This window comes from Nomascus leucogenys, chromosome 3, assembly GCF_006542625.1.
Source record: "Nomascus leucogenys isolate Asia chromosome 3, Asia_NLE_v1, whole genome shotgun sequence".
In the NCBI taxonomy this organism is placed as follows: domain Eukaryota; kingdom Metazoa; phylum Chordata; class Mammalia; order Primates; family Hylobatidae; genus Nomascus; species Nomascus leucogenys.
The window spans coordinates 14,798,427-14,942,605 of NC_044383.1; the positions used below are offsets into that span (position 1 = coordinate 14,798,427).

Below are 144,179 nucleotides of genomic sequence, written 5' to 3' on the forward strand. Positions count from 1 at the left end.
CTACTGGGGACATGGAGAACCTTTGTGTCTAGCTCAGGGATTGTAAACACACCAATCAGCACCCTGTCAAAACAGACCACTCAGCTCTCTGTAAAATGGACCAATCAGCAGGATGTGGGTGGGGCCAGATAAGAAAATAAAAGCAGGCTGCTGGAGCCAGCAGTGGCAAACCGTTCGGGTCCCCTTCCACACTGTGGAAGCTTTGTTCTTTCACTCTTTGCAATATATCTTGCAGCTGCTCATTCTTTGGATCCACACTGCCTTTATGAGCTGTAACACTCAGCGTGAAGGTCTGCATCTTCACTCCTGAGCCAGCGAGACCACGAACCCACCAGAAGGAAGAAACTCTGAACACATCGGAACATCAGAAGGAACAAACTCCAGACGAGCCACCTTAAGAACTGTAACACTCACCGCGAGGGTCCGTGGCTTCATTCTTGAAGTCAGTGAGACCAAGAACCTACCAATTCCAGACACACTGGGATTACAGGTGCGTGCCACCACGTCCAGCTATTTTTTGTATTTTTAGTAGAGACAGGGTTTCACTATGTTGGCCAGGCTGGTTTTGAACTCCTGACCTCAGGTGATCCACCCGCCTCGGCCTCCCAAAGTGCTGGGATTACAGATATGAGACACTGTGCCTGGCTGGTTATGTCTTTCTTGATTCTAATCAGTACATACATAATTTTGCATAGACATATTGATTAGGGAGGCATTTATGAAGGGCAGGTAGTGGAGAGGCTGGGGTAAGGTTAGGTAATAGGAGTTCTAGGGGATTCCATACTTCAGCCTATAATGGAATTGTAGCCTACCCAGCACTTATTTAAACCTTCCCGATTGACTCCAATATTTGTTCTTCTATCCACTCCTTCCCCTCTCAGCCAATGTACTTAGGGAGAAGCTGATCCCATGCTGAGTTCCAGGAATGGGCCTTATTTTCCAGTAAAGGGCTCTGGAATCCAGGTCTAGGTGCCATGTGATTGGTTTAGGAATGGACCAATAAGACACTGTGAGGAACTTTTCCTGAGGGCTTCTGGGAATTTTCTCACAATAGAAAGCTACCAGAATTCACAGGCCCTTTTCATCTTGACTTTCTTGTCCATAGACATGAGGCCAGGGGCTGTGGCAGGCATTTTGTAGGCAGGCTAAGGGTGAAGCATGCACAAGACAGAACAGGACAAAGAACACCACAGAGAAGCAGAGCTCAGTAATGGCTGAGCCCTGCCTCACCTCCACCATTCCTAGACCTTCTCAGTCTCTTAGCCAATGAACAGCCTTGATTTTAAAGCAATTTTTATTTGAGTTTTTGCTTCTGGAAGCCAAAACAAACATTTTAACCTATGGAATCCCAATTTATACTTCCATAACGTTTTTGTTTATTTGTTAATCTTTAAGTTTCAGAATTCTTTTCTGATTATAAAAATAATACGTACTTATTGTAGAGAACCGAGAAAACATTGAAAGATATAAAGAACATTAAGACCATCCATAAGCTCATTATCCCTAGATAACTGCTATTGAGTTTTGAGTTAGTTTCCTCTTTATGTATCCAAACTTACACAGAAATTTTACACATATACTTATCCTGCTTTAATGAAATTCACAGCCTAGTGGGAAATAGAAACAAACAAACAAAAACCAAACAAATAGATGAATATCTGCGACTATGGAAGGTCATAGTAACTACTAACCTGTGTTCGCTGTTTTTCGGTAACTGTTGCTAATAATGTTATACCCCATCTCCACAACCCAGAACAAATCAAAGGTTTTATGTTAATAACTATTAAAATATAATATACTCTAAAGTATAACAATGTCTCATAATGCCACAAAATCAACCAGTTACCAATATGTTCATTTGGTTTCCCTTCAGTAGGATTTCTTATAGAAAACTGTCCCGTCAGTGACTGGTTTCGCTCAACTGTCATTAGGTCTTGTCACAGTAGTTTAATTACAGCAAAAATGAGTGTCTTATACTGATCATTTTGACAACACACACACACAAAAGGTTCAGTATTCATCAGTGTGCCGGGTAAAAACCCTTGGAGCAGGGCCCTCAAGAGGATGGAAGTTATATTGCTATGATAGTACCAAGCCCATCAGTTCTAAACGTTTTCTACTTTCTATTATGATTTTATGACCCATGAGTTAATTGGAATAGTGGGAATATGGGGCTTACCAGTTACCTTTTGGTTATTGATTTTTAACTTACCTATATAGTGACCAGAAAATGTGGTTACTATGATATAAATCCTTAGATATGTAGAGACTTGCTTTATGACACAGTATGTTCAATTTTTGTAAATGTTTAGCATATTCTTGAAAGGAGTGTGTATTCTATGGTCATTAAGGCAATATTCTACACGTATATATTAGATTAAGCTTGGTAATTGTGTTATTCAAACTTTCCAGTCCCTTAAAGATTTTTTGGGTCCCCTCGATCTATGTATTAGTTTCCTGTAATCAGCTGCTTAACAAATTATCACAATACGCGGCTTAAAAAAACCGACATGAATTCTCAGTTTTGGAATCTAGAAGTCTGAAATTAAGATGTTGGCAGGGTCACACTCCCTCCAGAGGCTCAAGAGGAAAATTTGTCTCTTCCAGCTTTGGGTGCTGTCAGCATTCCTTGACTTGGGAATGCCATCACTCCAATCTCTGCTTCTGTGGTTACATTACCTCCTCTTCTTCTCCTCTTCTACCTCTCTTTTATAAGGACATCTGTCATTGGATTGATGGCCCACCTGGATAATCCAGGATGATCTTCTCATCTCAAGAACTTTAAGTACATCTGCAAACGCCCTTTTTCCAAATAAGGTCATACTCGCAAGTTCTAGGAGTTAGGATATGGACATATCTTGTGGGAGGCCGTATTCAACTCACTGCAATTAGAGAGGGAGTGAAAAATCACCTACTCTGATGGTAGATTTCTCTGTCTTCTTATACTTCTGTTCATTTTTGCTTCATATATTTTGTGGCCATATAGTCGCTATGATATAAATCCTTAGATATGTAAAGACTTGCTTTATGACACAGTATGTTAGAGACACTTTTTTGACTCTATCTTCCCTGTATATTGGACTTTTTTTTTTTTTTTTTAATGTAAAGACCCTTCTTTATTTCATCGCACTCACCCACCCATCTACTTAGAGTCTGTTGATGATAAATCATTAGTTGTTTGTCTGAAACGGAATTTGCCTTCCTTCTGCCTCTCTTTTGTCACACAAGTAATTCTAAGGTTTTATGTTTTCCCCTTCAGCATACCACTTAATTCTCTTTTCCTTTTTTTTTTTTTTGGAGACAGTCTCACTGTCACCCAGGCTGGAGTGCAGTGGTGCAATCTCGGCTCACTGCAACCTTGACCTCCAGGGCTCAAGTGATCCACCTCAGCCTCCAGAGTAGCTGGGACCACAGGCACACGCCACCTTGCCAGGCTAATTTTGCTTTTAGAGGCGGGGTCTTGTTATGTTGGTCTGGCTGGTCTCAAATTCCTGGGCCCAAGCGGGCCTCCCGTCTCGGTCTCCTCAAGTGGTGGAATTACAGACGTTAGCCACTGCGCCCAGCTCGCGTTTTTTTTTTTTTTTTTTTTTTTTGATGGAGTCTCGCTCTGTTGCCCAGGCTGGAGTGCAATGGCGCGATTTCGGCTCACTGCAACCTCTTCCTCCCGGGTTCAAGCAATTCTGCCTCAGCCTCCCGAGTAGCTAGCTGGGACAACAGGCACGTGCCATCACGCCCGGCTAACTTTTTTGTATTTTTAGTAGAAACGGGGTTTCCCGTGTTAGCCAGGATGGTGTCGATTTCCTGACCTCGTGATCCGCCCGCCTGGGCCTCCCGAAGTGCTGGGATTACAGGCGTGAGCCACCGCGCCCGGCCTGAGCCGGCATTTTTAAAAGTTGGGTTGCTGGCCTTAGTGCATACAAGCGTAAAGGAATTTTAAAAACACGCATGAATAACTCAAACGCATTTCTTTTTTGCGCCATCCTGCTATGTGTGATTCGGTTTTTATTCTCGGTTTTGTGCGTTTGTGTCGCGACGGCTGGGGACCGACCCAAGAGCAGTCGGACCACGGGCCGCCCAGGCCGGTCTCATCGGTTTACAACCTGCGACCCCGGGGCCTCTTGTGGTCCCGTATCTCCGTCCCAAGCAAAAGCCGGGGCTCTCAGGCACTCAGAAGTGCGAAGGCCCGGTAGACTTGGAGGATGCGAGAAAAACACCTCCAATAACTCTGGCCAGTCTACAGCTACTGCCAAGACTGCTCCGCGCGCGTCTTCAGGAGCCGGCGAGCTCCTCGTCGTCATGGTAACCAGATTGCGAACGCGCGTGCGCAAGACAAACGTCTTTGTCACGTGAGGCCGGGCCGGGGGCGGGGCCGGCGAATGCCCGTCCGGACCCGTCGCGCCTCCCTTGTCAGCTCCCTGCCAGCCGAGGCGGGGCGAACCTCTGCCCTGTTGCGTGGGAGTGACTCACAGCTCCCGCCCCTTTTGGCTCCGCTTTCTCGCGGCCAGTCCCTCGCACCACGTGCCCTCCTGGCCGCGCCCCCAGCTGCCCTTTCCAACTGCCTGTTGGAAGCCGCGGTAAAATGTCGTGAGGAGCGCCGCTGCTTTACGGCTGCCTCTCCCAGACTAGAGCCCCGGAGCGCCCACCGCCGTCAGCCGCGTCTCCTAGCTAGTCGGCCCCGCGGAGAGCGAGAGACCCTGCTTACCGCAGCCCTCTCCGCTGCGCCCATTCCTGCCCCCGGCGATGTAAGCTCGGGGAGGCAGCGGTGCCCGCTGGCCCGGGGTTGAGACGGGCGGCAGGTGCCTGTGAGGCGGGCGGGTGCCGGGGGCCAGCAGGATGGAGGAAAGCATGGAAGAGGAGGAGGGGGGCAGCTACGAGGCGATGATGGACGACCAGAACCACAACAACTGGGAGGCTGCGGTGGACGGCTTCCGGCAGCCCCTGCCACCTCCGCCGCCCCCCTCGTCGATCCCGGCCCCTGCCCGAGAGCCTCCAGGGGGGCAGCTGCTGGCGGTGCCCGCGGTCTCCGTGGACAGGAAAGGCCCCAAGGAGGGGCTCCCGATGGGGCCGCCGCCACCGCCGGAGGCTAATGGGGTGATCATGATGTTGAAGAGCTGCGACGCGGCCGCCGCCGTGGCCAAGGCGGCCCCCGCCCCCACCGCCAGCTCCACCATCAACATCAACACCTCCACCTCCAAGTTCTGTGAGTCCAGCCTTTCCCTGCAGCCTTGGCTTTTCTCCACCTCACTCGGACGCCGAATCCACCCCCTCTTGGAGAAAGCTCCGCTTCCTTTGTTTCAGGCCTCGGTCTTTCCTCTTCTCCCCGTCCGCCTTCGCCTCCCTGCCTCCCTCCCCCTCACCGTCCCCTCCCCCTCATTTGGTGTCTGCGGCCAGCGCCTGAGCGGCCCTGGCTTCTTGTATTACCTGGCCTAGAGAGGCAGCCTGGTACACACGGAGCCCCAAGTTCTGTCAACGCGATCCCTGTCACAACTGGCAGTCTCTCAACATTGGGAAGCTCTTTTCGCACCCGTCTTCTCTTGAAGTTTCACCCTCAAAGTGAGGGGAAAATAAGGCTGCCTGAGTCTCCTTAGGGAAAGGCCTTCAGTCTTTTGCAGCCACAGAGAGAAAAGAAATCTGGCAACTTGTGTTCTTGTGCTTTTGGCCAGGCTGTGTTAAACAAGTAAGGAATTTGAAAGTTGACCTGTATCTACACCTTGTTCCTCCTCTTCTGTGTTACACCTTTGCATCCTGCTAGGGAAATGATGAGTTGCTTTCCGATGCAGTGGCAGCTCCGACATCGTCTTGAAGCTAATAATGCATAAAATCACTTTTCAGCGCTTACACTCATAAGAATAAGCCTTTCAGGATGGGTTATGTCTTGTGTCCAAACCCAAGATTGGGTTACATGTTGAACTTTATGTTAGTGGTCTGTCTTAACGCTCAATTGCACGCATTAAGATTTAAGACCAAAATCTGTTTCGTAATCCGAAACTGCCTCTGACCAGGATGTATGTATGCTTCCATAGCTAGGAAAAGAATGTGCTTTTACTTTGGTGTGTGTGTGTGTGTGTGTGTGTGTGGTGGGGGGGGGGGGGTGGTGGTGATAGGATGTTGAAAATGAATGTGACCATCACAGCCAGGTTTTTCTCTCCTATTATTAACTGCAAGTTTTGAATGGCATCTGGTAAAGCAACTGGAGAGTTCATTTCTAGCTACTAATTTTATCAAGCTGTACTTGTCCAGTTAGCTGTTCGGAGAAAATATTTGCCTTGATGCAGATAGTCGGAATCTTACACACTGTGTGTGGGAACAGCGCGTAATTTTATTTGCCTCAAGATACTGCCTTAGTCAAAGACATTGATATGTAGGTTTGGTAAGATTATATACGCTTTTTCTCCTTATGCATGATAATCATGTTTATATTGTATAGTTTGTGTGTTGAAGGCTGTGTTGTGGAACCAGACCTTCTGTAGAGTGGCAGAATGACTTCACCTGAGTCATGAAGGAAGATTGCCTTAGTAAAGTTCTTTTGAAGAGTTCAAAAAAAAAAAAGCATAAAGTTAGAAACAGAAATCAGTAAAATTGAGAACAAAAGGATTTGTCACACCAAAAGATTATTTTTGTGAAAAGATGAGTAAGCTAGGCAGACCTCTGATCTAATCGACAAGAAAAAAAGATGCAAATAAATGAAAAATGGAAAATAACTACAAATATCAGATTAAAAAAAGAACGTTATGAACTTAGGCTGATGAATTTGAAAGCCTAAATGAAAAATATAGTTCTTAGAAAACTAGTAGATGTGAAAATTGGTATCAGAAGAAATATCTTGAACTAATAAACTGAAATGGTAAAGATCTCCCTTTTTAGAAGCTCTGGATCCAGATACGCTGATGAGTTCCATCATACTTTAACACTGAATTCTGTTTGCAAGTTGCCCTGGAAAATAGTGAGAAAAAATACCAAGTTCATTTTATGAGGCTTGTGAAATCTTGATTCTAAAACAGATAAGGACGTGTAAGAAGAGAAAATTATAGGTCTGTTTTACTTAGCATAGAAATGAAAATACTGCAGAAAAAATACTCGCTCATCAAATCCAACAGTGTGTTATAGAGAGTCCTGATGCATAGAGTTAGTCCTAGAGATGTAAGCATGGTTTAACATCCACTTATCTAATTTAGCTCATTAATAGACTAAAGGAAAAAAATTACGATTATCTCAATTGGTGCCATGAAATCATTCAACTAGATCCAGCAGCTATTTATGATAAAAACTCTTGGTAACCTAGGAGTACAAGATAACTAGATAAAGGTTATTACCAAAAACCTTCAGTAAATAATAATACTTAATGGAGAAATTTTAGATACATATACTTTAAGATCCGTAACAAGATAAGTATGCTCCTGTCATCACTACTGTTTAGAATTGTAAGAAGGTCCTGGCTAACATTATAAGGAGCAAAAAAAAAAAAGGTATAAAGATTGTAAGGGAAGCAGTAAAGGTTATTATTTGCAGATAATATGATCACCTACCTAGATGAACCATTAAAATCCAGAGAAAACTTAGAACTAGTAAGAGTTTAGCAGGATTGCTGGATTTAAGATAAACTTATAAAAATTTGATAGCATTTACTAAACTAGTGATAACTAGTAAAGATAATCAAAAGTAAATACTGTATGCAATAATAGCAACAAAACTCTAAAATCTCTAGGAATTAACCCGTGAATACGCAAGATCTTTAAAAAGGAAACTTTAAAACGTGAAAAAGAAACTAGAGGATAATCTAAATAAATGGTACTATTTTCCTTGCTCTTGGATCAAATTACTTATAAGAATACTAATTTTCTGCATTTTATAAATTCAGTTTAAAGGACGTCAAAATTACATTTGGTTTGACAAACTCAATAGCCTAAGTCTGAAATTTATATGGTGGGTAGGATAAAGTTTGTGAATAACTAAATCAATCTTAAAGATTTGTTAGGGGATGGGAGGCTTGCCTTATTAGAAGTTAAGATGTCAAGGCTGTAGTAAAGTGGTGTAAGTGCAAGAACAGAAAAATAGACCAAGGAAACAAATTGGAGGGCAGAGACTTACCTAGATACATGTATAAAAGTTGGGAACTTTTTAAGTGGCATCATAAACCACTGGAGAAAGGAGTCATATGTTGTTAGGGAGAGTGACTCATTATATAGAGAAAAAATGAATTTAATATCATAAATGGATAGACTCTAAATGAATTAAAGACCTAAATGTGAAAAGAAAAACCAAAGTTAATATTATTGAAAATGTTAAGCTCTTTCCCTAGGGACAGGGAAGTACTTTTTAAAGCTTCAAAAGCTTATAAAGGTGAAAAATTAATTATTTTGATTGTATGAAAATTATTCATTTGGCAAAAGATGAAAGAATGAGAGGAGATATTTACAGTGCCTAAAATTAACAAGGGATGATGATCTGACTAGACAAGGGACTACTTACTATACATCAACAACAAGAGGGCAGCAACTTCTGTAGAAAAATACGCAAAGGATATTAATAAGTAGCTTATAGAATAGGAAACCCTAACAAGCATAAGAAGAGATGAATTTATTGATATTCAGAGACATGCATATTAAAATAGTAATGGAAAAGAGTATAATTGGATTATTTGCAAAACAAAAGATAAATGCTTGAGGTGATGGTACCGCATTTACCCTGATGGGATTATTACACATTGTATGCCTGTATCAAAATATCCCATATACCTCATAAAAATATATGCCTACTATATACCCGCAAAAATTAAAGAATAAAATAGTAACGGAATGTCTTTTTCCACCTGTTAGGTTGACAAAAATTAGAAAGCTGAATGAATAGTGCCAAGTGCAGTGGGGATATGGTAATATAGGAAAACTTATACTTGCTTGTGGGAATAACAGTGTAGTGGACTTGTGAGATGTTGAGATGCCCGAAGTCTCTGTGGGCCAGATAATGAAAGATAGCTGCTGTATTAGTGTATCCCTCAGCTATGGCAGTGAAGGTATGTTTTAGACTGTAAGGTGAAAACAGCTTCTGTTGGTTTCTAGTTTTGGGACAGAGATAAAAAGCATTTGTTATCTTGATGGATACATGGTAGGTGCCAGGGATGGTGTTGATTTGTCACAGTGAAGAGACCATGTCTGGAACAGCAACTAAAATTGGAGTCACTCTGGATTTGATTGATGATAATCCACAGTCATGATCCAAGACTCATCTCTTGCTCTGGCCAAACAGGCCCATGAAATCGGAATGTCATAATTATCACCATTCCTTTTTTTTTTTTTTTTAAAGACAGAGTCTCGCTCTGTCCCCAGGCTGGAGTGCCGTGGCACAGTCTCAGCTCACTGCAACCTCTGCCTCTCGGATTCAAGCAATTCTCCTGCCTCAGCCTCCTGAGTATCTGGGATTACAGGGGCACGCCACCACACCCGGCTAATTTTTGTATTTTTAGTAGAGATGGGTTTCACCATGTTGGTCAGGCTGATCTCAAACTCCTGACCTCAGGTCATCCACCTGCCTTGGCCTCCCAAAGTGCTGGGATTACAGGCGTGAGCCACCACGCCTGGCCCTCCGTTCTTATTTTTGAAGTTTTTGACATTGATAGTGTTTTCTGTAGTTCCCACAGAGATGTGTTTGTTGCTTCGAGTTTATTACTTTGGTAGGAAAGGGTACATCTAGCCCTTCCTATGTTGATATTCCTGACTTCACAGGTTAGGGAACCATGAACTAGTGTTCAGAACTGGGGGAGTTACAGTGTTACTACGGGTCCACCAGCCCTACTGTGAGATGGATTGAGGCCAAAACACCATTTATGTGACGTCCATAAGCCCCTGATCTGCCTGGTTTACCATAGTGACATTCCTGTCTTAGGGTTCGTATTGGCTTAGATCCAGTGTTTATTAATCCTTGAAAAGTCTCAGTGATTTCCATTTCCCAAATGTACTATCTCCCTAATGAATACCTGCATGTTCTATTGGAAAAGGCTAGGAGGAAGACTTTAATTATTCTGGGTTCTTCCTCAGTGGAACTCATCCTCTTCTTTATCCCAGCATTTCTGTGTCTGTGAATAGGCTCATTATGGGTTTTAGGTGAGGTTACATGGCTCTCCATTATGCCACTTAAGTGAGACCTCTGTTTAATATACCTAGAGTTTTTCTTTTCTGTCCATTATAACAGATCAAGTAATACCCCACTATATTGCCTTTGTTTTCCTAAGGATGTCATGGTTAGCCACCATGAGGGAGATCCAAGCCACCAGAAATCCAAGCCATTCTGCTAAGCACTCTGGCCCTGCTGCCTCTTTAGATAATCATGCCCATTTTATATCTGGAAGTTATTTCTACTTTGTCACTCTGGAAGTAGAACTATTCCACTGAAATCAGGGAACCTCTTTTAATGGCAATATTGCCCATCTTTAACCCAGAATTACAAGGGACAACCACCACAGCATTTTTTTCAGTAATTAATTATTTATATATTTCTCAGTTGGTGAAGGACCTTCTCAGAGCACAGTTTAGGGAGTAAGAATGGGTTAGAACATGACAAATTTATATTCCTTTCTTCATATGTCTGGACTCATTTCTCCACGTACTAAGGAATTTCTGTTCTGACTGCCTCCTCCCTCCTCCTAACTCTTCTTCCTTTTCCTTTCCTCTTTTTTCTCTGTGTCCATTTTCTTCCTCCACACCTCTTCTCCTCCTTCTCCATTCAATATAGTGTACCCATTTTAGGTGTGCAGTTTGATGCATTTTAACCCATGTCACCATCTGGTATGGAATTTGATTTTACCCTACTAATAGCTAAAAGGTAGCCTATTACTATTACAGGTTGACTATCCCTCATCCGAAATGCTTGGGACCACAAGTGTTTTGGATTTCAGATTTTTTTCGGATTTTGGAATATTTGCATTATACCAAATGATTGAGCATCCCAAATCCAAAAATTCAAAATCCAAAATTTTCCGATGAACATTTCCTTTAAGCATCATATTGGTGCTGAAAAAGTTTCAGATTTTGGATTTTTGGATTTAGGATTCTCAACTTGTATTACCGGGTACTGACATAAGCTGGGGGACTCCTGGGTGAGAGATGAAGGAATTTATTTTTCTTATCATAGCACACAGCATGAGAATTGCTATATTTGCATAGTTTCCCCTTCCCCCAAGTCCCAAGAGGGTGACATACTATGGCCAAGACGGATGCTCTCAGTGGTTTTGTGTTGCAGCTGAAGAACATCAATCTTGGGGAATCCACTACTTTTATAGAAAGCAGTGATCAAGCCTGCTCTTTGTCTAGAGGGAGATGTTATCTCGTCTTTCAAGGTTACCAGGTACAGAATGGCCCAGGTTCAAGAGTGATTGGTCATGGCCTTGCATTCCTGGCACACTCAATAAGACATGTCGGAGTGCGTGAGGCCCACGGAGGACTGTCTGTCCAGCGGTAACCACCACAACAACCAAGAGAACATTTCTGTCACCCTGAAATACTTCCCTATGTCTCGCTCTCTCTCTTTTTTTTTTTGGAGACAGGATCTCACTCTGTTGCCCGGGCTGGAGTGCAGTGGCACGATGTCAGCTCATTGCAACATCTGGCTCCCGGGTTCAAGTGATTCTCCCACCTCAGCCTCCCGAGCAGCTGGGATTACAGGCACACACCACCACGCCTAGCTAATTTTTGTGTTTTTAGTAGGGATGGGGTTTCACCATGTTGGCCAGGCTGGTCTTGAACTTCTGGCCTCAAGTGATCTATCTGCCTCGGACTCCGAGTGCTGGGATTACAGTTGTAAACTACCATGCTCCGCCTTCCCTGTGTCTCTTTGCAGTCAGTTAACCCTGCCTGCTTCCCCCAGCCCCAAGCATTCCTACTGATCTGCTTTCTGTCACTGTATGATTTCATTTATATGAAATCATACAGTGTGTATTGTTTTGTGCTTGGCTTGTTTCTTCTTATTCTGTTCTTGAGATTCTTCCGTGTTCTCACATATATCAGTTACTTATTCTTTTTTCTGGCTGAGGAGTAGTTTTTTGTTTTTTTTTTTTTTTTGGATATCCAAAGTAGTCTTTTTTTTTTATTTATTTACCAAAAAATCATTAATTTGTTGGTCATTAGGTTGATCATTTAGGTGGTCTCCGGTTTTGGCTGTTATGAACACAGCTGCTGTAAACAACCATGTACAAGGTTTGGTGTGGGTAAAGGTTTCATACAAGTGGAATTCCTTGCTTATATATTATTGACATGTTTATGAGAAACTGCCAAACAATTCTTTAGGGTGGTTGCACCATTTTACACTCCCATCAGCTGTATATGACAGCTCCAGTTGCTCCACTTACTTAATTGGCGCTTGTATTGGTTAGGCGCTGCATTCTTGGTATCATCAGTCTTTTAAAGTTTAGGCTTTCTAGAGCATCGGTCCCCACCAGGGACCAGTTGCGCGGAAGAGACAATTTTTCTGTGGACTAGGGGATGGTTTTGGGATGAAATTGTTCCACCTCGGATCATCAGGTCTTAGAGTCTCGCAACCTAGATCCCTTGCGTTATAGGGTTGGTGCTCCTTTGAGAATCTAATTCCTGCGCTGATCTGACAGGAGATGGAGCTCAGGTGGTAATGCTCACTGGCCCACAGCTCACCTCCTGCGGTGTGGCCTGGTTCCTTACAGGCCACCTACCGGTTCCTGCTGCCTGGGGTTGGGGACCCCTGTTCTAGAGGATAAGTAGTATCTCTTTGTGTATTTATTTTGCATTCCTCTTTTACATGTGCCGTTGGCTTTTTCATGTGATGATTTGCTTGCCTTATAATTTTGTTTGTGATAATCCGCTCACATCTTTTCCTCATTTCTTTTGTTGTTTGTCTTAATATGTTTAAAGAATTCACTGTAAATTTTGGATACAAGTTTTGTCAGACAACTATTATTACTGTTTTCTCTCTCTGGCTTGTCTTTTTTTTTCCCTAACGGTGTCTTCTGAAGAGTAGATGTTTTTCAGTTGTGATGATGTCTAAACTGTTAGTTTTTTCTTCTCTGGCTGTTTTTTTTTGTATCCTAAGAAATATTTGCCTACCCCAAAGTCAAGATATTATCTGTATTTTTTCATAGCAGTTTTATGGTTTTAGCTTTTACGTTTAGGTCTGTGATCTGAATTATGAGTTGATGTCTGTATAGTGTGAGATAAGGATCGAGGCTCCTTTTATTCCATATGGGTATCCAATTGTGTTGGCATTATTTGTTGAAAAGACTATCCTTTTCTTACTGAGTTACTTTGGCAACTTTGTCAGAAATAACTGACCATGTATGTATATGGGCATCAGTTCTATTTCATTAATCTTATGTAGTCCTTCAGATTTAGCATTGTTGCATATCTTCTTGATGAATTGACTGTTTATCATGATGGAATGTCTGTCTTTATCCTTGTTAATATTGCTTACCCTAAAGACTCCTTTTTTTTTTTTTTTTTTTTTTTTTGAGACAGTATCTCGCTCTGTTGCCCAGGCTGGAGTGCAAGTGGCGCGATCTCGGCTCACTGCAAGCTCCGCCTCCTGGGTTCACACCATTCTCCTGCCTCAGCCTCCTGAGTAGCTGGGACTACAGGCGCCTGCCACCATGCCCAGCTAATTTTTCTTTTGTATTTTTTTAGTAGAGACAGGGTTTCACCGTATTAGCAAGGATGGTCTCGATCTCCTGACCTTGTGATCCACTCACCTCGGCCCCCCAAAGTGCTGGGATTACAGGCATGAGCCACCATTCCCAGCCAAGACTACTTTTACTTGTAGGCATTCCCCGTTTTTTTTTTAAGGATTATTGTTTGCATAATGTATCTTTTACCATCATTTTACTTTTAATTTATTTGTGTAAAGTACATTTCTTGTAGACAGCATATGGTTGGATCTTGCTTTTTTAAAATCCAGTCTGACAACCTCTGCTACCATTGTGTTTAATGTAATTACCAATATGGTAGGGTTTAAATCATATTGTCTTGCACTTTTGTTTACTCTTTGTCCATCTGTTATTTAAAAAATATTCCTGTTTTCCTGTCTTCTTTTTTTTTTTTTTTTGAGACGGAGTCTCTCTGTCACCCAGGCTGGAGTGCAGTGGCATGATCTCAGCTCATTGCAACCTCCGCCTCCCAGGTTCAAGTGATTCCCTTCCTCAGCCTCCTGAGTAGCTGGGATTACAGTCATGCACCACCACACCCAATTAATTTTTGTATTTTTAGTAGAGATGAGGTTTCTCCATGTTGGCCAGGCTGGTCTTGAACTCCTGACCTCAGGTGATCCGCCTGCCTCGGCCTCCCAAAGTGCTAGGATTACAGGCGTGAGCCACTGTGCCCAGCCCTTTTCCTGTCTTCTTTTTTGGTATTTTTATGATTCAGTTTTGTCTCCAGTTTGGCTTATTAGCATGGTTGTTTTGCTCTTTGGGGGTTACTCTAGGATTTATGATTATGAAAGTTTAACTTATAACAGTTTACCTTCAAATAGTATTAGACTACTTTACTTATAATGTAAAAATCTAATAGCAGTATACTTCCATTTATCCACTCCTGTCCTTTATGCTATTGTTGTACATTTTACTTTGATATATGTCATAATTCCCCAAATACACTGTCATTAGTTTTGCTCAAAACAGTCACTTATCTTTTTTAAAAGTTGGAATGAGCTGGGCGTGGTGGCTCATGCCTGCAATCCCAGCACTTTGGGAGGCTGAGGTGGGTGAATCTCGAGGTCAGTAGTTTGAGACCAGCCTGGCCAACGTGGTGAAACCCCGTCCGCACTAAAAATACAAAAATTAGCCGGGTGTAGTGCTGTGCACCTATAATCCCAGCTACTCAGGAGGGTGAGGCAGGAGAATTGCTTGAACCCGGGAGGTAGTGGTTGCAGTGAGCTGAGATCGCACCATTGCACTCCAAGCTGGGCGACATGACGAGAATCTGTTCCCGCCCCGGCCCCCCAAAAAAACTTGGAATGAAATTTATGTAACACACAATTAACTATTTTAAAGTGAATAATTCAGTGGCATTTAGTACATGCCCTGTGTTGTGCAACTACCTCTCTCTATCTAGTTCCAAAACATTTTCATCAACCCAAAATAACATTCCATACCCATTAAGCAATTAGTCCCGTTTCCTCACTTCTCCCTGCCCCTGGCATCCACCAGTTTGCTTTCTGTGTCTATGGGTTTGCCTATTCCAGATCTTTGTTTTTGTTTGTTTGTTTTTGTTTTTGTTTTGAGATGGAGTTTTGTTCTTGTTGCCCAGGCTGGAGTGCAATGGTGCGATCTCAGCTCACCGCACCCTCCACCTTCCGGGCTCAAGCGATTCTCCTGCCCCAGCCTCCTGAGTAGCTGGAACTACAAGCATGCGCCACCATGCCCAGCTAACTTTGTATTTTTAGTAGAGACGGGGTTTCTGCCATGTTGGCCAGGGTGGTCTCGAACTCCTGACCTCAGGTGATCCACCCTCCTTGGCCTCCCAAAGTGCTAGGATTACAGGTGTGAGCCACCGCGTCCGGCCTCCTGATCTTTCATATGAATGGAATCATACTGAGATTTCTTTGAAATAATAATAAACTGGAATGTAAGTCTTTTGTATTTACCCAGATAGTTACCATTTCTGCCCCTCTTCTTTCCTTTGTGTAGATGGAAGTTTCCACCTCTTATTTTTCTTCCCTCTTTAGAACTTCCTTTAATATTTCTTATAATGTAGTTCTGTTGGCCTTCAATTTGTTCAGCTTTTGTCTGCAGAAATCTTTATCTTCATTTTCTAAGGATATTTGCTGGATATAGAATTCTAGATATACAGCCTTTTTTTTTCTTCTATAAACACTTTAAAGAGTCTTTCCATTGTCTTCTGACCTGCATTGTTTCTTTTTTCTTTTTTTTGGAGACAGAGTTTCGCTCTTGTTGCCCAGGCTGGAGTACAGTGGCGCAATCTCAGCTCACTGCAACCTCCACCTCCTGGGTTCAAGCGATTCTCCTGCCTCAGCCTCCCGAATAGCTAGGACTACAGGCATACGCCACCATGGCCGGCTAATTTTTGTATTTTTGGTAGCGACAGGGTTTCACCATGTTGGCCAGGCTGGTCTCGAACTCCTGACCTTGGGTGAGCCACTGCACCTGCCTTATTGTTTCTTTAATAAATGTTGTCTGTATAGTCTTATTTTTGTTTCTCTCTACATAATATGTCCCTTTTTTTTTTTTCTGGATACTTTCAAAATTTTTACTTTAAGTTTTCAGCGATTTTTTATGTTCTTTTTTAGTGTTTATTTTTTGGATTTGTGGGGTTTTAGAATTTGTCGAATTTGGAAAATTATTCATTATTTTTTGTCAGAACCGCTCTGCCACTAGTTACACATATGTTATAACACTTGTTATTGTACCATGAGTCACTGAGGTTCTGTTCATTTTCTTAAAGATTTTTTTTTTTTTTTACTCTCCGTGCTTTAGTTTGGAAAAGTTTTAATGCTATATCTTCACGCTCACTAATGTTTTCTTTTTTGGTATCTAAGCTGCTGTTAATCCTGCTCTTAAATCAGGCTGACAGTCCAGGTTTCAGTTAACCAAGCCAACTGTTAGAACTGTACCCAGTTTCTTGAAGTAGTATAGTGAATAAAGAATCTCTAGTAAGTGTATTCCTTTTAATGACTTGTTGCGTCGAAAGTTCTTTCTTCATTATTCAGCACCCTCACAATCCATGCCCACCTGTATTCCCAGGTTTCTGCCAGTATAGTGTATTAAAAGTCTTATAGTTCTTCTGGAATGTAAGCTGTCTCCTATTTATTTAGGTTTGGTACTTCTTCCCTTGGGAAATCTGATTCTAGTTAGAGATCTAGAGACAGTGAGTTCTGCTTAGAGAGAATCTTTTTTGTGAGGTTTCAGGTAATATCATGGCAGGGTCTTCAATCAAGTAAAGTTAGTCTCATGTTGGGAGGAGGGGTGTGTAAGCAGGGTTTCGTGAGGTCAGGGTTTTCAGATTGATCATACTCCACCAAACTGGCCCCATTTGTGCTGGGATTACAGGAGTGAGCCACTGTTCCTGGCCAAACTTCAGTATCTTATTGGGGATCTTGTCTTGCTATTTTTTGACCTGCATCATATAAAATGACGTTGATGAAACTGTAAGAGAAAGGCATTTTAATGTTTACTTAAGGCCCAGTCCCAAATCTCTAAAGAAAATGAATACAGTTTATTTACTGTAAACTCTGTAGACCATATGTATTCACATTGTAAACTGTTAAGCACTATATAGAAGTTGATTGTTAATATCCTTTTATGGTATGTCTTGACAGGGCAAACTGGCTTTCCATTTTTCTTCCTGCTTTTGTGGACATTTGGTTATTAAACTCTATAGATAAAGTTGAATAGATCTGTAATATGTAGTTGCAGGTATGCTGATTCATCATCTGAATGGCATTTTATTAAGTGTTTATTGTATGCCAAAGTAATATTTTAGCCTCTGGTAATGAAGAGACACAGTTTAATGTGGGAGATGATAGAAAGATAATTATGATACATTATGATTAAATGCTATAATAAAGTTATGTATTTAGTAGCATTCAGGAAAGAGAGTCTTTATAAAAATGAATTGAAGTTGGCCAGGAGGCTGGGGGTGGGGATGGGGAAGCTGGACTGGAAGAGACTTCCTTGCAGAGGGGCGGCCTCTGCCAGAGACCCAGAATTGAAATTATTTTTGGAATACAGAGTGTGAGGAGAGAGTGGCACAAATTAAACATGGATAGATACAAAAGGCTAGATAGTGAAGGACCATGTTAGGGGAAGGATTTTCTTCTGTAGTAATGGGAGGCTTTAAGGGAGACATTTGTCTTAGTGTGTTAATTTAGAGCGGAGAGAGAATGGAGGCCTAGAGGCTAGTTAGGGTGTTAGAATTTCTGTAGTCTAGACAAGAGATGGAGACTTGAACAAATAAAAATTTAAAAGGAGGTTTCAATTTGGAGATAGTTAGGGACTAGAATCTACAAAATTTGGGGGGTGAGGGAAGGAAGATGAGGATTAAAGATTGCTGGTTTGGATGATGGGTAGCTGTCAGTGCCTTTGACCCAGATGTGGAAGGAGTAAAGGTGTGAAGTGAGGGTGTGTGTGTGTGTGTGTGTGTGTGTGTGTGTGTGTCTGTCTCTTTTAAGGTGTCTATGAAACAGTCAGGTAGAGAGGTCCAGAGGCAGTTGGTAAATTCTGAATTTTCTCATTTCATATGACTTAGAATATTGGAGATATTCTGAAACAAAATTTTACCCTGAAACAAAAATTTAATTTCAATAGATTTGCTTTTCCATTTCTGAGGATTTGAGATTCACCAAACTCTTTGTACTTAAAAAACAAAAACAGTACTTTGTTCTTATTAAAATAATACAGGTTTAAAATTTTAAAACTCAAATTATGCAAAAAGACACATAATGAAAATCAGTGGTTCCTTTCCCTACCCATTCCCATTCCTGGACCCGTTACTCAAAGTCAGTCATTTAATTACGGTTCATTTAGCTGTTTCTTCTGGTATTAGCCACACATTTCAATGTGGTGATAACTGCTACTGCTTAATTTATCATTTTTATATTACCTATTGACTTCCAGGATTTAGTTCTCTTATACCTCTAACATACCTTACCTTTCTAATTCTTTTACTGTCACAGTTTTGTTTTTTTGTTTTGTTTTGTTTTTTTGAGATGGAATCTTGCACTGTCACCCAGGCTGGAGTGCAGTGGTGTGATCTCGGATCACTGCAACCTCCGCCTCCCGAGTTCAAGCGATCCTCCCACCTCAGTCTCCTGAGTAGCTGGGATTATAGGTGCATGCTACCACACCAGCTAATTTTTTTGTATTTTTAGTAGAGACGGGGTTTCACCATGTTGGCCAGGCTGGTCCCTTAACTCCTGACCTTAGGTGATCGACCTGCCTCGGCTTCCCAAAGCGCTGGGATTATAGGCATGAGCCACAGCACCCAGCCGAACTTACTCTTAAAACTTTTCAACAGTTTTGTTAGATTCGCCATGTACCTGTCACTGGTGTTTTTGAAATGCTCAAACAAATCAGGTTTTGTTTTTGTCTGTCTTTGAAGCTGTTAGTCCTCTTGTTTCTGTTTATTGCTTAGGGCCAGTGCATAGTTGCCACTCAGGGACTTCCCAGATACTTGGAATGATTGCTTCTTTGTCTTCCTTTTTATTGATGAATTTCCGAGTGTGTATATAGAGCATATCTTCTAGTCATTTTCAGAGAGTGTGTGGATAAAATATCAGGTCTTGGCATATCTAAAAGTGCTGCTTTCACACTTGATTGATAGTTTGGATATAGAATTCTTAACGGAAAATAACTTTTCCTTGGCATTTTAAAAGTATTGCTTCATTAACTTTAAGCACGCTTATTACAATGGAGAAGTCAGGTGCCATTCGTTTTTTCCCCTTGAGAAAATTTCTTAGTTTTTTTTTTTATATTAATGTGTTAATATTTCTCTCCCTTTACATTTTCTCTAATCTGTTTTCTCTGGAATTATTGGTAGTCAAATGTTGAATTTCTGTTTTGATCTTCTAAGTCTGTTAACTGCGTTTTGCTACATCCTCTTTCTCGTAAAGCTCTGGGAGATTTCCTTGATGTTGTATTTTTAACACTGACCTTTTTTTTTTTTTTTTTTTGAGACGGAGTCTCTGTCACCCAGGCTGGAGTGCAGTGGCGCGATCTTGGCTCACTGCAAGCTCCGCCTCCCGGTTCACACCATTCTCTTGCCTCAGCCTCCTGAGTAGCTGGGAATACAGGTGCCTGCCATCATGCCTGGCTAATTTTTTTTGTATTTTTAGTAGAGACCGGGTTTCACCGTGTTAGCCAGGATGGTCTCGATCTCCTGACCTCATGATCCGCTTGCCTTGGCCTCCAAAAGTGCTGGGATTACAGGCGTGAGCCACTGCGCCCAGCCTTCTTTTTTTTTTTTTAAGAGCACTTGGATTGCTTCTTTTTTATGACACTGTTTTTAATTTTTATTTTACCTTCCTGAAGATAGTAATTATAGTTTTTAAACAAGTTCTGTTCTCTGGATTATCTTTGTTTTTAGCTTTTCAAATTTTGTTTTGATCTCTCTTGTCTGAGACTTTCTACAAATCTTTGGTGATTCTTAGTTGTCTATCCATATTTAAAAGTGAAAAGATAATTGCTAGCTCTGTGTTTATAATGGGCCTTGTCAGATTTAAGTATTGGCCTTCATGTTAGGTTGATTGAATGCAGAGCTGCTATTTTGTTGAGGAACTGCCAAATATTAGTATGTGAACGTCTTTTCTCTGGGACTGTTTCGTTTCTCTAGAGAAGGATCTTCCATTCTGAGAGAATGGCAGAATGGATAGGTGTGGGGGGGTGGGGGGAAGTAAAGTATATTTTTCCTGGAGCATAGCATTCTGGAATGAAAGAAGTGGGGCTAGATGTTTGAGCATTTCTTACGCTTACTTCTGCTTAATCTGCCAGTTCTGTGCTTCTCACTCCCTCACGGTCCTGCCCTGCATGTTTCTAGGTCTCAGAGTCCTAAGCCTTTGTCTCTCAGTTTCTCCACAGAATAATCCTTCTCTTTTCTTTTTACTGTTGAGTCTGCAGACTTTTCTATCGCATCTCCCACCCATTTCCAAAAATGCCTGTTCATGGTATTGTGTCCTCAAGTCCTGACCTTCTCAGGGGCCTACAGGGCAAGGTTTGTTTACCCACCATTGGTATCCACCTCAGCACCTGACTCAAGCTACTGCTTCGAGGTTCAGACTCTACTGGGCATAATGCCAAGGAGAGATTGACTTATTTAAATCTTGGAAGACACCATGAAATTTTAAAACTGTGGTAGACCTGCAATTAGCATAGTTTACACCTGTGTAATCTTAGTTGAACAAATACTTTTCTGTTTTGAATTTTGAGTACTTTGAATTTTATGAGATTTTGGATTAGGTGGAGTTGGAGCCAAAATGGATGTCTTGGTAGCTCTTGAACTTTTCGTATATGTGTGTATGTCGTAACATGTCCGTTTTAGGAACTGTGTCACAGACTCCTATGTGATGTTGTAGAACAGTGTTGTATAGTAACTATTCTAAAGGAACATAGATCTCAATCTGCTGGTAGGCCACTACAGCTAGGTTTTTTTTTTTTTAAGATAGTAGTGATGAAGGAAGTTTCTACTATTTTATTACATTTCCTCTAATTGAAAACTGTGTAGATTTCTAAGCAGTAAAACAGTAACTCTGTGTTTGCTCTACAAGTTTTACAGTGTTTTGGCGGACAAGGCACTTCATTTGAAGCAAGGCAAAGGAGGTTTTATACAGCTGGTAGGTTACAAGGCTTATTTGGACCAAAATGTTGTCTTCTTATGGGGTGGGGAGCACAGAACCCTTAAAGAGTGTGTTAATGAGAAGTTAGATAAAATAAAAATAAGACATCAGTGTCATCTGGTTGTTGTCATCTGAATGTAATGATATACTGAGGAGTGACTAACTCATGATCACAGTAGACATTTTAAATTGTCCATAGTGTTTAATTGAATTTTGCAAACTATAAACCCTAAAATTTAGAAACTTCCCAAACAAATACCTAAAAGATACAACTTTTAAAAGGCTTTAACCTACTTTAGAAATAATTGCTGCCCTCTTGTACTGACAAATCAAAATATACCTGAGTAGATGGTACAGGTTTTTTTTCCCCCTCATAATAAGGAACAGGATATGTTAAAGTACCGTCATGCTTTGCTTAACAACAGGGATACATTCTGATAATTGTTTTGTTAGGCGATTTTGTACACTGTGGGAACATCACAGGGTATACTTACACAAACCTAGGTGGTATAGCCCACTATACACTTAGGCTATATAGGATATAGCCTATTGCTTTTAGGCTACAAACCTATATGATATGTACAACATGCTACTGTACTGAATACTGTATTCAACTGTAACATAATATTTGTATATTTAAACATAGAAAAGGTACAGTAAAAGCATGGTATAAAAAATAAAAAAACGGTGCACTTGTATAGGGCACCTATCATGATTGGAACTTGCAAGACTGGAAGTTGTATGGGTGAGTGGCATGAGTGAATGTGAAGGCCTTTCTGTATATTGCTCTAGACTTTAAAAACACTGTACACTTAGGTTTTACTAAATTTATTTAAAAATTGCTTCTGGCCAGATGCTGTGGCTCACGTGTGTAATCCCAGCACTTTGGAGGCCGAGACAGGCAGATCATTTGAGCCCAGGAGTTTGAGACCAGCCTGGGGAACATGGCAAAACCTCATCTGTAGTCCCAGCTACTCTGGAGGTTGAGTTGGGAGGATCACTTGAGCCCCAGAGGCAGAGGTTGCAGTGAGCTGAGATTGTGCCACTGTACTCCAGCCTGGGTGACAGAGTGAGAGACCCTGTCTCAAAAAAAATAATAATAATAATTAAATAATCAACCTTAGCTTCCTGTAACTTTTTTACTTTATAAACTTCTTAAGTTTTAAAAAACTTTTTGGCTTCTCTGTAATAACTGTTAGCTTAAAACGTAAACACAGTACAACTATACAAAAATATTTTCTTATCCTGATAAAATTTTTTCTGTTAAAAAAATTTCTGTATGGTTTTTACTTCTTATACTTTCTATGACCATTCCTCTTCTTTATCTACAAGGGCTTCCCTTCCATTCCTCAGGTTATGTTCTTGGCCTTCAGCTGCTCTGAGTCCAACAGTTGGAAGAGTTCAGTCGTCCCCCTGTGCTGGAGGGAGCAGAACATTTTGCTGGAACATTCAGCCAGATTTATTAGATTGTTATTGACAGATGAGCATACTCTAGTGACAAAAAGTCATAATTTTTCTTTTAGATAGCCTACATTAACTAGCTCGAGTTAAATAGGTAACAAAGGGCTCTTTTCTCCTTGTCTGTTCTGATTATCTAGTTGCAATTAATTAAAAAGTCATTCATAATTTAGCCTTTTAAATTTGGCTTAATTATTTATTTTATAATTGCCATTACTACATTCTTAAAGAGTCTATTCTAAATGAAGGTGGCTTTTTTGGTGGGGATAAGGGATATGGAAGAGAAGAATTTTAGTGTATCTTTGGTAGGAAGACAGTTCCTAGCTACCTTTTTAACATTTTGTTTTGATATATTCACACCTTTATTTGACTCTCCAATTCAAGTTGTTGAGAACAGACAAACCATATATTAGCAATTGAGGAAAGAGGAACACCTAAGTGAACCCTGGCTGTCCAGGGCTGCTGAAGCATTAGAGTGGTTTTCGAACTTTAACAGGCTTAAGAATTATCTGGAGGGCTTGTTAAACAGCTTCCTGGGTTCCACCCACCCCTAGAATTTCTGATTCAGCAGATCTGTGTTGGGGCCTGTGTTGGGGCATTTGCAACAAGTTTCCAGGTGATGCTGCTGCTGCTGCTCTGGATCTCACACTTTTGAAGCACTGATAGAAAGTAATGATCAGTCTCTGCAGTAGACCAACTATGAATTCATAATGCTTACTATAATTCCTGAATTTATTCTTTCCTTATAAAACAAAAAAAATCCTTAAAAGGATTATATAGTAGGGCTAACCTGGTTGGCTTTAGCCTGTGTGAAATCAAATGTGATTTAAGCTTTAATTGCAAAACAGCTAATAAGTAGTATATCTTGCACTGTTTTTCTGTTCAGCATTTATTTTGACTCACTAAGTTAATTCGCTTTACAGATGTTACTGAGTTCCTACCATGTGTCATATACTGTTTAGAGTTGGGGCTCTAGCAGTGAATTCCTTCTTCATGGGGCTTACATCTAGTTTGAGGGAGACTGACAATAAACAAATAATATGTCAAGTTATTTGGATTAAAAAAGTGTGAGAGTTGAACATATTTATTCTTGCCTGGTATGAATTATAGACCTCTAATGGTTCCCTGTTTATCAGCAACCTGATAATATTTCCTGAATGAAGATTCCAGTTATTCCATGTGTTTCAGACTTTGTTTCATTTTATCTTAGTAAAGGTCAGTTAAACTACTTTCTCAGTGGGGTTTAGACTGTGTGAGCTTGTTATCTTATAAATACGTGTTTCTAGGTTTAAGCCTTGTGGCATGATGTTTTTACATTTTTTTAGTAAGTGTTTTAAAATTTCTTGAACCTCTATGCCTCTAGAGGGCAACACACATTCTGCTCTTCAATAAAGCCCTCACCACTTTTCTTATTCTTGCACCAGGCCTGCTTTACTTATTTATGTTATTAGCATGGCTCCTGTAGGTATTTGTGCCTGTAGTGCCTTCTTTAAATAGCATAAAAAGTAGTTATTTTCAAGCTGAAAATCTAACCTAGATGAAATTTAGTAATTTAATGGTAACTTAATTTTGTTTAGGTTTCATACTTTAATTTTGACTCTTACTTGCTGATATTGCTCATTACATACAGAAAAGGAATTTAGTTAATTATCTAAAAAGTAAAATTCAAGGAATTCTTTAGCTCATTGGAAGTCTGTATATACTCTTTAGCCATGTATAATATACATTGAAAAGACTGGCACAGTACACTGGCACAGCCGCAATATACTGGTGGTGAAATTATGAGTGATTTATATTTCCTTATTTTGCTTATATATTTTCTAATGCAGGCTTAATACTGAAGTGTAGAAATCAAGAAATAAAAAGTTGAAAAGTATTGTCTAAATAGGCAGCCCTGCAGATCTCTTAAGATCCCGTCATGCTGCTCTGCTCTTAGCATTCCCACTTTAAAGTAGTAAATCAGCTATCTTCTACACATAGCATGAATTTTGGCTACTCTTTTGTGTTTTGTTTTGTTTTTGAGACAGTCTTGCTTTGTTGTCCAGACTGGAGTACAAGGGTATGAACATGGCTCACTGCAACCTTGACCTTTGGGCTTGAAAGATCCTCCTGCCTCAGTCTCCCAAGTAGCTGAGACCACAGGTGTGCATCACCACGCTCGGCTAATTTTTTTTTTAATTAAGTTTTTGTAGAGGTAAGGTCTTACCATGTTGCCCAGTGTAGTCTTGAACTTCTGGGCTCAGGCGGTGCTCTCGCTTTGGTCTCCCCAAGTGCTGGGATTACAGGCATGAGCCAGCGTGCCTGGCCTACTCTTTCTTTTGGTTGAGTGTAAGCTTTTCTATGGGCAAAGTTGAAAGTGATTACGTATCTCTAACAAGAGGATCTAGTTTTTAAGTTCAAGATTACACACACACTCTGAGGCTATATGTGTCAGATGTTAAACTGAACAAATAGCTAGGAGTTTTTGTTTTTTAAACCAAGGATTGCATTGAGATAAGCAAGTAAATAACAAATATCTTAAAGTTTCCTGGATTGTCATTTTAAGTGTTGACTGCAGATGGTTATGAAGAACCTTCCTGGGAAGAACGTTATGTCAGCTAGTATGTAAGGTTACTGAACTGGCTTTCTATTTACTATTCAGGTAACATAGATGTATATTGTATATAATAAATAATATGTGTGGAAATAGAAACAGCTTTTTTTTTGTATGTGGAAATAGGGTTTAAGGTTCTCTACTGTGACACATGCCTTTTTCAATTTGGTTTTTAAGTCTCTTTTCAAAGATGCCTAAAAGCATCAGCAGTCACTGTTTCTGTAGTGAGTCCCCGTTCTGTACTTAGAACTGCAGGACTTACGTTTTGGTTTCTTTTTTCCCTTCTTCATATCTTTGACTTGGTGATTTGCTGAAGTGCGAAGCCTGTGCTTGAGAAGTAGGAGTGCTTCCAGCTGGAGCCATAGCATGTGGTTTATTGAACTAAGCATTTTAGGAGCCCAGAAGATAGGTATGTTAATTACTGGCGTTACTACTTGCAGTTTTCTTTTTGAGCGTGTTATCTAACCTTCAACTCTCAACTTTTGGTGTAGAGAGGTATTTCATGTGGTTTAGGTGGTACACTGGTAAGGGATTCTATAACTCAGAATCACATAGTGAGAATTTAATTTCTTTTTCAAAGGTCATATACACTTTTCAGTATCAAGTGCAAGAGGGTGACCCTGGGAAGCAGCTCTAGGGGGATTGGGGAAGTGAGGCAGGGAAGGTAATAAGGAAGCCAGTAAGGTAAAGTCACCACTGTAGGCAGCTGGAGCTTAGTACCAGTGGGGAGCTCTGGGAGTCAGTATATCACAGGGGCCTTAGAGTCATCTCACCCAAAAGGAGAGGGAGCTACTGGTGGTAATGACACTGAATCCTCAGTAGTCATTGGGTGAAGGCTGCTCTGGGGTTGTTAATTCTCCCACAATTTCTTACCTGCTTCTCCTGCAAGCAGAGCAAGCTCTGACAGCTGGACAGAACACAGAGAAGTAGTCGTAGGGTATGGATGGGGTAAATGGGTGGGGCACCAACAGTATCTGCTATGCCCACTGGACAGCTAAGCTTTTCGTGCAGTCTTCCTCATTTTAGTAAACGACAACCCCATCCTTCGGTGCTGAAGCCAAAAACTTTGGAGCCACTCTTGACCTTTCTTTCACATCTCACATCTAATCTATCAGCAAATCTTGTTGACTCTATTTTTAAAATATCTTCAAAATCTGACCTCTCCTTATTGTCCTCAGTGCCACCATCTGGCTCAACCCCATATCAGCTCACAGCCTCCAAACTTAGTTTACTCTCAGCACAGCTGCTGGAGGGATCCATATAAAACCTAAGCCAGATCATGTCACTCCTCTGCTCAAAACCCTCCAGAGAGGCCTCTCTACCTTAGAGTCAAAGTCTTTACAACGGCCCATAAGGACCTACATGGTCTGGCCTCTTCCTACTGTTATGTTTGCACACGTGCATGTACAGTTCTTTTTGTCTTTAGCTTTACATTAGTCAAAACACTGCTTTATTCCCCATTCCCTTCAGTGTGGGTTATGTGATTGATTTGTAATTAGGTCCATTTGTTGTGTTTTGCATTCCATCTTTACCACTACAGCCTTGTTGATTTTTTTAAATTTACATAGTAATTTGATATACAGTTCTTTTGGTTTTGACAAATGCGTGAAGTGGTGTATCCCCCACCACAGTTTCATGCAAAACAGTTAATTGCCATAAAAATTCCTCCATGCTACTGCTTTATAGATAATCCTTCTCCCCAACTTCCAGCCCCTGTCGACCACTGATCTGTTTTCCTCCCTATAGTTTTGCCTTTATTAGTATCATGTAAATGGGACTCTTAGAGTATGTTGCCCTTTGGGTCTGGCTTCTTTCACTTAGCAAAATGCATTTAAGATTATGCCATGTTTTGTGAACATTCATCAGTAGTTCATTCCTCAGATGTCCTGTAAAATAAAATTAAAATAACAGAAGTGAATTGATTTAAAGAAAGTATTGAACAAAAATGATATAGATGATACATAGAAAAAAATCTTGAACCTGGATGACTAAGGAGTGGAAATCGATAATGTGATTAAAAGATGCTGGGAAGGCTTTGCTTTACCTGGTATCTCTTACAGTAATGAGCCTTGAGTTCTTGAGGAAGTCACTTAACCACTCTACTTCCTAGTCTGGTAAAATAAACAGTGAAATACCTGGTCTTGTTGTTGTTACTCCTGAGGTAACTGTGGTTCATGAGACAGAATATAGGTAGGTTCTTCTGGTAGCTCTTTTTTTAATATTAACATTTCAGTGCCGTGAAGCAACTGTTACCTGGATTTCAAAGCTGTTAGGATCCACTGTACAAATGCTTTGTGGAAACCTGTAGTGTGGGAGTAAGAGCCCGTCTGTAGGAATGAAGTAAGCCTCAGTGCAGGGTGCCAGTTCACTGACTTCTTTTCTGTTGGGCTTATCCAGTTTAAGATAGTAGCAGCCTGAGTTGGAGCAGTAGTAATGATGAAGAGGTGCTGGTGGTATTGTAAATCTCGGCAAGTTTTACAGCAACCTCTTTGTGATTGCAGCATTTGGACCTGAATCCTCATAGTCCTGTCCTTAGGTACATTTCCTCAAGGATGTCTACAAAGATTGATTGTTGGTGTTGACGATTTCTCCAAATTTTCCTGTGGTTCATTGATAGGCCATTTTGTCACATAATTGGCAGTGTGTATTTGAGGGTCAGAGCATGTCTGAGACTGCTCCACTGATGATGGAAGCTTACAGGAAACCCAGAAGGAAACCAGTGATGATTGCTTGTTGGGTTGTTATTTTTAAAGGTGGACAGGTTCATACTAACTCCTCTTAAACTCATGATGAATGGCTGCTTAACATTCTTGACTGGGTTGCCTTTTTTGTTTTTAATTGGAATAGGATAGTTAGGTGATAGAGTGTCAGTGTAAAATCAGAAGAGTGAGAGGAATTTGAGAGTGCAAAATGGCTGTGATTTGTGTTTGCTCCACATGTGGCACGTAGTAATATTTATTTTACTTTTTACTTTTAGTAATGAATGTTATAACTATTGAAGATTATAAGAGCACATACTGGCCAAAATTGGATGGTGCCATAGATCAACTTTTAACTCAGAGTCCTGGTGACTATATCCCCATATCCTATGAACAGATATACAGGTAAGTTAAGATTTAATTTGCTTGGGTTTGAAAGGGTATACTGAAGTTCAAGGCGCTTGAATTATGCCTCACGCAAACATGTAGAGTGCATAAGATGAGGCTCTGTAAGTGTTTTATGTATTCCACACTTACGGATTGGAGGGTTTGGTTTATACATTTTGATTCAAAAGTGGTTTTCAAATCATGACAGAGTAAGCCTGCCACCTCCACCATACATAATGCAGACACTGTGGAAGTCAGCAATAAAAGCAAGAATGAAGTATCTGGTGTAAAAATCATATTTGTAGTCTCAGAGGGAGACCTTAATCTGTTGGTGTTTATTGACACACAATTCTAACTCTCTTCGGTTATTTTGTTTCTCAGCTCCTGTTAATGGAAGCAGCAAATTAGGAAGTGGGGTGGGATATGAGATCAGCACAGTGAAAGGAGGAAGTGACAAGTATGTTGTTCCACACAGCTGATGTACAAAGAGGTTGTATTGCAAACACTTCTGTGAGTTAGAAACCTCTCTCTACTGATTATCAATCACTCTCTCTTCCTTATTTTGACATTCATTTAAAAAGAGAGAGAGAGAGAACCTGGTTTATAAATAGTTATCATATTCAGACCTTAGATTCTCACCTACTATTAGATTATCTAGTACTGATTAAATGTGTAGTACACTACTTAGAAGAGCATATTTACAGCAGATAGTACTATCTTTTCCATCTGAACACCGATGGGGGAGGATTAATTTTTTATTGAAAAGTTGTGATTGGTTACTTTTTGAAGGTATGAATTATTGGATCAGTGGATATATATCAAAAGTGTGCTTTAACCTTGGACTGAGTTAAATGCTTTATGATTAACTTGGTTTGTGGGGGTTTTTGTTTGTTTTACAGTTGTGTGTATAAATGTGTATGCCAGCAGCACTCGGAACAGATGTATAGTGATCTGATTAAAAAGATAACTAATCACTTAGAGAGAGTCTCGAAGGAGCTGCAGGTAAAGAACTGATTGTATTGATTTTTGCTTCCTTGGGTTTTCCTGACTGGTTGCAGTTAGCTTTTCTAATACACATTTGGAAGCTTGTTAATTTGATTATAATATAAATTTATAAATGTTTTCTAGATGAATGTTGATAAAATCACATAATTTTTGGAATAGATTATTAATTTGGCAATTTGGTATAAATTGTGGAAATTTTTGGATTAAATATATTTCAGACCTTAGCTGATTCCATTGATTACCACGTCAACATTTCTTTTATTTAAAACCTTATTTTTTTCTGTCAGTGTCAATATTTGGTAACTTTTATGATACAAAAATATGTGTATATTTTAACTTGTTTTGGAACTCGCATTATCATCTTTGAAGAGTGGTTTGTCTACTAATTTATAATACCTTTCAATATAAACAACTGAAGTAAACACTTTATTGATAAACCTCCTGTAAATAGGCATCATCTCAGCTCTAAAGTCTGGGGCAGGTTGCAGAAAAACTCCTGTTTAAGGGAGCACTTAGCTTGATCCTCCCCCTGCCCACTTCAGTAAACCTTCAGTGCTTGAAGATCAGGTATTATTAAGTTGGTGCAAAAGTAATTGTGGTTTTTGCCATTGAAAATAACGACAGAAACCGCCGTTACTTTTGCACCAACCAAATAATCTTTATACCAGGGCTTGATCCCACTTTGCTTTTGGTATAAAAGTAGAACAATGTCTAGAAAAATCACTCAGCAATCCCAGCACTTTGAGAGGCCGTGACAGGTGGACCATGAAGTCAGGAGATCGAGACCATCCTGCCCAATATGGTGAAACCCCGTCTCTACTAAAATACAAAAAAATTAGCCGGGCGTGGTTGCACACTCCTGTAGTCCCAGCTACTCAGGAGACTGAGGCAGGGAAATCGCTTGAACCCGGGAGGCAGAGGTTGCAGTTAGCCGAGATTGCGCTGCTGCACTCCAGCCTGGTGACAGAGCGAGACTCTGTCTCAAAAAAAAAAAAAAAAAAAAAAGTCACTCAGCAATAGATTACCAGGGTCAATACCACAATTAGGAAGCACCTCAGCAGTTTTGAAATAACCACAGTTTATAGCACATGCTGGGGTGTGCTTTGGGCTTGGATATTGTTCTTCACAACTTGTGGTCTGAGATAGCTTAGTTTTGTTTTGTCTTTTTTTTCCCCAAACAGTTATTGTACTAAGTAGCATTTTGTTTTCTTTTTCAAATGATAGAGCTGTGTTTTGTCATAATCAAATACATACTTTTCTTGTTAGTATAAATTTCTTTCTTCATCTTTTTGCCGCTAACTATAAAATCTTTATTCATTCAACACATATATTTAGTGCTTAGGCATTGTGTATAAATTGTTGATGAAACCCTAGATCTATGCTTTATAGCTTTTGAGTGATTTGCTTTCTAATTCTTCATTCCACCATCTACCTGAATTCCTACCTGAATCCAGTTTATGGACTTTGGGTCTCACTGTGGACTCTGTCACACACTTCTGTTCATTTGCCAGTACCCTAGTCAGGTTCATCATCACTTCTCAACTGTTTTACTGAAATGCTTATCTCAACTGCCTTACTTTATTGATATACCTTAATTTAACCAGTTTTTGATTGATGAATATTTAGGTTACTTCCAGTCTTTGGCTATTACTAACAGTGCTGAAGTGAATAGTCAGTCTTGTAAGTAATGTCGTTTACTAAGTCCATATTGTGGTTTACAGAAGTTGTATCAAGTTGCATTCCCATCAGTTCTGTGTATGTCACAGTGTCTGTTTTCCTTCATCCTACTAATACAGCCTATTATGAAACCAAATAATTTTTAGTTTTATATTAATATAGTAATGATTCTTATTAATGATTTAAACTTAAATCAGAGTGATATTTCTTTTGATGTTAGTGTTTTTTGTTTTTTTTTTTTTAATTTTTTTGAGATGGGGGTCTCGCTCTGTCTCCCAGGCTGGAGTGCAGTGGTACAATCATGGCTTACTGCAGCTTTGACCTCCCTGGGCTCAGGTGATCCTCCCACCCCAGCCTCCCCAGTTGCTGGCACTACAGGTGCATGCCACCATGCCTGGCAAATTTTTTATGTTTTTTGCTTTAGAGATGGGGTTTTGCCATGTTGCTCATGCTGGTCTCAAACTCCTGGACTCAAGCGATCTGCCAGCCTCGGCCTCCCAAAGTGCTAGGATTACAGGTGTGAACCACTGTGCCCAGCCTGATGTTAGTATTTTTAAAAGGGGTGATATATGATATAAAACCAGGGAATTTAGTTTGTTTTTAGAATCAATACATGTCCCAGTTTGAGTTCAGCAATATGGTCTTATGAAAAGTCTAGCTTCAAAATGATTCCTTTTATAAGATTGTAAAGATTGTAACCATTATTAAATAGCAGCGGGGAGTGGTTTAAAACATGGGGATCCAGGGCTCTGTTTCAGCTCTGTCACTCAGCATTTGTGTGTTTGCCTCTTTATTAAACATGCTAATATATATTGTCTTTTAAATTTTCTTGACATTAAAATGAAGTAGATTTACTAAAATATCTCGTTGCTTCACACTAGGGTGTAAGGTATTTTCTCAACATTAAAAGGAAGTAGATTTACTAAAATATCTGTAGTTCTTTACACTAAGGTGTAAGGTATTTTTTCTTCTGCTTCCTGCCTGGCAAATGCTTCTTCATTCTTTTCTTAGGCTTAAACTCATTTGTGTCCATCTGTGTAACGCCTTCCTGGAACTCCTGCACTCCTCTCAAAACAGAAGAGACTATTGGCATTTCTTCTGTGGATCCATAGCATCTCAGCAATAAGAACTCTGTTAGGGCAGTGATTGTGTTACTGTTTCTACTTCCCTGTCTGACTACTTCACAGGCCCTCCCTTGAGGGGGAGGGACTCTATCGTGTTTGTCTTTTTATCCTTAGTGTCTGCCACAATTACAACTCAGCAAATGTGTTTTGGCTGAATGCTGAGTAACTAAATATGACCTGTACTAATGGAAAGAGTAGCATAATTAGCTTCAGATGACCACTACTCCTGTGCTCTCTAGATTTGTAGGCATTTTATTTATTTGTTCAGTGTGATGTGTGTGGCCTGATGTAATCTTTATTTTATAGAGACCTTAAGGCAGTTTTCGTGGGGACAGATCAAGAGACGATGCCAGGCTTTATGAGCCAGAAACATTTTATTTGGATGGAGTATTTTGTTTGCAGCTCTGGTTTTCATAATGAAATATTGTTGTTATGAGCCAAAATAAGAGCGTGGGAGGAGTTGCGTTTGACAGATAATCAGAAATTTAGTGCTGGAGTTGATAAATCAATGATTTGGACCTACAGGGCGTCAGCCTCAGTCAAGGGCATCTTAAAATAGCTGTGGGTTTGTATAGTTTATATGTCAGAGGGACTTGTTTATTTTTATCCCAAGGCATATCCTCTTGGGGAGATTGAAGAGTATATAAAATAATGTTCCCATATTCTCTAGTTATTTTTGGTGTTGACTTAAAAACTAGAGAACATGGTTTTTAGAGATTTTAGAATAATTTGTTGAATGTAAATATTTTTTACATGACAGCATAATCTAACTTACTGCCTCTTTTTTTTTTTTTTTTTTTTTTTTTGAAACACATTTCTTTCATTTTGGAAATAATGACTTTTCTACTTCAGGCACTTTAAAGTTTTTTTTGTTGTGTTGTTAAACTAACAAAACAAATAGCTAAATCCCCTTAGTGTTCTCCTTACTATTATATTTCACTGCATGTATATCTATACATTTTAACTTACTGCTGGATTGTTCAAAATTGTGACAGTATGTTTTGCCTTAATATTTTTAAACCAGTCTCTTCTCTCGTCCTTATTAACTCCCCTCTTCTTATTTATTTATGAGACAGTGTCTCAGTCTGTTACCTAGACTGGAGTGCAGTGGTGTGATCCTGGCTCACTGCAGCCTTGACCTCCTGGGCTCAAATGATCCTCCGGCCTCAGCACCCCCGAGTAGCTGGGACTACAGGTGTGCACCACCATGTCTAGCTAATGTTTATATTTCTTGTAGAGGTGGGGTTTTACCATGTTGCCCAGGCTGGTGTTGAACTTCTGGACTCAAGTGATCTTCCTACCTTGGCCTCCCAAAGTGCTGGTATTACAGACATGGGACACCACTCCCGGCTATTCCTTCTTTAAATGTAATAATGAAATTCTATTTATTTTTATTTTTCTGTATCTCCAGAGCCTCAAAATATACATTTCCAATTCTGATATTTTCCTCTACCAATGAATGGAAATAGATGACTGTAGAGAGTAAATTGGTTTACCAATTCAGTAAATAATATCCTGAATAGTTTTGGAAAATTCTATGGAAACATTTAGAAATTACCATATTTTTTTGTGAGAGACCAGGACCCTCAGATTAGGACCTACACTTGCCTGTTGGATTTGAATTTCATCTTACAGATACTTCATGCTGAGGTCTAAATCTAAATTCCTCTTCATTCAAATTAGTTTCTTTCTGAGGCTTGGTATTTCATATTCCTCTTAGCTTTTTCTCTCATATTTCTGGGTGCTAGTTAAGGTGGGTGGAATACTATAATATCTCTTGCTCTGTCCTCTTTGATTCCCATTGTTGTCTTCCTCCTCCATGTCATCATTGGCTCATGCCTGCAGTAGTGGAGTATTCTTTTAATTGGTTTGTCTTCCTGCAGTCTCTTCTTTTGGCTGAACAACCTAAAAACCCTAATTTGATGGACATACTTTCTTGTTCAAAAATCTAAAATACTATTTACTGCTTTCTTCAATTAATCACAGTTGATTTTTTGGTCAGTGTAAAAGAAAACTGAGTGGTTTTATTGGTTGCAGGGGTTCCTATTGGGAACCCTAATGTATCCTATTTAAGTATGACTCTGTTGGGTCCGGTAGTGGACATATAATTGATAAGACTAGATAGTGTGGACCACCCCCGCTGCTGAGAGCAATTACAAAAATTAGACCACAGAACTAACAAAGTGAATTATAGGGCCAGGATCTAAGAGAAGAAGGAAACTCAGATAGAGGAACCTAACATTTGAGCCATTTATCTACCGGGGTCACCTATTTATTCTGGAAAAGGAGGCTAATGAGCTGAGAAATTTAATAGAGCTTTGACACACTTGTGGGGGTTGGGTAATAAATTGGAGTATAGGGCCCATTAAACCTGAAGTACCACATCCCAGGACTAGCAAGAATAAAAAAATAAAGACTAGCCTTCTCAGTTGCTAAAGCCCGATTCCTGATTGGAGTAAGATGGTCTTGATTTGGCCGGGTGCAGTGGCTCATGCCTGTAATCCCAACACTTTGGGAGGCCGAGGAGGGTGGATCACAAGGTCAGGAGTTCAAGACCAGCCTGGCCAAGATGGTGAAACCCTGTCTGTACTAAAAATACAAAAATTTAGCTGGGTGTGGTGGTGGGCGCCTATAATCCCAGCTGCTCAGGAGGCTGAGACAGAGAATTGCTTGAACCCGGGAGGTGGAAGTTGCAGTGGTGCCACTGCACTCCAGCCTGGGCGACAGAGCGAGATTCCGTCTCCCAAAAAGAAAAAAAAGGTGGTCTTGATTTGCTAGAGCCTCGATTAAGCTTACTAGTAGCAAAAGTAAATTCTGGAGAGATACCATTATCCTAGGCATCAGATTGTTTCCATAGTTTTTCATAAGCAGTATCTGGCACTTAATCAGAAATAACTAGTCATAGTAGGAAATGAGGCATCAAACCAGGCGAAATTGTGAAGTACATTTTTAGGCAAGAATTGGGAGAATTCATCACCAGTAGTTTCTTAAACAAATAAAAGTGTTTTTCAGATAGAAAGAAAATGTTCCCAGATGAAAACTTGAAGATTCACATAGGAATGAAGAAGGGAAAAGATAAATATGCACGTGTGGATCAATATAAATGATATAAATGATAATGTCTTCTAGGGTATAAGAATATATATATATAATATATATAATCAAAACTCCTGACAATAATGTGTAAGGTTAAAGGGGGGAGTGAAGGTTTGAAATGTTCTGAAGCCCTTGCATTGTCCAGGAAATGGTAAAGCACTACTTTATTTTAGACTGTGATGTGATAAGGATACAGTCTGTAGTAAAAAAACATAGTTAACAAGACATAGAGGGGGAAAAAATGAATAATTTTAAAATAAAGAAATCAAGAAAGGATTTTTTAAAAGTACAGAACAGATGAGATAAATAGAAAAATAGTAGGATAGTAAACTTCAACCTGTCTATTATTATATGAAATGTTAAAGACTTAAGTGCTACATCAGAAAAAGACAATTTCAGACTGGTACTGTTCCTTGTGGAGCAGGGCTACCCCATGGGCAGTGTGTCTAGAGTAGCAGCTCAGAGGCAGTTCTGCACTCATACCTACTTTTAATTATATGCAAATTAAGGGCAGTATGCAGAAATTTCTAGAACGAGGGGGAGGGTGGTAACTTCTGGGTTGTTGGGTTGTTGCCATGGAAAGGGGCAGTAACTTCTGGGTGTTGCCATGGCAGTGGTCAACTGACATGGCACACTGGTGGGCATGTCTTATGGGGAGGTGCTTCTGCCCTGACCTGTTTTTAGCTAGTCCTCCATTTGGTCCTGATGTCCAAGCCCCACCTTTAGAGTAGATTTCTTCCTCCTATTATTAAGTTGAGAACTTTCACCTTTTCATTTAAAGGAAGCATTTACGGCTTCTCTTTGGCATATCTGAATTGCCAACATCATTTTTCTTGCTCTTTGGAGCCATTATTAAGTAAAGTAAGGGTTGTTTGAACATGTGCTGTGATAATCGTGACAGTTGAACCGATAACCGAGATGGCTAAGTGACTGACAGATGGATAGTGTCAACAGTGTACATATGCTGGACAAAGTGCTGATAGATATTTCAGGTGGGATGGAGCTGGATGGTGTTAAGATTTCATCACGTTACTCAGAAGGGCATGCAGTTTAAAACTTAAGAATTGTGGCTGGGCGCGGTGGCTCACGCCTGTAATCCCAGCACTTTGGGAGGCTGAGGCGGGCAGATCACCTGAGGTCGGGAGATCTAGACCAGCCTGACCAACATGGAGAAACCCCATCTCTACTAAAAAAAAAAAATACAAAATTAGCCGGGCATGGTGGCACATGCCTGTAGTCCCAGCTACTTAGGAGGCTGAGGCAGGAGAATTGCTTGAACCTGGGAGGCGGAGGTTGCAGTGAGCCGAGATCGCACCATTGCACTCTAGCCTGGGTGACAAGAGCGAAACTCCGTCTCAAGAAAAAAAAAAAGAAAGTTGGTTTCTGGAGTTTTCTGTTTAATATTTTCAGACTGTGGTTGACTGGGTAACTTAAATCTCAGAAAGGGAAACTGGATAAGGTGGGGGACTACTATAATGGATAGATGGATATAAAATCTTTTAAAACTGTCTTAAATGACACTTCCTCATTTCATTGTTTCTATGTGTATTTCTGAATCCAGAATCCATTGAAACAATTGTGAGGCATTTTCTCCCCAGGTAATGTTGATACATTTATAGTATATGCTAATGTGTTATCTAAAAGAGAGTATATTTTCACCAAATAAAAATACTCTGACGTTTTGATATAGTAGTTTTATAGTCAGTGACCCATTAACAGTTCTTTTGTCAGTGCTTTGGAACTCACACTGTACGTTAGCCCCAGTAAACAGTGTTGACACAGAGATTTGGTTCCTAGGCCAGGACAGTAACATTCAAGTGGGAGGATTAGCGCCGGTATTGCTAACCTGCATTCAGGGTCCTGTTGAGGAGAGACCACAGAGACGAAGGTGCTGGGAAATGTTGCAATTTTTATCTCAAATAAGGCAGAATTTACAGTAGTTTAAGTATTTAACTTTTAATTAAAAGGAAGTTAACTGATTACATTTAAACCATTTTAATAAAATTAGAGTAATGATGTCTAACTGTATCTTGGTTTTAAGCAAAATAAGTAAGTTGACTGTCAAATAAATTAATAATGGAAATTAATAGAAACTAAACCATAATCAGCCAACAGTACTTAACTTTGATTCACTATTTATAGACTCCAATTTGCATATAAAATCTTTACTGCCAGATTGCCAATAAACTGAGCTAGTCCCTTGGTGGTTAAAATCAGAGCAAGGATTGCGTTGCTATTTATTTTTTGTCCAGTGGGTGGCAGCATAACTCAACTGGTTATCTTGTGTATGGTCATTTGAAATTTTTTATGCGTTTTAAAGGTTTTAATTTCTAAATCTCTCGTACTACAAAGTGTATCCTAAGAAAACTTTCCTCCTCCAAATACTCGGTTTATTCCTTGCTAAAGTGAATAAGATTTTAGATATTGAGAAAATTGCTTGATGTCCTTTCTTCATAGGTTTCAAATAAAATAAATATCATTGCAACTGGTAAATAGCCCTTTACATGTGTGTTCTACTGAAAATGTTTCTAAGTTATGTGGAGATCTATTTTTTTCATCTCTACTAGAACTTAAAGCAGTTGTCATGGCAAACCCAAGAATTTGCCAGGGAGACACCCTAATCCTCGATCATTTAATAGGCTCTCATTCATACTATGATTCTAATAAGTTTACTGTCTTCCTTTGAAAGAAAGGATTTTGTTTGTGTTTTCATGTCCCTTCATAGGACTTAACATAATACTAGGCCCAAAAATAGAGATCCAGTAAAAAGTACTTGGTATAAGTTGATTACAAAAACATATGCTGGCTTTACCACTGACATTACCAGAGGCATGTATTTGTTCCAGGTAAAACATCATCCAGAACTTGGAAAATGAGCAGGAGAGTAAAATCACATAAATAGCTATTTGCATTTGTACAGAGTACATTTGCATGGTGTACAGAGTACAATTATGAATTGTATTCTTTTTAAGATATACTTTCTTTGAGACCAAACTGTGTAACTTAAGTTAGAAAAGATAAGGAAAAAGGTTTCCTTTCCAAAATAATAGCAAATAGGTGTAAGTAGTGTAAGTAAGTTAGTGTTTGCTAAGTGTTACATAGAGATAAAGTATGTGGGGAAGTGAGAAGTCAGCGTAGCCTATCTGGCTTCTTTGGATATTTCTCCATTTAGTAATCCTTGAACCTTTTATAGCTGCTCAGTGGCACCTAGCTAGTTACTTTAAAAGCTAGTATTAGATTACAGATTATTTCATATAGATAAGCTAAATGAACCCAGGAACACAGAAGCCAGATTTAATTCAGTTTATTAAGTCCAAATAGTATTTGGAAAATGAAGTCTTATTTTAGAAATAAATCAAGAAAATAATTTCATATAATAGTAGCTTAAGAGGTAAAAGATCTAAGTGAAAAGAGAAATATCTTCTATCTTAGACTCAATTGACTTTGTTGTAGTTTTCAGTTGAAAACCATGCTTACAGTTTCTATGAGAAGTGTCTAATATGTATGTTACAGCTCTTAAATAGCTCCTGAAGATCAGTTACCTTCTATGTCACTATTTTTTGGATTTTATTCTAATACGGAAATAATATCTGGACAGCAAGAATGAGAATGGAATGTCAGATGTATTTGTCTATTTGGAAAGAAATTCCTTTTTTTTTTTTTTTTTTTGGAGACAGAGTTTAGCTCTTGTTGCCCAGGCTGGAGTGCAATGGCACCATCTCGGCTCACCGCAACCTCTGCCTCCCGGATTCAAGCGATTCTCCTGCCTTGGCCTCCTGAGTAGGTGGGATTACAGGCATGTGCCACCACACCCGGCTAATTTTATGTTTTTAGTAGAGACGGGATTTCTCCATGTTAGTCAGGCTGGTCTTGAACTCCTGACCTCAGGTGACTTGCCCATCTTGGCTTACCAAAGTGCTGGGATTAGAGGTGTGAGCCACCACGCCCGGCCAAGAATTCCATTTTTATGAAGCATCTTTGTCAGCTTCCAGTGCGTAATGGGTGTGCTTCTAGATCCTTGACACATTTGTCCGTGGCAGTATGGTATTGCTCCGGAACGTCATGGAATAAGCTAGACCAAAAGCATATTACCTATTAGTAGTTTTCGCTATAGTTAGTCATCTAAAGGCAAGATTTTTAGAAAAAGAAATTCCCAATTTGATTGAGAAAATAGTATTAAGGATCCTTGAGATGGCATCCAGGTGCATTTGTATGGGATGCAAAAATGCCAAAGTTGTACTTATTATAGGAATAAATGTTAAAGGACTTGGAATAAACTATTTGAGAATTTTTAACATTTCCATTTGACTCTTTTAAAAGTACTTTCCATTGTTCTGCTGAAATTCTCCCATCTTTTTGTGCATGTTATCTGCCTTTTCTACTAGGTCATTGCATATATTAATCATAGTTATTTTAAAGTGTCTGTGATAGCTCCTTCATGTGGGACATCTCTGTGCATGTTGAATGTTTAATTCTTGACATAATTCTTGACAGTGGGCTGTGTTTTTGTTTTTTTGGTCTTAGTTTTTTATTGAATGTTGGACATTGCATATAAAAAGAACAGTTTAGCTTAAAAAGAACAGTTTCTGCTTAAAATGGGCATGCTGTGGCTGGGCGTGGTGGCTCATGCCTGTAATCCCAGCACTTTGGGAGGCCGTGGCAGGCGGATCATGAGGTCAGGAGATCAAGACCATCCTGGCTAACACGGTGAAACCCTGTCTCTACTAAAAATACAAAAAATTAGCCAGGCGTGGTGGCGGGCACCTTTAGTTCCAGGTACTTGGGAGGCTGAGGCAGGAGAATGGCGTGAACCCGGGAGGCGGAGCTTGCAGTGAGCCAAGATCGCGCCACTGCACTCCAGCCTGGGCGACAGAGCGAGACTCCGTCTCAAAAAAAATTTTAAATAAATAAAAGTAAATATCTTCATGGGCCGTGTGGTCTTTGTCTAGCTCCTGTGCTCAACTCTGCTGGTGCAGATGAAAGCAGCCACACAGATTACATAAAGAATGGGCATTGCTGTGTTCCAAAACAACTGTACTTAATAAAAACAGGGTGTAGACAAGATTTGGCCCACAGGTTCTAGTTTGTTGATCTCTGGTCTAGTGTGCAGGTGAGTTCCCTCCCCCACTCTCCCCTCCCCTGTCCTGCCCCGCACACACCCTGTGGCAACCAAATTTTACCTTGTATCTTTGGGGAACCTTGGGAGTAAGCAAGTTTCCTGTGCTTCCATCAGCAGCAGTATATTTTTGCTTCATAATAGTGTGGAAACCTGGGCATGAGTGGATTTTCTACCATCCTGAAAATGGTTGCTGACCTTTGCTTGTCAGGAGGGCTGGAGGATCACCTGCCTGTCTTCCAGTGGTAGACAGTTTTTGCCTAAGGTCAAAGAAGGGTCACCAGGGTGCAGGGTTTCTTACCCCTTCCCTTCAGCAAATGACTTTTGCTTTGAATCTGGGTAGGTTCTAGGGCACAGGCAGTTTTTGTTCATGTCTTTCATTGGCAGTTAATCACCACCTTTTTTGTCATGGAGGACCCCATGATGTGTTCATCTGCTTCTTTAGGTATTCCTGCTTCATCCTCAGGTCTTACTAAGCCCGGCACATCTCGCTATGGAGGATGGCCTCTCAGATTTCTTTCACTGCCCCCAGTCCTTCTCTTGATGACCCAGTGGAAACCCATGGAAAAGAGTTGGAGAGGAGGCGCTGGCACTGACTGCCCTTGTGTTGAAGCTCCCAGCGATTCTACACTGTTAATTCACACTTGGCCTTTAATGATTCATTACAGTTTCTGTTGTTTGCTTACCTGCCTTTATGACTACCATCACCAACAGAGAAATAGTTCATGTGTCCTTTATTTTCTTTAGAGTAGCTTATCACTCTGAAATTCTTCTCACCTAGTTGGACATTGCAAATGTAAGTTAAAGAAACCTTAGGTGTCTGATGAGCTAAAAAAAATTACGATATTTTGGTTAACCAGCTTTTTCTTACCATAAGAGTGAGAGTGATGTTCTTTCACAGCTTTCTGCATTCTAAGCTGAGGTGGAACTTGAGTTATAGTTTAATAACTTTATACTCCCTGAATTTGATACTAGTCAAGAAGCCATTAACTTTTAAGAGAAAAATTCACCTGTAGTTTAACAGTAATGTTAAAATGTTAGTGTATCATATTTTTACTGATTTCAGTGCAGTTTGCAGCTAAATTGTCCTGCAGTAAATGCCTGTGTTACATGGGTGATTAGTACTGTTTTCTCTTGAATCCTGCAGACTTCCTTCCTGTAGAGCTCTTCTCATTTCTTGGAAGAGGCTTAAGGTGTAGAGGTTCCTAAATGCTTAACAGGTGGGCCAGCTGTTTACAGACCTCCTGAAGTTCTCATTAAAAATACACACCTCTGGAAAGTTTCTGAATCAAGACTTTGGAGTGTGGCAAAGGAATCTGCATCATTACCAGTCCCTTCAGGTGATTCGGAGAGAAGCATTCTTTGAGGTCCATTGGTCTATGGAAATGTACCATTGTTCCTGAAGGTAGTCTCTCTCTTAAGCAGGGAGTGCAGTGTATCTTATGTTTAAGAATAAGACTGTGGGCTGGGCGTGGTGGCTCACGCCTTTAATCCCAGCACCTTGGGAGGCCGAGGCAGGTGGATCACGAAATCAGGAGATCGAGACCATCCTGGCTAACACGATGAAACCCTGTCTCTACTAAAAATACAAAAAGTTAGCCGGGTGTGGTGATGGGCGCCTGTAGCCCCAGGTACTCAGGAGGCTGAGGCAGGAGAATGGCGTGAACCCGGGAGGCGGAGCTTGCAGTGAGCCGAGATCGCGCCACTGCACTCCAGCCTGGGCGACAGAGTGAGACTCTGTTTCGAAAAAGAATAAGTTTGTGTTGTTGCTGATGCCACTCAACATATTTGCACAGCTAGAGTGCTAGTCTGAATTAGAAGTATCCATGCAGACCTGGATAACATAAACAGCAAAGCATAGCCTAAGTATCCAGTGACAAGGGACTGATGAAATAGACAATGATGTGTCCAAACAGTTGTTAAAATTAGGTTATAGAAAGAAATTTGACCTGGGAGAGATGGTGATGATCTGTAGCTGGGTGATAAAATCAGGTTACAAAATAAGCCATATTTGTTTAGAAACAGACACATGTACACAGGAAAAAAAAAAAAAAAAAGAACAAAGATACCAAAATGGTAACAATTTTCTACCAGTGTTGGTAGTGGTTATTTTTCTTTTTTTTTAGAGACGGAGTCTTGCTCTGTTGCCCAGGCTGGAGTGCAGTGGCGCGATCTTGGCTCACTGCAAGCTCCGCCTCCCAGGTTCGTGCCATTCTCCTGCCTCAGCCTCCCGAGTAGCTGGGACTACAGGCACCCTCCTCCACTCCTGGCTAATTTTTTGTATTTTTAGTAGAGACGGGGTTTCACCGTGTTAGCTAGGATGGTCTCGACCTCCTGACCTTGTGATCCGCCTGCCTCGGCCTCCCAAAGTGCTGGGATTACAGGTGTGAGCCACCGCGCCCGGCCGGTAGTAGTTATTTTTCTATAGTTGCATTTTAAATTTTTAAAAATTTCAATGAACATCTATTACTTCTACAAAGATACATGTTTTGTCATGTTTATTAGGTCCTTCTCTTCCATCCCTTCTTCCTGTCTACTTCATTCTAGCATGCAAAAGTCACTTACTTACTTGAAGACAACCAGAATGCTTTTGTGAAGATAAAAGCACATATTCTTAATTTTTTTCATGTTTCATTTTGGTTGGATGGGGACGAGGATGGGGGTATGTAGAGGAGGAGGGATATAAATATGAAATTGTAGAACTCATTTGTATTTTACATCTGCATTGTCCAGTTAGTCATGTGTAACTATTACAATTAAAATGAAGTAAATATTTGGTTCCTTAGTTTAATTAATCACATTCCAAGGCTCAATAGCCACACGTGGCCAGTGGTTACCATATTGGACAGTGCAGATATAGAACATTCCCATCATCACAGAAAGTTCCTTTGGGCAGTACTGACCCACATGATAGTATATTTAAGTCTGTTGACTAGTAAAATTATTTAAACAAATAATCCTCTTCTAAAATTATTAATATACATCAAATTAGAGTGACTGACCAACAAGCCTTCCTTGTTTAGCTTTGAAAATTAAAGATGACAAGCTTTCTTTCCCCTTCCCTTCTGTGAAGGTGTGGTATGTATATCAAATGTGTCTTTTCCTTTCTTGCTGTAAGGCATTTCTCACACTAGGACCATGTATGTATATGTATATATTTTTAGTGGTATTTCGCAGATTTGACTATTTAAACTGGACACTGAAATTATTTTTTATATAATTATGCATAAGACTATTATCTAGTTCTACCTTTTTTAATTTAAAAGTTGTTTTGAAATTATTGTCTATAGCATCTATATGAAGTTACTCAGTGCAACAATCTGGTAACAAAGGATTAGCACCAAGCTATCAATATGACATCTGATTAAATAAATAGTACATTCAAGCATCTTACAGAAATAGATATTCTTAAAGTGTGTGTGTTTAAGGAGGGTCCCCAAAAGCCTTTCAGAGGGGTCTATAAATAATGATGGATAGATGCTGGTGCCTTAGCATGAATCTTCATTTCCACATGCTTGCGGGGTGAGGAAGCCGTTTTCATTGAGAATGTCCTAGATGAAACAGAGAAAACTATTAATTTTATTAAATTGTGACTTTATACTTTAAAAAATATTTTATGTAAAGAAATGGGACACTGCATACCAGAGTACAATGGCAGTTTTGAGAAAAGGTGCTTATGTTACTGTATGAATTTTGAACTAACCCTGCTTTTCCGCATAGAACACTATTTTCACTTGAAAAAATGACTGACAAACTATGGTTAGACTTTGGTATTTGACAGACATTTTCTCAGAAATTAGTGAACTAAGATTGTCACTTCAAGGAAAATGACTGACAGTATCTGTTGCCAATAATGAAATTTGAGCTTTGAAGTGAAAATTAAAATTTTGGAAAATTTGTATCTACCACTGTGACCTTGATAGCTTCCCAATACTTAAAAAGATTTCTGATGAGATAGGTGTTGATACTGTCTCATCAGACATGTATTTTTTTTATATTGTCTAATGAAATCAACATTGGGAAGATCTGCATAACTCAGAGAATCAGTATTTTCCAAATGACCAATGTGTGATGTAATAAAATGTATATGGAAAAGATCCATTCAAAGTAGAAGATAGACCAGTGGTTTTTAATGGAATAGAGTACAGAAAATTCATTGATCGCTTCAGAAAATTACACTTCACAACTGATTTCATTGCAGAAGCAGATATGAGAATCCAGCTGTCTTCTATTAAGCTAGGCTCTAAAGAGACTTGCAAAAATGTAAAAACAGTGACACTCCTCTTACTAAATTTTGTTTTGGTAAATAGTTATTTTTCATAAAAATAAGATGGTGATGAGTTTGTTATTGTCATTTTAGAATGAATTAATATGTATTTTTAGAACCTAGTTTTAATTTTTATTATGGTAAATACTCATAGGTACAACCTGAATATAAACAAAAAGCTTTTTGGAATCTTGAGTTGTTTTTAGGACTGTAAAGGTTTCCAGAGACCAAAATGTTAGCGAGAACCACTGGAATAAAACTGACTACAAGATACGTTATTAGGGAAAGTGCAGATGTGTGTGATTATACTTTAGCATTTGTGTATAAAGAGCTATATATATATATATATATATATATATATATATATATATATAAATGGGACATTTATTTTCTAGTACAGACATGAAGTTCTTCTGGAAGGATATAAAGTATTGGTTGGTTCAGGGAGGAAGAAATGAAAGGAAAACTTACTCTAAAGCCATTTGAACTCATTTGAATTTTAAACCAGATGAATGCATTACTCATTATTTAAAAAATATTCTCACACAGCTATATTACAAAACTCAGGGAATCTAGATCTGTTAAGAAAAATTGGAGCAAGTTTGGAGTAATGGTGATGGCAGTGGCAGCCCATCTGGAGTGACTACTGCCATCATGCCGCTGTAGCAGGGAGGCGTCGTGGGTGGGGCTGCATGCCCCATGGAGCCGGCAGGAGCCTCTTCTGAGTTGGGATGGGAGCACACTGGGTGCTGCTGCAGCCACCCAATCCACAGCTGTGGACTCAGGCATCCCTGCATTCTTAGGGGCGCAGGAAGGACCCCCTGCCCTCGAAGGCTCAGAAGTGTCTGCTCCTACTGCCTGGCTTCTCCAGGCTATTGGCACCCACTCTGATCTTGGAGCAAAGTTGGGGGTGAGCCCAGGTGCTGTCGCAGCCTAGCCAGCTGTGCACACTCTCAGGGCAGTGCTAACACACCAACCCCCTGCTGCCTCAGCCCCCTCTGGACTTTGGGCACCGACAAGCACAGAAAGGAAGCCGAGGGCTGCTGAGGGCAGCTTGGCGCTGGCCTGCAGGCACCCCTTGGCACCTACAGCCTGGGCGCCATGAATGGCAGCAGGAGGCAGACAGGTTCCTGGGTGGAAGAGGGCGGGTCCCCAGTGAGGCCCCCAACTTCAAGCTAAGGAGGGCCTGAAGGCTGGGGGCCAGACTGCCAGTCCTACAGACTGGAGTGATAACTTGTGGTGCCTTTTCCCGGCTTGCCTGTGGCTGGCCATGGACCAATGGGCATGTACTTCCTCCCCTCTGGGCCCATAAAAGCCCTGGGCTTACCCAGAGCTGAACAGTTGTTGAGATGACCAGCTGCAGAGAGGAGCCACTCACTTTAGGGCCAGTTTTCTGCTGAGAGCTGTGCAAACAGTGGGACGACCAGCTGCAGAGAGGAGCTACCCTTTCTGCTAGGAGCTGAACACTCGTCCGGACACCCTGGCTGTGGAAAGGAGCTGCACTTTTCAGGTTTCCTCTGAGCTGTTCTGTTGCTCAATGAAGCTCCTCTTCGTCTTGCTCCTCCACTTTTCTGCGTACCTTTTCTTCTGGTCGCAGGACAAGAATTCAGGACCCACTGAATGGCGAGGCTAAAAGAGTTGTAACACAAACAGGGCTGAGACATGCCACTTGCTCGCCACATTGCGGGCGAAGAGAAGGAAAGAAGAGCTGTGGCCCTTCAGGAAGCCCCGACCTGGGAGCTCCCTGAGCCAGGGCTGTGACTCCCTCTTTGGGGCCCTTTGGTTCTTGGAGTTTCAAGCTTCCAGGCACCACCATAATTGCCAGTGCCATCTGTGGAAGCTGCTTGTGGTGTGCCTGGTCCGACCAGAGCCTCTCAGAGAGCTGGCACCTGTGCCAGCACCTGGAGCTGCCTGCCCTGCTGCAGCAGCCAGCATGTCTGACTGTGCGCAGTGGCGGGACCACATGCTCGCTCACACACCCCTTGCCATTCCACACTTGACTTGCCCTTGGCAGGTGTGGGACCCAGGCCAGTAGCGTGAGCCGAGCGCAGCCTGCCAGGTCGAGTGGGCAAAATGAGCCCAGTGGGCCTGAGCAAAACTCAGGTAAAGGCGCCACCGGCCACAGTGGTTTCTGGCCAGAAAAACAACACCCCAAAGATCCTGTAACAATGGTTATTATTTTTCTGGCAGTTTTTTTCTTGTTTTCTTTGGGGAAAAAGCAAAGCTTGCTTGTTTAGGGGTAAAAACTTGAATGTCCAAGCCAAATACCGTCATGTTGAAATAAGGTAAATCAAATAGGTAACAGTTTCCCCAATGGGGCCTAGAGTGTATTGAACTTAAATTTTAAGGAGAAACAATTTGATTAGGTTTTTTTTAAATGACATTTATTTCTAGGTTCTTAGGAAGGAGATTAGGTTTATTTTAGAAGACTGTTAAAATTTATAGTCCTGTCATTTAAAAGGTTTTGAATAAGGGCTACATGAAATGTACTTTTTTACTCTGTAGAAAAAGCTGTGTGCTGACATTTGATTCAGTACAGAAAGTACTTTTTAATACTCATAGTCTTTGAGACTGGGGGTTCTTGAACAAGGAATTCAATTTTATTTATTCTGTCTGCTGTAAATGTACTTTTTGATCAATGTTTATACTTTTAACTTTTGGATAAAGTGATCTTTTGTAAAAAGAGAACATTATTTTAATGCAACAGCTTTTAAGATTTTTTTTCACATAATACTTCTAAAATTTATTTCTTTGAATGCCGAAATAACATTTTTAGAGTTCTTCAAAGCAGTTTAGAGGAAGATGTTACATATGATTCTGTTCATTAGTTATAGTTAAAAGTTTGCGGCCGGGCTCATGCTTGTAATCCCAGCACTTTGGGAGGCCGAGGCGGGCAGATCATGAGGTCAGGAGATCGAGACCACGGTGAAACCCCGTCTCTACTAAAAAAATACAAAAAAATTAGCTGGGCGTGGTGGCGGGCGCCTGTAGTCCCAGCTACTCGGAGAGGCTGAGGCAGGAGAATGGCATGAACCCGGGAGGCAGAGCTTGCAGTGAGCCGAGATTGCGCCACTGCACTCCAGCCTGGGCGACACAGCGAGACTCCGTCTCAAAAAAAAAAAAAACAAAAAAAAAGTTTGCTTATAACATGGAACCATTTTCCTCAAGTTCTTTAGGTAACAAAGAATGCTTTTAAAAATGTCATCAGGCCAGGTGTGGTGGCTCACGGCTGTAATCCCAGCACTTCGGGATGCCGAAGTGGGTGGATCACTTGAGGTCAGGAGTTCGAGTCCAGCCTGGCCAACATGGTGAAACCCTGTCTCTCCTACAAATACAAAAATTAGCTGGGTGTGGTTGCCCACACCTGTGATCCCAGCTACTCAGGAGGCTGAGACAGAGCAATCCCTTGAACCTGGGATACGGAGGTTGCAGTGAGCCAAGATGATGCCATTGCACTCCAGCCTGGGTGACAGAGCAAGACTCCATCTCAAAAACAAAAATGTTGTTGGATTGTTTTTGAAGCATTAGACAAATGGATAGTTAATTCAGAAAGGAGTTTACTTACTAGTTGCATATACATGTGTAATACTTGACATTTTCAAAACACAATTTTCTTTGATTTCCTTCATATCTTAGAAGTACCACAGCTAGTATTTTTCCTATTTTGGATATATGGAGATTGAAATTTAGAGGGCAAAATGAATTTCTTAATGTCATACAGCCTTGTTAAGTAGGAATTTAGATTTAAATAATGCTAAATCAGATTTAGAGTCAAAGTTTAGATTTAAACAAGACCCTTTCCTTGCAAAACAATGCATTCTTTATCTACTATGTTCCAGGCACTGTGGTCAGCACCGGAGATACACAGATAAGACACAAATATTGCCCTCCAGGGGCTTGAAGTTAGTGGCAGAGACTACCCAGTGAGGGAAGTGAGTGCAGTGGGGCCCCACTCAAGGGCCATGTAATTCAGATATTTTTGAAGGAATGACTAGAAGTTAGCCAGCTTAGTGGGTGCAGAGAGAGATGGTCAGGTAGAAAGAACAGTCAGGGAGACCTTATGTCTTTTGGGGAGTGCTAGTATTCCCATTGTCAGTCCTGTTCTTTGCTGTGCAACCAGAAGTAGACAGTTGTGCCCTGCATTGAGAAGTTTGTAAAAAGGTTTCAGAGTGCCAAAAGAGAATTTAAGTAGATGTAGAAGGCCTTGGATTGATCATGGTTTGAGTTGTAGGTCTTGGGTTTATTCACTGTGGAATTGTAGACAGGTGACTATTTCTGAGCCCAAATCACCTCATCTGTAAAATGGAAATAACATTCAATTTATAGGCAGTTAGAAGGACTAAGAAAAAGAAATGGGCTGGGTGTGGTGGCTCACACCTGTAATCCCAGCCCTTTGGGAGGCTGAGGCAGGAGGGTCATTCGAGCCCAGGAATTTAAGACCAGTCTGGGCAATATGGCAAGACCCCATCTCTACCAAAAAAAAAAAAAAAAAACCCCAAACAAATTAGGCAGGCCTAATGCTGCATACCTGTAGTCCCAGCTAGTTGGGAGGTGGCTGAGTTGGGAGGATTGATCAATTGAGCCTGGGAGGTGGAGGCCGCAGTGAGCTGTAATCATGGTACTACACTCCAGCCTGGAAGACAGAGCAAGACCTGTCTCAAAATGTACAAAAAATAATAATAATTTTAAAAAAAAGAAATGTGAATAAAAGCACCTAGCGTTCACCAAACCTGTAAGTACTCAGTAATGGAAGATGAATTAGAAGAAGTAAAGACAATTCTTTACACATATATAAGCTTCTAAGTAGAACTGAAATATGAGTTGAATCTTATTTGAAAATAGTATCAAAATATTTGGACATTTCTGAAACAGCTTAGCTGAAGTGGTCTTATAATTTCATGTTTAAAAATTTAATATTTAGGAATCCTTCCATGTGCATTTCTTAATATCCTTGTTTGAAAGCAAGACTTTATGTGTAAGATGTGTTTGATAAGCTGTGGGGCTGCCACAAGTTAGTTCTTATGTAGAATCAGTTTTGTTTGCATTGTGTTTTGTACCATGCTCATCCCCCAACACTCTGACCCGGAAATGAATTCTTAGTTGGAAGACCTGGATCTATCATTTGGCTAACTGTCTAATCTTAGACAAATTACTGGCCATTTAGGTGTTTCTTTAGTGTTAAAATGGGACCTAATTAATTTAGCTTTAGAGAATTGAATGAAATCATGCATGGATGCACTTCTGTAAACACAGTGTCTTCGACTGGGCTGCCACAACAAAATACAGTTGACCCTTGAACAACACGGGTTTGACCTGCGTAGGTCCACTTATCCACGGATTTTCTCCCACCCCTGACACAGCCAGGCCAACCCTTTTCCCACTGTTGGAGATAAGGGTGAAAATCTTTATGATGATATACTTCCACTTAATGAATAGATATATTTTTTCTTCTTGATGATTTTGTTAATATTTATTCTCCAGCTTACTTTATTGTAAGAATACAGTATAAATGATACATATAATATACAAAATATGTCTTAATTGATGGTTTATGTTATCAGTGAGACTTCTGGTCAACAGTAGGCAATATTGGTAGTTAAATTTGGGGGGACGTGAAAAGTTATACACAGATTTTTTTACTGTGTTTTGGGTGTTGGCTCCCCTAACTCTTCGGTTTTTCAAGGGTCAACTGTACTATAGACTGGGTGGCTTAAACAAAGAAATTTGTTTCTCATGGTTCCGGAGGCTAGGAAGTCCAACACAAAGGTGCTTCCTGTTCGGTTCCGGGTGAGGGCCCTCTTCCTGGCTTGTAAATGGCTGCCTTCTCACTGCAGTCCTCACATGGCCTTTTTTCTGAGCCCTGTGGGAGGAGCGAGAACCTGAGCGTTCTGGTGTTTCTTCATCTAGGGACACTAATCCTATAGGATCAGGGCTCTACCATCGTGACTTCATGTAGCCTTAATTACTTCCTTATTCCTAGTATGGCAGTACTAGGGGTTTAGGGCTTCAATGTAGGAATTTTTGAGGAACATAGTCTATATTCTATTCAGTCTATATAAAAAAGTTGGAAGTGTTCTCTTTTGATAGTTTTATGATTTGGTATTTTGTAAAAGTGAGTTAATAGAGGAATGTATTGTATTTTACTACTCTACAGAGCTGAAGGTGTATATGAGTCATTTGTGTCCATGCTTTCTAACTAATATTTATAATTAGCTACAGAAGTGGGTTACAACCAAGTTAGCATAGAAATCAGAATATTTTTGTGCTTAAGGTAATTATAAATTTCATTAGCCATTCTAATAGTACATTAAGCCTGTACCACTTAGTTGAATATCCTCCCAACTCATTCCAGGTTCAAATATAGTTTGGTTCTATATAAAATATCCATGTAATTCAGTAATAGTTTTTAAAAATCATTTATCGTTGAGTGTATCTTTTTTTTTTTTTTTTTGAGACAAAGTTTCACTCTGTCACCCAGGCTGGAGTGCAGTGGTGTGATCTCGGCTCACTGCAACCTCTGCCTCCAGGTTCAAGTGATTCTCCTGCCTGAGCCTCCCAAGTGGCTAGGATTACAGGCACCTGCCACCCCTACCTGGCTAGTTTTTGTATTTTTAGTAGAGATGGGGTTTTACCATGTTGACCAGGCTGGTCTTGAACTCCTGACCTCAAGTGATCCACACACCTTGGCTTCCCAAAATGCTGGGATTACAGGTATGAGCTACCACGCCCAGCCTGAGTGCACCTTTTTATGCAGTAAAAGAAGAAGCCTTTTAATTAACGTGTTGAGGTTACATAGCTTTTAAAGATGGCTAAAGCTCAGTTTTACATGGCAGATTTTGGAACAAAGGTAGAAGTCTTACCTTCGGAGTGTACATGTCTTCTTTTTTTTTTTTATTGTGAATCTCAGTATAAATTTTGAATTCCTTCTATTTGTGTTTCAAATTGTGGTGGAAGGTCTTTCCCTGGTTTCCCAGATTGATCACACTTCTGTTCTTTCTCACAGGCCAGCCCTCCAGATCTCTATATTGAAAGATTTAATATAGCTCTTGGACAATATATGGGAGCATTGCAGAGCATTGTGCCTCTTTTCATATATATGGTAAGTTAGAGCTCCTTCCTCCTTCCCAAATACCTAGGTGTATTGTTCAGAGCACAAATAGATGCAGAGAGTTAAGCATGTTCTGTTTTTCTTTTACTACATTTGTGTTAGAAATGGAAATTAAGTTATTTCAGTGACGTGTGATAATTGTTGACATAGAAGAACTTTAATTATTTCCCCTTTTTCTGCTTTGAAATTCCGTAAGTAACAATTGCTGAATAGACAAGTAGGCATTAAGATTAGCAATCACCCACATGAGTACTTATTTTATTTCTGCTATGTGGAAGGCACTGTGTTTGGTTCTAGAAATATAAAGATATATAAGATTTCTTGTTCTCAGAAAGTAAAATGCCAAGTAAATCATTCCATAAAAAATAGAACAGTAAAACATTGCTGCCATTCTGATGATCTGTTTTATTTGGAGAGTTATGCTATGAGTATAATCTGTAGACTGTGACTTTGTTGATCAGCTTCCTCCCTGTTTTAAATATCGAGAGTCACGGAATCTTAATGTTAGTGCTCCTGTTGAATGGAGGAGCCCTTAGAAACCATGATCCCTGTTCTTCTTTATTAGCCTAGTGAATGAGATGTTCAGGTTGATCCTACCTTTTGTAGCATGTAGGTTGCTGTATGTGAATAGCAATCTTAAGAATGTTACTTATTCTCCATAAAATGCACTTAACAAAAACAAAACTACCGCTATCTCTAATTTAGAAGGCACTTTCCAAAGGACCATGTAGTACTTCATGGTTTTCATTTACACTTATTTATTGGTTACTGACAATTTTAATAGTATGAGTTTTCTAGTCAACGTAATGCCAGAGAAACTGGTTTTTGCCTTTTACCAAGAAAGAAATGTATAAAAAGCCTTTTCTTTTGGTTTAAGTGCCAAAACTCCTTTATGAATCATGAAACTAAGGAAAAATATTGTTGATGACATTAGGAATAGGTGCATCTAGGATAGTAGAATTAACTTATTGGGAAGAGTGTAAGCCTGGGAGGTAGCTACATTGTATCATTTTGGTGAAATCCTATCGTGGGCTATTGATCAGGAGTGTGTGTTAACTAAATGTCCTGTACTGATAGAGCAAACATTTTATTTCCGTGCGAGCAGACTCCTTATTCTTGCTGTTTTAAAGTTTTCAGCAGAGACCAGGTATGGAAGCAGAGCTGAAAGACAGGGCCTATATGTGGATAAAGGAGTTAAGGGTGGGTGAATAGGTTTCTTGACTTGCATGTCTGCCATTTTAATGGCATTTACCAGTTAAGCATGTTGGCTAGGTGCATTAGTAATAAAAACAAAAGTCTAATTTATCATAATTTTGAATCAAAAGGTAAGTAGCTAGTTTATTAAAACAAAAATAGATAAGACAGAAAGGTGATTCACGCTTTTCTGTATTGCCATTGTTGCTTTTTTAAACTTTATGGTAGGATCCTGGGGTTTAAGAGGTCTGTGCCAATTAAGAATAAATGAACTTCAGACTTACTCTTTCAGCTAGCAGAATTCAAATAAGGGATCTTAGATTGTAAAGCTTAACTACAGCTTTTCTTATACATTAAGAGCTTGAATTTGCTTTGTAGTTACTTTTGAGAATTTGTTATGTAAATTGTTTTTATTGTCCAGAAGATAGAAATTCTTTGAACTTTGGTACTGCTTTGTTGGAAAAGTATATTAAAGAAAATAGTTTGAAATGTTAACCTACTAGTGCCATAATAAGCAAAGTTTCTTTCGATATCACAGAAACAAATTTTTAAAAACATTTGTCAAAATTAGTGTCTTTGTTAGAAGTCTGTCTATATGAATATCAAGAAGTTGTCATTAAACTAGAAAATAAATTGTAACTAAGGTCTTGTTGAAAGTTACAGAGGTCAAATAAAGACATTTATTTTTGCTTACAATTTTGGAATTTAACATTACTGTACCTGAGACAAAGTTGAAAAGAGGTGGACTAACTTGAGTTTCTAAGTACTTCTGAAGTTTTCATACTATTTCTTTTTAATGGTTTCTAGTTACTTACAAAGAGTAGAAAGGGTACATTAAAATGCTGTGCATTCAGGTCTTAAATGTCAATAGGACAATATACTAGGAGAGAAAAGCACTATAAATGCAGAAAAATTTATTTTGGAAGTTAAACAGTTATATTATTTTTTATTCTTGAATATAAACTACAGAGTCTCAAAGAGATGGCTAATTTATTTCAAAGACTTTAAGGTATACTGCCAAATCAACTTTTGCTCTAAATTTTGATTTAAAAATTTCAGTTGTGAAATAGCTTGAAATTTTTATTAATTTAAAAAGGGGAAAATACTTAGAAATGAAATGTGGAAGACAGCTAACTTAATCTCTTCTGATAAAATTTATGTAGGAAAAAAATAATAACCAGTAAAACTTATAAAAGATAAATAAGAATGAACTTCAGACCTACTCTGAATTTCAACTATCAGAATTCACGTATGAGGCCCTACTGATGTAGGATTTTTTCTTTTTGGTCACTTTGCAAGCTGGGGACCCCTGGCTGGCAATGCCCCACCCGGGCCTTGCTCGGCCACGCTTATGTGCCCCAGCTCGCCTGTGTTACAGTTTGTACCCGCATTTGGCGGTTCCCAAGCTCTTGTACTGCACCCAAGAAGAATGAGGATGTGCTGAACACTGGGGGGTGAGGAGGGTGGAGAATAATTTTATTGAGCAATGAAACAGCTTTCAGCGGAGAGGGGTTGTGGGGGTGGTCCCCCCACCTCCGCCTTGTGGCTGGGTCTGAGGCCTTTTATGGTCTCAGAATGGGGAGTGCATGCGATTGGTTTGTGAATATGCAAAAAAGGTTAAAGCAAGGACACCACTCCAAGGTGGGCACAACAGTGTAGGAAACCAATTAGGAAAGGGTAGATATATGTAAAATAGGTGAAGGGTGGGGGTCAATCAGAGGGAAGTATGCCAAACAGGAAGACAAGTTCTCAGTCCCGCTTTCAGGCTTTAAACTGTCTTGGGCCTGGAGGTGGGCTTTCACCGGAGAACCACCCCTGTCTGCCTAGGCATTTGACTGCCTCCTGTCTCTATCACTACCTGATACTAAAATGAATAAGGCTATGGTAATTAATATTGATTGTCATTGGTGGCAGGGATAGACAGATCAAGGGAACAGAGCCCAGAAATAAGCTGAAGTAAATGTAGAAGTTTAGTAGAAAGGTGACATTTCAGATCAGTAAGGAAGGAGTAGCTTTTTCCATACCTAATGTTAGGAATTTTTTTTTTTTTCTGTAGAGGTGGGATCTTGGTATGTTATCCAGGCTGGTCTCTAACATCCATCCACCTTGGCCTCCCAAAGTGCTGGAATTACAGGCATGAACCTAAATAGGCATGACCACCTAGCCACTACCTTATTTTTTTATTTTTTATTTTTTTTGAGATGGAGTCTTGCTGTCGCCCAGGCTGGAATGCAGTGGCCCGATCTCGGCTCACTGCAAGCCCCGCCTCCCAGGTTCACGCCATTCTCCTGTCTCAGCCTCCCGAGTAGCTGGGACTACAGGCACCCGCCACCACACCCGGCTAATTTTTTGTATTTTTAGTAGAGACAGGGTTTCGCCGTGTTAGCCAGGATGATCTCGATCTCCTGACCTTGTGATTCGCCTGCCTCAGCCTCCCAAAGTGCTGGGATTACAGGCGTGAGCCACTGCGCTCGGCCTACCTTATTCTTTATAAAAAATTCTAAATGGAATAAACTTTTAAAAATGAAATGTTAGAGAACTATTATCGAAGAAATCATGCATAGTGTTAGAATGAAAAAAGGACCCAAATCTAGAAGTCATGAAAGAAAATATTAGACTATGACAATACAAAATTTGGAAACCTTTGTATAGTAAAATATTGTAAGCCAAAAGTAAGTGGGAAAAAATGCAAAATTGGAAAAATATAAGACAAAAGTTTGCTTTCCTTGATAATCAGCTTTCATGAATTGGAAAAAGATAACCCTAAATTTCTGTTGAAAAATGGACAAAGCATATGAACAGACAGTTCATAGAAAAAAAAGATTATAAACATGAAAATATACCCAATATCACAATTTAAGAAATAAAATAACTTTTTTTTCGCTAACTTAGTTAGTGAAATTGGAAAGGTTTGATCAATATTCAGTTCTGGTGAATCTATAAAGAAACAAGCTCCTCACACTTTTGGTGGAAATGTAAATTGGTAAAGCCTTTAGCATTATTGCTAAGAGTTTACTATGCAAAAATCTGACTCAAGAATTGTACCTCTAGGAATTTATTATACAAATAAATACATACAAATATATATAAGAATTATGCAGGTTTTAAAAATAGAACATTGAGGAACATTCATATTATCAGTAGGGACTATTATTTAAATAATTTGTGGAAGACACAGAAAAATATGCAATTAAAAGTAACACAACTCTGTTTTTTTAGAGAAAAATCTTCCAAGATGCAACATTAAATGAAAAAGCAAGGTACAATGCTGTGTTTAATATTTTCACACTAGTATTTTTTTTTTTTTAGGGGGAAAAAAGCATATCCATGTATATGCAAGGAACGTCCTAGAAAGAATATACAGAAGTTTTCCCAGTGTAGAATGGGACCTTTTGGGAGTGGGTCAGAAGGTCTGCATTGAGAGACTTCTTTCTGTTGCATACTCTTTTGCATGCTTTCTATTTTTTAACCATGTGCATCTTATTTTTATATATTTTTTAAAGAGAGAAAAAAAAAACGTGTGTTAAGAATTCAGTGGCTGGGCATAGTGGCTCACATCTGTGATCCCAGCTACTCAGGTGGCTGAAGTGGGAGGCCAGGTGTTTGAGACCAGCCTGGGCAATTGAGTGAAACCTTATCTCCAAAAAAATTTTTTTAAATTAAATTAAGAGAGAATCAGTGAGCAACTTAACATTCCTCTATGTGTTTTCTACTCTTCTGCATTAACGCTTAAATACGAAAAACTTTTTTTGCTGGGCGTGGTGGCTCACACCTGTAATCCCAGCACTTTGGGAGGCAGAGGCTGGTGGATCACCTGAGGTCAGGAGTTTGAGACCAGCCTGACCAATATGATGAAACCCCATCTCTACTAAAAATACAAAAATTAGCTGGGTGTGGTGGCATACGCCTATAATCCAAGCTACTCGGGAGGCTGAAACAGGAGAATCACTTGAACCCAGGAAGCAGAGGTTGCAGTGAGCGGAGATCGCACCATTGCACTCCAGCCTGGGCAACAAGAACAAAACTCCGTCTCAAAAAACAAAACAAAACAAAAAAAAACCTTTTTTTGACTTACCAGTAATTCTAGTCAGGATTTCAGCTGCAAGAAACAGAAAACATGATTCAAAGTGATTTAAGTAAATAATGAAGAGTATTGTCTCTTATAATAAAACTCCAGAAATAAGGCTCTGTCCAGGGTTGGTTGAATCCGTGGTTCAGTAGTATTACTAAGGACTTGATTTTTGGTCTCTCTGCTGTCCGTAACATCTGTTTTATCCTGTTCCCTGTCGTGGGCGTCTTTGTGAAGAGACCACCAACAGGCTTTTGTGTGAGCAATAAAGCTTTTTAATCACCTGGGTGCAGGTGGGCTGAGTCCGAAAAGAGTCAGCGAAGGGAATTGAGGTGGGGCAGTTTTATAGGATTTGCGTAGGTAGTAAAAAATTACAGTCAAAGGGGTTGTTCTGTGGCGGGCAGGGGCAGGGGTCACAAGGTGCTTGGACCAGGAGCTCCGCGGGGAGCTTCTGAGACTCATTGGATAATGTCCTCAGTTAAGGCAGAAACTGGCCATTTTCACTTTTGTGATTCTTCAGTTGCTCAGGCCATCTGGATGTATACTTGCAGGCTTGGGCTCAGAGGCTTGACATTCCCCTCATGGTTATAAGATGACTGCAAGAGATTTTTCCCTCACGTCACAATTTCTCTAAGTCTGCTTGGGCTGCCTTGAGTGTCTACCTCTGAACCAAAGGTGGTCCCCAGGGAATGCCAGAAGCTGAATGACTTAATCAGTGAAATTGAGTGTGTGCTGGGGAGTCAACCAGTGCATGTCCACAGCCTGTTTTCAACCCAGATCATTGATAAATGGGGTACTTTTCTTTAGTGTTTCTCCGTGTTGTCTTTTGGTGATATATTTTTAAAGGGTGTTCCACACAGTGTGGTTCTACAATGTTTATACATCCCTGTCGTAGTTAATGTTGGGTATCTCCCAGTGTTCTTTTGGAGATGTATGGTTCAAAACATTTTTTTATGCTTTCAATCCTGTACCAGAAAGACAAGTAACTAATAGTTGCATGGCTTTTGTTGTTGGATGTTGAGTTTTTCTGTTTTAATTGATGCCTTTATGCATTGTTTTCTGAAACATTTAGTGTTCCAGTTCATTAGACTAATCATTTCCCCAATTAATACACAAAAAAGATTTTACTTTATTTTTCAGAATAAGTTTTACATCGAAACCAAGCTTAACAGAGACTTAAAAGATGACCTTATAAAGCTGTTTACGGAACATGTTGCAGAAAAGCACATTTACAGCCTAATGCGTAAGTAATTCAGCTTATAGGGGTGAGATAACACTAGCAATGATCTTTCCTTTTTTTTTTTTTTGGTCTGAGAGCATTGTCACGTAAATCCCAATGTTAGCATCTTCTGAACCAGATAGCAGGAAGTGTTGAAGCCCACCTGAGACACTGCAGAATTAAAAATGGGACTTGAAGGTCACCCGGTGAGCTGTGAGCACCTTGACCAGGTCACTGGACAGTGCCCTTGTGTCTGCCCTGAGAACTTGTTGCCCCCCCGCCCCTTTTTCCTGACAGTAGGGAAAGTATTGTTAGGAAGTTCACTTCTAACTTTACTACCAGTAACTCTAGAAGGAATACAGTGTTATTTCTTTGAAATGGTAGTACAGAATCCTCTGATTTTTACTCTAGTGCAGAAACGCTTCTCTAGTCTGGTTCTGTCATTTATTCTCTATTTTAGGCAAACTTCTTTGCCTCTTGTGGCCCTGAGTTTTCTCTCCTGTGAATTAGGATTTGTAAAATATTTCATGTGCCTGTGTAGATTATTAAGAACATTAAGCTCAGTTCATTTCCCCTCTTCCCATTCTTTTTTTTTTGAGATGGAGTCTTGCTCTGTCGCCCAGACTGAAGTGCAGTGGTGCGATCTCGGCTCGCTGCAAGCTCCGCCTCCCAGGTTCACGCCATTCTCCTGCCTCAGTCTCCCGAGTAGCTGGGACTACAGGCGCCCACCACCATGCCTGGTTAATTTTTTGTATTTTTAATAGAGACGGGGTTTCACCATGTTGGCCAGGATGGTCTCGATCTTTTGACCTTGTGATCCACCCGCCTCGGCCTCCCAAAGTGCTGGGATTACAGGCGTGAGCCGCTGCGACTGGCCTCTCCTCTTCCCATTCTTGAGTCCTCTTCCTCCTCGCAGTAGGTAGCATCTCATCCTACCTTTCCTGAAAGAATATACTTCTCCAGATGGAGTTAGGAAGTCCCTGTAACCTAATGTCTCAGCATCCTCAGCATCCTTTTAAAGCTCATATCTTATGTGACACATCAAGTCATTTTTTCGAATGTGGCACATATTTCGGTTGGCAGTATGTATTTTTGCTTTCCTTTGAGCCATAATTAGTGTCCACCACAATGAACTTTTACCAGAATTTACAAAAGAATTATTCTAAGCTTGACCATAAACTTTTTTTTTCATTTTTGATGTTAAATTAAGTGAAGGAATTATCAAGCATGGGGCTAGTTTAGAAAGGCAGGGTTGTTTTTCAAAGAATAGTGTAGTTGAAGATAATATACATTTCATTATTGTGTTCCCATTTTTTTTTGTAAGGCTGGGAGATGTTTATAAACATCTTTAAACATTGTCTTGGCTGGGTGTAGTGGCTCACGCCTGTAATCCCAGCACTTCGGGAGGCCGAGGTGGGTGGATCACGAGGTCAGGAGATCAAGACCATCCTGGCTAACACGGTGAAACCCCGTCTCTACTGAAAATACAAAAAAAAAAAAAAATTAGCCAGGCGTGGTGGCGGGCATCTGTAGTCCCAGCTACTTGGGAGGCTGAGGCAGGAGAATGGCGTGAACCTGGGATGCGGAGCTTGCAGTGAGCCGAGATCGCGTCACTGCACTCCAGCCTGGGCGACAGAGCAAGACTCCGTCTCAAAAAAAAAAAAAAAAAAAAAAAATTGTCTCATGAGGTATTCCAGGTATTATAACCACTTAAGTATTTCCTGATACTGACATTGTCTTTTTGCTTTCATGACAAGATAGAGCATTTTGAAATCTTGTTAAAATTCTGTAGAGAAATGCTACCATTTGGTAGAAAAAGCCTGTCTAGTTTGTAAACATATTTTTATATTTGCCAGTAATTTGGAAGCTAGTTTTACTGGACGTATGCAAAGAGAATATTCAAGAGAGAATATAGTAGTCCAGATACGGTGAGAGAAAACATAATCATAATCATATTGTCTGGTTTTCAATAAAAATTAAACTTAAAGGTGGATATACCTTTTTATTTCCAAGTAAACAGAAAGGGTCCTTAAGCTTTGGTAAATTGGAAAAAACTGAGTTTATCAGATACTTATTGAGCAGTTGTTAGGCATTGTACTTAGAGAAGTGATGACTGGCCTCATCGGTTTGAGCTTCAGAACAACAAGGGACAATGTTTAACTGTATTATGTGGGTGATCATCAGAAGGTTTTTAAACACACACGCACTGCTTGTATATTTTACAAATATTTAATTCTCCTAACCCTATAAGATAGGTATAGTCATTACCTCCATTTTATAGATGGAGAAACGGAGACAAAGAGAGGTTAAAGTTTAAACCAGAATAGCACAGCTATTAATGTCGTTTCTACTTACACATTTTTATATTACCCCTTTACAGCAGCAAACAAGTAACTACATTCAATTTCTGTAACTTTCTACAATCTGATCAGTAATTTCCTTCCCGTGGCTTCAGATAGATCTGGAAAGCTAGTGTTCCATTTATTATTGGTGTATAACAAATCATCAAAAAATACAGTGGCTTAAAACAACAGTCTTTTATTTTGTTCTGCAGTTTGGGAGGGCTTGGGGTGGAGTAGCTTATCTCTGCTCTGCTCAGCTGGGGGCTGGGGCTTTCAGTGTGACTCATTCACATGGCTGGTAAGTTGGTGCTAGCTTTTGGTTCCTATGTGTTTCCTTCATGAGTGAGTATCTCAAGATACAGGAAATGGAAACTGCTGGTATCTTAGGTCCTCGACTCAGAAACTGGCACAGTGCCACTTTTGCTGTATTCTGCTGGGCGAACGGTCACAGAGCCAAAATTCCAGGAGAGAGGAATGTATCCCACCTCTTGATAAAAGGCATGTCGGCTGGGCGCAGTGGCTCACACCTGTAATCCCAGCACTTTGGGAGGCTGAGGCAGGCGGATCACTTGAGGTCAGGAGATCAAGACCAGCCTGGTCAACATGGTGAAACCCTGTCTCTACTAAAAATACAAAAATTAGCCAGGTGTGGTGGCACGTGCCTGTAATCCTAGCTACTTGGGAGGCTGAGGCAGGAGAATCGCTTGAATCCAGGAGTCAGAGGTTGCAGTGAGCCAAGATTGCCACTGTGCTCCAGCCTGGCAACAGAGTGAGACTCCGTCTCAAAAAAAAAGGCTTGTCAGAAGAATTTGGGAGCCATGTCTTAAAAACAACACAAAAATGTAAAATGAACACTGTTAATAAAGAATCAGTTCTTGATTGCCCCATATTATTCATTATTAGTATGTTTCATGAATGAAGACAATGACTTCTTACTGGGAATAAAACTAGTTTTCTATCGGCTCCATGGTATAATCATTTTTATACATATTTGCTTATAAAATAAAGTGGCTTCTATTTTTGGCTGAAAGTAAACTACTAGGATCTATTGTTAATCAAGGTATTTACGTCGTATGTTGGTGATTCTGGGCAAATGTAACAATAAATGTGTAGCATAGGGTTAATTAATGGTAGAAAATTTCCTGGGAAAATATAGTATGTTGACTTTTGCAGCAGCAGATTTATAGTTCAGTTTGCACAGTGTTCTAAATAGTTACGTTTTAATTTTCTTAGGCAGTTCTGCCTTTTAGTTCAAACCATTGTAGTTTGAAATTTTTTGAAGCCAAGAGTATTTTCAGTTTACGAATTGCTTTTCAAATTAATAAAGGAGAGAGTCTCCTGAACAAGTGTGTAGCACTGAGGAATACTTGAAAGAGCAGAGGAGCTTGGTTCTGGTCCCAATTCAGGTATCAAAAGGTGTGTGACTTTCAGCAAGACACTTAACTTCTTATCCTAAAGTCTAGACAGGTTATCTAGTATTTAAACTATATGGCTTATTGATATCTGTGGGATGATTGTTGTGTATGAGCAAGCATTTCGGTGTTGATATGGTGAAGTAGAGTACAGAATTTAGAGTGAAACACAAGTTCTCGAACTTCTTCCGCCTCTAGCTAGCTCTGTGACTTCAGATGAATTATTCAGTGATGGGTTTTTATTTTGGCCTCAGTTTCCTTACTTGTTAAAAATAAAAAGGTAGATGATAAAGCTTGTGAGAATTAAATATATGTGAAGTACCTAGCACTTGCTAAATGCTCAGTACTCTTTCCTGTAAGTTACCACCCCCAAACTCCCATTTCTTTTTCCTTAAAAGGGGAGATTAACTAGAAAATCCTTTAAGTTTTAAACAGTCTTCCTAAAATCATTTTAAATTTATTTCAAATTAATTCATGTACATTTTATGTATATATCTTTGTATTTATCATTTCTTTATAGCTGTCAAATTTGACATAGTGATTTCAGTTATGGTAGGAGTTGTTTGCAAATTTATATACTTGACCACATAATGAATATGTGGTTGAATATGAAGAGTTAGTGGGAGCAAGGCTAATTGGAGGCCAAAATGGTGAAAAGGTTAGGAAGATGGATTAATAAAGAGAGAGAGAACTTTGAAAACCTAACACTTAGAATTTAAAATTTTAAACACTGCATTTTAAAGCAACATGATTTTCTGAAATGCTTAGCATTTGTCTATGCCAAGCTTGTCCAACCCATGGCCTGTGGGCCGCATGCGGCCCAGTATAGCTTTGAATGCTGCCCAACACAAATTCGTAAACTTTTTTTTTTTTTAGACGGTGTCTTGCTGTGTTACCCAGGCTGGAGTGCGGTAGCGGGATCTCAGCTCACTGCAGCCTCCGCATCCCCAGTTCAAGCAATTCTCTGCCTCAGCCTCCTGAGTAGCTGGGATTACAGGCGCCTGCCGCCACGCCCAGCCAATTTTTTTGTATTTTTAGTAGAGACGGGGGTTTCACCAAGTTGGCCAGGCTGGTCTTGAACTCCTGACCTGTGTTCCACCTGCCTCAACCTCCCAAAGTGTTGGGATTACAGGCGTGAGCCACCGTGCCCAGCCTGTAAATTTTCTTAAAACAAGTTTTTTTGCAATTTTTTTTTAAGCTCATCAGCTGTCGTTAGTGTATTTTATGTGTGGCCCAAGACAGTTCTTCTTCTAGTGTGGGCCAGGGGAGCCAAAGATAGGACACCCCTGGTGGTCTATGCCATTCAAAATTGTAACTATCTACTGATGATAAAATTGGAAGGATAGACTTGAACAGTGCATCTCTGATGGCCATCATATATATTCAAACATAACTCAAATTGTACGTTTGATACTATAAAATCCTTATTGGCCTAGTAAGATGGCATTTCTCTTTTTAGAAAGGCATGAACAGAACAAAATCAGTTTGTGTGTGATGTTACAAGCCTGGCTTAGGGTAAAATCCTACTAAGTTTTTTGTTGTTATTAGCAAATGCAGGTCTTTGAAATAAATTAAAAATGAATCATTTTAGGTCAGTAGTATCTGTTGTGTTCACTTATCAATGGAATTCACTTGTATTTGTTAGTGATCTAATGTAGAGGAATTATTCTTACTTGTTAAAAACTTTTTAAAAATGTTTGTGTGGCAGTAGATAACCTAAAAGAAAACTGTCTCTGTTGTCATGTTCAGAGTCAGGGTCACCAAAGACATGAAAATGAGAAAGAAGAGCCATTATCATCCCTTGCCCTTAGCTCTTGTAAGAAAATAGTAGATGTAGCTATAGCATTTGGGGAAATGAATTTCTGTCTCTGATCACAGTTACCAAATAATTACTAATGGTGTTTTGGGGGAAGGAGAAATGATTGAGGGAGATTATCGTATGATACTTTATTCTCCAAATGTAATGGAAGCACTTTCAACTCACTTATAATGTGTCATTCATGATACATTATACTAGTGCTTTCAGAAAGCTTTACTTACTTTTCAGAACCTCCATGAATTGATTCATTTCCATTAGTGGCCAGCAGACCTTCACGTATTTTAGCTACTGCAGTGGATTAAAAAAATAAAATCCTTGGTTTATAAACGTTTGATTGGTTTATTGGACTGTTCCTTTCTTACAATTGTTTATGTTTCGGGAGTCTGGGAGAAACAGTAATAGAGAAATCTTGACAGTCAATACGTGTTACATTCTTTTTAACCTGTTTTCTTATTTCAGCTTTACTTTTAGAAGCCCAGTCAACACCATTTCAGGTCACACCTTCAACTATGGCAAATATTGTGAAAGGCCTGTATACCCTCAGACCAGGTAAACATTTCTCATTTCTGTTGGGATTGGAACTGTTTGTTACAGCCTTTTTCAAGAGGGCAGTGGTTCTGTATGTGTTTTGTGAGGCTTAATGGTACTTGAATTTGCTGGAGCAAAAAAATTGAGTAGATATTCATCATTGTGAAATGTAAACTCAGAGCTCAGTTGGAATGTTCTCTGCCAGTGGAAACCAACTAGTTTGGTTTTTGCAGAACCTGTGAGGGAAATACAAGAAATAAATGGTAGGATACACTTTGGATAAAATTGAATCTCATGTTTGGTCTTAATTTCTCCTTTACTTCCTACCTCACGCTGCACGTACTCACAGACATCCACATTCACAACCCCATCTTCTTAGGCCTGTTAAGTAACTTGCAAAGAATCTAGAAGTGTTGGTAAAGTTACAGTCATTTTATAAGGATGTTCTGGGGAGACAGACAATCACAAGAACCAAAGCAACTACCAAAGATCACTATAGTCAAAAGCATGGTTTTTAAATTATCTTAATGTGTCTTAGAATAAAACATTATAGATTTAAAGGAATCCCAAGGAGCTTTTGTATATATCTTTCTATAAGCCAGAACCTCAAACTTGTCATAGAGTTGTCTAGCAACTTATAAATGTCCATGGGAGAGAGATTACAAAAGTTATCAGGATAGAACGTTGTTCTACAATCTGTAAACACAAGGGATGCTTTTTAGACAGTAATTACCTTTTTGTGAAATTCTTTTGTTGTTTGAGGATTAAACGAAATAAAACATGATATAAAGAGCTTAACGCACAGTACCTGATAACATAATAAGCATGCAAACATTCACTGCTGTTATTACTATCCATTTGAGTTTAATGGTTATTTTAATTAATTGATGGCTTGTTTGCTTAATTAATTTAAACGACCTGTCAGAATTTAGCAAGCTAAAATGGAAACCAAGTGAAAACTGGTACTGGTAGACTGATTTTAGAAATACCTTCTTAGGCTGGGCGTGGTGGCTCACACCTGTAATCCCCTGCACTTCAGGAGGCTGAGGCGGGCAGATCACGAGGTCAGGAGATCCAGACCATCTTGGCTAACACGGTGAAACCCTGTCTCTACTAAAAATACAAAAAAATTAGCCTGGCATGGTGGTGGGTGCCTGTAGTTCCAGCTACTCCCCGAGCTGATGGTACCACTGCACTCCAGCCTGGGCGATAGAGTGAGACTCCGTCAAAAAAACAAACAAAACAAATACTTAGGCTACTTTAAATGATTAATGACATCTAGAGTATTCAAATTTATTAAATTTGGATCTAGGTTTTGAGCTTTACTTTCTATGATTTTTAACAGAAATTACTTGTATAAAGTAGTAAAGAGATTTTATTGCATATGTCCAAAAAACTGATACTTTTCTGTATCTAGTTTTTCAGAATTTTACAGCAGTGTGATGAAGATGGCTCCTGAAATAGTGTGTGTGTGTACCAGGTTATGAATGATTTTTTTTTCCTTTGAAAGCATCTAAGTGCAGTATGACAAATTCTGCCTCCCAAGTAGGCAGCTTTATAAGCACTGGCTTTTATCATACGTAACAAGATTGCAAAATAAAGTTTATCACTAAAGGTAGAAAAGTATTGTGAGTACATGTTTATCTAAATGCTGTTTTATCCAGGTTCAAGCTCTTGTAATAGGATTTATACTACTTGTAAGGAGAATTCTATATTTGAGAATTGTCCTTTTGAAAAGGTGAATTTTATCACATACTAACCTTTTGCTGCCCTGCGCATTTTCTGAGATACTTGAAAACATATTTTGACATTTACATGTTTTGCCAGTACCCATTATGTTCCTGCTTTATTAAAGCCATTTTATTCACCTGACAGATTAAGATTAGAATATTTTAAAAGTTGAATTTTGAAAGGAAAAGTTTGTTCCACTGCAGTAGTTCGCAAAGTGCTGGTCTTTGTATGACTGCATCTGAGTCACTTAAGAAGGCTTTTTAAACTCTAGATTCCTGGGCTGTAATCCTTGGAGATTCTGATGACTTACCATTTTTGGCATCCATTCTTTAGAAATAGTTCCAGCAATTCTATTCTGCCCGTTTTCATTTCATACACACACTTTGTTTCTTCATTTTGTGGCTGATAGGTTTGACTTTGCCAGCTCTGACTGATTAGTGGTTCTCTGTAGCACTGTATTGAGACTCTTAGTGAAGCCATATTTGAGCTGGACTGGAATGGAAGGAGGGAAACATTTTGCCACGAGTTTCTCCTAAGGGGTGACTGAATGGATTGGTCCTTGTATCATTTGCAGTGCTTATTTGCCAACTTTAATTAGCTATTCTCCTGTTAGACGTTTTATTAACTTCTACTTTTTTACTTACCACGGACCAAATGTTCCATAGCATCAAGCGTGGCTTTTTCTGATTTCTAATCATTTACTCAGATTATTGTTTTGAAAGTGATTCAAGAGCATTAATATTTTTATAGTTTTTGACATGTATAGCCAAAATGTTTTCCAAGAGGAAAAATGTGAAAGGGCTAGATTAAAACAATTCAAAATGAATAAGTGTTAATTGAGGACCACCACCAAGGAAGGGAAATACTGGTTTCCCCATGCCCTTGATACAGGTGGGTGTTAATTCTCTTTAATGTTCACTGAATAAAAGGGAGAGAGTATATTTATTTTAGCTTGAATTTTTTTTAATATTAACAGGGCTATTCTGTTTCTATTATTCTTATAGGTTCTTTCACTCATTTATCTGGTCTTACTGATCTGTACATATTCGTTATAATAAAGATACCATTTCCTCTTTGTCATATCTGGTGCAAGTGTTTTCCTGTGACTTCTTCGCTTTATTTTCTGTAGTCTCCTGAGCTTTTAAAAAATGATTTGATAACCACTTAATTTTTTTTTTTTTTTTTACTGTTGTTTATATTTGCTGTAATTTAACATGGCTCAAAAAATATTTTCAAAGTACTAACCAGTTACCTCCAGCCCACTTACTAAATGTTCAGTCCTTCCTACCTTTTGTGCTGCCTTTTTTTACTTATTATTTGTACTGTTCTATTCTTGGGCTATATATTGTTTTAATTAATGGCTAATAAGGCTGATATTTCCACCAAGTCCCCTCCCACTCAGAATTGTTTGGTAATCACATTCATGTTTTCCTCCATACTTATAATTTTCTATAAGATTTGTTCAAAAATTCCCTGGGGATTTTCACTAAATTCTGTTAAATCAGTAAAATATAAAAATGACTTTCTTCATACTATAAAATTCTTTTTTTTTTTTTTTTTTTTTTTGAGATGGAGTCTCACTCTGTCACCCAGGCTGGAGTGCAATGGTGCATCTCGGCTCACTGCAAGCTCCGCCTCCCGGGTTCACGCCATTCTCCTCCCTCAGCCTCCTGAGTAGCTGGGGCTACAGGTGCCCACCACCATGTCTGGCTAATTTTTTGTATTTTTAGTAGAGATGGGGTTTCACCATGTTAGCCAGGATGGTCTTGATCTCCTGACCTTGTGATCCACCCACCTCGGCCTCCCGAAGTGCTGGGATTACAGACGTGAGCCACCGCGCCCAGCCTGTAAAATTCTTTTTAGAAGGGAAATTTAACTTTGTATGTTCTTTACCAGAATGGGATTGCACTAATTTTTTCCCCTGCTTTAAATTTGGCTTACTATATATTTTAAAAGAAAACTTTCCGTTTTCCATTTAATTTGATGTGTTTATATGATTTCCTTAATGAATTGTTTCCTTTCCTCACAGAGTGGGTTCAGATGGCTCCAACTCTATTTTCTAAATTTATTCCAAACATTCTCCCTCCGGCGGTGGAATCTGAACTTTCTGAATATGCTGCTCAAGATCAGAAATTTCAAAGAGAACTTATACAGAATGGTTTTACAAGGCAAGTTGTTTTTTTTTCCTTTAGTGGTCAAATATGTCCATTTCCCTAGGCCAGTTTGGCTTGACATGGGAGAAATGGTAAGGTTCTGAGAATGGGAGGTAACTGGCCAAGAGTCTTGCTGCTGCAAGAAGACATTAGCTCCTTGTCTGTAGAAATGTTGAATCTAGGTTTTGATTTTGTGGAAGCTGCTCTTCATTACATACGTTTTGTTTTTGAGATGGAGTCTTGCTCCATTGTCCAGGCTGGAATGCAGTGGCACAATCTCGGCTTACCACAACCTCCACCTCCTGGGTTCAAGCAGTTCTCCTGCCTTAGCCTCCCCAGTAGCTGGGATTACAGGCGTGCGCCACCACCATGCCTGGCTAATTGTTTTGTATTTTTAGTAGAGATGGGTTTCACCATGTTGGCCAGGCTGGTTTCGAACTCCTGACCTCAAGTGATCCGCCTGCCTTGGCCTCCCAAAGTGCTGGGATTATAGGCATGAGCCACCATGCCCGGCTCATACATTTTGAAGAAGGGATTTCTCACTGGGTGAGCAGTTAGGTGGGCAATCTCCAAGAGCTCTTTTAACTTTGATTTTCTTGTATTAGTCCTGTGCATATGGAAAAACGTTATAGAACTTTTATGATCTGTTATAATGTACTTTTATGACTAACCTAGCATAGAGGCTTTAAATTCTGTATTTCATAGTTCCCCTTTTGCCCTAAATTGTAGTGGTTTCTTCTTAAGCAGGGCATCTCTTTATTTACCTGTCTTGGTTTTGATAATGTTTCTAAAGTTTTTGCACTTAATTATCATGGTCATATCTCAAAAAATCTTGCAGAGTGCATTTTTCAACTAAAATATATTTTTATAAAAGTTTTGTGATTCCCCATGAGAAAATAGCCTTTATCAGCAAATCATTTAAGGGCACAGTAATATCTTGCATTTTTATAATCCTTACTCTTAGCACTTCTATGTATCTTCTCTCATTTGGCTTCCTGACAGGAAGAAAGTTGTAGAAAGGAACACGCTTGAGGTATCTTAGGCATAGTCATGTCTACAAATAGTAGGTTGAGTGTTGACTCACTTATCTTGCTAGAGCTGGGGCTGGGCATTTTTTCGAAGGGTCTGAGGCCAAACTGAATTTCAGAAAAACAAGCCTTTACTAAGGTCACTGTTATGAAGTCTCAGATTAGGGACAAAAGCAGGTTAATTTGTTGGTTCCTGGACTGGTATTTCCTTTTTCTGTCCTGGTGACATCTGTACTGGTGTGGTAGTGGGGGCAGTGGGTAATCCACTGGTCATTTACCCCATCACTGACAGCTTAACGCTGGAAGGGATCAGTGAAGCTGGGCCTGGGAGACCTGGGGCTTTCTATGGCTAGGGGAAGGAAGGGCCAGTGGGAAATGCTGGAATATAAATAGTTTTTCTCTTTGGTGTCAAGGGATCAGGTATTTCCTCACATTAATTGTAATAAGTTCCAGCAGAAAGAGAGTGGTATTATTTTCATACACAGAATGAGGCCATTTATAAAAAGTATACATTGAGAAGTTTTGCTCCCACCTGTCTCCCTGTGTATCCCACCCCATCAAGTAACCATTTTTGTGATTCCTTCATTTTTTAATATAAATACAAGCAAACACAATATATGTCCATATTTGTGTTTCTTATACATTTCATCATGTGTATAGACTAAAACTTAACCAGTCCCCAGTAGATGGCCACGTGAGTTATTTCTAGTCTTTCGTTATAACGGACAGTGCTACAGTGAATCACCTTGTATATGCATTATTTTGTACTTGTTACAGGTATTATTTGGAGGGTGAATTCTCAGAAGTGGGATGGCTGGGTTAAGAATAAATGCAGTTGTAATTTTGATTAATATCGCCAAATTGCCCTCCACAGGGTATTTATGTCATTTTGCATATCCACCAGCAAAGGTGGAAAGTTCCTGTTCCTTATGGCCTTGCATGTACAGTATATTGTTACACGTTTGTATATTTGCCAACCTAGTAGGTGAAAAATAATTACTCAGAATTGGTTTAATTTGCATTTCTCTTATATGAGTAAGGTTGAGCATATTTTCATATGTTTGCATTTCTTTTTCTGAAAACTACCTGTCTAAAGTCCTTTGCTTTTCTCTTTCTTAGTCTTCTTGATTTCTAGGAAATCTCTATAGTGAAGACATTGATTCTTTATCCAAGATATGACGTATTTTTCTCAATTTGCTTTTGCTTATGGTGGTTTTTTTGTTGTTTTGCTATGCAGAAGTCATGCAGAAATATCTGATTTTCAGGAGTTTTTTTGGCCATATACGTATTTTGAATTATAGCTATATATTTCCTTAAAATTTTTTGAGTAGCTAGGCCTACAGGCACACCTCCCCCCTTGGCTAACTGTTGTAATTTTTTGTAGAGACGGGATCTTCCTGTGTTGCCCAGGCTGATCTCAAACTCCTCGGCTCAAGGGTTCCTCTCGCCTCAGCCTCCGAAAGCACTGGGATTACAGGCATGAGCCACCGTGCCCAGCCAATTTTTTTTTTTAGTTTGTTTTGAGGTGTAGTCTCACTCTGTTGCCCAGGCTGGAGTGCAATGGTGTGATCTCGGCTTACTGCAACCTCTGCTTCCTGGGTTCAAGTGATTCTCCTGCCTCAGCCTCCCGAGTAGCTGGGATTACAGGTATGCGCCACCACACCCAGCTAATTTTTGTATTTTTAGTAGAGATGGGGTTTCACCATAATGGCCAGGCTGGTCTCAAACTCCTGACCTCAAGTGATACACTTGGCCTCCCAAAGTGCTGGGATTACAGGTGTGAGCCACTGCACCCGGCCCAATATTCTTAAATAAATGCAAAATAATCTGAGTATGATGTTTAGGTTTTTTTCTAGGCTTACCATAATTCTGAAGTCTTTATACTTTCATACATTCATGTTTTATTTAAACATTTGCTCTTAATTTAGGATGAGTTTATACCTTTAAAAAGAAGACAGGACAGCCTTCTGAAAACTTTTTTGTGAAGCAGTATAGGAATATAGCTCTTGTGAATTTTGAGCATATTGAGTTTGCCTTCCAGAGCAATGCGTGGAATTGCTTAAACGTGCCCATTTTTCTAATCCTAATTTTGGTACTGGAGTAAGAGAACAGGGTGCAGGACTGCTTGGTTTATAGTAGCTCTTATGTCAGATTTGCTTGGGATGAGATGAGTAACTGCCTCTGTAAATAACCTCAGGTTGCATTGCCTCTGCACATGAAGGACTAACATGGCACTATTCAGCCACTGGCCAGTTTGGTTATATTCAGGGAAATGTCTTGGATTTTTGGTATAAATAGGAATTTTTCTCAGTGGAATTATTTTATAAAACTTCTGGCTGGATTTAAATACTAGGCAGTATTCCAAGGGATGATAAAATGTTTTTACAAACTTAATTGGACCATTTTTGTAATTAAACTATTATACATGTACTATGAAGATTAAACTTTGCCTCATAAAATTATTCTGACAGGTGCTTTGCACAGAGTAAACCCGCCAAAGTGGACGTTCTTATATCTAATTCTGAGCTTACTCATACTGGCCAGGAAGGACGTGCACATGCCACCTTTGGCAGCTCTGATGGAGAGCCTGCCTCTGCTCTTGTGCATGGACCTTCCACATTCTGTCCTGTCCAACATAATGCCTTAATTAGGAATAATATTTTGGAAGAAGTGGTGTCCACTGATACCCCCAGAAAAGGAGAATATAGTACAGCCTGTCTTAAGAATTCTGTTTCTGCCTCTTATCTGAGCCGTCATTTTATGGTTTATGCCTAACCAACCACGTGATTCCTGTTCATTGTTATGGGCACTTTTTTATGTAAGACGAACTTAAGTGATGTAGTGATCCTGAGTAGGCAACAGACAGCTTTAATGTGATGGCACAGAGTAAGTCTTTGAATTGTTTTAAAATAACGTGAATGTTGTCAAATCCTTTTTTGCAGTTAGTGGATTCTCATTTGAGCTGGAGTTTTTGTGAATTTTAATCGTTAGGTACATGGAAATATAGGGTAGGCTAGAATTAACATATAAGCTAAGAGCAACAGCTTCTTTTTCTCTCTTACCTACATAATTGAATTGATTGGTGAGGAGTGGAAGTTTGGTATCTGTTGTCAAAGGTAGCGCTACAGAAGATAACTACTAGATCTAAGTAACCAAGGTAAGAACATAGGTCTTTTAGCTGAGCAGGTGACGCCGAAATTTGGGCTTTTTTATTTTGCAGTAAGGGTTTTGAGAGAGCATTCCGGACTTAATCTCTTCAGCAGCCTCTTGCATAAATCACATTGATACTCCTTTTCCTGCCTCCAGTTGTTTTCACATCTGTATTTTTCTCTTGTTATATTTACATGTTCAGTTTTTATTTAACCTTTGAGGAATGGAAATTAAGGTTGTGTCTAAAAGTCGAGGTTCCAGATATAAAATTCTGTCTTCCTTTTTGATCATTAACTTGTTTGTTTCAGAATATTTGGTGAATGCAACTGTGATGATACTAGTGTAAATAACAACGGAAGATACTCGGCTTTGGCTAGGTGTAGTGTTAACTCTACAGAGGTGTTTAAAAAGTGGCCTGAGGGCCGGCCTGTTAGAGCTCTTTTGGCTGTGGAAGCTAGTTTGTGCTGAATGTGGTGCCTACAGAAAAACCCTTCAGAGGTCATATGGTGTGTACTCTTTCTGCCAGTCAGTTGAGGCCCCTTACCCAGCTTAGCAAGAGGTTTCTGCCCTGGTACTAAACATAACCAGAGAAAGTAAATGGGAAACTTTATCTGGAAAATTATTCAAAAGCAGGAAATAAATCACCTTGGTTAGCATTTTAATAATTTATCCATGAGACTATTTATAAGTTACTACTTTGTCAATTCAACAAATATTTATTGTCTATACTCTACTAGGCAGTGGGGGGAACAACACAGACCAAGTTCCTGTTTTCATGGAACTTATGTTCTGATGTTGGGAGGCAAATAACAAACATGTAAAAAAAAAAATAAATAATATTGAGTAATAAGTCCTATGAGTGGACAGTAAGTAGTAAAGTGCTGACGTGCAAGGGACAGCCAGTGAGCCAGGATGGCTGACGTATAGTGAACAGAGGTGGAGAGTGGAGGAAAGTGAGGTGGGACAGTAGGCTGGAGAATGAGTTGGAATTAATTTTTAACTGTAGTGGGAAACCACTGAAGGGCTTTCATGAGAGGCATGAACTAAGCTGTCTTCTACGTGAGATCACCTGGCTCTCGTCTGGGTTGATAAATAAGGCTCGTGTACTTGTGTAGGGAAGAGAAGACTGTGGCTTAGCTTGGGATCGTAGCAGTGGAGTTGATGAGGAGTGATTGGTTTTGGGACAGAATGCCCCAGAGTGAGGGAAAGAGAGGATGACCAAGGATTTTGGGTTGAGTGATCAAGCTGGAAGATTGAAGAAGGAATGGGGATGGATTGGAGTCAGCATTGTATTCTGGTCATGGTAAACTTGCCAGTGTATATAAATCATCCAAATGGACATGATGATGAGACAGTTGGACCTGTAGATCTGAAGGGTAGAGAGGAAGGCAGAGTTGGAGATGTAGATATGGGAGCCTCTGGCCTGTGGAGAGAGTGTATGATCACCATCCTAGACTACACGTGGAGAAGAAAAGATGACCAGCGACAGGGCGCTGGGCAGAGCCAGCAAAGGAGACCTGAAAAGGATGACAGACAGGGTGAAGTAAGGTCAGGAATGTGTGCTGTGGCATTACTGAAACCTAAAGAATAAAAAATCGTGTTTCAGGAAGAAATCAACTTATAAATGCTGAGGAAGAAAGGCTAGTAGTGATTATTATTACTCATTACCTAGGCATTTGAGTCATTTCTGTTATTGTCTGAGAAGCTGGAGACACAAAAATAGGATTTGTAGGTAGCTTAGGGCCTAGTCAGAACCTCTATTTTCTGAACTCTAAAGTGGAATTAGAACTTTCATAGGTGTTTGAGGATGAGCTGGTTAATACAGGTAAAGGCTCATGTTCTTCCAGCTGCAGAAAGCATAGTGAGGTACATCAGGATTCTAAGATGTTTAATATGTATTTTTAAATAGGTTTGGTTAGAACTGAAATGTCTGCTATACTTTTACTATCAAATATGTTGATCCTTTTCTCCTGTTTTGATGTGAAGTCAGTTTTGTTGACTGCCTCTTCTTTTCTTATCCCCAGAGGTGACCAGTCCCGGAAGAGAGCTGGGGATGAGTTGGCTTATAGTAAGTAATGATGTTCCTTCCCATCTTGATGGTTCTGTGATGTAAAGCAGCCATATTAAATGCACTGTGATAACAGTGCATTGGATTTGATAATACCCGTGTTGTTCTCATAAGGCACTGCTCGTAATCACGGTCAGGATGCTTTGCATGCTGTGGCAGCTCCAGCTGGTAGTGACGGTTCTCAGGGAGTCGGAAAGAAGCCACCAGGTTCTTTAGTTTCTACTGGAATGACATCGTAGCCCAGTTCCAGTTCCTTAGGATCTCAGTCCCCTTTTACTTCCCTCCACCCCACATGGTTTTGAGGATTTTTTTTTAAGCCTTTTTTGGGAAGTTGGGAGAGGAGTGAGAAATGTGTGTTGAATAAACAGATTCCTGCCATTATCAGATGCTGTCTGCTCTTCATACTTTTTTCCCGTTCTGATGTTTTTTTCAGACAGCTCGTCAGCATGTGCAAGTTCCAGGGGGTACAGATAGTGAATGTATTGAATGTGCTTTCCTTCCTGAAAAGAGGACACACTGGAGCTGCAGAGACTGCATTCAGAGCACAGTGGGGGCTGCACACACTCAGGAGCTCTGTCACAAAGCTGTTCGTGGAAGAGGATGTTGGACTTCTTACTTGGTTTGTAATTTTAAAACAAAAACTAAAAAAAATACAAAAAACAAAAAAAATGTTGCTGCTAGACTTGGGGGTGATTTTGAAATGGGACAATCTTTTAATGAGTTTATCTACAGATTCTGTGAGGAAAAAGTATCTCAGAAAGTGACCATTTCTAAGTGAAATCTGACAGCCAAAATCAGCAGCTTCCTCCAAAAATATAAGAGCAGAAGAATTTTTTTTTTTTAAGCACTTGTTTTGTTCATTTGTGGACTTGGCATTTTGGTGTATTGGTTTCACATGTCAGGATCTCTTTTGCTTTAAAACCAAGCAGATCATTACAATACAGTATTTTTCACCCACAACCAAAACAACCCCTTTTAAAAGAGTTGGTCTTTGTTTAGCATTAGAAAGTCTTGTTAAAGGAAAATGCTAACTCTGCTTTTGCTAGAACTTTCCCCCATCAGTTCACAACTTTTTTCTACTCCGTGCCTTGAGCTTTGTGCACTTTGCAACTGTGTGACCATGTTGTCAAACTCCTCCTGGAGAAGTGTATGGTATCTGAACTCACCCACCAAGATGGCAGGTGTGGCCCTGTAGCAGGATGCTAATTAAGTGGGAAAATAGAAACCTGTTGCACATTAATCAGATTTTCCCCTGGTTCACCAGAGCATATTCATGTTAATGTTGGGGACCAACTCTCATAGAGCATTTCCATTCCCTGTGCCACTTAACACAATGTCTGTCACCAGCTGCTATAGTATTGGCAGTACTCTAGTTTAGGGATGGGCGGTACTTTAGCACTGAAGCTTCCCTTAGTATTATTATTGAGAGCTACTTCCTGTGATGCTCTAGGAAGCAGATACAGTTATTAAGTCCAAATACACTCAGTGATGTGGGGTTCCTGATCACTTCATTTTAAATGAATGAGAGAATTACTTAAAAAAAAAAAAAAGTCTGTCATTTGAACATTATATTTGAGTGTGATAGGGAAGAAGTAGCACTGCTGTCTTAAGGCTCCCTTCCAGCTGTGGCAAAGCTATTTCTGTTTCTGCACATCCACAGTGCTTTTTAGTCCTTCATAAAAGTCTCTGAAGCTTATTCTAGCTGTTGTTGAAAGCCCAAGAGAAAAATACTTCTCAATTTTGCTTGAATCTTAATTGAGCATAGGGTTCTCTACTAGGTGACATCAGACTAATAGTATTTACCTCTTCAGAGAACTTGGGGGGGAAAGAAACATCCCAGGGATGCTGTCGCATGTCTGCTCTGCAGGTTTTTCATACAGCTGCCTCTGCCAATTCAGTTTATTTTTTGGGGGGAGTGGTGTGGGTAGGAGAGTTAGAAGTGAGATATTGGGAGCAAGTAAGTCACCCAATAATTGAAGTCCTTGATTTGTAAAACTGTTATACAGAGAAGTAAAGATAAAGGTTGTCAGATTTATTTTTTAAAGTACTTAACCAGAGTTGGTGGATTTTGTGGACTTTAATCGGACTCAGTTCCCTCTGTGAGCATCCTGGATTGCATCGATGAACACTGAATTACTTAAGAACATAGGCTCTCACTATGACCTGGATAGTTTAAGTTGCTACACTGGTAACATTCTGGTATCAAGGAGAATTCCATTCATCATGACATTCACATTTTACTTTTCTCAATGGAATGCTTGCTTCAGGCTTACAAATCACACCTAGAACTGAAGTCTGAGTGGTATTAATTTTTCTGAAAGGAATAAAATTGGAATGTTTCTTTAAATGTGGACAAATTCTTCAGTATCCTAATAATATACCCAAATGCTTTTTCTGGGAGAGAGCATTCTTTTACAAAAGAACTTTCCCTATAAAAGCATCACAGTATAATGTGAATTGGCATTAAAATCTTTGGATGCTTTTGCATTATTAAGTTCATGGAGAAATATATTCTTTTTACTATGTATGTATTAATAAAAAGTGGGCAAAGTAAAGTTTGCAAAATTTAGTTTCTGTAAATTTTTGCACAGTGACTGCAGCTGGCTATGGGTCAGGGCTTAATACAACAAAACCTTGACTGAAAGGCACTATAGAAAGGTTGTACATAGTCTCCCAGTCTACATGTCCTGGCTGTTAATCATCTTGGCCCCTTGAGGCACATCACAGTATGAAGGACCTGTTTAAGTTGAAATAGACTTTGCTTACTTATTGGGATTCTTAAAAATTCCGAGTTTGCAATATGAGAGGAAGTAAGATTTCCTCCCTCTTCCCCTCATTTTATATCGACTGTTTGCCAGAAAATATTTTCTTCTGTTTTCTTGTATTTTGGTTTTGAGATGGAGTCTCACTCTGTCACCCAGGCTGGAGTGCAGTGGTGCGATCTCAGCTCACTGCAACCTCTGCCTCCTGGGTTCAAGTGATTCTCCTGCCTTGGCCTCCTGAGTAGCTGGGATTACAGGAGCGTGCCACTACGCCTGGCTACTTTTTGTATTTTGTTTTTAGTAGAGACGGGCTTTCACCATGTTGGTCAGGCTGGTCTCGAACTCCTGACCTCAAGTGATCCACCTGCCTCGGCCTCTCAGAGTGCTGGGATTACAGGTGTGAGCCACCGCACCTGGCCTTTTTTTTTTTTTTTTTTTGTATTCTTGCCAGTACAGTATACGGTTTTTCTACCCCAATTACATACTGGCTTTTGTACCACATCACTAAAGGCCCAAATCATTGAAGATAGAAAACTGTACATGCAGGCTGATTGTCTGGTTAGTCAATGGCTGATTTGCTTAAACTGTCTAGTATGTATGTGCAGCCTGAAACTAGCTCCTTAAAAGGAAAGCCGGGTCAGTCATCTTGAAAAAATGACATGTAAAAGTAAATAGATAATTGTTTTGAGAGACGGTACATGTTTTAAAGGTTGGCCTTAAGCTTCAGTAACATTGTCATTTTGTGACCTTTTGTTGTCACAGCTGTACCCTAACCTGACAGGAATTAACTACTGTTTTTTTTGTGGGGCAGAAAGCAAAACCTGGTATTGTGACTTTTATCCTAATAGTTCTTAGGCAAGGTTAGTGAGAAGAAACACAAACCCAGATGCATGCATTGTGCATTATTTTGTAGACAAGTTACTTTTCTTCTGTCCCTTTAACAAATTTGCAGCAATTACCCTCCCTTTGGGGTCTAGAGTGAAAGCTAATTTGTGGGTAGATGAGATTGCAGAAGAATGGATGTCCATGGCTGTGAACACTGCACACTGCACATCCATCTCCAGTGCTCACACCTTTGCAGCTACCACTCCCTGGCTGCGTGCCATGCTGTCGGGTTGCAGATTTGCACACATAAATTCCTCAGGAAGAGTTTGCATGAGCATCACCTCGCAATATTCTGTACTGACCAAACAAGGGATTTGAACGTTTTTCAGCACAAAAGGTGGTCTGTACGCATACTAGCAAAGGTAATGGTGATCTAGCAAACAAAATTGGTTTCTGCGGTTGGAAGTGAGCAGGAGCACTTGTATTATAGTATTTAAATAATCCTGGTTAATCTCTTTAAGCAGAGTAACCCTTCCAGATTTTGTCTTTTTATTATTAAGGCTGGCTTTATTTTCTTCTACTTTTTCCCCCTGTTTTATAGCAGTTAATTATTTCTGTGATTATTATGCAAGAAGCATTGCCCTTGAGTTAAAATGTTATTGTTTCATAAGCAGCTATTAAAATAACTGAGCATTGTTTTATGAACATACACTAATCTGAGATACTGAAAAGCTTTGCAACTAAAAAGCAAAACAACCTACATTAGTCATCTAGCCATTGTTTGGATGTTTTGAGTTGATTTTTTATGGTGCCTCTTTTAGCTTGGAATATTATATTTACTTTAATCCAAGTCTAGGCCTTTTAAAGGGTCCTTAAAATTAAAGTTCAGAATGTGCATCCCTTTGACACCTATTACAGGTTTATAGAACCTTTTTGTTTGTAATTACCGTTTTCAGTACGATTGCATAAATGAAGTTAGCTTTTGTCAGAAGTTAAAATGGAGGTCATAGGAGTTCCTGGAGAAATGGCTCTCCTGTTTCTTTCATTACCCCATTGAAGTTCACCCCAGTTTCTGGCCACAAGAATTTAAGAAAGGAACCCTGTTCTTTTCCAAGGGAAATTATTCCACTCTGTCCCCTCTGTTGATTAAAGTCCCGGACACCTTCCTTCCTCCACTGGCCAAGACCCACCTTGACCCACCTTGAACCTCTTTTCAGAGCTGAGTGGCATGAATACGTGTACTGTTTCTGCTTCTGTTGTTGGAGTGGCTGTGGGAGAATTAAAGGAAATGCTAATTTGAGCTTCATTCTTAGGGGAACCTACTATATATTGCATCCCTGCTGGTTGGAAATTATCTTCATCTCTGGACTGCATTGTTTAGAAAAATGTTAATGGCTTACAATTCTGAGAACTTTATAGTGTGGCTCTGGGGTTAAGAATTCTGTGGTTTGAAAAAAAATAAATATTTTGTATTGATTCTCACATGTCATTTCAATGTTGTGACTACGTACTAAATGCAGTAAGACTGGGTATTCTCTTAGAAGAGTGCGTTTTGTTAAACAGATGGCAGTTCACTCTCATTAGTTCTGTTTGTCAATATTACAGCCACGCACTTCAGGATAACTTACTCAAATGTGAAGTCATGGGAAGCTATGGCTAGTAACAGGAATGCTTATGAAAAATTTGGAGGACAAGCACAGGCAAGAGGCTTTTGCCACTCACTAGCACAGCCAGAGCAAGGATGAAGCAATGAAGTCCTGTTCCTAGTGGTGCTTGTCAGAAGCCATAGTGAGCTTGGCACAGGGCATTCTGTACATCTCTTTAATCCAAGAAAAACAAAATGGCGGATGAAACTCCTGTTGACCTGGGATACAAAGCCACTGACTTTGGCTCTTGATCTTTTGGTGGGTTCTGAATCACTCCTTCTGTATTAGGGCATATACTATCACTCTAAAACATTGTGGTAAATGAAATAAATCTTGTACAGATGTCCTTGGCCTTAATACCTGGTTCACTGGAACTTTGTTATAATATAGAACATTTGATTTTGCTTATAGCATATTAATATTGCCTCCTACGTGACAGCCACACTGAGCACGTCTGTTACACCAGTTACTTAGCCTGCAGAGTGAGTGTTGATCTTGACCTCTGTAACCAGTGCTAAAAAACAGTGTGTAACAATATACATATGGTCATATCTATTCTGTATTAATATATAGTATGGATATGGATATCAGTATATTTGTAGTTTTTGTTTTTTAAACACTGTACAGTTTCTTCTGTGGACCTTTAGTCAACTTTTGGACTTAGGTTTTTTTGTTTGCATTTATTGGTACTATGCTTTTTTATAACCCTTTGTGTTTTATTGCTATGAAATTAGTGTCATCCCCTAGGTTATTTGTAACCTTACTGTAAGGTTTTAGTTTCTCTTACTATCTCTGTAGAGGTGTCCTTTCCTACAGTATTGTCAGAATGCCAGTTCTCATCCCTCCCGTTTTTTTGACCTTAGCTCTGTTGTGATGTTATCTACTTTTTGGTTATCACATATGGCAGAATTCAGTGACTCTGACAATTTCCATTTTCACTCCCCTGCCCCACAGTTAAGTAGGCTGCCATTTAAACTCTCTCCCTTTTAGCAGGTTTTTACTAAGTACAAACCTTTTCTACTAGAACCAGCTCTGTGTGTATGTGTGTGTGAATTTTATTTCTTCGATTGGCCTGTTTCTCCATTATCTAAAATTCTAAAATACCTTGAATATCAAAAAGCATGATAATAGAGTATCACACATATTAATAGAATCTGAGAGCAACTAGCTTAACTAGTTGTAGTCTTGAGTAGGTTTTTTTTTTTTTTAATCTGTTTTCCTTTATTAAGCCCTCTCCCTCCCTGAATTAAGCCAGAAGGGCATAACAATTCAAAACTTTCTAGTAATGTACCTACATGTCTAATAGTATACCTCAAAATATATAAAGAAAGTGGCTTACACCTGTAATCCCAACACTTTGAGAGGCTGAGGTGGGAAGATTGCTTGAAGCCAGGATTCGAGACCAGCCTGGGCAACACAGACCCCATCTCTCCAAAAATTTTTTTAAATTCGGGCCAGGCATGGTGGCTCATGCCTGTAATCCCAGCACTTTGGGAGGCTGAGGTGGGCGTATCATTTGAGGTCAGGAGTTCAAGACCAGCCTGGCCAACATGGTGAAACTCCGTCTCTACTGAAAATACAAAAATTAGCTGGGCGTGGGGGTGCACACCTGTAATCCCAGCTACTCAGGAGGCGGAGGCAGGAAAATCGCCTGAACCCAGGAGGCAGAGGTTTCAGTGAACCGAGATCGTGCCATTGCACTCCAGCCTGGGTGACAAGAGTGAAACTATCTCAAGCAAAAAAATAAAAATAAAAAAAAAAGTTGGGCCTGTCACAGTGGCTCTCACCTGTAATCTCAATACTTTGGGAGGCTGAGGCAGGTGGATCACTTGAGGCCAGGAGCTCGAGACCAGACTGGCTAACATGGTGAAACCCTGTCTCTACTAAAAATAAAAAATAGAAATAAATTCAAAAATTCTGAATGGATTGTGAGGGGAACTAGCACTACAAGATTCTAACACTTAACTGCTAAAGGTAGTGATTAAAACAATGACTTTGGAGTAGGGAAGAATTTCATCAACAAGATAGAAAATGCGAACTATCAATTAATAGATAAGTAATTTGGCTACATCCATCATAAAATTAGGTGTGGTGGCATACACCTGTAATCCCAGCTCCTCGGGTGGCTGAGGCACAAGAATCACTTGAACCCAGGAAGTGGAGGTTGCAGTGGGCTAAGATCGCACCACTGGACTCCAGCCTGGGAACAGAATGAGACTCTGTCTCAAAAAAAAAAAACAAAAGTTCGGCGTGGTGGTACTTGCTTTTAGTCCTAGCTACTTGGGAGGCTAAGGTGTGAGGCAGGAGGATTGCTTGAGCCCAGGAGTTTGAGGCTGCATTGAGCTATGATGATACCACTGTATTTCAGCTAGGATAACAGAGCGAGACCCTGTCTAGAAAAAAATTTAAAAAGTTAAAAGAAAACTACAAAAAGGAAAAATGAACACACTACAAAGAGAAATAGATCAGTCTACCAACATAATGGGCATTTTCAACATACCCCTCCCAGTAATTAATAGATCTTGCAGAGACTAAATTATGAAGATTATTAAGGACATAGAAGATTTAAATAGTACAGCTAATCAATTTGATCTGACAGATATATACACACATACATAAAACACATTGTACCCTTCAGTAGGAAAATAAGTTTTTGCAAACCAAATCTAACAGTGTATTCAAAATGTAACAAATGATGACCGAAATGGATTGGTCTCAGGAATACAAGATTGGTTTTTTAATGTAATTAAGAAATGCTGTTTATAATAGGAACAAGAAAAAGTACCTAAGAATAAATTTTAAAATGAGAAAATGATAAGAAAAAAAAAAAACTTAATGGACCTAAATAAATGTAGAGAATATAAGGGATAACACTCAATATTATCTAAATCTCAACTTTTTCTCCAAATTGCAATTCCAAAAAAATTCCCAATGATTTTCACTGTGGAACCTGACAAGTTGATTCTTCGATATAAATGGAAGAGCAAAGGGCCAAGGATATCCAAGACCTTTCTGAATGGATTGTGAGGGGAACTAGCACTACAAGATTCTAACACTTACTGCCAAAGGTAGTGATTAAAACAATGACTTTGGAGTAGGGAAGAATTTCATCAACAAGATAGAAAATGCGAACTATCAATTAATAGATAAGTAATTTGGCTACATCCATCATAAGTACTTATTACTAAACATGCTGTAAAGTGAAAAGAGAAGCCAAATCTGGAATGCGATACAAATATTCATAATATATACATAACTGCTAAAGAGCATCTGAATGCCAATCAGCAATGAAAACAACTCAGGAGAGACGGACCCCAAACACTAGCAGGCATTTCACAGAAGAAACAGAAATGGCCCATAAATGTAAAAAGATGTTCAGCCTCATTAATCATCAGGTAATGCATATTAAAAGCTTAGATACCATTTCCTTGCTGACAACTTGGCAGAAATTATGAGAAGTCTGAAAATAACAATCTGAGAGATAATGACAAGAAACCTTCACCTGTTGTTGGCGTGTAAATCTGTACTTCTATTTGTAGAACAGTATTATCTAATGAAATTGAACATAGGCATCTCTTATAGCCCACTGTTTATACTTAGAAAAACTCATGTGCATGTGTACCAAGAAACATATACAGGGATGTTTATAACAGCATTATGTGTACTAATTACAAGGAATGAAGGAGGGAGCCAAATGCCCATCTAGCGTACAGTGAATAAATGAAGTGTATGCTGTGGAATTCTCTAGAGTGATCAAGGCATCATACCACTGTGGGCTCCAACATGGATGCATCTCAGAAATCATCGAGTGAAAGAAGTCAGAATAGAGCCAGCATGGGTACCTTTATGTAAAGTTCAAAATCAGGAAAAACTAAGTAGATTGTTTAGGGACTCATACACAAGTAGTAAAGCTATAAAGGAAAGACAGTTATTAACATTCAGGAACACAGTTTCCTCAGGAGAGGGAGGTGGAGGGGAATGAGAACAGAGGGGAGAATGGGGGCTTGGAAGCACTTCATAATATGAAGTTTGGACCATTCTAAACATGCCAGTTCTCTGAATTAATGTATATTCAGTGTAGAGCCAATTCAGATAACCAATAGTATTTATTTATATAATCTAAAAAACTCATGGAAGTATAAACAGATGAAAATAGGAAAATCCCCATTGAAAGTGAAAAAAATGGAAGGAACTTGCTGTACCAAAAAATATATCACTTTCTAAGTGCAATTAAATTAAAAGTTATGCCAGTGTAAACAGACAAGTCAATGGAAAGTAATTTAGAAAATAGAAAAGAACTCAAATTTAGAATTTAGAGTACACTAAAGGCGGCTTTTTGGAATCATGCTGTCCATGGTCAATTATTTTATGAAAGGTGCTGGTATAATTAGAGAACATTAAACTGATTCCTATCATACCATTCACCAAGAGAAATTCCAGATTGTGAATTAAAAAAAAATTGTTGTAAAAACTAGAAACTAATATTTTTTCTTGGGATTGGAGAAGTTTTTTCTAAGGATACAAGCAATGAAACAAAACCCTATGTAAACTCACTTACCTGCCTTTAATGCCGTAGTGTGCACACCCCAGCGTGTGTGTGTGTGTGTGTGTGTATACAGACATATATATTTTAAAATGTTTAAATTTGAACATGTTACTAATACATATAAAGCAAAAGTAGAAAATCAAAAAGATGAAGTAAAAATGTTTTAAAATATTGTTTGTGGTATTTGTAGTTAATAAACCTTTGCTCTTTCTAAAAAAAATTTTCTTTTAGAGAGAGTTGTGATTAAAGATGCTTGTCATTTTTGAAACTCCTAGTTTTAACACTTTATAAAAACAATGTTCTTGTCTTAAGGTAAGTTTATTTTCATGCTTGGTTTTAATGACTATTGTAGCTGAATAAGTCACTTCATTAGTTAAGATCTGTGGATCCAAATATGGCTGTGCTTACTGAAAACATTTTTGAGTTCCATCCACCAATTTTGCAAAAGTGTTTGTTGAAATTTTTGTAATAAATTTTCATCTTTTCCAATGTCAGTAACTTGTTTTTGCTGAATAATTAGGAGTGTTGCATTTTTATTTTTGCTAACAGATGGGTTCAAAACCTGCTGCAACTTATTTTTGAATTTCATTTCCCAAGTTTAAGTGTACACTTTGAAGAGTTTTTATAGGTGACAATTTTTGGCAACACGTTTTCATGAATTCTTGCTTGGTCATCGTTATTATTAAATGTTGTCTTTACCTTGAAGGGTCAGGTTAAATCTATCCACTTAAAAAAATACTTTCTAGGTTGCATATTGATTACAGACACTTGTCACCACAGGAAAGATCGGCACATTCAAGCCTTTTTATCAATTAAAAAATACTATATTTAAGTTAAGAATTTTGCTATGAGATAACCGGCAAATTTGAGGGTTTAATTTCCTCATCTCATTATAAACTGTTGTGTAAGATAATAAAAATCTTAAGTCCAGTTGGCTTATGGGGCACACAGACGACAATATTCTGGAAGAGAGTGGTGCCGCTGTTGCTCTCTCTGCAATATGGAGCTCTCAGCACTCCTTGAGGATTCCTCACTGACTGACATGTGCTGCCTGACCACTTACCATGCAGCCTGTGTGTCTGTTACGTATGGGTAAGGCTTCTTTACTCTTAAAAACATAACTTATGTTTTCTTCCTGTACCTCAGTGGATCACCTTGTTCACTTCCGGAGATCACTGGCTTAAACAATGAGGGAGACTTATCACTTCACCCAAGTCTCAAGGTTGGGCAGTTCCAGGGCTGATAAATACAACAGCTAATTGATGTCCAGGACCTGGATTTCTTCCTGCTTTCTGCTCTGCCAGCCTCATTATGTTCACTTTGCCCTCAGTGTTGCTTCCTTCAAGGTCTTTACTTGACTGCTGCAGTTGTCAGAATGACAACAACCAGTTGAAGCAGAGGGCCTGCCTCTGTTCCCCAGCATGTCTCTTTTATGAGCAGTGAAACTTCGTGAAGCCACACCAGCCCAGTTCCCTTCAGTTTTCATTGAGGGGCATTGGGATAACTGAGGAGGAGAATGGGACCACCATGGTCGACTTAGACCAAACAGATCTACCCTCCTGGGGCTGGGACCTGGCTCAAGCTCACACTGGGTTAAGGAGGTGGGGCTGTCTGGGAAAAGCTGGGTCTCAGGACGGTGTAAGGCTGCTAGTGACTCTTGGTTACACGAGTCCACAACATGGGTCTATGACAGCTGCCCATTGGGAGCCTTTGGGAGATGGAAAAACCACACTGACTCCACATCAGCTTTGTTTTTACACAACACCAGTCTTTCCATCTGCTCTTCAGGATGAACCAGTGTGCTTTGCTTTGACAGTCATGGTAGATCATTTCTCCCAGAATCTATGAACAACACAGAATAGTCACCCTCCTGACTAGAATAGCCAGGGAGCTATGATTAAAGAAGACAAAGAGCTTACGTTAGCATAGGCAAAAGAAAAAGTCCCTGTCTGAAAAGGAAAATTTTTTCTTGGGTATGTCCAGATTGACCCGTAACAAAGCTAAGCAGGATGGTGGTATGTAACAAGGTGTTAGGAAGCAAAAATAGGGCCTTGCCTTTTGAGATAGTGTTTGGTGAACAATCTTGTCCCTAAGACAGCTCAGACAGCATTGGGGAAAGGAAATAGATGTCGTCTGAGCACATGTAGCACAGTGACAGCTGCTCTTCACTGGATACCTGTCTGCGTGGGAGGTGCTTCACGCACATCTTGAGAGCAATCCAGTGAGGCAGTGACTCGCACCACTCTACAGATGTGAGCAGTTCTGACGACCCCAGTGACGGCCACTCCCACATTCATACCCTTATGTAGTCCCCTCACCTTGAGTGTAGGCTGGACCCAGCAACTTGCTTCTAATGAAAAGAATGTGGCCCAAGTGATGGGCTGTCACTTCTGTGATTAGGTTACAGAAGACTCGTCATTTTGCCTGTGTTCTCTACTCAGCTTTCACTTGACAGGGCCGCTGGGCAAGGAACTGAGGGTGGCATCCAGCCAACAGCTACCAAGGATCTGAGGCCTTCAATCTAAGAGCCCGAGGGGATCTAAATCCTGCTGACAGTCCGAGTGAACTTGGAATGGATGTTGGTCCAGTTGAATCTTGAGATGATTGTGACCCTGGCTGACACCTTGATCATCTGTTTTGGGGTTTTCAGCAGCAAACCCCAAAACAGAGAATTTAGCTAAGCTGTGCCCAGATTCCTGATCCAAGGAAACTCTGAAATAATTGTGTGGTGTTTTAAGCCACTAAATTTTGTGGGTAATTTGTTACACAGCAATACAACTATTATAAGGTGAAACAGCCCAGATGTCATTTAAAGAACCTGCCCTAAATCACACAATGGAAGATTTGAACCCCCATCTACAAGGTGATTTGTTTTACTGCTCAGTCCTCCCTCTTGGCAGCCTCCGGTACAGGTGAACACTGGACTGTGAGCCTCTGTTAGACCTAGCAGGGCTGTTGTTAAGACCCCACTAATCATACCTCCCCTGGCAGTGGTGGTGAAGCCATCCATGACCATAATAACCTCAGAGAGAGCCTTTTCAGCCGGGGCTCCACGAAGATAGCTCTGCAGAAAAGGGTGTTTGAATAATTTTTGTCACTTTTCCCAAGGATGGTAAACAGCTGTTAGATGCACAGGAGCGAAATTACATACAATGGATGCCGTAGGGCACCAGGGCCGTTTAACTGGGCAGGCCACCTCAGGCCAGGGCCCAGGAGAGCCCTCATGGGCAGGAGACTTGAAGGTACTTGGAGATTCAGAGGTGAAGGGAACAAGCAAGTGGCAGAGCTGGGATATTGATCAGGACTTTGGAGGCAGCACAGTGCAGTTGAAAGAACAGATGCTTCAGACCTGATACCTTTGGGGCCAGATGGCTCCAGGCCCTGTTGAGTTTCTCCCTGGGCAGGTCACTCAGCTCTCTGAGCTTCAGTTTACTCCGCTGTGAAACCGTAGTACTCACGCTTTCACTCGTGCTTTCAGTTTTTCCCTGGCTAGATGTTTCCCAGCCTTCAGATCTCAGAATAACAGCAGCTACCACTACGATAACTACTCACTCCCACGGAGTAGTTACCAAGTGCTTACTGTGTGCCTGGCACTGTACAAAGCACTCTATGTCTATCGTCTCAACTCACAACAGCCTCATTTTCCATTGAGAAAGCTGGAACTCACAAACATGAACAATTACTGGTCCTGAACAATTGCTCACTGTCAGTGGTTGATGTAAGGGCTTCAAGATGTAACCATAACACATGGCCTGGCACAGAGCATGTGCCCAGTGAGTGCCCAATTCCTCCCTATGGCCAGCAGATCACAGTCTGCTGCAGTGTGGCTCAGCTCCCTGGATGGCAGGAGTCCAAGGGCCGTAACTCGGCCTCCTTATGCCCAAACAGTGTCATTCTCAGCAGAGTATGTGGACTGTCTTGAGGGTCTCTGCTGAGGGTGGCTGTGGGCTGTTAGCAGCATTCTCTGTTGGATAGGGCTCCCTAAGCTCTGGGTAGCCTCTGGGCCTGCAGACAGAGCCCAGTCTAGTGCCCCAGCATTTGGGAAGAGCAAGGCCAGACTTTTGGGACACATTGTGGGGAGAGGGACCCAACAGGGCTGTCAAGAGCAAGATCTCTCAGCAGGACCACTGACTCCCTAAGTTAAAATAATGATCCAGAAGACACAGTTGAGTGGTGCATTAGTCCATTTTCACGCTGCTGCCCAAGACTGGGCAATTTACAAAAGAAAGAAGTTTAATTGGACTACAGTTCCATGTGGCTGGGGAAGTCTCACAATCATGGTGAAGGCAAGGAGGAGCACGTCAACGTCTTACATGGATGGCAGCAGGCAAAGAGTTTGTGCAGGGAAACTACCATTTTTAAAACCATCAGATCTCGGGAGACTCATTCACTATCAGAAGAACAGCACAGGAAAGACCCGCTCCCCTAATTCAGTCACCTTCCACTGGGTCCTTCCCACAACACGGGGGAATTCAAGATTAGATTTGGGTGGGGACACAGCCAGACCGTATCAAGTGGCTAATCATCATATGCTGTTCAGAGAGAAGGAGACTCAGGCCAAGGTCAGATATACTTGAGGAGGCCAAATGCTGTTGCAGGGAGAGCTAATCCTGGAATCGGACCAGAAAGAATTTTGGCTCCACCATTATTAAGTCACTGAGCCACTCTGACTTCCAGTCTCATCTATAAAACAAACTGGCCCATGGTAGTGAACACTGTTGCTTTGGCCTGCTCAGCTGCCATTTGCACTTTATATAATTTTCTTGGGGGAGCTGCTTCTCTCTGTTCAATATAGTCCTGGGCGGGGGTGGGTCAGGGGACTGCTGGTGAAGGCGTCCTGCCTTCCTCAGCCAGCAGATGGGAATGTGCCTGAGCCAGTCAGGCCCCTCTCCTGGAGCTGAAATTATGTATGGGGCAATTTGAAGTCCTCAAAAGGCAGGAGCTGACCCTTCCCAAGAACAGAGACACCTGGAGGCGGTGGTGGCTGTCTGATCCTTGGTCTCCCAAAGGCTGCAGCACCTCAATGGCCTTTGCTTTTAACTGTAAGGGGTGAGGGTCAGTGTTTGCCACTTGCAGCCCACATGCCCTAAGACCCCCAGAGGATCCCCTGTGTGTTCTTGCTTTCCATGTAATCCCTTCCTCATAAGTGAAGTCTTCATTAGCTGCTTTGAGCATTTCTAAAACAAAGTGGTAAACAAATGAATACATTTATGAGATGGTGGCTTGCTGGTTTCTTCCCTCTGCATTTTCTCTTTGGAAAAAAAGGGGGAGACTGCCTAGGCTGATCCCCAGTCTAGAGTTCCCGGGGTGGAGTGCCCAGGGACACAGTCCCTAAGAGCCTGCGATGGTTAATATTGTCAACTTGATCGGAATGAAGGTTGAAAGTATTGTTCCTGCAGGTGTCTATGGGGGTGTTGCCAAAGGAGATTAACATTTGAGTCAGTGGACTGGGAGAGGCAGACCCACCCTCAATCTGGGTGGGCAGCATCTAATCAGCTGCCAGCACGGCTAGAATAAAAGCCGGCAGAAAATGTGGGAGGACTCGACTGGCTGAGTCTTCTGGCCTTCATCTTTCTCCCATGCGGAATGCCGCCTTCCCTCAAACATCAGACTCCAAGTTCTTCAGTTTTTGGACTCTTGAACTTGTACCAGTGGTTTGGGGCTCTTAGGCCTTCAGCCACTGACTGAAGGCTGCACTGTCGGCTTCCCTACTTGTGAGGTTTTGGGACTCGGACTGGCTTTCTTGCTTCTCAGATTGCATGCAGACGGCCTATTGTGGGACTTCACCTTGTGACGGTGTGATCCAGTACTCCTTAATAAACTCCCTTTCATATATACATCTATCTTATTAGTTGTGTCTCTCTAGAGAACCCTAACTAATACACAGCCCTTGATCCCCGATGACCCACCAGCAGAGAAACCCAGGTATCCTCTTACACTGGCATCCTGGGGGTCCTTGCCCAGCTCCAAAGTGAGCTGCATGAACAGGCTCTGGTGAATGAATGCCTCTGCATAGTTGCTGGCACATCTCTCAAAGCCCTGGTCCAAACCTTTTAATGGACTGCAAAACACTGCTGGCCGCGTCTCTCCCCCTGCTGACCATTTGTAAATTGTTTTCGCCCTGATGCCTGATGGGTTGAAAAATGCATTTCCCATATCCAGACTGCAGCAGGTAGATTTCTGCCACCACCGCAGCAGGAGCTCACAGGGCCAACCTGGCAGCTTTGGCCCTGGCCCTCAGCCTGTGAGAGGACTGGTGGCCTTCTGGGAGTGGGTGGGCAGGGACGGGCCCTGTTTGGGGACCCTTGCCCACACACCACAGGTTCTAATGGCTGGAATGGGCAGGGGCGAGGGTGGTCCTCCGATCACTGGTCACAGGATCTGCTGGAAGGGACCCTCCACTCCCACCCTGCTTCACTGGGTCCTGAGCAGGACACAATCTCAGGCCTCAGTTTTTGTTCTCTAAATGAGGCCCCCACTGAGCAGGTCCTTGCTTTGTGCCTGGCATCTTATTTCTCATGTCCCTGGGGGCAGTGCTGCTGCTCCCTCCATTCTCCATGCCAGGTTTGTTGCTGTGTCCTACTAGGGCTATCTGACTCCAGGGGGACATAGGGTACACTGGTGGCACTGCTAGGTGCCCACCCAGATTGAGGGTGGGTCTGCCTTTCCCAGTTCACTAACCCAAATGTTAATCTCCTTTGGCAACACCCCCACCCTGAGGACCCCTGTTGTCCTCAGGGCCGTCCCCTCTGACACTGCCAGCAGCTGTGCGGCAGCACCATGGCATCTGCCTTCTTGGAGGGCTGCTGCCTCTCTGTCCCCTTCCTCTGAGTGAGACAGAGAGGAGTGAGAGCTGGATGCTGTCACATCATCTTTCCGGAGTTCAGCGTGGGTGCTGATTAGGAGCACAGGCCTCTAAAACTCTGCCTCTGCCTACATAAAGTCTCCATCCCCCACCCATAAGCTGGGGATGCCCTCTACTAGAAACGGGTTAGCACTAACATTACAGAAAATAATAGTAGCTATGATTATTTAGATGACTTGTCTCTTTAAAGGAAAACAGTTATCACTTAGTAAGTATTGAAAAAAACAGCAGTAATTATTATATTGTCTAGCCAAAGCCTATTCAAGTTCCCTTTTAACTTTCTCTTCTTTGGGCCAAAATTAGATTTGTGTTTTCTTCTAACTCAATAAACAGTCACTGAGCAGCCTCCATGTATTAGATTAGACGATCTCCATGGTAATCCAGAGCGCCTGCATCTGATTAAATCTGTACCCAGGCCTCCGTCCAAGGCTGCGGTCCCTGAAAGGAAGTCCTTGTGGAAAAACAGTAGCTTTCAATTACCGAGTGTTTCTGTCGTCAGGCTTGCGCTAAGCACTTTATATACAAATTGGCATTTAATGACCAAAACAGTCCCATGGCGGGGCTACTAATCCTGTTTTACAAATGGGATAAGTGGAGTTCAGAGAAATCCAGTAATTTATCCAAAGTCCCTCAGGTACCAAGGGGCAGAGCTGGGTCCAACTCGGGTCTGACCCCGAGGCTGTGACTTTTTCTCCCAGGCCACACTGCAGACCCCAGGGAGTGGCACAGTGGGAATGAGACTCTGAGCCACTTCTGCATTTTAGCCCGTTAACAGGAAGCGAACATCTACCCCCAAAATGCTGCTCAGACTGGCTCATTGGGCAGCTTCCTCTGATGAGCTGAAATGCTGTTGCTCTGCGGCCACCCTGGGAGTCTCATTCTGGTCTAATGGGCTCTGATGGGCAGTTAAAGATGTGACAGATAAAGCAGAGAATGAGTTAGCACCTAACGACGACAATGGGGGCAGGCAGCCTCTTCCTAAGCAGAGTCTGGTGGGGACCGGGAGCTACATGATGGAAGGGCTCTGTCCCCAACCTGGGAGGGGTTGGGATACTTAGGTCAGGGGGCAGAGTTGGAGCTAGAGTTCCACCCTCCTCTTCCTCATCTGCTCAAAAACGGAGTAATGAGAACATAAATTCAGCCCCAAGGAATGAGGAAGGACCTGAGAGGCAAACACTGAACAGCCAGTGCCATCTCATGCCCCACCCCACAGCTACCCCAAGAAGTAGGTACCCTGATTATTCTGTTTTCAGACAAGGAGTTGAGGCTCAGAGAGGTACCCGGGGTTACACAGCTAGTAGGTGGCAGAACCAAGATGGCCAGACCCCAATCACAGCCCCACCTGAAACTAGACTCCAGCCTAGGAGCCTTGTTTCCTCCTGAAGACCCCCCTGGACTGAGACCCCACCACCTGGAGTGCATCTACTGTGCTGGCTAAAAGAGCTGCCTGCTGGAAGCCCAGGTTCCCTGACAGGTAGCTGATCTCCGTCTTGCTGCAGAAGTCCAGAGCCTCATGTCGGCCGCCTCCCACAAATCCAGGTCTGGCCAGTGCCCCCCACCCCTACTCTCAGCAACAGCAGCATTTCCTAGAGCTGTGCCCCAGGTCCTGACGTTCCCTGGCTGGGGGCCCTTGGCCAACAGACTGCCCTTCTGTTTTCTCATTGGCAAGAAGGGGGCATCCCTGAACATCAGTGTCCTGAACTGTCACTAAGGGAGCTAGTCAGTAATGCAGCTTTTACCCTCCCACCCCTCCCTACCTCCCTGAGGTTCTGAGTCTGCAGGTCTGGAGCAGGGCCCAGAAACCTGCATTTCAGCCTCATGCTCCAGGTGACTCGGCTGTGCATGGTGGGCCCACCACACGTGGGGACAGGTGGGCTAGATTAGGTCTCAGGTTCTAATTTCTATATTGTATGAAAGTTGTCAATCAAAATGGAATCTCTTGTGTTAAAAACACAAGAGAGCCGGGGAAGTTCATGAAGAAAGTGTTCTCACACTTGGATGCCTTGGATACAAAAAGTATCACAAAAGCCTGCAAACCCACAACCTTGCACAAAGGCTATCACAACCTTACACAACAAATACTTCTACAAGGACATCTGCCTAGCAACTGCCTGTCCAAAATAACATCAGCTTTGTTATTGATCTTAGTAGCCAAGGATAATTATTTCAAAACAATTATATAATCCGTCTCATTTTACCTTTAAAAACCTTTGTCTTCCTTTGCCTGTCTAAATACACACACCATTTATTATGGCATGTATATTCCCATTGCAGTGCTATATTCCCAAATAACAATTTTCTTTTTTTTTTTTTTTTTTTGAGACAGAGTTTTGCTGTTGTTGCCCAGGCTGGAGTGCAATGGCACAATGTCACCACAATCTCCACCTCCCGGGTTCAAGCGATTCTCCTGCCTCAGCCTCCTGAGTAGCTGGGATTACAGGCATGCACCACCACCCTGGCTAATTTTGTATTTTTAGCAGAGACAGGGTTTCTCCATGTTGGTCAGGCTGGTCTTGAACTCCTGACCTCAGGTGATCCACCCGCCTCAGCCTCCCAAAGTGCTGGGATTACAGGCGTGAGCCACCTCACCCAGCCCAAATAACCATTTTCTTTTGGAGAGCCTCTCTTTTATTTAGGCTGACAGTTGGCTAATTGGGGATAATTCTAAAGTCATCTTTCAACTTTTCTCATCTTAGGGCTAAAATTAAAATTAAAATTCCAATTTAGTGGGGCCTTGTACTTAATTCTGCCGCTACTCCCTGAGCTCCTGTGATGGCATGTGACCTGGAGTGGGAGCTGCTGGGACACACAGTCAGGGGTCCTTGTCCTCCTGGAGGTTCACAAAATAGACTCCTTGGTGGCAACTCAGAGCCCTCGATGTAGGTCCAGAGGTCAGGGGCACAGGTCTTTTCTGGAATTCGTGCTGCTTTTCCCCATGAGTGCCTCAGCCTCCTGGAGGAATCCTGTCCAAGGCACCCTCTTCTCCGGCCGAAGCTAAGACAGGGACGTCACATCTCGGTGGCTGATTAGTCCTGGGGAACCTGCCATCTGCTGGTCCAGTCAGGGTGGAGAGATTACCTAGCTAGATGGCCATGTGGTGGAGCCCCTAGAATCCTCTGCAATCAGGGTCTCAGATTAATGGACATAAACAAGATCATTGATTTCCTCAAATAAGTGGATTTTGAATGGCTCCTCTGGTAACCAGGCCTGGTCCCATTCATCCTCAGGGGAGGAAGATTCAGCTTGGTGGGATCAGGGTCTTGCCCGGATATTTTACAATCTGTGAGAATAGGATGTAGCATGAGGAGGGGTGTCATTTACAGGGCTCCACTGGCCCCTTGTATGAGGCTAGGCCCTAAGCAGAAGTAAGGCAGATCCAGAGTAGATACTTAGGCTGTGAGTGGGCAACGCAGGCCCCGAAGTTCCAGGGCAGTGGGCTGAACAGGAGGGCAGGGCTGATCACCAGGGGCCTTGAATGCCAGAAGCAGTGGCTCCCACTTATTTGAGGACAACATGAGGATTGCCCGCAGACCACTGCCCCGGAAGTGTCCTCCTAAGGTGGTTTGAGGGCCTGGTGTGAAGGAGGGCCCTGGCTGGGAGTCAGGAGACTTTGGGCAGGACTCGGGGCCTTTCTGGGTGAGTACCCCACGTGCTACCCTCTACGCAGCCTACTCCTGGGCAAGAATGCTGTTGGGCTTGACAGCCTCTCTCTGTCATTTACCTTTGACAAATGGTTCAGAGTCTCCTGGAGTGTAGGACCCTCCAGATGTCAGCTTTATTTTTTTATTTTTACTTATTTATTTTTTTGAGATGGAGTCTCACTCTGCTGCCCAGGCTGGAGTGCAGTGGCATGATCTCAGCTCACTGCAACCTCCACCTCCTGGGTTCAAGTGATTCTCCTGCCTCAGCCTCCCGAGTAACTGGGACTACAGGTGCCTGCCACCGCGCCCGGCGAATTTTTGTATATTTAGTAGAGATAGGGTTTCAACCATGTTGTTCAGGCTGGTCTCGAACTCCCGACCTCATGATCCGCCCGCCTCGGCCTCCCAACATGCTGGGATTATAGGCGTGAGTCACCGCTCTCAGCCTATTTTTTTTTTTTTTTTTTATATTTGAGATGGAGTCTTGTTTTTGTTGCCCAGGCTGGAGTGCAATAGCACGATCTCAGCTCACTGCAACCTTTGCCTCCTGGGTTCAAGCAATTCTCCTGCCTCAGCCTCCTGAGTAGCTAGGATTAGAGGTGCCCGCCACCACGTCCAGCTAATTTTTGTATTTTTAGTAGAGATGAGGTTGCACCATGTTGGCTAGGCTGGTCTCGAACTCCTGAGCTTGTGATCCACCTGCCTTGGCCTCCCAAAGTGCTGGGATTACAGCTTTGAACCACCACGCCCGGCCAGCTTTATTGCCTCTAGAGCTGTGCTATCAAAATACAGTAGCCACATGTAGCTGTTGACAATTCATGAAAATTAAATGAAATTCAGTTCCTCAGTTGCATTAACTGCATTTCAAGATAATAGCCGTGTGTGGCCAGTGGCTACCCTACTGGACAGTACAGCTCTAGAACATTCCCATTTCCACATCAATTTCTATTAGACAGCACAGCTCTAGAGCCTTGATCCAATGATTCTCTCTACTTTTCTGTATTAAGTTTTTCCAAATTAGAAGAAAAAGATCTTTGATCCATTATCAGGCAGAAGGCGGGACAAACGCAGTGAACATAATGTTTCCTAAAAATGTCTAAAGGTCCTCAGCCTCCATCAATATTAGAGAAATGCAAATTAACCATCCCAAGATCTATAGTTCGCCTATATGACTGGGAAAAAACAAAGTTTGATGCACACTCTGTTGGAGGAGCTGTGGGTAGCCCACACCACCAGCTGCTCCGAGGTCTCTCCAGAGACACACCGCTGACCTAGTACACAGAATGAGGGCAGAGCGATGCCAAAGCAGCTGGGTGGGAACCAGTCTTCCCAAGTGGAATCCTCCTCCTCATCCTCATGACAGCAGCCACCCTCTCTTGAGCATGATGTGAAGCTCTCTGTTTGCAGGCATGATCTCATTTCACCCTCCCAAGTGGCTCTGTGAGGCTCAGCAAGGTTAGGCCTTGGTCCAATGTCACACAGCCAGCAAGCATAGATGCCAACCCATGTGCTCCCACTCTAGAGCTCACAGCCATTGAGTTAGTTGTTCGTGCAACAATTATTTCTTCAGGGTCTGTTTTGTGCCAGGTACCATCCTTGCAACCAATGGGGGTCTCTAAAGCTTCCAAGTAGAGATCCAGGGCTCCAGTATCAGTCATACCCCACCCTTCTGGTGCCAATCCCCTGGGAGGCTGACAGTGTTGGCAGAGAGGTAAATGCCACCACCTCAGCTTGTGGAATACGAGGGATGAACGGTCTTCCAAAAACCTCCCATCAGGCCCAGGCAGGTGAAATTGCAAGGGAAGAGCTCATCACCACCTGCAGCTGCCCTCTGAGAAAGGCTGCCAGAGTCAGGAAAACCAGCAAGGAGGGTGGTGGTCTGGCTCCTGCAGAGAGGAGGGCGTGGCTTCTCAGCCATGCCTGGTAAGGATTCTAGGTCTCCCTGGCATGATTCAGGCTCTTGCTAGTGGGGCTACCTTAGTACTCACAGGGGCCTAATCTGATGCTTCTATCCTCCCCATGGAACCCCAGAATCTGCTCCCTCTTGCCGAGCTCAAACGGAGATGCAGAACACCCTCCCTGGGGTGCCAGGAGACACGTGTTCCCCAGAGCAGGTTTTTCCAACTCAGGCTCCTCCCATCTCTCCCTTTCCATTGAAGGATTCTTAGCTGCCATTCAGAACAGAGACTATCATGAGGTCCATAGCACCAGGCACATTGAAATATTTAATTAAAATTACATTAGACTTCATGAACCCCCACCCCATGCTCAGGACAGGTGAGTACAGGCAGTGTCTGGTCATTTCCATTTCCCCATCTCTTTTCTGGGAGACCTGTAGTCCAGAGAACAGAATCTCAAAGTGAGGTCTTTTCACATACAAATGGAGAAACTGAAGCTCAGAGCAGAAAAGTGACTAGCCCAGGATTACATAGCAGCCCAGTGAGAGAATCAGACTTCCTGATTCCTTGTCTAGAATGATTCTCTGGAACTCAAGGTAGAGATGATCTGGGACTTGAGTTACTATCTGGACCAGGGAGAATTAGAGGTCTGCTGAGAAGTCTGCAGAACCTTGACACAGGAGAAAGTGGGAGAAATTGATCAATAGCAATCAGTTTCTACTGCTCAGCAATCAAAGGATAAGAGAGATGTTATCAACTGTTGGAAGATGAGGCCCCTGCCTGCAAATCTGTGGGTAAATGTTCACACTGCATCTCCAGGGTGATTTGCTACATTATTTTTTAATTTAATCTTTTGTACAATGAGGACACTTGGACACAGGAAGGGGAACATCACTGGGGATTGTTGTGGGGTCGGGGGATGGGGGAGGGATAGCATTAGGAGATATACCTAATGCTAAATGACGAGTTAATGGGTGCAGCACACCAACATGGCACGTGTATACATATGTAACAAACCTGCACATTGTGCACATGTACCCTAAAACTTAAAGTATAATAATATTAAAAAAATCTTTTGTACAGAAATCATTCACATAGTTTCAAATGTTAAAAGTATAAAAAAGTATATAGGGAAAATTCTCATCCTACCTCTGTCTCTCATCTGTCCAGAATCTTAGCTTTCTTTTGCCCACAGGTAACCAATCACGTTAAATAGCTTCTTGTATCCTTCCAGATTATACTTATGTAAATACAATGTGCAAATACGAATGTAAATCCTAACTTATCCCCCTCTATAGACTGTCCTTCACTTTGCTTGGACATTTCTTCCCTGCAGTGCAGGGAGCATGTCATTCTTTTTCTCAGCTGCATAGTAGTCCGTTCAACTAGTGCCCTATTAATGACCATTTAGGTGGTTTCTAATCTTTGGCCAATGTAGGTATCCTGTAATGAAAATCCTGTGTATACGCCATGTGGAACATGAGCCAGTTGAACTCTAGGATTAATTCCCAAAAGTGGAATCTTAGAGTAAAATAACATATGGATCTAAGATTTGGCTTGTGATTGCCAAATTGCCCTCCTTAGAAGCAATATCAATCAATTTAGACTCCCACTGCTATGTACAGGAGGGCCTGTCTACCCAAAACCCCACCAACAGTGTGTGTTATTAAACTTTCAGGTTGGAGGAAGGTGGTGGGGGGGAAATGGCAGAGAGGAGGCAGGATTAACTTGCAGCTCCCACCCAGACAGACAGAGCAGTGTGTGGAGACTCACATCATGAACCTCCAAGAACTACCACAGGAACATACCAGGAAAGCCGAGAGAATCCACAGTCTGCTTGCTTTCTCAGCTGACAGGTTTGTGGCCTGGGGCAAGTTCTCAGCCCTGCTCATTGGCTGCCTGGAAATAAATTCAGTGCTGGTGGGGGGACACAGTGGGAATGAGACCAGCCTTTTGGGCTGCGGGCTATGTGGGAGCTGGATGAGGCATGTGGCTGCTGGCTCTCCCCACCTTCCCTGGCAACGTGTGTGATGCAGCAGAGGCAGCCAGAATCGCCCTGGGAACATCATTCCATTGGCCTAGGAACCACACCCCATCTCCCATAGCAGCCACAGCAAGCCCTGCCCAGGGAGGGTCTGAGCTCAGACACACCTAACCCTGCCCCAATCTGATGGTCTTTCTCTACCTGCCCTGGTAGCCAAAGATAAAGAACATAAACTCTTGGGAGCTCTACAGCCCTGCCTACCGCCTGAGAAACCTGAATACTTATCCAAAGGTAACCCTAGGGCAAGCTTGTATCCTCCCCATAAACCACAGCTGATGAGCTCTTGAAAGCACCACCTCCTGGCTGGAGGCCAACTAACATAAAACCAGCACACTAAACAAAAATAAAGCCAAGGATCTTCAGAGCCTACTTCACTTCCTGGCTACCTTCACTGGAGCAAGTGTTTGTATATCCATGGCTATATCCGACCTGAAGACGGATCACGTCACAGGACTCTTTGCAGACACTCCCCAGTACCAGCCCAGAACCCAGTAGCTCTGCTGGGTGGCTAGATCCAGAAGAGAAATAACAATCACTGCAGCTTGGCTCTCAGGAAGCCCCATCCCTAGGGGAAGGGGGAGAACACCACATCAAGAGAGCACTCTGCAGGACAAAAGAATCTGAACAGCAGCCCTTGAATTCCAGATTTTCCCTCTGACACAGTCTTACCCAAATGAGAAGGAACCAGAAAAAAATTCTGGTAATACGACAAAACAGTGTTCTTTAACACCCCCAAAAGATCACACTAGCTCACCAGCAATGGGTCCAAACCAAGGAGAAATCTCTGAATTGCCAGAAAAAGAATTCAGAAGGTCAATTATTAAACTAATCAAGGAGGCACCAGAGAAGGGTGAAGCCCAACTTAAATTTAAAAAAAAAAAATGACACAGAATATGAATGGAAAAATCTCCAGTGAAATAGGTAGCATAAATAATCACAACTTCTGGAAATGGACTCTACTTAAAGAAATGCAAAATGCACTGGAAAGTCTCAGCAATAGAATCCAACAAGTAGAAGAAAGAACTTCAGAGCTCAAAGAAGACTTTTGAATTAATCCAATCAGACAAAGAAAAAAGAATAATTAAAAAATGAACAAGGCCTCCAAGAAATTTGGGATTATGTTAAACAGCCAAACCTAAGAATATGTGGTGTTCCTGAGGAAGAAGAGAAACCTAAAAGTTTGGAAATCATATTTAAGGGAATAATTGAGGAAAACTTCCCTGGCCTTGTTAGAGACTTAGACATCCAAATACAAGAAGCTTAAAGTACACCTGGGAAATTCATTGCAAAAAGATCATCACCTAGGCACATAGTCATCAAGTTATCTAAAGTCGAGATGACGGAAAGAATCTTAAGAGCTGTGAGGCAAAAGCATCAGGTAATTTATAAAGGAAAACCTATCAGATCACAGCGGACTTCACAGCAAAAACCCTATGAGCTAGAAGGGATTGGGGTCCTATCTTTAGCCTCCTGAAACAAAACAATTATTAGCCAAGAATTTTGTATCCAGTGAAACTAAGCTTCATAAAGGAAGGAAAGATACAAATGCTGACAGAATTTGCCCCCACCAACCCAGCACTACAAGAACTGCTAAAAGGAGCTCTAACTCTTGAAAGAAATCCTCAAAATACACCAAAGTAGAATCTCCTTAAAGCATAAATCTTACAGGCCCTATAAAACATAACATAATGAAAAAAAAATCCAAAGTATTCAGGCAACAAATAGCATGATGAATAGAAAAGTACCTCACATCTCAATACTAATATTGAATGTAAATGGTGTAAATGCTCCACTTAAAAGATACAGAATGGCAGAATGGATGAGAACTCACCAAGTATCTGCTGTCTTCAAAAGACTCACCTGACACATAAGGATTCACATAAACTTAAGATAAAGGGGTGGAAAAAGATATTCCATGCAAATGAACACCAAAAGTGAACGTAGCTATTCTTGTGTCAGACAAAACAAACTTTACAGCAACAGCAGTTAAAAAAGACAAAGAAGAACATTATATAATTATAAAAAGACCAGTGCAACAGGATAATATCACATTCCTAAGTATATATGCACCTAACCCTGGAGCTCCTAAATTTTTATTTTTTAATTTAATTTAATTTTTTTTTTTTTGAGACAGAGTCTCGCTGTCACCCAGGCTGGAGTGCGGTGGCATGATCTCGGCTCACTACAACCTCCACCTCCCGGGTTCAAGTGATTCTCCTGCCTCAGCCTCCCGAATAGCTGGGATTATAGGTGCCTGCCACCACGCCCAGCTAATTTTTTGTATTTTTAGTAGAGATGGGATTTCACTGTGTTAGCCAGGATGGTCTTGATCTCCTGATCTTGTGATCTGCCTGCCTTGGCCTCCTAAAGTGCTGGGATTAAAGACGTGAGCCACTGTGCCTGGCTGGAGCTCCCAGATTTTTAAAACAATTGCTAATAGACCTAAGAAATGAGGTAGAGAGCAACACAATAATAATGGGGGACTTCAGTACCCCACCGACAGCACTAGGCAGGTCATTAAGACAGAATGTTAACAAAGAAACAATGGTCTTTATATACCCTAGAACAAATGGAATTAACAGATATTTACAGAACATTCTACCCAACAACTGCAGTATATACATTCTTTTCTTCAGCACATGGAACATTCTCCAAGATAGACCATATGATAGGCCACAAAACAAGTCTCAACACATTTAAGAAAATTGAAATTATATCAAGTATTCTCTCCACAGTGGAATTGGGAATAACTTCTAAAAGGAACCCTCAAAACCATGCAAATACATGGAAATTAAATAACCTGCACCTGAATGATCATTGTATCAACAATGAAGTGAAGATGGAAATTTAAAAATTCTTTGAACTGAACAGTGATAGTGACACAATCTATCAAAACTCTGGGATACAGCAAAAGCAGTGCTAAGAGGAAAGTTTATAGCATTAAATACCCACATCAAAGAGTTTGAAAGAGCAAAAATAGAAAATCTAAGGTCACACCTCAGGGAACTAGAGAAACAACCAAATCCAAACCCAGCAGAAGAAAAGAAATAAGATCAGAGCAGAACTAAATTAAATTAAAACAAACAGATTTTAGAATTGTGGCGGATGGAAGGCAGGACTAGATTGCAGCTCCGGACAGAGCAGCATGCGGAGGCTTGCACTGAATTTTAGCTCCAGATTGACTGCAAGAACAAACCAGCAATCCTGAGAGGACCCACAGACCTTCTGAAGGAAGCAGACTGCTCCTGCAGGACCCATGGAGACACTGCAAATACTGAGAGTGCCCCAACTGTAGAAGTGGGAAAGGGAGACTCTCCTTTCCCAAACACAACTCCTCCACTGGAGAAGCCGAAGATCTGTAGGCAGAAGTTTCCAACTTTACTTGGAGCTAAATTAAGTTAGAGAACCGAGCCAAGTGAAATACAGGGGTAGAGGAAGCAACAGAAAGGCCCTGGGAGCTTGCTGGGTCCCCAAGCAGCTCATCCCTGCTGGCACCAAAGGGATCCATCAGGAGGGTGGCCAGAGGAGCACCAGGTAAAACTCCACAGGGTGAAGGAATTCTTTGGCTGAACTTTGTAACCATTTGAACCGGGCGAGAAGCCTCCAGGCCAGAACTGGGGGGAGGGTGTGAATCCTGCTTGCAGACTTCACAGGCAGGGGAAGAACTAAAGACCTTTTCTTTCGCAGCTGGGAGGCAGAAAGCCTTGGGCAAGTTTTCAAGCCCGTCTTGCCCTCTGCTTAGAAATAGACTCAGGGCTATTGCTGGGGGGGCACGGTGGGAGTGAGACCGGCCCTTCAGTTTGTGTGGGAGCTGGGTGAGGCCTGTGAACTGCTGGCTTTCCCCCACTTCCCTGACAACCTGCATCACTCAGCAGAGGCAGCCATAATCCTCTGAGGTACACAACTCCAGTGACCTGGGAATCTCAATCCCGTCTCCCACAGCAGCTGCAGCAAGACCTGCCCAAGGAGAGTCTGAGCTTAGACATGCCTATCCCCACCCCACCTGATGGTCCTTCCCTTTCCACCTTGGTAGGGAAAGATAAAGGGCATATAATCTTGGGAGTTCTAGGGCCTCACCCACTGCCAGTCCCTCTCCACACTACTACAGCTGATGCTTTCTGGAAAGCTTCACCTCCTGGCAGGAGGCCAACCAGCACAAAAATAGAGCATTAAACCACCAAAAATAAGGACCCTCATGGAGTCCATTGCACTCTCTGCCACCTCCACCAGAACAGGCACTGGTGGCTGAGAGACCCTTAGACAGTTCACATCACAGGACTCTGTGCAGACAACCCCCACTACCAGCCCAGAGCCCAGTAGACTCGCTGGGTGGCTAGACCCAGAAGAGAGATAACAATCACTGCAGTTCAGCTCACAGGAAGCCACATCCACAGGAAAAGGGAGAGAGTCTACAGCAAAGGAACACCCCATGGTACAAAAAAATCTGAACAGCAGCCTTCAGACCTAGACCTTCCCTCTGACAGGGTCTACTCAAATGAGAAGGAACCAGAAAACCAACTCTGGTAATATGACAAAACAAGGCTTGTCAGCGCCCCCTAAAAATCACATTAGTTCACCAGCAGTGGATCCAAACCAGAAGAAATCCCTGATTTACCTGAAAAAGAATTCCATATGTTAGTTATTAAGCTAATTAGGGAGGGACCAGAGAAAGGTAAAGCCCAATGCAAGGAAATCCCCCCAAAAATGATATAGGAAGTGAAGGGAGAAATATTCAAGGAAATAGATAGCTTAAAGAAAAAACAATAAAAAATTAAGGAAACTTTGGGCACATTTTTAGAAATGCAAAATGCTCTGGAAAGTCTCAGCAATAGAATTGAACAAGCAGAAGAAAGAAATTCAGAGCTCGAAGACAAGGTCTTCAAATTAACCCAATCCAACAAAGACAAAGAAAAAAGAATAAGAAAATATGAACAAAGCCTCCAAGAAGTCTGAGATTATGTTAAATAACCAAACCTAAGAATAATCAACATCCCTGAGGAAAAAGACAATTTTAAAAGCTTGGAAAACATATTTGGGAGAATAATTGAAGAAAACTTCCTTGGCCTTGCTAGAGACCTAGACATGTGATATACAAGAAACACAAAGAACACCTGGGAAATTCATTGCAAAAAGATATTTGCCTAAGCACATTGTCATCAGGTTATCCAAAGTTAAGACGAAGGAAATAATCTTAAGAGCTGTGAGACAGAAGCACCAGGTAACCTATAAAGGAAAATCTATCAGATTAACAGAGATTTCTCAGCAGAAACCCAACAAGCTAGAAGGGATTGGGGCCCTATCTTTAGCCTCCTCAAACAAAACAATTATCAGCCAAGAATTTTGTATCCAGTGAAACTAAACATCATATTATGAAGGAAATATACAGTCATTTTTAGACAAACAAATGCTGAGGGAATTTGCCATTACCAAGCCACCACTATAAGAACTGCTAAAAGGAGCTCTAAATCTTGAAAGAAATCCTGGAAACACATCAAAACAGAGCCTCTTTAAAGCATAAATCACACAGGAACTATAAAACAAAAATACAAATTAAAAAGCTGGATCCCTTCCTTACACCTTATACAAAAATTAATTCAAGATGGATTAGAGACTTAAATGTTAGACCTAAAACCATTAAAATCCTACAAGAAAACCTAGGCAATACCATTCAGGACATAGGCGTGGGCAAGGACTTCATGTCTAAAACAACAAAAGCAATGGCAACAAAAGCCAAAATTGACAAATGGGATCTAATTAAACTAAAGAGCTTCTGCACAGCAAAAGAAACTACCATCAGAGTGAACAGGCAACCTACAGAATGGGAGAAAATTTTTGCAACCTACTCTTCTGACAAAGGGCTAATATCCAGAATCTACAATGAACTCAAACAAATTTACAAGAAAAAAACAAACAACCCCATCAAAAAGTGGGCAAAGGACATGAACAGACACTTCTCAAAAGAAGACATTTATGCAGCCAAAAAACACATGAAGAAATGCTCATCATCACTGGCCATCAGAGGAATGCAAATCAAAACCACAGTGAGATACCATCTCACACCAGTTAGAATGGCCATCATTAAAAAAATCAGGAAACAACAGGTGCTGGAGAGGATGTGGAGAAATAGGAACACTTTTACACTGTTGGTGGGACTGTAAACTAGTTCAACCATTGTGGAAGTCAGTGTGGCGATTCCTCAGGGATCTCGAACTAGAAATACCATTTGACCCAGCCATCCCATTACTGGGTATATACCCAAAGGACTATAAATCATGCTGCTATAAAGACACATGCACACGTATGTTTATTGCGGCACTATCCACAATAGCAAAGAGTTGGAACCAACCCAAATGTCCAACAACGATAGACTGGATTAAGAAAATGTGGCACATATACACCATGGAATACTATGCAGCCATAAAAAATGATGAGTTCATGTCCTTTGTAGGGACATGGATGAAACTGGAAAACATCATTCTCAGTAAACTATCGCAAGGACAAAAAACCAAACACTGCATGTTCTCACTCACAGGTGGGAATTGAACAATGAGAACTCATGGACACAGGAAGGGGAACATCACACTCCGGGGACTGTTGTGGGGTGGGGGGAGGGGAGAGGGACAGCATTAGGAGATAAACCTAATGCTAAATGATGAGTTAATGGGTGCAGGAAATCAACATGGCACATGGATACATATGTAACAAACCTGCACATTGTGCACATGTACCCTAAAACCTAAAGTATAATAAAAAAAAATAAATAAAAGAAAAAAAATAAATAAAAAGCAAAAACAAAAAACCCAAAGTACACAGGCAATAAAGAGCATGATGAATGCAACAGTACCTCACATTTCAATACTAACATTGAATGTAAATGGCCTAAATACAGAACCTCAGAATGGATAAGAACTGTCTGCTGCCTTCAGGAGACTCACCTAACACATAAGGACTCACATAAACTTAAAGGGGTGGAAAAAGGCAATTCATGCAAATAGACACCAAAAGCAAGCAGGGGTAGCTATACTTAGACAAAACAAACTAAAGCAACAGCAGTTAAAAGAGACAAAGAGGGACATTACATAATGGTAAAAGGCCTTGTCCAACAGGCAAATATCACAATCCTAAACATATATATACACCTAACACTGGAGCTCCCAGTGTTAGGTGTATATATAGACCTAAGAAATGAGATAGCAACACAATGGTAGTGGGGGATTTCAATACTCCACTGACGGCACTAGACAGGTCATCAAGACAGAAAGTCAACAGAGAAACAATGGATTTAAACTATACCTTGGAACAAATGAACTTAACAGATATACACAGATACACAGAACATTTCATCCAACAACTGCAGAATATACATTCTATTCAACAACATATGGAACTTTCTCCAAGATAGACCATATGATAGGCCATAAAATGAGCTTTAATAAATTTAAGAAAATTGAAATTATATCAAGCACTCTTTCAGACCACAGTGGAATAAAACCGGAAATCAACTCCAAAAGGAACCTTCAAAACCAGGCAAATCTATGGAAATTAAATAACCTGTTCCTGAATGAGCATTGGGTCAAAAACAAAATCAAGATGGAAATTAATTCTTCAAACTGAATTACAATAATGACACAGCCTATCAAAACCTCTGGGATACAACTAAGGCGGTGCTAAGAGGAAAAAGTTCATAGCCCTAAACGCCTACATCAAAAGGTCTGAAAGAGCACAGACAAACAATCCAAAGTCACACTTCAAGGAACTAGAGAAACAAGAACAAACCAAACCCTAACCCAAACGCAAACCCAGCAGAAGAAAAGAAATAACCAAGATCAGAGAAGAACTAAATGAAAATGGAACAAAATAAATACAAAGATAAATGAAACCAAAAACTGGTTCTTTGAAAAGATAAATAAAATGTACAGACTATTAGCAAGACTAACCAAGAAAAGAAGGGAGAAAGTCCAAATAACCTCACTGAGAAAAGAAACAGGAGATATTACAACTGACACCACTGAAATACAAAAGATCATTCAAGGCTACTGTGAACACCTTTATGCACATAAACTAGAAAACCTAGAAGAGATGGACAAATTCCTAGAAAAATACAACACTCCTAGCTTAAATCAGGGAGAACTAGATACCCTGAACAGACCAATAACAAGCACTGAGATTGAAATGGTAAGTAAAAAATTACCAACAACAAAAAAGTCCAAGACCAGATGGATTCACAGCAGAATTCTACCAAACATTCAAAGAATTGGTACCAATCCTTTTGACACCTTTCCACAAGATAGAGAAAGAAAGAACCCTCCCTAATTCATTCTGTGAAGCCAGCATCACCCTAATACCAAAACCAGGAAAGGACACAACCAAAAAAGAAAACTACAGACCGATATCCTTGATGAACATAGATGCTAAAATCCTTAACAAAATACTAGCTAACCACATCCAACAACGTATCAAAAAGATAATCCACTATGATCAAGTGGTTTCATACCAGGGATGCAGGGATGGTTTAACATACGCAAGTCAATAAATGTGATATACCACATAAACAGAATTAAAAACAAAAATCACATGATCATCTCAATAGATGTAGAAAACACACTTGACAAAATCCAGCATCCCTTTGTGATTAAAACCCTCAGCAAAATTGACATACAAGGGACATATCTTAAGGCAATAAAAGCCATCTATGACAAACCCACAGCCAGCATAATACTGAATAGGGAAAAGTTGAAAGAATTCCCTTTGAGAACGGGAACAAGACAAGGATGCCCACTCTCACCACTCCTCTTCAACATTGTACTGGAAGTCCTAGCCACAGCAATCAGACAAGAGAAAGAAAGGGCATCCAAATTGGTAAAGAGGAAGTCAAACTGTTCCTGTTTGTTGACAATATGATCGTTTACCTTGAAAACCCTAAGGACTCCTCCAGAAAGCTCCTAGAACTGATAAAAGAATTCAGCAAAGTTTCTGGATACAAGATTAATGTACACAAATCAGTAGCTCTTCTATACACCAACAGTGACTGCACGGAGAATCAAATCAAGAACTCAACCCCCTTTACAATAGCTGCAAAACAACAACAACACTACCACCACCAAAATCAAAACCAAAAAAAACTTAGGAATATACCCAACAAAGGAGTTGAAAGACCTCTACAAGGAAAACTATAAAACACCACTGAAAGAAATCATAGATGACACAAACAAATGGAAACACATCCCATGCTCATGGATGGGTGGAATCAATGTTGTGAAACTGACCATACTGCCAAAAGCAATATACAAATTCAATGCAATCCCCATGAAAATACCAGCATTCTTCATAGAGTTAGAAAAAACAATTCAAAATTCATATGGAACCAAAAAAGAGCCCACATAGCCAAAGCAAGACAAAGCAAAATGAACAAGTCTAGAGACATCACACTACCTGATTTCAAACTATACTATAAGGCCATAGTCACCAAAACAGCATGGTACTGGTATAAAAATAGGCACATAGACCAATGGAACAGAATAGAGAACCCAGAAATAAACCCAAATACTTACAGCCAACTGATCTTCAACAAAACAAACAAAAATAAAGTGGAGAAAGGACACCCTTTTCAACAAATGGTGCTGGGATAATTGGCTAGCCACAAGTAGAAGAATGAAACTGGATCCTCATCTCTCACCTTATACAAAAATCAACTCAAGATAGATTAAGGACTTAAACCTAAGACATGAAACTATAAAAACCCTAGAAGATAACATTGGAAAAATCTTTCTAGACATTGGCTTAAGCAAGGATTTCATGACCAAGAACCCAAAAGCATATGCAATAAAAACAAAGAAATAGGAGCTAATTAAACTAAAAAGTTTTTGCACAGCAAAAGGAACAGTCAGCAGAGTAAACAGACAACCCACAGAATGGGAGCAAATCCTCACAATCTATACTAATCTGACAAAGGACTAATATCCAGAATCTACAATGAACTCAGATCAGTAAGAAAAAAACAATCCCGTCAAAAAGTGGGCTAAGGACATGAATAGACAATTCTCAAAAGAAGATATACAGTGGCCAATAAACATGAAAATATGCTCAACGTCACTAATGATCAGGGAAATACAAATCAAAACCACAATGCAATACCAAGTTACTCCTGCAAGAATGGCCATAAGCTATCAAAAAACAGTAGATGTTGGCATGGATGTGGTGATCAGAGAACACCTCTACCCTGCTGGTGGGAATGTAAACTAGTAGAGCTGCTATGGAAAACAGTGTGGAGATTCCTTAAAGAACTAAAAGTAGAACTACCATTTGATCCAGCAATCCCACGACTGGCTATCTACCCAGAGGAAAAGAAGTTATTATTTGAAAAAGATACTTGTACACACATGTTTATAGCAGCACAATTCACAACTGCAAAATCGTGGAACCAACCCAAATGCCCATCAATCAACAAGTGGATCAAGACTTTGGTATATATATACATGATGGAATACTACTCAGCCATAAAAAGGAATGAATTAACAGCATTTGCAGTGACCCGAATGAGATTGGAGACTATTATTCTAAGTGAAGTAACTCAGGAATATCAAACAATATATGTTCTCACTGAGATGTGGGAGTTAAGCTATGAGGACATAAAGGAATAAGAATGATATAATTGACTTCGGGGACTTGAGGGGAAGAGTGGGAGGGGGACAAGGGATAAAAGACTACAAATTTGGTGCAGTGCATACAGCTTAGGTGATGGGTGCACCAACATCTCACAAATCACCACTAAAGAACTTACTCATGTAACCAAATACCACCTGTACCCCAATAGCTTATACAAAAATAAAAATATAAAAATTTTAAAAAAGAAAAGAATGTAGATACCTAGAACTCATCCTGCAAAATCTGATTTGTAGGTCTAGTATGGGACAGGAATCTGCATTTTTTCAAACAAACAATCATTTATTAGCAAAAAGAGAAACAAAAAACAATACAAAAGATAAATGAAACAAAAATCTGGTTGTTTTAAAAGATCAATACAATTGATAGATCATTAGCAAGATTAATCAAGAAAAGAGAGAAGATCCAAATAAGCTCAGTTAGAAACAAAATGGGCTGTTGGTGTGCATCCCACCTTCCAAGTGAAGATATGCCAGATGATTTGGTGGCTGGTAAGATGGCCAAATAGGAACAGCTTCGGTCTGCAGCTCCCAGTGAGATCAACACAGAAGGTGGGTGATTTCTGCATTTCCAACTGAGGTACCCGGCTCATCTCATTGGGACTGGTTAGACAGTGGGTGCAGCCCATGGAGGGCAAGCCAAAGCAGGGTGGGGCATTGCCTTATCCGGGAAGTGCACGGGGTCGGGAAACTCCCACCCCTAGCCAAGGGAAGCTGTGAGGGATTGTGCTGTGAGGAATGGTGCATTACATCCCAGATACTATGCTTTTCCCCTGCTCTTTGCAACCCGCAGACCAGGAGATTCCCTTGGGTGCCTACACCACCAGGGCTCTGGGTTTCAAGCACAAAACTAGGTGGCTGTTTGGGCAGACACCAAGCTAGCTGCAGGAGTTTTTTCTTTTTTCTTTTTTTTCATACCCCAGTGATGCCTGGAACACCAGCAAGATAGAACTGTTCACTCCCCTGGAAATGGGGCTAAAGCCAGGGGAGCCACCTGGTCTACTTCAGTGGATTCCACCCCCATGGAGCCCAGCAAGCTAAGATCCACTGGCTTGAAATTCTCACTGCCAGAACAGCAGTCTGAAGTCGACCTGGGACGCTCAAGCTTGGAAGAGGGAGGGGCGTCCGCCATTACTGAGGCTTGAGTAGGTGGTTTTCCCCTCACAGTGTAAACAGTGCTGCCAGGAAGTTCAAACTGGGCAGAGCCCACCACAGTGCTGCAAAGCTGCTGTAGCCAGACTGCCTCTCTAGATTTCTCCTCTCTAGGCAGGGCATCTCTGAAAGGAAGGCAGAAGCCCCAGTCAGGGACCTATAGATAAAACTCCCATCTCCCTGGGATAAAGCATCTGGGGGAAAGGTCAGCTGTGGGTGCAGCTTCAGCAGGCTTAAACATTCCTGCCTGCCAGCTCTGAAGAGAGCACTGAATCTCCCAGCACAGTGCTCAAGCTCTGCGAAGGGACAGACTGCCTCCTCAAGTGGGTCCCTAACCCCCGTGCCTCCTGACTGGGAGACAACTCCCAACTGGGGTCGACAGACACCTCATACAGGAGAGCTCCAGCTGGTATCTGGTGGGTGCCCCTCTGGGACAAAGCTTCCAGAGGAAAGAACAGGCAGCAATCTTTGCTGTTCTGCAGCCTCCACTAGTGATACCCAGGCAAACAGGGTCTGGAGTGGACCTCCAGCAAACTCCAGCAGACCTGCAGCAGAGGGGCCTATTAGAAGGAAAACTAACAAACAGAAAGGAACAGTATCAACATCAACAAAAAGGACATCCACACAAAAACACCATCCAAAGGTCACCAACATCAAAGACCAAAGTTAGATAAACCCACGAAGATGAGGAAAAAACAGCACCAAAAGACTGAAAATTCCCAAAACAAGAACACCTCTACTCCAAAGGATCACAACTCCTCACCAGCAAGGGAACAAATCTGGATGGAGAATGAGTTTGATGAATTGACAGAAGCAGGCTTTAGAAGGCTGGTAATAACAAACTCCTCTCAGCTAAAGGAGCATGTTCTAACCCAATGCAAGGAAGCTAAGAACATTGAAAAAAGGTTAGAGGAATTGCCAACTAGAATAACCAGTTTAGAGAAGAGCATAAATTACTTGATGGAGCTGAAAAACACAGCAGAAGAACTTCGTGAAGCATACACAAGTATCAATAGCCAAATCGATAAAGTGGAAGACAGGATTATCAGAGATTGAAGATCAACTTAATGAAATAAAATGTGAAGACAAGATTAGAGAAAAAGAGTGACAAGGAATGAACAAAGCCTCTAAGAACTATAGGACTATGTGAAAAGACCAAACCAATGTTTGATTGGTGTACCTGAAAGTGACAGGGAGAATGGAACCAAGCTGGAAAGCACTCTTCAGGACACTATCCAGGAGAACTTTGCCAGCCTAGCAATTCAGGCCAACATTGAAATTCAGGAAATAAAGGGACCACCACAAAGATACTTCTCGAGAAGAGCAACCCTAAGACACATAATTTTCAGATTCACCAAGGTTGAAATGAAGGAAAAAGTGTTAAGGGCAGCCAGAGAGAAAGGTCAGGTTACCCACAAAGGGAGGCCCATCAGACTAACAGCAGATCTCTCTGCAGAAACCCTACAAGCCAGAAGAGAGTAGGGGCCAATATTCAACATTCTTAAAGAAAAGAATTTTCAACCCAGAATTTCATATCCAGCCAAACTAAGCTTCATAAGCAAAGGAGAAATAAAATCCTTTACAGACAAGCAAATGCTGAGAGATTCTGTCACCACCAGGCCTGCCTTGCAAGAGCTCCTGAAGGAAGCACTAAATATGGAAAGGAAAAACTGGTACCAGCCACTGCAAAAACATACCAAATTGTAAAGACCATCAGCACTATGAAGAAACTGCATCAACTAATGGGCAAAATAACCAGCTAGCATCATAATGTCAGGATCAAATTCACATATAACAATATCAACCTTAAATGTAAATGGGCTAAATGCCCCAATTAAAAGACACAGACTGGCAAACTGGATAAAGAGTCAAGACCCATCAGTGAGCTGTGTTCAGGAGACGCATCTCACATGCAAAGACACACATAGGCTCAAAATAAAGGGATGGAGGAATATTTACCAAGCAAATGGAAAGAAAAAAAAAAGCAGGGGTTGCAATCCTAGCCTCTGATAAAACAGACCTTAAACCAACAAAGATAAAAAAAAAAAAAGATAAACAAGGGCATTACATAATGGTAAAGGGATCAATGCAACAAGAAGAGCTAACTATCCTAAATATATACGCACCCAATACAGGAGCACCCAGATTTATAAAGCAAGTTCTTAGAGACCTACAAAGAGACTTAGGCTCCCACACAATAATTGTGGGAGACTTTAACACCCCACTGTCAATATTAGACAGATCAACGAGACAGAAAATTAACAAGAATATTCAGGACTTGAACTCAGCTCTGGACCAAGCAGAGCTAATAGACATCTACAGAACTCTCCAGCCCAAATCAACAGAATATACCTTCTTTTCAGTGCCATATTGCACTTATTCTAAAATTGACCACATCATTGGAAGTAAAACACTCCTCAGCAAATGCAAAAGAACAGAAATCATAACAAACAATCTCTCAGACCACAGTGCAATCAAATTAGAACTCAGGATTAAGAAACTCACTCAAAACCACACAACTACATGGAAACTGAACAATCTGCTCCTGAATGACTACTGGGTGAATAACAAAATTAAGACAGAAATAAATAGGGTCTTTGAAACCAATGAGAACAAAGACACAACATAACAGAATCTCTGGGACACATTTAAAGCAGGGTATAGAGGGAAATTTATAGCACTAAATGCCCACAAGAGAAAGCAGGAAAGATCTAAAATCAACATCCTAACATCACAATTAAAAGAACTACAGATGTAAGAGCAAAAAAATTCAAAAGCTAGCAGACGACAAGAAATAACTAAGACCAGAGCAGAACTGAAGAAGATAGAGATGCAAAAAAACCCTTCAAAAAAATCAATGAATCCAGGAGCTGGTGTTTTGAAAAGATCAACAAAATAGACTGCTAGCAAGACCAATAAAGAAGAAAAGAGAGAAGAATCAAATAGACACAATAAAAAATTATAAAGGGGATATCACCACTGATCCCACAGAAATACCAACTACCATCAGAAAATACATATAAACACCTCTACGCAAATAAACTAGAAAATCTGGAAGAAATGGATAAATTCCTGGACACATACACCCTCCCAAGACTAAACCAGGAAGAAGTCAAATCCCTGAGTAGACCAATAACAAGTTCTGAAATTGAGGCAGTAATTAATAGCCTACCAGTCAAAAACAGCCCAGGACCAGATGGATTCACAGCTGAATTCTACCAGAGGTACAAAGAGGAGCTGGTACCATTCCTTCTGAAACTATTCCAAACAATCGAAAAACAGGGACTCGTCCCTAACTCATTTTATGAGGCCAGCATCATCCTGATACCAAAACCTGGCAGAGAAACAACAAAAAAAGAAAATTTCAGGCCAATATCCCTGATGAACATCGATGCAAAAATCCTTAATAAAATACTGGCAAACTGAATCCAGCAACACATCAAAAAGCTTATCTACCGCGATCAAGTTGGCTTCATCCCTGGATGCAAGGCTGATTCAACATATGCAAATCAATAAACGTAATCCATCACATAAATAGAACCAATGACAAAAACCACATGATTATCTCAATAGATACAGAAAAGCTCTTTTATAAAATTCAACAGCCCTTCAAGCTAAAAACTCAATAAACTAGGTATTGATGGAACATATCTCAAAATAATAAGGACTATTTATGACAAACCCACAGCCAATATGACACTAAATGAGCAAAAGCTGGAAGCCTTCCCTTTGAAAATTGGCACAAGACAAGGATGCTGTCTCTCACAACTCCTATTCAACATAGTATTGGGAGTTCTGGCCAGGGCAATCAAGCAAGTGAAAGAAATAAAGGCTATTCAAATAGGAAGAGAGGAAGTAAAATTGCCTCTATTTGCAGATGATATGATTGTATATTTAGAAAATCCCATCTCTCAGCCCAAAATCTCCTTCAGCTGACAAGCAACTTCAGCAAAGTCTCAGGATAAAAAACCAATGTGCAAAAATCACAAGCATTCCTATACACCAATAATAGACAGCCAAATCATGAGAACTCCCATTCACAATTGCTACAAAGAGAATAAAATACCTAGGAATCCAACTTACAAGGGATGTGAAGGACCTCTTCAAGAAGAACTACAAACCACTGCTGAAGGAAATAAGAGAGGACACAAATGGAAAAACATTCCATGCTCATGGATAGGAAGAATCAATATCATGAAAATGGCCATACTGCCCAAAGTAATTTATAGATTCAATTCTATCCCCATGAAGCTACCATTGACTTTCTTCACAGAATTAGAAAAAACTACTTTAAATTTCATATGGAATGAAAAAAGAGCCATAAAGCCAAGAAAATCCTAAGCAAAAAGAACAAAGCTCACACTACCTAACTTCAAACTATACTACAAGGCTACAGTAACCAAAACAGCATGGTACTGGTACCAAAACAGATATATAGACCAATGGAACAGAACAGAGGCCTCAGAAATAACGCCACACATCTACAACCATCTGAAATTTGACAAACCTGACAAAAACTAGCAATGGGGAAAGGATTCCCTATTTAATAAGTGGTGTTGGGAAAACTGGCTAGCCATATGCAGAAAACTGAAACCGGACCCCTTCCTTACACCTTATACAAAAACTAACTCAAGATAGATTAAAGACTTAAACATAAGACCTAAAACCATAAAAACCCTAGAAGAAAACCTGTGCAATACAATTCAGGACATAAGGCATGGGCAAAGACTTCATGACTAAAACACCAAAAGCAATGGCAACAAAAGCCAAAATTGACAAACAGGATTTAATTAAACCAGAGCTTCTACATAGCAAAGGAAACTATCATCAGAGTGAACAGGCAACCTACAGAATGGGAGAAAATTTTTGCAATCTATCCATCTGACAAGGGGCTAATATCCAGAATCTACAAAGAATTTAAACAAATTTACAAGAAAAAAACAAACCCATCAAAAAGTGGGCAAAGGATATGAACAGACACTTCTCAAAAGAAGACATTTATGCGGCCAACAAACATTTGAAAAAAAGCTCATCACTGGTCATTAGAGATGCGTGAATCAAAACCACAAGGAGATATCATCTCATGCCCATTAGAATGGTGATCATTAAAAAATCAGGAAACATCAGATGCTGGAGAGGATGTGGAGAAATAGGAACGCTTTTACACTGTTGGTGGAGTGTAAATTACTACATTGTGGAAGACAGTGTGGCGATTCCTCAAGGATCTAGAACCAGAAATACCATCTGACCCAGCACTGACATTACTGGGTATATACCCAAAGGATTATAAATCATTCTACTATAAAGATACATGCACACACATGTTTATTGCAGCACTATTCACAATAGCAAAGACTTGAAACCAACACAAATGCCCATCAATGATAGACTGGATAAAGAAAATGTGGCACATATACATCATGGAATGCCATGCAGCCATAAAAAGGGATGCATTCATGTCCTTTGTAGGGATATGGATGAAGTTGGAAACCATCATTCTCAGCAAAGTAACACAGGAACAGAAAACCAAACATTGCATGTTCTCACTCATAAGTGGGAGTCGAACAGTGAGAACACATGGACACAGGGAGGGGAACGTCACACACCAGGGCCTGTCATAGGGTGCGGGGATAGGGGAGGGATAGCATTAGGAGAAATACCTAATGTAGATGATGAGTTGATGGGTGCAGCACACCACCATGGCACATGTATACCTATGTAACAAACCTGTACATTCTGCACATGTATCCCAGAACTTAAAGTATAATTTAAAAAAAAGGAAGATATTACAACCAATACCACAGAAATACAAAAGATCATTCAAGGCTACTATGAACACCTTTACATGTATTAACTAGAAAACATAGAGGAGATGGATAAATTCCTGGAAATACACAACCTTTGTAGATTAAACAGGAAGAAATAGAAACTCTGAACAGACTAATAACAAGTAGTGAGATTGAAATAATTAAAATGTTACCAAGAAAAAAAGTCCAGGACCAGATGGATTCACAGCTGAATTCTATCAGGCATTCAAAGAAGAATTGGTACCAATCCTATTGACACTATTCCATGAGATAGAGAAAGAGGGAATCCTCCTTAAATCATTCTATGAAGCCAATATCACCCTAATACCAAAACCAGGAAAGGATATAACAAAAAAAGAAAAACACAGGCTAATATCTGTATCACAGATGCAAAAATCCTCAACAAAATACTAACTAACTGAATCCAACAGCATATCAAAAGGATAATCCACCATGATTAAGTGGGTTTCATAACAAGGGTGCAGGGATGATTTAACATCTGCAAGTCAATAAATGTGATACACCATATAAACAGAATTAAAAAGAAAAATCACATGATCTCAATAGATGCAGAAAAAGCATTTGACAAAATCCAGCATCCCTTTATGATTGAAACTGTTAGCAAAATTGGCATAAAAGGGACATAGCTTAAGGTAATAAAAGCCATCTATGACAAACCCACAGCCAACATCATACTGAATAAAGAAAAGTTGAAAGCATTCCCAATGAGAACTGGAACAAGACAAGGATGCCCACTTTCACCACTTCTATTCAACATAGTACTGGAAGTCCTAGCCAGAACAGACAAGAGAAAGAAAGGGCATCCAAGTGGGTAAAGACAAAGTCAAACTGTTGCTGTTTGCTGATGACATGATTGTATACCTAGAAAACCCTAAAGACTCATCCAAAAAGCTCCTAAAACTGGTAAATGAATTCTGCCCAATTTCAGAATACAAAATTAATATACACAAATCAGTAGCTGTGTTTTACACCAACAGTGACCAAGCTGAGAATCAAATCAAGAACTCAACCCTTTTTACAATAGCTGCAAGAAAATAAAATATCGAGAAATATACTTAACCAAGGAGGTAAAAGACCTCTATAGGGAAAACTACGAAACATTGCTGAAAGAAATTGACACATGATGTTGATCCATTGACACAAACAAATGGACACACATCCCATGCTCATTAATGGGTAGAATTAATATTGTGAAAATAACCATACTACCAAAAACATTCTACAAATTCAATGCAAATTCTCCTCGAAATAGCATCATCATTCTTCACAGAACTAGAAAAAACAATCCTAATATGCATATGCAACCAAAAAAGAGTCCACATAGTCAAAGCAAGACTAAGCAAAAAGAACATATCTGGAGGCATCACATTAGCCAACTTCAAACTATACTGTAAGGCCATAATCACCAAAACAGCATGATATTGGTATAAAAATGGGCATAGAGGCCAATGGAACAGAATGGAGAACTCAGATATAAAGCTAAATACTTACAGTCAACTGATCTTCAACCAAGCAAACAAAAACAAAGTGGGGGAAAAGACACCCTATTCTACAAATGGTGCTGGGATAATTGGCAAGCCACATGTAGAAGAATGAAACTGGATCCTCATCTCTCACCTTATGCAAAAAGCAACTCAAGATGGATCAAAGACTGAAATCTAAGACCTGAAACCATAAAAATTCTAAAACATTAGAAAAACTCTTCTATTCTAAAAAATAAATAAATAAGCAGTCGTTAATGGTCAGGGGCACATCCCTCCCACTGGCATCGTTCCTACCCCACAAGGGGAAAGTGAGATCTTCCAGCTAGGAGCAATTTGGTGAAACCAGCGGCTAGAGCTGGAATAACTGTCTGCATGGCTGCACTGTGGTATCAGAGTGAAGAAAAGAAGTCAGGATAGTGTGGCGGGCACAGTTGCAAGTTGAGTCTTTCCATGAGACAATGTGGGGAGAATTCTCCCTACTAGGTTTAGATAGATCAATGTGCCAAAGTTAAAGAAAAAAATCCAAATAATCAGCAGTTCAAACACTATTGAATTTCAAACTTCTCCCACCGAGACAGCTCAAATAGCAGTAACAATCTAGATCTTTCCAGGAAGTGAAGTTAGAGCCCCTGGCATTCCTCCTGAGAACCCTGTGTTAGGCCCTAGAAGTATCTGCTGCTGCTGCAGTTGCTGCTGTTGCTCCATTTGCAACTTCTCAGTCTCAAAGACATGGGGAAGAACTAGGATCATAAAGGAAGTGGTCCCAGTCCACAAGGCTGCCCTGGAAAACCTGTACATTTTTTGAGCCACAAAGAGGAAGAGATCAAAAGTGGCTCCAGCCACGGACCAGATCCTTTCTGGAAACATCTCCGTCAGGCCCCATAGTCTCTCCGACAGGGTCTCCTCCAGCTCCTCCTCAGTCTTCATGGCTTTGCCTTTTGGGAGCAATTCATCCGGGGATGTCCGGGGATGGGGGTTTCCCCTGCGCCGACAGCAGCCACGGCAGCAGCCATGTAGTCATGTAGTCTGTATTTTTAAAAGCCCCAAGGTAATTCTGATGTAGGCTGGAGCTTGAGAAGCAGAGCTTGAAGAGCATGCAGAATCTTGGCTTTGAGTCCCAGCTGGTGGGATGGAGGCTCTAAGCTCCTACTCTTTCCCCTGGTCCTCATTACAGCCCCTTCTTCTAGCCCCAGCAGCCTCCCTCTTGCCCCGGCTGCCCTGTGATCTCTGCTTGGACAGGGCTCTCTTGCCCAGACCAATTGCCCTGAGATGGTCCAAGAAGTAAGTGGTCAGTGAAGGCTGGCCCTGCCTCTGTCCCCACTGGGTCGCTTCTGCGACTGTTATCCTCCCAGCGGTTAGCCCCATGCAAAGTGTGAACTGACACGCCACTCAGTTGCTTTGAAAGGGATGCATCTCCGTGGCTGTCAGCTTCTGACTGTCAGCTTTAGGTGACAGAAATCAGGCTCCAGTGAGAGCATCTGCCAGAGCTTGGAAATTCAAGGTCCCCAAGGGAATGAAAGAAGAGGGAGAAGATGAAGACATTTAGACAAGCGTGGCTGCTGGCCCTCCCAGCAGTCAGGCCCTGCATCCACACTGACATCACCTGGGGAACTTCACAACACCTGGGCACCTGGATGGACCTCACCCCAGGCCAACAGAGAACCCCTGGAGTGGGGGCCTGAATGCTGACCATTTCTCAAGAGCTGGGGTGATGCAAATATGATTGCTTTAACTTAGCACTTCTCAAACTTGAAGGACAGTAGGGATCTCTGGGGATCTTGTTAAAATGCAGGGCCTGATTCAGTGGGTCTGGGGTAGAGACTACATTTCTGCATTCTAACAAAACTCACCAATTACTTTGCCAAATGACCATTTTGTCTATGTAACCAGATTTCTTGTTCGATTTGGTAAGCACAATATTTAGATTATTAAAGGGAAATTCATGCTTGCTTAAGAAACTTTACTAGCAGAAAGTCAGTTGCCAGCAATTCATTTGAGAATTTGAGTTTATGATAACTTTTCATGTAAGATATTTACGTGAAAGTTTACATGTAAGATATTTCAATTCAGCCGGCCAGCCCTTGAGGGGGAACATGACCACATAGGTAGGTCTTTGGGTGAGGCCCCAACTGTCCCAGAACCTCCCAAAGTCATCAGGCTCTGCCGTCACCTCTTTTACATTTGGAGGATCTGCTGCTAAAAGTGTTTGAAAACTAGATCTTTGTATCCAAATGGTGCATTTGACATTTGGGAAACGTGAGGCTCAGAGAAGTTAAGCACGTTGCCTGAGGTTGCACAGCCTAGGCCATCAGCCCAGAGAGATGCTGTAGACCCTGTGGTGCCAACGCAGGCAGACCCAAGCCCATGGCTCAGCAGCCCCTCATGCCCCAGGCTCACCTTCCTGGTGGTGGGATTGCCCAACTGACTGCCCAGAGAGTGCCCAGACTGAAGGCAGTGCCTGGAGGAGTTTGGAGTCAGCACCCTCAGTTCCCCCCTACAACCTGGACTGTCCATGGACTATCTCCCTCTGAGGCTTCCCTGGTCCCATCTCCCTCTCTCTTAGCAGTGGCAACAAAGGCTACTTATTTAATCTTAGGTTTACTGAGGGCTTTAGAGGCCAGAGAACAGATGCCTGTGCCTGCCAGTCATCTTCCACCTTGTTCTGGAAAGGAGCAATCCTCCTGTGGCCATGAATGACCATTGTGTTGGAACCAAGGTAGCAGCAACATCATCAAAGTTGCAGTGAAGGCAGCAGCTGAGAATACCAGGTATGAGCAACTCAGCCCTCACCTGGAGGACAAGCATGCACTCCTGTAAGGCTGGACTGTCCCTACCTTGTCCTGGGGGAAGCCACCTTAGCAGGGGCAGGAAGTATCCTGCAGTGGGGAGGGAAAGAGAAGGGAGAGAAGGGAAGGGTTATGGGGATGAAACGCCTATCCCAGAGCCCATTTGCAGTGACTGACCGGTGAGACTCAAACACTGCCCCAGAAACCAGGAGGAGGATTATCTCTGCAGCCTTCCCGAGCACCTGTAGATCCCCAGTGCTACTTTTGACCTACTAGACCTATCTATTCTAGAGCTTGAGGGTAGGATATGCCTTCAGAAGTTCATCTGCCCAAGCCTCTGCCTTTAGGTGGGCTGGTGACTTTCATGTTCATTGCACAGATGAGGCAACTGAATCCTAAGAGGTGAGTCAGTGGAGGAAGAAAGCCCTGAACCTGGCCCCCCACCTTCTGATTCAGGGATGGACTGTGTCCCCAGGTGTCTTTCCCATATGACCTTTCCTCCCTTCCTCTGGTCTCCCAGTGGGGAACAGCCTGGACAGGACAGGTGTCAAGGGCTAAACAAAGCCAGGGAAATTGGAGTGGAAATGACCAGGAAGCTTCTGTGGGGGATTTTGAGGATAGAGCAACTGCTGGGGTATGGGGCTGAACTCAGGCCTGCAGGGTTGGAGAGGTCCTGCTGAGGAGATTTAGCTGAGGGCTCCCAGCAGCCTTGGGGGTGAGCAGGGGCAGGCATGATCACAGCCCAGTTGTGGGAGGCTGGGAACCTTTCAGGTGGGCACTCTGTCTTGGCATGAGGCCTCAAGGGATGCACAAAGACCCATACCAGATGAGGCTAGCTGATGCTGCTGTGCCCTCTGAGGATTAACAGTATGGGTGGGGACTCCTCCCTGCCGTGACCATTGACCCAATCTGTTGTGGGAAGTCAGGGACCCTGAACGGAGGGACTGGCTGAAGCCATGGCAGAAGAATGTGGATTGTGAAGATTTCATGGACATTTATTAGTTCCCCAAATTAATACTTTTATAATTTCTTATGCCTGTCTTTACTGCAATCTCTAAACATAAATTGTGAAGATTTCATGGACACTTACCACTTCCCCAATCAATACCCTTGTGATTTCCTATGCCTGTCTTTAATCTCTTAATCCTGTCATCTTGTAAGCTGAGGAGGATGTATGTCACCTCAGGACCCTGTGATGATTGCATTAACTCCACAAATTGTAGAGCATGTGTGTTTGAACAATATGAAATCTGGGCACCTTGAAAAAAGAACAGGATAACAGCAATGTTCAGGGAACAAGAGAGATAACCTTAAACTCTGACCACTTCTGAGCCAGGTGGAACACAGCCATGTTTCTCTTCTTTCAAAAGTAAATGGGAGAAATATCACTGAATTCTTTTTCTCAGCAAGGAACATCCCTGAGAAAGAGAATGCGCCTCTGAGGGTAGGCATCTAAAATGGCCCCCTTGGGTGTGGCCATCTTCTATGGTCGAAACTGTAGGGATGAAATAAGCCCCAGTCTCCCATAGCACTCCCAGGCTTATTAGGATGAGGACATTCCTGCCTAATAAATTTTGGTCAGACTGGTTGCTCTCAAACCCTGTCTCCTGATAAGATGTTATCAATGACAATGGTGCCTGAAACTTCATTAGCAATTTTTTTTTTTTTTTTTTTTTTTTTGAGACAGAGTCTCGCTCTGTCACCCAGGCTGGAGTGCAGTGGCGCAATCTCGGCTCACTGCAAGCTCCGCCTCCCAGGTTCAAGCCATTCTCCTGCCTCAGCCTCTCTGAGTAGCTGGGACTACAGGTGCCCGCCACCACACCCGGCTAATTTTTTGTATTTTTAGTAGAGACGGGGTTTCACCGTGGTCTCGATCTCCTGACCTCGTGATCTGCCCGCCTCGGCCTCCCAAAGTGCTGGGATTACAAGTGTGAGCCACCACACCCGGCCTCATTAGCAATTTTAATTTCGCCCCAGTCCTGTGGTCCTGTGATCTCGCCCTGCCTCCATTTGCCTTGTGATATTCTATTACCTTGTGAAGCATATGATTGCTGTGACCCACACCCTATTTGTATACTCCCTCCCCTTTTGAAAATCACTAATAAAAACTTGCTGGTTTCACGGCTCAGGGGGCATCATGGAACCTACCGACATGTGATGTCTCCCCCGGATGCCCAGCTTTAAAATTTCTCTTTTGTACTCTGTACCTTTATTTCTCAACCCGGCCGATGCTTAGGGAAAATAGAAAAGAACCTATGTGACTACTGGGGGCAGGTTCCCTGATACCAATCAAAACATCAGATGCAGGTGGTACCAGAGCAGTGTCCAGCTGCAGGTCCTGCACGTTCCCACTCCAGTGGGATGCCTCCACCTTTGCCCTTTGGGGTCTTTGACACTTTACCCTTCTGTTGAAGCACGAGTATGGTGCTCAGGAGTAGGTGCACTGGGGTCCAAGTTCACCTCCACCACTTCCTACCTGGGCAATTCACTGACAGCAGCATCTGAAGAACCAGGAATGGCCAGGCTCTGTCTCCAAAGGTCCTGTGAGACAGAACCCACATCCCTGACAGTTCCGTAGGCAAAGAAATGGAGGTACTGTCATGTTCCCCCATCTCTACCCTGGGACATCTCGCTTTTCTCATGTGTGGAACAGGCATAGCATTAGGACCTACCACTCAGAGATAAACTGAGCATTCAGTGAGATGGTCCACAGAAAGGATGCAGTTTGATGAAGCCCCGCTGTTCCGTAAGTGATTCTTTATCATCATCATTGTCTTTGGGATGGGAAGGAATGGGAGATCTTAGAGGAAGCATCGCTGGGGGAGGGAAGAAGAGCTGAGGAGAAGAGGTCCAGCTGCCCACCCCCAAGACCTACAGGGAGGAAGAAACAGAGGCAGGTCATCAATCTCCAGTTGGAAAGTGGTTAGGGCCAGCTGCAAGAAGGATGAGGGACTCTGCTGGGGTCAGGAGAGGGTTGCCCAGCAGGGTGGCAGGTGATTTGTCTCAAGGTTTTCTAACCAGCCCTGCCCACCTGTCTCCAAAACCCCCTCATTTTATAGAGACCCCTGTAGGTTTCCTGTACCCAGCCAGGGGCAGGTACAAGCACCAGGACTGTGGAAGCACGTGGTCTGAACAGCTCAGCAAACCTGCCTCAGCATGTGGCTGATTTTTGTCAACAGCTCTAGTGATTGAAGCTGTGCCTTTCTCATCCTCTAATTGGAAGTGGGATTTTTCTATTTCTGAAAGGACTGGGCCAGGGAGGAAGGTCGCAGCGTGGACAGCACCCAGCCAGCCTGGGCGGCAGTGAAAATGTTTTCTCTGTCCTAATTTGAAAAACCGACTGAAAAACAGACCTCCTGGCTGACTCAGGGCCATTATCACTAATTACATTCATGAGGCACTAACCTCTGCCTAGAAAAGTTCTGATGGCAGCAACTCGAGAACAAGCTGCACATTGAGGGAGGGAGAGAAGCGGTCTTGCTGCAGACCTGCTTGTGTCTCAGAGGCTACAGTTTTCTGGGAGGGGGCACGGGCTCAGGGGAAGGAAGCCCCTGACCACACTGCAAGGAGGTGCTGTGAGAGAGGGGTCTTATCCCAGGGTTGGGGGAACATGATGATGTCTTCATCCCTGCAGAGCTGTCAGGGATGTGGATTCTGCCTCGTAGGATCTTTGGAGACTGGGCCTTCCTACTCCTGGTTCTCAGGATGCTGCTCTCATGAAGTTTCTTTTCTTCTCTTTTCAAGATGGGATCTCACTGTCACCCAGGCTGGAGTGCAGTGGTGTGACTTTGGCTCACTGCAGCCTCAACCTCTAAGGCTCAAGCAATCCTCTCACCTCAGCCTCCCAAGTAGCTGGGACTACAGGGGCATGCCATCATGCCTGGCTAATTTTTTGGTAATTTTTGTAGAGACAGGGTTTTGCCGTGTTGCCCAGGCTGGTCTGGAACTCCTTGGCTCAAGTGATCCATCTGCCTCGGCCTCCCAAAATGCTGGGATTACAGGTGTGAACCACTGTGCCCAGCCCTCAGGAAGTTTCTGTTCTAAGGCAGAACACATTGATTTGGACACACATTAAAAGCCTCAATTTCAGAAACATTTAGTATAAGCTGAATGTAGTTGTTAAAAATAACAAGGTAGCACTTAAAGGAAAGAACCCCAAAAGATATCTACCATAGTCTACTAGGTGAAAAAGCAGTTTATAAAATAGTGTGTAGAGTATGTGTTGATCAGTTCCAGCTGCTATACCCAAGACTGGATGGCTTAAACAGATATTTTCTCATAGTTCTGAGTTTGGGAACTGCAAGATCAAGGTGCCAAAGGGTTGTTTCTGGTGAGGGCTCTCTTTCTGGCTTGCAAACAGCCACCTTCTTGCTGTGTGTTCACATGACCTTTTCCATGTGTGCAAAGTGAGACTGCTGGTGTCTCTTTTCTTATACAGCCACCCGTTTTACAGGGTTAGGGCTCTAGTCAATGATCTTATGACCTCATTTAACCTGAATTGTCTTCCTAATTACCTCCTTAAAGGTCCTGTCTTCAAATGCAGTCACATTGGGGGTTAGGGCTTCAACATATGAATTTGAAAGGGAAGGGGGAAAGGACAGTTTGGTCCATAACAGAGTATGATCTTGTTTGGGTAAAAAGTTGTATATATGTGTAACAGATTTGTTGTCATTGTTGCTTTTTATAACAACTGTGTTTTCAGAACGGTGGCTCTGGTCAGATGGAGCCTGCTTTGTTCTGTTGATCCCTGGAGGGAGCTCCAGGTTGAGGGTGAAGCTGGAAGCATCAACTCTCCTTACCTGATAGAGAGTGGGCTGGCTTGGTGCTGCTAGAGCAGTCTAGGAGTCAGGGAGGAGTGACCACAACATTGGCAGTGGGACCCCCATGTATTCAGGAAAGTCAAAATGCCTGAGAGGATTTCCTATGGACAGTGGCAAGATAGCTGAGTTCTATGCATGGGGAATTAGGGGGAGAAGCAGACACAGCACATGGGGTGCAGGGTCCACAGCTGAGGGGACGAGGGAGCAGAGGAGGCCCCTAGGAACCAGCAGGAACTGGGGACTGTGGTGGGCTATGAATTGGCAGTCTTACCAACCACATCTGGATCTCTGAGGGGCAAGGGGCCCCAGTATATATTAAGTATTTTAGTATTAGAAAAAGATCTAAGAGAAGGAACACCATAAATATTTTAACAAGTGCTTTGATATGTGTGAGATGGTAGAGAGGATAGAAGAGACTGGAGTCAGAATTATTTCCTTCTTTGTAAGTTAATGTGTTATCTGATTTTTTTATGAGCATGCATTTCTTATATAATCATAAAAACAATGGCTGGGCACGGTGGCTCACACCTGTAATCCCAGCACTTTGGGAGGCTGAGGTGGGTAGATCACTTGAGGCCAGGAATTTGAGACCAGTCTAGTCAACATGACAAAACCCTGTCTCTACTATAAATACAAAAACTAGCTGGGTGTGGTGATGTGCGCCTGTAGTCCCAGCAACTGAGTCACGAGACTCGCTTGGACCCAGGAGGCAGCAGTGAGCTGAGATCATGCCACTGCACTCCAGCCTGGGCAACAGAGTGAGGCTCCATCTCAAAAACAAAAACAAAAAACAAAAAAAATAATGGCTCAATTTTCCTTTAATACATCAAGTACATAAGCTGAATTCAGCAATTAGCTATTGCTATTATCTGCATGTTTCTGTAGCCCTAAAATTCAAATGTTGAAAGCCTAACTCCCAAGGTGATGGTGTTGGCATGTACAGGTGGGGCCTTTGGGACGTGATTAGGTCATGAGGGTGGAGCCCTCATGAATGGCATTAATGCCCTGATCAAAGAGCTTGCTTGCTCCTTCCACCATGTGAGGACACAGAGAGAAGGTGCCATCTTTCACCCAGAAAGCAGGCCTTCCCCAGACACTGATTCTGTGGGCAGCTTTATCTTGGGCTTCCTAGTCTCTAGAACTGTGAGAAATAAACTTGTTATGTATAAGCTGCCCAGTTTCTGGTATTTTATTATAGCAGTCTGAAAAAAACCAAGATTGCTATTAAGTGTCCACTATGTGCTAGGCTCTGTTGTAGACACAGAGATAAACCAGACAGATGACCTTGCTTATGAGCTTAGATTCTAGTGGGAGAGGCAGACAGCAGGCAAGTGACTTCATGATATAATGCAACATAGAGACTAATACTCTAAGGGAAAGAAAGCCAAGGAGCTGAGTGGGGGAAGCAAGCAGAAACAGAATAGAGACCTGGGAGCTCCAGGTGGAGGGAAGAGCCAGGCAAAGTCCTGAGGCTGGGGTGGCAGATTGGGGAGCAGCAGGGCCCTTGTGCAGCTGAAGCAGAGTGAGCAGAGGCAGAGTGGGTGCTCACTCACCAACAAGCTTCTCAGCCCTGGGGACACAGTCCTCAGGGGGTCCCTGTGCAAAGGTGGCCCCTGCTGAGAGATGTTAGTGCTGCCTACCACAGGTTGAGGAGCTTGGACAACAGATGTTTATTTTCTCACAGTTCTGGAGTCTGGAAGTCTAAGATCAAGGTTTCCGGTGAGGGCTCATTTTCTGGCTTTCAGACTGCTGCCTTCTCACTGGGTGCTCATAGAATGTTTCCTTAATGTGTGTGTGTGTGTGTGTGTGTGTGTGTGCTGAGCAAGTGAGACAGAAATTTAGAGCTCTTGGTGTCTTTTCTTACAAGGAAACAAATCCTATCAGATCAGGGCCCTACTCTTATGCTTTTATTTTAATTACTCCCTTAGAGGTGCCATCTCCAAATACGACCACGCTGGGGGTTAGGGCTTCAATATATGAATCCGAAGGATTCTACTGTAATCTCCGATAATAGGAGCAAACCCTAGACCAGAGCCTTGGGCTCCAACCAGCTCCTCCATCAATAAGTTGGGTCATTTGGGTAAAGTGAATCAGTTTTCCCTCCTATAGTCTGGGGGAGATTTTACCTATGCCTCCGTCTTCCAGGGCTGTTGCAAAGATGAAGAGGATGGCCATGAAACTGTGAGACAGCCTTGTAGGCCGTGAGGTGCCCCACAGTGAGAGGCCTCATTATAAGAAAGAAGTATTGGATGCAATACTATGGAATCCTTGGCCTCAGGGTCACCTTGGGTCAGGAGAGGGTACTTACAGAGGGGTCTAGGGCTGAAGGTTTCAGGTACATCTGCACAGACCAGGGGCACAAACACAAATGCCTAGAAGGCTGGGCTGGTCCCATCAGTCAGGGGGGTGGGTGTGAGTAGGATTAGAGGTTGCTTTGGGGACAAGGGACCCTGGAGTTGGCCAGGGAAGTCCGTGTTTTCTAAGTTTTGAAATTATCAGGACAAGTTGAAAATTAAACTTGTTCTTCTAGCTGCCAATTAAAGAACTTAAAACACCAGCAAACCAAAGCAAGCCCAATTTAGCCCAGAGCCCAGCAGTTTCTGACCTAGGCTATTGGCATTGTTGGTGGGATGGGTGGGGGGAATGAGCTTGGGAAGGATGAAGGGTCTGGAGAGAGATGGGGTGGGGTGGATCTGGTTGGGTACTCCTGGCATCTAGCAGGTAGAGGCCCCAGATGCTGCTACACATACTACAATGCACAGGAAACCCCACAACAAAAAAATTAACCGGCCCAAAATATCAATAGTGCTGAGGGTAGGAAACCCTGGCATATGTTGGGCTGGATGATTCTTGCTTGTTCTGATTGCACTATGTATTGCAGGGCGCATGCCCACACCACCCCGCCCCCAAACACACATATGCCTTTAACTCAGAGCTAGTTGATAGATTGTCTCTTAATATCTAGCCTGGTGCCACCTCTTCATCTGAAACACATTGAGGCCAGTGCCAAGCTGCCTGCTCTTGCTTCAGAAGGCTACTCTTGGATGGAAGAGTCTTGCTACAAGTCTTGCTGCCTCTCTGTCCCCCCTGCTGTTTGTTCCTAGTCTTCCTGAGGGAAAAGTGCAGCTGAAATATTGGCTGTTATTACGGTGAAAAGATTAGCAGGGGATTGTAGCTGAAATGTTTTAGCCCAGGTGTGATCAACTGGGCTCTTCAGGAGAGAAACAAGCTCATGTCATCTGTGCTGAATGCTCCCCATTTGGAACTCAGTTTCCTGTCCCCCGTCCCCTCCCCACTTGCCACCAGGATGGACAGAGGGAGCCTTCTCTCTCTGCAAAGGGAGAGCAGAAAGGCAGATGCACACAGGCCTGTCTCGGGTGCAGGGTCCTTAACGCCTTCCAGGGCTACTTCTCCATGAACCAGGGCTCTCAGGAGTGTGTCTGCCATTTATTATTTGATTAGTCTCTCCAAGGGCATCTTAATTCCTCCTTCCCAGGCACGTACTCCAACCAGATGGTTTGAGAAATTACGTCTCTGGGCTTGCTATAATAAGGTGATCACTTGAGCAGCATCCCATAGCACAGCACCAAGTCCTGAGCTTAGTCATGGCCTTAATTTCCATCTGGGGTGAGAAAGCACGGAAATTTTGAAAAGCTGCAGTTTTCAGATGACCCGTGTACAGAGATAAAACTCAGGAGGGGGCCTTGACTCTGCGGGTGATGTTTGTCCTGTTCGCCCTTCTTAGGTCTTTGGAGATTTAGGAATGGTGAGTGGGACAAGCATGGGCTTTGGGGCCCAAGGAACAAAGCTGGAATCCCAGTTCTGTACTAAGTGTGTGGCCCTAGGAAAATTATTTAATCTCTCTGGGACTCAGTTTCCTTATCGGTAAAATGGGTGGGATTATAACCATCCTTAAAGTTTGGTGGACATTTGCTCTTTGTTGGCTGCTCAACAGCTCTTCTCCCTTTTTAACAGTTCCTTGATTTCCTTTTGGGGAATTACCTTCTCCACTGTGTACAATCCCAGAGGGACTTGTAGAGGGTGGGTCAATCAGAGTGGATCCAGGGACACCCCAAGAATGACCCGTGCTCCTCATTCTGACAGGCAGGCCCTGGCAAGACTCCTGAGAGATGTTATTCCTTAGAACTTGGGATCTGCCCAGCTTCCAGGTCCTCTTCTGATCCATTTCTCCAGTCTTCTTGTCACTTCCATGAGCCTAACCCATAACCTTCTGATAGACTCCTTTTTGTTTACATTCTCCAGGGTTAGTTTCTCTTGCTTGCAACCAAGGAGCCCTAAGTCACCCACAGGCTTGTTGGGAGACAGCAGAGAGTGAATCTGCTGTGTGAGAGTGTGTCTGCCTCAGAGCCTGCTATACACAGGCATTCATCCAATGGGATTTTCTCCCAATCTCTGCCCAGGAGATCAGAGTTTATGAAAGTGGAGGAGATAGCCTGAGATAAGCAACCAGGACAAGGTCAGGCTCACCAGAAAGAGTTGAAGCTTTGTCTCCTGTGAGGACTCTACTTCCCTGCTTTGGTTCACCTGTTCTCCTTGGAGAGAACAACTGCCTTGCTCTCTGGGATCCTTTTCTCATTGCCCTCTGACTCCTTAGGGTGAGGGGGAAAAGTTCAGAGGAGGGATTGGAGGGGACCACTAATCCTGAGAGTGGGGACAGCCAGGCTCTGGTGGAGGGTACCTGTCCGCTTCCCTGCCAGTCTGCTGAGCCTGTCTACCTGCCCTCCAGAGCAGCAGAGCTGGGATGTTTTTAGATTGCATCTCCAAATGCAGAGATGAGCTGCTTGAAGCCCCATCAATTTGCCTAAACCTTGGCCCTGGCAAATCCTGCCTCTCCCACTAGACAACAATCATAGCATCCAAACAAGTCAGTGAGAAACAAAATGTGCATTGAGTGGCATTAAATGTGCATAACCACTTCAGAATCACCCACTCTCTTTTCTTAAAAAAATCTATTTTGTGAGAAATTAAATTGCATGGAAAAGTACTTGTCTGTTTAGTGTTGCCATAATGGAATATCTGAGGCTGGGCCATTTATAAAGAAAAGGGGTTTCTTTGGCTCATGGTTCTGCAGGCCATACAAGCAGCATGGCACTGGCATCGGTTCAGCTTCTGATAAGGGCCTCAGGCTGCTTCCACTCATGGAAGAAGGTGAAGGGAAGTGGGCATGTGCAGAGCTCACGTGGCAAGAGGGGAAGCAAGAGAGCGAGAGGGGAGGTACCATGCTCTTTTCAACAACCAGCTCTTGTGGAAACGAATGAGTGAGAACTCACTCATTATCTCAAGGGCAGCACTAAGCCATTCATGAGGGATCCACCCCCCTGACCCAAACACCTCCCATTAGGCCCCACCTTCAACACTGGGGATCAAATTTCAGCATGAGATTTTGAAAGAGCAAAAATCCAAACAACCAACCAAAGTACAAAAAGAATATAACCAAGATGTTGTCACCACTTAAATTAATAGCCGTTAACATCCTATTTTCTTCCATACTTAAATAGATAAGTATTAGCAATGGAGGTACAGTCTTGTTAAGCCATGTTGACCAATCCCATTTCACTCCCCACAACCATCCCAAGTTAACCTGGAGCAGGAAGTTACTGTGGATGCTTCCAGTCTGCAGTGGGCACACACATGCTTCCATGTCCTTGAGCAGGATTCATATGTGTGTTTTCAAAATTGACACAAATGGCATTGTTCTAGACACATTTGTCATCTTGCTTTTCCCATCCAACATTGTTTTTGAAATCTGTGTTGACATATATGATCTGGACACACACATGTACTTCCATTTAACTGTGAAGTATTACATGCTGTGTACCCACCACTTTACAATGACTGCTGGACATCCGGGTGGGAATTTCTCCCTAACTCTGGTGGCTGTGCCTGTGCCTGCCTCCCTGAAGCTGTGTGTGAGTCTGTCAAAAGGAGACTGGGTGTGCATTTTCAGCTTTACCAAGTCCTGCCAAAGGGCCTGTTTCACTCCCTCCAGTGCGGCTATCCCCTGCTGCCCCTGTACATCTTACAGGGGCCTCCTCTTTTCTGATGATGGGTGTGTGATGGTTTAATACTGAGTGTCAACTTGATTGGACTGAGGGACACAAAGCATTAATCTGGGGTGTGTCTGTATGGGTGTTGCCAAAAGAGATTAACATTTGAGTCAGTGAACTGGGGAAGGCAGATCCACCCTTAATCTGGTGGGCACCATCTAATCATCTTCCAGCAAATATAAAGCAGGCAGAAAAAAAAACATGCAAAGGAGAGATGGGCCTAGCCTCCCAGCCTACATCTTTCTCTTGTGCTGGATGCTTCCTGACCTTGAACATCGGACTCCAAGTTCTTCAGTTTTGGGATTCGGACTGGCTCCCCTTGCTCCTCAGCTTGCAGACAGCCTATTGTGGGACCTTGTGATCATGTAAATATATACTTAATAAACTCTCTTTTATATATGTGTGTGTGTGTGTGTGTGTGTGTGTATACATATATCGCCTATTAGTTCTGTCCCTCTAAGAGAACCCTAATACAGGTGGCCACTCCCATCTTCCTGGTTTCTCTCCTTTCCCTGCTCCTTTTCCTTTCATGCTTGCTTTACTGGCTTTTCTTCCTCCCCTCCTCCCCACTTGGGGCATTCACCCAGAGCTCTCCTCCAGCCTCTCTAGCTTTTGTTCATGGCAGGAGCCTCATGGTCCCAGAGTGAGGCAGGTGTAGCTGAGATGTGTCTCACCTGGCCAGCACAATGTTCTTGAATCATTTTGAACCTCCCTCGGGTAACCATGGCCACTGTCTTACACCAGCCACATTGGCACTCGTAGTAGAGATGGTAGGTGGGTTCACTCAGCATCCATTCCAACCCACTTCCAGGATACCCTCCTCTCTGGTAGGGGCTGGGAAGCTAAGATCTGCCTGTCCCAAGCTCCTTGCAGGAATGGCTCTGGATGGGATTCAGATTTATCAATCAGATGCGCTTGCTTGGGACTTGAATTCAGAACTAAGTGGGGAGGTTTGCAGCACCTATTTTCTGTGCTGGATTCCAACAGGCACAACATGACTCTGGAGCCAACAGCCCTGGGAGCAGCTTCCTGAACCCTGGCCACCAGAGGTGGAGACCTCCAGCCACCAGTGGTGTAGACCTCCAGCCAGCAGCTACTTGGTACATCCTCAGCTTTTTTTGATTATAGCAAAAGTGGCAATTCCCTTCCCTTGGCAGAGCAGTTCCGTGATGGTTTTTGGGGATCTCCTCTCAGCCTATAGACTATTTATTCCTCCATCCCTTCCAATGCCCCTGCGAGTACCCAATTCCCTGACTTAAATTCACTTCTCCTTAAACTAGCTAGGGTGGCTACTGTGAGCTGCAATTGAAACCTGACCAATAGAGTCCCTGAAGGAGTGGAGTGTTTGACCCCTGATTTATTCCCTTCCTTCCTCTGGGAGCATATTCTGACTTCAATTTCATTTACTCAATTATTGAATCATCCACAAATATGATTAAGCCTCTACTAGATGCTTATCACTGGGCTGAACAGGGGAAAAATGATGATGAAATAAGATGGTACCAACCAGCGACCCTATTTCAGTCTTTGGAAACACCATTCTCCCCGTCTTCTAAACTAGAAACCACACAACCACACATGAGCCTCTTTTTACCTGCCTGCCACCCATCTGCATGGCAGCTCTAAGTTCTGGCATCATTGTGAGCCCCAAGTCCCCACCATATCCAAGCATATCTCTGTGTAGACAAAATGACAGACAAGCTGTAAGGAAGGAGGTTGTTACTGAGAAGGTCACCTGTGTTTTTGAAGTTTCCAAAGGGCAGCATTAGCATTAGCCTCACCAGTGCAATGTATTTGGGAGCCCAGAGATTTGGGCTTATGAGAACTGATAAATTGCCACTTCTTCCCAAGACAAAGTGCCTCATCAACTTGGCTGACAGAAACAGCTGCTTTCACAACAGCCAAACTGGAATCACATCTGGGAAGGTTTTAACCAAACAGACGATTTGTTTTTGTATAAAAGGATGTGCTAAACATTGAGATCTGTCATGCACCAAGAGGGAGTGGAAAAAACCACCCATGAATATCTTTTAATTAAATGACTCAGGGCAGCTGCAGGGACATACATACTTTCCCTTTTTTAGAGTTGGCAAGGAGCTTATGAATTATTTAATATAGACTTCAAGAGAAGGAATATTGCCAGAGATAAAGAGGGACCTTTCATAGTGATAAAAAGGGCCAATTCATCAGAAGACATAACATTCCTAATTGTACAGGCACCTAGTAACAGAGCTTCAAAATATAAGAAGCAAAAATTGACCACACTAAAGGTAGAAGCAGACAGATCTGTCATAGGGAATCTTATTACCTTGCTCTCAGTAATTGGTAGCACAAAGGATCTCTGATAGACCGAGGATCTGGAAGATCTGAACAGCGCTATGGACCCAGTTGGCCCAGTTGACACTTACAGACCCTCCACTCAGTGACAGCAGGACACATCCATTTCCCACGCAAATGGAACATTCAGCAAGATAGACCATGTGCTGGACCACAAAATAAATCTCAAATTTCCAAAGGTTAAAATCATATAAAGTATGTTCCCAAACCAAAATGGAATTACACATTAAATAAAAAAAATCTAGAAAATCCCCCAAATATTTGGGAATCAAGCAATACAATTTTAAACAATCCATTGGTCTAAGAAGAAATCACAAAGGAAATAAAAAAGTATCCCAAACTGAATAATAGTGTTCCCTTTCACCTTCAGAAGTAGAATGACTAACTGTCCCTGTCTGCCCAGGGCTATGCCAGTTTTGTTACTGTAAGTCCCTTGTCCTGAGAAACTTCTCACTTCTGGGCAAACCACAATTGTTGGTCACGCTTTGAAATGTTTTGGTTTGGACTCTAAGTTGTGTGGTATAGGTCCTAGGTATAGTACTTGGGTATAGGACTTCTTTTTATGGGGTCAGCATCTGTGGTATAATGAAAAGATGTGGGCTCCAATCCAAGCTTTGCCATTTATTAACTGTGTGACCTTCGGCAAGTTACTTCATCTATCTGGACCCCAGCTGTGCCACCTTCCAAATAGGGGCTAATGTCATCTACCTTGCAAGTTTCCTCCCCCCTCTCCAAGATGGAATCTCACTCTCCTTCCCAGGCTGGCATGCAGTGGTACGATCTTGGCTCACTGCAACCTCTGCCTCCTGGGTCCAAGTGATTCTCCTGCCTCAGCCTCTGAGTAGCTGGGATTACAGGTGTGTGCCACCATGCTCAGCTAATTTTTATATTTTAGGCAGAGATGGGGTTTTGCCATGTTGGCCAGGCTGGTCTTGAACTCCTGACCTCAGGTGACTCACCTGCCTCAGCCTCCCAAAGTGCTGGGATTACAGGCATGAGCCACCATGCCCAGTCAAGTTTGTTTGTTTTTGTCTTTTTAAAGATGGAGTCTCACTGTCACCCAGGCTGGAGTGCAGTGGTGTGATCTCAGCTTACTGCAAACTCCACCTCCCAGGTTCAAGCGATTTTCCTGCCTCAGCCTCCCAAGTAGCTGGGATTATAGGTACCCACCACCACGCCCAATTAATTTTTGTATTTCTAATAGAGATGGCTGGTCTTGAACTCCTGACCTCAGGTAATTTGCCTCCCTTGGCCTCCCAAAGTGTTGGGATTACAGGCATGAGCCAACGTGCCTGGCCCCTTGCAGGTTTTTTTTTTTTTTTAAATGGATGATGTGATCAGACTGCCTGGCACAAAAGTGCTTAATAAACAATATCTATGACGATGATGATATCAGCTTGTTTAAAACAGATGTTTTGCTTATTCAGCTACAAGACAGGGAAGGGTCTTGGAAATGGGTCATTCCAAAAGCCCACTTAACCTTCTCATCATCATAAAAATAGCTCATATTCACAGAGAGTTTGCCATGAGTGCTCACTGTGCTAATGGCTTTTTGTGCATTTAAGAGGAAACTAAGTCTCAGAGAAGGGCAGTGATTTCCCCATAGTCACATGGCAAGTCAGAAGTAGATGTGGCATCAGCTTCTAGGTCTCTTTAGTTCAAGGATCTTTCCACAGTATTTTGTTGCAGGGGGTGGGGGAGAGTCTCCTCCTAGTTTTGGAGGGTCATCAGAAAGCAGAGAACCAAGGGGGTTGGGCAGGTCCCAGTAGCCCCTGCCTTTCCAAGTTTCCTCTGCTGCATGTTTGGAAATGGGACCAGGCTGCCCAGCCACTCCCACTGAGCCCCGCCAAACCCTGGGGAGGCCCAGGAGTGGGATGGCGGTGGGGGCTACGCTGGTCACAGAGCTGCTGTCACCAGCAGGAGGCGCTCTTCCTGATCCAGTGCAGCTGACTCATAAGCTCTGAGCCTGCTCCTCTCTCAATGGCCCTGTGGCTCAGAGATTCCTTGTTGCTATAGCCAGGGGGAGGGCACAGGGCCCCACTGACCTCCAGCTGGGTCTTTTGTGACCTCCTTTCTCTCCTCCATCTGGGATTTTGCATGGGGTTGAGATGGAGCAGTCCCCCACTCGCCCCCCAAGAAGCCGTCGAGCCCCCAAGCATGGTATTAAAGGAACATCTTGAGGTCCGTCTAGGGAAATTCCAGGCACCTACCTAGCTTGCTCTGAGAAGTAAATAAGCAACTTGATAGGCAAGAAGATAATAGTAGCTTAGAACAATAGCCAAGGAAGCTGAAATCACAGGCTGTTTGGTTCCCTATAGAAACCAAAGGCAACATCTTACTATATGTCCCCGAGTTGTTTCTCAGAAACCTGGACCCCCACCAGACTGGCTCGTAGACCTCAGAGAAAGGGGAACTGAGGACTGACCTCAGACCACTGTTCTTTCTTCTAAATTTCTTCCTGAGGTGTCTAGAGGAAGTCACACTGGGAGCTGGAGCTAACATGTTCTGCTAACCTCCAGTTTTTATTTTGTTATTATTTTTTGAGATGGAGCCTTGCTCCATAGCCCAGGCTGGAGTGCAGTGGCGCAATCTCGGCTCACTGCAACCTCTGCCTCCCAGGTTCAAGCAATTCTCCTGCCTCAGCCTCCCGAGTAGTGGGACTACAGGCATGTGCCACCACGCCTGGCTAATTTTTGTATTTTTAGTCGGGACGGGGTTTCGCCATGTTGACCAGGCTGGTCTCAAACTCCTGACCTCAAGTGATCCACCTGCCTCAGCCTCCCAAAGTGCTGGGATTACAGGCATGAGCCACCATGGCCAGCCTGACCCCCCAGTTTTTAAATAAAGCTTCTCTTCCTTAACCAATTGCAAATCAGAAAATCTTTGAATCTACCTATTAACGTGTAAGCCGCCATGTCAAGATATCCTACCCTTTTAGGCCAAAACCAATGTGTAATCTTCATCTACTGATTTACAATGTTGCCTGTAATTTCTGCTTTCCTGAAGCTGACCTCTGCCTTTAAAAATTCTTACCTGCAAGCCATCAGTGAGGTCAGGATTATTTGCTAGTCACCAAGTAAGGAAGAGAGGAAGGCATTTTTGCCGGGCACCAAGTAAGGAAAATCGGGCAATGTTGCCCGGCAAATAAATGCCTTCCTGTCTTCTGCTGCAAACCTCGGTGTGGATGTTCTGTCCTCACTCCACCTGGCATGCGGACCCCAGGTTGGTTCAATAACAGGGTCTTTATTCAGCTGTCTTGGCCAAAGAGCCCAGTGCTGGCCACGTGAAGATAATTGTGTTTCTACAGAGTCCTTATTGTGGTGGGGAAAAAACAGTTCATGTGAGCTCAGGTCACTCTGACCCTGCAGGGGAGGCGTCTCCTTGGAAGCAGAACTCTGATTTTCTGCTTTGTTTTCTCACTGAAAGGGCACAATGCAAGATGCAGGGCTTGTTTCTCTGGTAGAAATGTGGTGATTGTCCTCCTCACACTTTGCTGGGTGGCAAGAGACTTTGTTAGTGTTACAGGAAAGAGGTCCAGATCCAGACCCCAAGAGAGGGTTCTTGGATCTCACACAAGAATGAATTCAGGGTGAGTCTACAGGGCAAAGCAGAAGCAAGTTTATTAAGAAAGTTAAGTGGTGAAAGAACAGCTACTCCATAGAGTAGGGCGTTCCTGAAAGTAAGAGGAGGAATGTGTCCAACCTACATACAATACTTTATATGTATACAGGATAAAAAAAGATAATGGGGAGATGTGCTCTCCTACAAGGGTGTGTGATAAAAGATAGTTTTCTTAATTACTATATTTTGCAAGAATCAATATTATCTTTAAAGGAAAATTAGGAATTCTTCTGTTAAAAGATTGGGATATCAGAACGCTCCTAAGTCTGGGTCTGTTTAGTAAATGTTATCAATCTGTTCACTTAACCGTAAACATCTAGAGGCTAGGAATAATACCTTTCTGGGAATGCAGCCCAGCAAGCCCCAGCCTCATTTTTCCTAGCCCTCACTCAAGATGGAGTCGCTCTGGTTCTAATACCTCTGACATTAGTACCTTTTTATTTTTTGTGGAATGGGCTCCATCCCCAAAGTCCATATGTCCCAACTGCTCCCAGGGTGCAGAAGTCCCTGGGACACGTGCTTGGCAGGCGATCCATGGCTTTATCTTCCATCTGCACTGGAAAGCACCAAACAAGCCGATTCATTAATCCACACTGGGCATCTCCAGCTGGTTGGATGACAGCAACTCAAACACAGCCCATTCCAAAGTGAAACAATCATCTTCCCCTAAGCAAGTTTCTCCTTTCATCACACAAGCCAGAGCCCCTGGAATCTACGTCTTAGCCTTTTCCCTTCCTCTAGGTCATAACTTATTTTCTCAGCCTGAGTGAGTGCAACTGTTGATCAGGAGGATATCCATGATACGGGATTATAGGAAACACGTAACTATTAGCTAATATTAAATACAAACTCCTAGGAGCTCAGCTGATAAACTCAGGAGAAACGTGGTGGTCCAGCCAGACTTTGAGGAGAGAAAGAATTGCAGAAGGAGAGGAACACACACACAACAAAGGAGAGACAAGGAAAATGGAGAACTGGGCCTTAACTCCAAGATGCATTTGAATTGGATGCATTTGCTTTTCTGGAATTGCTTGGGTGGGAGCCATAGAGACAAACTCCCGCAGTTAAGAACAAACGAGCTGCCAGGTGTTGAGGGGGTTAATTAGGACACAGAACCAAATCAAAAGTAACAATCAAGCCTTTCCTCATATACTGTGATAGAGCAAGCAAGCGAGGAGCCAAAAAGAGGAAGGCACCAGCTCCTCATGGTTTCATTTTCCCCCTAGAATGGCACTGGGCAATGATGGGGTGGCATCCAATCGGATGCAGTGCAGAAAGGGGAAATTGCCTTACAGCTCAGGAGCCCCTGACTAAAAGGCTCCTTGAATTAGTTTGTTTTAACACTGCTATAAAGACACACCTGAGACTGGGTAATTTGTTACTTTTCCAATTACTTTCAATGGCAAATATCACAATTACTTTGGTACCAACATAGTATAAAGAAAAGAGGTTTAATTGACTCACAGTTCTGCAGGGCTGGGGAGACCTCAGGAAACTTACAATCATGGCAGAAGGCAAAGGGGAAAGCAAACACTTTCTTCACAAGATGGCAGGAGAGAGTGAGAAGAGGGCAGGGAAAGCTGCCATTTATAAAACCATCAGATCTCGTGAGAACTCACTCACCATCACGAGAACAGCAAGGAGGAAATCCACCTGCCTGTTCAATCACTTCCCACCAGGCCCCTCCTCCAACACTGGGGATTACAATTCAACATGAGATTTGGGCAGGGACACAGAGCCAAACCATGTCACTCTTGCCTTTATGGATCCAGGGGGCTTGGGGAGAAAAAGTATTGAGTTGGAGTGGAGAAACGGTCTCAGCTGAGGCCCCTTGATAAGGAGGGTTCTCAGTGGAGGAACATTAAGGGTGTAGGCATGGAGACATTGAATTCATCTGTGCAAACATTGAGCTATTTGCACCCAAACTTCCTGTAGTTATGATGTTGAATTTTGTTTTATTTCATGTTTTAGTGTGGCTACCAAAACTCTTGGGGATGAGATAAAAACAATAGTTATTATTTGTAATGACACTGGGAAATATCTGAATGTAAGCTGACCACAGAATTGGAACTGAAATGTCATAATTGGGTTGTGTCTTTGCCTTTTGTGGGCTAATTCTTGAGGGACACAGCATAGTCAATATGGAAGATATATGAGCAATGGAAGTTGTTCTACGTAAACTCTTTGGGTGGAAGTTTTCAAATCGTCTTACCTGGCACATGTGTAATTTGGGGTAGAATAATTGATATGACAAAACTTCTCAAATCTCAATGCCTTAATACAGCCAAATTGTATTTCTTGCTCATGTCACAGTTCAGTGTGGCTTAAGTAGTGGTCACTGGGAAGTGGGGACAAGCTTTAGTCTGCTCTGTACTGTCATTAAGGGGCCCAGGTTTCTTCCAAGATGTGAGTCTTTGCTCTTCTAAGGTCTTGTCCTCTTTCCTTTCAGCAAGCAGAAGGGAAAAGATCAGGAAGGAGGTTTTTTAGAGGAGAAGATCATGAAGTGGTGTCCACCAATCCCACCCACATTCCCTTGGCCAGTACTTAGTCACATGTCCCCCCTAACTGCACAGAAGACTGAGAAATACAGCCTGGCTCATGTTCAGGAGAAAAAACAGTTTGGTGAAGACAGAACAGTCTCTGCCACAGCACAATTCTGTTTTTTTTTTTGTTTGTTTTTTTTTTTGAGACGGAGTCTTGCTCTGTCACCCAGGCTGGAGTGCAGTGGCGTGACCTCCACTCACTACAACCTCCACCCCCCGGGTTCAGGTGATTCTCCTGCCTCAGCCTCCCTCCTGAGTAGCTGAGATTACAAGCATGTGCCACCATGCCTGGCTAATTTTGTATTTTTAGTAGAGACGGGGTTTCACCATGTTGGCCAGGCTGGTCTCAAACTCCTGACCTCAGGTGATCTTCCCGCCTTGGCCTCCCAAAGTGCTGGGATTACAGGTGTGAGCCATCGTGCCCGTCCACCACAGCATGTTTCTTAGGTAACTAGATATTAATTTGATTCTCCTTTTTTTTTTTTTTTGAGACAGAGTCTCACTCTCTCTCAGGCTAGAGTACAGTGGCACGATCTCCGCTCACTGCAAGCTCTGCCTCCTGGGTTCACACCATTCTCCTGCCTCAGCCTCCCGAGTAGCTGGGACTACAGGTGCCCGCCACTACATCCGGCTAATTTTTTGTATTTTTAGTACAGACAGGTTTTCACCATGTTAGCCAGGATGGTCTCGATCTCCTGACCTCGTGATCTGCCCTCCTCAGCCTCCGTAAGTGCTGGGATTACGGGCATGAGCCACTGCGCCTGGCCTGATATTCCTTTTTTGATAGTCTCCGTGAGTATAAGGAATTGTGGGGCAACAACACTAAGGTAATACATGTGTATCCATGTTCCTCTGAGAAACTACAGCTCAGCTCTAAAGATGCCTGGGATAGGGAAATGAATATTGACAAAAGTGAAGGAACAATTTCAAGAATAGAAAACAAATTCAAATATGGAGCTCAAGTGGAGAAAATCAGAGAAGAGTTTCCAGCAAAACTTCAAGAGCTAATATCTTCTGTGGCGCTCTCCCTTTCATTTTTATCTTTTGCAGGTGTATGAGGTTTTTTTTTTCAATGACACTGGGTGCTCTGTGTTGAGGGCTCTTTGATGTTTCCCCAGGGTGAGGTTTGAGTTTCTCTTTTCTGCTGGTTAGTTCTCAAATGATGCCCTCGGGCAGGTCGTGTCTACATCTACACAATTTGAAGTAAATTCCAGGAAGCTGAGCCAAAAAATAAAAACAGACAAGGAAATGGGAACTTGGAATGCTTGAAGGAAACAGTTACTTAAACACAAGCTCTGTGTGTTTAGCCAGGAGAGGAACGGACTGTTCTTACGGGGAAGGTGGATTATTTTTAACAGGGTGGCACCAATTATACAGATACACGTGAAAGGAGGAGGGTTGTGAGTAATGTGTCTGGTGCATGCTGTGAGCTTGCTGGTGGCCGGGGTTGGTGACTGGTGGCCGACAGGGCTGCAGGATGTCATCAGGGCCCCAGCCATGTGGGAACTGTTATGGGATAGCTGGTCCAGAAGTGGGTGTGGGCTGGATCTCATCTAGTTCTGAACATGGCTGTAAGGGAAGGAAGGTTGTGTCCCAAGTGGGAAATAGAAGCCCATCTTGCTGTTCAACGGGAAGTTGAAGCAGTGGCCCTGGGGACAGATCTCAGATCTCTTCGGGAAGGCATGATGGCCATGTCCACAAGTTGCTGCGTGGAAGACCCTTGGTTTCGACGTCTGTTTGCAACTGGGGCTGTTGAAATGCATGTGCCCACACCTGCACTACCACCTGCGGGGGTACTAGGGTAGCCCCAGAGGAAGGAAGGGAGGGATGGGGCATCTGAGAAGCCTCCCCTTGTGCTGTGGCCAATTGCAAGGATGGAGAGAGCTCTGTGTAGAGGAGCTAGCAAGTCACAGAGTGTTTCTGAAGTACATTGTATCTGTTCCTGCCCAAGAAACAGGTGCTTTTAAGGACATCCCTCTTGACATCCAAAAGGCCCTGAAACGTAGTGAATAAAAAAGGAACTTTGCCTTCATCTGGAAAGCAGCCTACCTACACAATGAGCAAGAGAGCACTTAAAAAACCATGGTGAAAGATGGCAGGGGCATGAGCTACCAGAACAAAGGGACAGAGAAGCAAGTCAAAGCCCTCTGTGTGCAGTGGTGGGAAAAAAAAAGCTTCTGGATATAGCAATTGGGCTGGAAGAGGTTTGGGGGTTGATTATATGGCATAATAAGAGAAATTACATCAGTGGGATTCTCATTATTATTTTATTGGTATATTAGGGCAGAGCAATATGAGGGAAAAATGCAGCTAAAAGGATGGATGGGACAAATAATCACATCTGACTCCTTTTTGAGACAGATAGTTTAGAATGCCACTTGTCAAAAGTGCAAGGGAGTTGGGCAGAGTGATTGATGTCAGAAGGGACATAGATCTCAGATTTAGGAGGAGGGGAAATGCATCAAGTTTGCCAGTAGACATAGGAGCTAAAGGAGCAGATTCAGAAGAAAGGTGCTGGCTCTGCAGACCTTGAGGGGAAGGAATGCGGCAGCTTGGAGGAAGTGGGGGAAACGAGAGGAGGCAGCCCAGGTGAGGTGGTGGCTGGGGGCATGGCGGACATCAGACAAAGTCTCAGAGTCACATGGCCCTGTAAAGGCACATGCCACTCTGCATTGTCCTGGCAACAGGTCCCCATTTTACCACCCTGGCATTAAAACAAGGATAAGCCAAGGCAGGGAGGTAGGTGAACTGTAATCAGAGGCAGGGCCCATGTGGTGTGGGTGGCTCCACTTTGTGGGGACTACCTGGGCACAGGAATTTGGGTGCGATAGATAAAGAACGTGTCATGAAGTCCGTGTGTCCAGAAAAGAGAGAGAGCCCCTCCTGGGAGCTGGCCTGGAGTTCTCCTATCGGCTGTGATAGAGGCCTTGGAATAAATATCCAGGTTGTCTGGCCATGCCTGCTACCTCTTGTGTGTTTGGAAGGAAATCTAGCATTTGAGGAACCCAGGCTGGGCACGGGTGGGCGTGTGCTCTCTAAGGTAGCCTCTGGAACCATCCAGAAGGCTGCTCCCTCCCACTGCCCAGAAGATTGGCCCACCCAGAGATGGGAAGTGGGGTGGTCCAGGGAGTTAGCAATGCTCCTCTGTGTCACTTCTCTGCACGCTGTTTGGGCTCTCCACCCTCTCACCTGGACCTCTGCAGCGGCCTCCCAAAGGGCACCCCAGTTCCTGCCTTTCCCCACTGCAATTCACCCTCCAGACTCCTGCCTGAAGAAACTCTACTCTCCTGTGTAAGACCCACCAATGGGTCCTGGTTCTTAGAGAATAAAGCGCAAACTCCTTAGCGTGGTTACAGGTTCCTTCCAGATCTGGCCCTGCCTCCCTAGCCTGCCTTCTCTGGGCGTCTGAGTCTCCCTACTGCCAACTCCACTTAGCAGCTGGTGCCTCTGGTACCTCTGGCCTGACATTTCCTTTCTTTCTTTTGAGACAGAGTCTCACTGTGTTGCCCAGTCTGGCATGATCTCGGCTCACTGCAGGCTCCGCCTCCCAGGTTCACACCATTCTCCTACCTCAGCCTCCCGAGTAGCTGGGACTACAGGCACCCGCCACCATGCCTGGCTAATTTTTTGTATTTTTAGTAGAGATGGGGTTTCACCGTGTTAGCCAGGATGGTCTCGATCTCCTGACCTTGTGATCCACCCACCTTGGCCTCCCAAAGTGCTGGGATTACAGGTGTGAGCCACTGTGCCCGGCTGGCATTTTCTTTCTTATCTTCTGAGACTCACTCCAAGCATAACCTGACCCATCCCCTCAGGTTGGAACTGGCCACCCCTTCCTTCGGGCAGGACAAGGATGCAGGTGGGCTTCAGGAAGAGTAGGATCCAGGTGCTGGGACCCTGCCAGGACTCTTTTGCTCTGTGCTCTTTGCTCCTCTCTGCCAGTCAGCTCCTTTCTCTCCCTGAAAGTGGGGGCTTATTTCACCTCTGAGAACCAAGCCTGCCTACTGTTCCCTGTCTTACTTCTTCTCAAGGATGATAACTTAGGGAAGGCTCACTCTCTTTCTCAATCTCAATTTGATAAGTCTTAGGGAGGAATTCTGATTGGCCTTGCTTGG

The 144,179-nt window shown here is 42.0% G+C and overlaps 1 protein-coding gene and 1 pseudogene across 1 annotated transcript; one reads left to right on the forward strand and one right to left on the reverse strand.

Annotated features, from left to right (window-relative positions):
* The first annotated feature begins 4,564 nt into the window (after nt 1–4,564).
* On the forward strand, nt 4,565–80,113 carry CACUL1 (CDK2 associated cullin domain 1). The gene is made up of 9 exons (XM_030806443.1): nt 4,565–5,200; nt 28,323–28,449; nt 29,331–29,433; nt 51,720–51,815; nt 58,228–58,330; nt 64,339–64,428; nt 68,168–68,306; nt 74,494–74,537; nt 74,971–80,113. The coding sequence occupies exons 1-9, from the start codon at nt 4,834–4,836 to the stop codon at nt 75,009–75,011; spliced, it is 1,110 nt and encodes a 369-aa protein (XP_030662303.1). The 5' UTR covers nt 4,565–4,833; the 3' UTR covers nt 75,012–80,113.
* A 38,373-nt stretch (nt 80,114–118,486) lies between these two features.
* LOC100590900 lies at nt 118,487–118,902 on the reverse strand (annotated as a pseudogene).
* Between the last annotated feature and the right edge of the window lie 25,277 nt (nt 118,903–144,179).

Excerpts from the sequence above, each read along its gene's own strand:
- CACUL1 (XM_030806443.1), top strand. The coding sequence starts at position 4,834 with ATGGAGGAAAGCATGGAAGAGGAGGAGGGGGGCAGCTACGAGGCGATG. Across the intron at positions 64,429-68,167 it reads CCTGTATACCCTCAGACCAG|AGTGGGTTCAGATGGCTCCA; the intron begins GTAAACATTTCT and ends CTTTCCTCACAG. Across the intron at positions 68,307-74,493 it reads ATACAGAATGGTTTTACAAG|AGGTGACCAGTCCCGGAAGA; the intron begins GCAAGTTGTTTT and ends TCTTATCCCCAG.